The sequence below is a fragment of the Carassius gibelio genome, chromosome B23 (assembly GCF_023724105.1).
Source record: "Carassius gibelio isolate Cgi1373 ecotype wild population from Czech Republic chromosome B23, carGib1.2-hapl.c, whole genome shotgun sequence".
NCBI classification, from domain to species: Eukaryota; Metazoa; Chordata; class Actinopteri; order Cypriniformes; family Cyprinidae; genus Carassius; species Carassius gibelio.
Genome location: NC_068418.1, coordinates 8,420,660 through 8,562,255, shown reverse-complemented (window position 1 = coordinate 8,562,255; position 141,596 = coordinate 8,420,660). Strand labels below are relative to the sequence as shown.

The window sequence follows — 141,596 nt, the reverse complement described above, 5'->3', positions numbered from 1 at the left end:
AGTCTAAAACAGTTGCGTCAAGTATAAATACTTTGTTCGCACCTCCCAACTTGCACCGGAGGCTCGAACCTTTTGGTGACTCCAGATATAGATGAGCGACCAACTTTTTTTTGAGCCAGCATTGATTATGCGTGACACAGTCTCAATTTGTGGGATGCACGCGCTACGTGGGACGGGTGGTCACCCTAATATATTCCTTTCCAAGATGGCTGCTTGTCCACACGCAGCAGCTTCTCTCTGTCCCAACAGAACGGTGTTTTCTTGTTTTTTTTCTTGTGGGACACAGTGTTTTTGTATGTCGTCATCGCCTCTACCTTTCTGTAAGCATGCATACAGTCGCGAGTTTCTGCTCGATGTCGGCAGAACTGCATTTTTACAGTTAAACTCCGTGCACTCCGAACAGCTGCGGGATCTCGGTCTGCTACGGAGGCCTACACCATCACCGACCCCCACTACTGCATCTCGCCAACAGCGGAGGCGCCACAAGCGGTGTGAGAGGAAGCAGAAGAGGGGTAAGCACAGAGGTATCCAGGCTAGGCTAACGGCTAACCCACACAAGCCATCTATCCCCACCATCGTACTGGCTAACGCACGCTTGTTGGACAATAACCCAGACTACATTCGATTACTAAGTTCAACTCAGAGGACTGTAAGAGACTGTTGTGTATTTGTGTTCACGGCGGGCTTTGTGTTTAGATCAATGATGCGTGGTGCCGCAATACCATTGTGATCAGCAAATACTGGTCACCCCTGGCAGAGTTTATGATTATTAAGTGCCTGCCGTCCTATCTGCCGAGGGAATATACTGCTATACTGCTCATTTCGGTGTGTATTCCTCCGATCAACATCATCAGCAACAGGAATGACACACTAAATGGACTGTACCAGCACAGCACACCCTGATGCTTTTCTCATTATAACTGGGGATTTCAACCATGCTGACTTAAAGACCAAAAATTTTCCAAAAATAAACCAACGCATTAACTTTCCAACACGAGGTAATAACATTTTGGACTTTGTTTACACTACACAGAGAGGAGCTTACAAAGCCCTCCCCCCCCCCCCCACCTCGGAGCCTCAGATCACATCACTGTCATGCTAATGCCTGCATACAGACTGCTCATTAAAGTTGCCAAAACAGTTCACAAACAGATTAAAGTGTGGCCAGAAGGATCATCAGAGGTTCTTCAAGACTGCTTCAACACAACTGACTGGGACATGTTTAAGCAGGCTACCACATGCAATTACACAACTGACCTCCAGGAGTACTCAGAGACTGTCACTGCCTACATCAACAAGTGTATTGATGATGCAACGGTCACAAAAACCATCACTGTCCTGGCCAACCAGAACTAATGGATGACAGGGGGGGGGAGGTCTACAGACTCCTGAATAAAGGGAATGCTGCCATCAGAGCTGGAGATGAGGTGGGCCTGAGAACAGCTGGGACCAACCTGTCCCGCGGCATCAGAGAGGCTAAGAGACAGCACTCCAGGAGGATAGCTCATCAATTCAGCGACAGCGGAGACATTAGGAACCTGTGGCAGGGGATACAGACCATTACGGACTACAAGCCCCCACCACAGACCTGTGACAACAACATCTCTCTGCTGAACGAGCTGAACACCTTCTTCGCTCGCTTTGAGCAACAAAACAGCACGAATGTACAGAAGACTCCACCTCCTCCCGGCGACCAGGTGAGGTGTGGAGGAGATCCTTCAGCAGGATCAATGCACGCAAAATTCCAGGTCCTGACAACATCCCTGGGCGTGTACTGAGAGACTGTACAGCAGAACTCACTGATGTCTTCATAGACATTTTCAACATCTCACTGAGTCAGGCTGTTGTTCCCACATGTTTCAAAACTACCACCATCATTCCAGTTCCGAAGAAGCCATCTCCATCCTGCTTCAATGACTACCATCCTGTTGCACTTACCCCCATCCTCATGAAGTGCTTTGAACGGCTAGTCATGCACTACATCAGGTCTGCTCTCCCCCCCTCCCTGGACCCCTTCCAGTTTACATATCGGTCCAGTCAGTCGACCCATGATGCCATCGCCACTGCCGTCCACTCAGCACTCACACATCTAGACAAAAAGGACTCATATGTCAGAATGCTGTTCATTGACTTCAGTTCAGCATTCAACACAATCAGCTCTCAACAGCTCATTTACAAACTGATCCAGCTGGGGCTCAACACTGACTGACTGGAAGACCTCAGGCAGTACGGGTCGGCAGCAACACATCCAGCACCATCACACTGAACACTGGGGCCCCCCAAGGATGTGTGCTGAGCCCCCTCCTCTTCACTCTGCTGATCCATGACTGCACACCATCGCACAACCCCAAGCTCTTTATTAAGTTTGCAGATGGCACAACTATGGTGGGTCTCATTAGAAACAAAGATGAGACAAACTACAGGAGCGAGGTGAGCCGCCTGTCCAGATGGTGCAATGATAACAATCTCTCTCTGAACGTGGAGAAGATGAAGGAGATTGTTGTTCACCTCAGGAGGGCACACACTCAGCACCTTCCTCTGACCATCAACGGTGCGACTTTGGAGAGAGTGAGCAGCACCAAGTTCCTGGGTGTGCACATCAGAGAGGACGTCTCCTGGACCGACAACACCGCAGCACTGGCCAAGAAATCACAACAGCATCTCTACTTCCTTCGCAAACTGAGGTGAACCAGAGCCCCACCCCCATTGTGTACACCTTCTACAGAGCACCATCGAGAGCATCCTGTCGAGCTGCATCACTGTGTGGTATGGCACCTGCAACGCGTCCTGCCGAAAGACTCTGCAATGCATAGTGAGAGCAGCTGAGAAGATCATTGGTGTCTCTCTTCCCTCCCTCCAGGACATTTACGGAACCCGTCTCACTCGCAAAGCCCTCTGCATCACAGTTGATCCCACTCACCCATCACACAGCTTCTTCAGTCTGCTGCCATCAGGGAGGAGACTGCGGAGTCTCCAGGCCAGGACCAGCAGAATGAAGGACAGCTTCATCCACCATGCTGTCAGGAAGCTGAACTCCCTCCCATACCTCTCTGTATGTATGTACTGTACATGTGGAAGAATTGACAATAAAGCAGACGTGACTTGATATACAGTGAAAAAAAAAGAAACACTTCAAGTTGAAAAGCATCTGTATGACTTCATCCATTGAAAGTGTCAGATTTGGAGCATGCACATGTGTTCTATGCAATTTCAAAAGCAACACGGCAGTGAACAGATGATTGTCTTGTGTTTGATGCATGTGTTTGGCAACTATACTTACAAAAAAAATCACTTTTTATTTTACTTTGGTGGTTTGGTTCATAATGCCAGCACAGCAACTAAATTACAATTGTGAAGAAAATATGGTGGTGAGTAGGGAGGAGATAGTTTCCAAAAAAGATGTAGCTTACAAATGTCAGAGGCAGTTTGTCTTAAATAAATTAATAAATTAATGAATGAATGAATAAATAACGTTTACAGGTCATACAATTCCAGTAATCCCTTCATGCACAAAGCCAAAACCTCCAGGACCATCATATAGTTCTTCAAGTAAAAACCAGCAAATGGGATTAAATAAAAGATAATTGTAGTTGACATTCTCAGCAGGAGTCTCATCAAGCAGATGAGGAGGGTTATTCATTCTCCATTATTAAGTCATCTCTCCCTCCATCTGCTGGTCAGTGTTTATAAATGCATCCTGCACATTTTAAAGAAATGCACGGTTTATTTACCTATGGACAACAGTGCTGTGTTTTTGTATTCATCAGCCAAAGGCAATATACTGTATATATTTGATATATATATTTTATATCTAAAATATACTTTATACTATATGGAGTTTGTCTTTTGTTTAAAATAATTTTTATTTTCTGTTAATGTTTCATCTGTTATGGTTGATAATTTGATGAATGATGATATATGAATATAATACTGAAATAACATCATTCCTCTGATGTATTTTCTACATGTTAGAGCACTGCAGAGTTGCAGTAGGTAGTTGGTGTCTATTTAGAGAACAATGACAAACCTTTTTAGTAGTTATTTCAGAAGTAGGTAAATATAAACCATAAACAAAACATCTGAAAGAACACAATTCTTTTAAATGGAAAATTTATTATCAGACTATCTACATGTACATGAACTGCTCTATTACTTTTTTCTATGATTTTTTTTTTTAAGGAATATGCAAGAATGCAATTATAAAAATTCCAGTAAAAATAAATTCCAGTAAAGAAAAAAAAAAATGCCAAATTCAGTTCCATCAGTATAATTTCCAAATGTTAATTTTAGGTTCTGACTAAAGGCCATATTCAGTACTTCACTATGATTGCAAATCTTGTATCGAATTTACACAACACTCCTGCAACCTGAAATTTGGCAACATGTGCTTCAGACTAAATTGTGTGTATAATTTAATGTTCTAAGATCTAATTACTATACTAAATATTTTATGTGGGTTTTAACAGCAAAGCCACTGACGTGTGATACAAACCCCATCTTTCCCTTTTCTTCAATCATTAACAGTTCTGTTGTAGTGGCGGTTTTCCAGAGTGTACACATGCTTTGCATATTTGACCATATGTGTGTGAATATGTACATGGTGGGCTTGTGGTAAACTGCCATCAGATGGGGCACAGTGTTTGTCAGTAATACTGTTATCTGTGTGAGCTCCTTGTGATGAGGCTTATCAGTATGATAATTCAGCAGGCTGTATAAAATACAGATGCAAAACCAAACCCCATAGTTTGCATGCGGCTACATCAACAACATTCAAGAATTCTTATTTCAGGGAATGTATACTGTTGATGCTATTGAAATGTTATAATTCATATTTACATGTTATTGCCAATAACAAAAACAAAAGCACATTTTTTATTATGTTTTAATATATTCTATGATAACACCATGTTGTTTGTATTGTTTATAAAGTATTGTTTTACTATAATATTGTATCATAATACCCTCTTAAATATGAATCGCTCATTACCATAGTAGTAATCGAAGTGCAATTTATTTGCAACTGATACAAACAGTGCCTTCCAATCAGATTTGTTTTGAGAAATATCAGTTTTTGTTGTTTTGCTGCTAAATGAAGTCATTCATAAGTCCTGTAGCAGATGTAGACAGGCGGTGCTGGGGGAGGTGGAGGGTTTCAGAGAAATTATAAAGCTTTTCATGTAGCACCAACTTCAAAAACTGAACCAAGCTATTATAATTTTGAGCTGCAGAATCAGCAGAGGCCAATCAGCTTGTGTCATGTAGTAAATTATGGGATTGCTAGCAGATTGCATTTAAGGGACATATCAGCTTGCACTACCTAGAGTTTCAAAACTAGATATGTAGTATGGTTGATTCAGTCATATCGAGTATTCGATTTAAGTTGAATAAAAACTGGCTAAACATGATTACAATGTCGTTTGGCTGGGTTCCTTGTTATTGTCAAAAACACAAATTTACATGTTAAAATAATTTATTCAGGCACATCAGATTTCATTTTAATGTTGTTACAAAGCCATTGAAATGAGCACAAAAATGGGCAACAAGCAAAACGGATTCATAACTACATATAACGTAGTTTAATGTTAACAATCCTCAGATTTATATAATTCAAAGATCAATTTCAACTTCTTAGAATTTCATGTTATTCCATATTATTGTTCATACAATTCCCACGTTCAATTGAGCCTCAATTAAGCCAAACTATATTCGAAAATCAGTGTATTATGCCCATATTATATTATGAACATTACCATTTTCTGTAAAATACTCAGTATTTGTTTACGCTTTTCCAGTTAGGAGAAATTCTTGGTGGTTGAGACACATTAACTACCCATGAATCTTTGTGAGTTGTTCTGAAGGCCTCTCAGTGTTCTCTCTGTGAACTGATAAGTGAGTTTACGCTTCACTTTGCAGATCTCTCCCGTTCGCGAATAGTTTCGTAGGGCGCGGGCCATTTTCTGGTACGTCATGGTTTTCCGGTTACCCTTGCGTCTGCCCCACATCTCAGCCAGCCTTTCCTTGTTCTGGGACGAGAACTGGAACGTTCCATTGTTAGACTGAACCCACCAAATGCAGCTCCGCATGTCTGGTGTCTGTAGCATCTCGTACAAGAACTGAAACAGCCGCTCTTTCCTTTTGCCTGAGAAATGACGTTGTAATGTCAAATGTATTTTAGTGTCAACAGAATATTAGATATCTATCCAGTGATCTCTGTGCATAATGAATGCATTCTGTTTTCAATATATATCATGACCTTTTCAAATGAAAGATTAAAAATTAGCCTATATAATGACAGCCAATGTCCAACAAATTCCAAACTGGACATTGTTCGATCAGTAGAACCAAAGTCTATGTGAATCACTTGATTGTAAAGGCAATTCTGTAAGGGCTAGTTTTAAGACTAGTCAAAGCAATTTATGCAATTAGCCACTGGTCTCTATCTATTTTTTTATTTATTTCTCCATTTTAGTTGAACATGTGTTGTTTTGGACTCCACTGACTTTCAATTAATTAACAGTTCAAACACTCCCCAAAATCTCCTTTCCCAAAGCCAAAAAGAAATAGGTGGAACAATGGCCTACCAATTCTCTGTCTTACCTGAGAGCGGCGCTAGAGCCAGGGAGTCATACGCAATCTGACCCTTCATGTCAGAGGTCGGTGATGGTGGGAATTCTTGGCAACCAGAACTGGTGGACAGCGAATCTGAGTCACTGTACTGGTTTCTGTCATACTGGAAGTGTCCCTAAAACATAGACTATTATTAATTACAACCAACAGGTCAATATTCGCTTAAAAAACTGCATACAGTCTTGACTGTGATATTACAGTTCATGTCTGATGAGACCTACCCACTCATTGTGACTGGACTGACAGAGCCATGTCTGCTGCTGCTGAGACTGTTGTTCTTCATGCGTCTCATCTGTTCCTGGTACTCCACCATAATGCCATTCATATGTATAATGTCCAGACCAGCTGTTCTCTATGGAAACACATCACTCATTATTACCACATATGCTGCTCCCTAGAATCAACAACACATGCAGGCTGTCAGAAGATATTTATGGTTATACTATAATTGTTTTTAAAGCTAAAATAAATTCTCCTATGCAGCTTAATCAGCATACCATGTTTAGTTTGATTCCCCTGAAAAGTGTAAATACAGTTTTTCTGAGGCACACGCTTTCAAAACATTGCTGTTTGTCTAAGCATTCGACCAGCCTGACATAGCAACAGCTTAACCAATAGTGTGAGTTTGGGGGTGGGGATATCAGTTTGTCTGACCAATGGCAGTTGTGCAGAAGGTAAACCTACTTAAACACTGTGTGATTGTTCAAACTAATCAATTTTTTTTTCTTTTTTTCTTTTTTTTTTTTTGATTACACACGTCACAGGTAAGTACTTTTTAGTACTAAATTTCCATACAGTTTCTCCTCACTAAACTAAACTTTTATGACCCATGACATGGATTCCACATCTTGAGACACAAATAAAGAAGCTTTGTCAAAGAGGAAATTACTGACCTTACAAAACTAAAAAGGCACTTGTATTCTATTAACAAAAGGAGAAGTGACCCTTCCCCCAGTGGTCTGTTCCAGTGTTTTAGTTCTAGTGTGTAGAAGTTGATTATCAATCGCTCACCCACTGTGCCATGTTCCTCTTGATCTCTCCTCTGCACACGTGGTGCTGACATCACTTCCACCGAGTGCTCCTGCAGGTACTCCTCTATCATGTCCAGGTCAAGGTTCCCAGACGATGGTTCTCTAGGGCCCAGATCTTGAAAGTATTGAATCTGTAGGTAAGTCAATGTATGTTAGCAAACACTGAATCAGATAGACTTTACACAATGTACAAGACACAAGCATTTTCTTTCCTGCTTCCTAGATTCACACTCAATAAAATCTAAATATTATATATTACTTAAAATATTATAATGTAACCACTCATGAATGACAGCTGTTTAACAGGCATACTGCAAGGAAGTTGCAACAAATTCGCCTGACTAGTATGTTCTTCCTGCCCTCAGTAAAATTTGGTTTTTATTAACACCAACAGAAATATTTGCATAGTGTGTGTATATTTAGAGGTACTATTTTACCTCTCTTTTGACATTATTGTGTATACTACATATAAAATATTTTGACAGTATTTTGAAGGCATGCTTCAACACTTATGTTATTGCATTAAACAACAAAATGTCTAAGAGTCATTAAATACCATTTATTTTATTTCAACACCAGCATAATTTCCATAGAAAACAATGTTCTTCGAAAACATTAAAGTGTCTTAAAAGTCTCTTTTTTTTTCACCACTTTACATTAACGCCAAAACTTTACAGTGAAATCTGCATATTTATTGATCAAATCTGATATTATATGGACATAATGGACATTATAGATAAAAATTGATAGCCTGAATGCACTGTTATTTGCTTTGGATAAAAGCGTCTGCTAAATGTATAAATTGAATTGAATTTAATTTAATTTAATTATAATTTAACATTTTAACGTTTCCAACACACTTAATATAAAAAGTTATACAACAATTGAAAATCTACTTATATGATTGGCCAAGAGTATGATATATGATATATTTTACTTGTGTGATGCTTAAATATATCACAATGCTGCTTTATATATATACATACACAAAAAATAAATCATCTGGCAATTGGTCATGCATTTTTCCCAACGCTTTCCCCACTTTCCCAATTGTTTTCCCTTTAGTCAATCTAAATAAATAAATAAATTAACAATACTCACGTTTTCAAGAGTTGCCAACATCTGAAAAAAAAAAAAAAAAAAAAAAAATCTGAGTCAAATAAGTAAAAACAGCACATGAGCACAAACACCTAAATGCGACTCTACATGGCGGAACGGAATGCTGTTAGAATGCAGTTTGATCACATCACGTTTTTCTGAAACATAATTCGCAGCTCAAGCAATGAAACTTAAAGAGCAAAGAGAAACAGACAAACACTCCTGTAAACAAACAGTTTTAACAAAAAATGCAAATAATTGCTAACACGTAAGTTTGAATGATATTGTAGATTTATTGATGTTTAGTTACCTCAGTGCACTTCCAGTGAATAAGACGACTTAGTGTATCACAACAGAAAAGTGGAAAATACCGTAACTGGACGTGAGGTTGGAGTTGTACATCACCTGTAAAGTGCACCTGTTGTCTCATCTGATCCTTTTATATCCTCCCAACTGTCTCTCTGCTTTTGCCCGCCTCCTCCTGGAATACTCGTAACGTAGAGCCACCCTTCCATCACCCAAATGCAAATCTCTATTAATCAAACATTCATCTGGGTTTAACGGTATAGGCGAGTCTTACGGTCACTCCCCTTTGCTCTGTCTGGGACAAAGCCTTCTGGGCATGTGGTCTGCGCTGTTACTTTGTGTCCTAAGAACTGGGATTTTACTCATAACTGTCACAGCGATTATTGAGGTCATTCATGTATTACACAGATCCAGATGAACTTTTTTCCCTGTCAGAAATCTAGCTTGAAATGAAATGCTGTGGTTGACATGATTCTGGATTAACTACTTGAAAACTACTATTGTGAGAGATATTACATGCATGTTCATTTAATGTTAATGTGTGTGAAAAAACAAAACAAAAAAACAAACAGCTTTGTTGATGCATTTGAATCATCATCTTTCTGTTCTGTGGTCAGTAAAACAATTTAAAACATCATATTTCCCTTTTTTTCCCCCACTTTTTATTTAGATTTTATTTTGTATAATGTCCTTCCGGAGCACAAAGATTCTGTTGCACTTCTAGTAAATAGTTTTCAATAGAGACTTGTTTGACTTTACATACTTTCCAGTGCAATAAAATAATTGAACCTCAAAATGATAAGACTTACATAGTACCATTTTTATTATGCTTTTCTTTAACAACATGAGTGAAAAAACAAAGAAATGTTGTGTTATTACTATAAATCTAATCATTTAATTAAATCTCATGATAACATCCTTTTGACTGGAAGATGATGTTCTTTGGCAACAACGATTACATATTTTATGACATGAGGCAGTCGGATGGCTTATGGTGGATTAGCACTTTTGTGACATAAAGAGTGTTACTGCATTGGTTAGAAACGGGGAAGTACCTATCCAAAACATAGCATAGCAGGAATCTACACCTCTGACTCTAGAGGAACACAGAAGAGGATTGGAAAGTTAAATGAGGAACAGCTTTAGGCCTGTTGCAAACTCACACTTACAAACCACTTTCTGGTAAATCCGGTCTGATTCACTTTTATCAGACAAGGTTTTTTTTTTTTTTTTTTTTTGATCTCTAGATATGGCTTGAGTCCCTCATTACTGTTTTTAAAAGTGATTTTGTCAGCAATAAAATTATTATTGGCCACCAAACCCTTCGTAAACAAAACTGTCAAGCTGTATGATTTAAAATCATTTCTTAGTGTGCAAAATAAATTAAAATGCCTGTAAAACTTGACAGTCAATTGTTAGTCTAACCTGTAACTAAGCAATAAGGTAATAAATGTCAAAAAGAAAACAATTTCAAGGCCACAGCAAATTTAAAGTCCAGGAACAACTGAAGGATTAGATGAATATGAGATTTATTGCAAACAGAAGTCAATAACACAGCAGAAAATACTCTTATATTACATTGCAAAAAAAAAAAAAAAAAAAAAAAAATGGTGACATAAAATGGTGCCATGATGGTTTTAAATCGTATTTTAACAATTTAAGTCAGATATTATCATAACTGAATCATCCTAATTTCAATAATTTTACCAACCTATGGTGTTTAAAATATCTTTTATACAAAGTATCCATTTCAGTATAAAATCCCTATCATAGGTCCAAAATGTTACAAATATAAACAAAATTATCTATCATATTAAATGTCTGATCACCATATCACAGACCTATTTAGGGACTAAAACTGTATCCTCTTGCAGAACGATGACACTTTCTTCAAATATCAAAATCATTCCTGTTAAAAAAAACAGCATATGCTGGTTACAGTAGGTATGTTTTGAAGCTGGGATGCTGGTTTAAGCTGGTCCTTTGATGGTTTACGATGGTACTTAGCTGGTCATGACCAGCAAAGGACCCCCATAAACCAGCAAAGGACCCCCATAAACCAGCAAAGGACCCCCATAAACCAGCTCAAACCAGCATCCCAGCTTCAAAACATACCTAACTAGCATATGATGTTTTTTTTTTCAACAGGGATCACTGTTACTTTTTAAAGAAGGAGGAAAAAGAAACACTATGTAGGCAGTGTATACACTAATTCTTTCAGTTTTGGCCTTTCCATCCATACTAAGATGGCGTTTTGTCCTGTAAAAAAATAAATAAAAAAAAATATATATATTTTGCTAAATAAAATGATCTTGCCAGAAGAATAGTGTAAGAACTTCATTACATCTTTTCTGTCTCCATCTAATTAAAACTCCACCAGTTTTAATGAGGTTTTACATAAGGTTTACATAAGGTGAACGTTCACTGACTTCAGTGTGAATGAGAAACTCCTTGAAAATAGTGTGTTTTGAAGTGAAAACTGTTTTCAATTGTTTCCGCACTTACATTTTCATTGCTCTTCAAATAAAACAATAGATCCTCATTTGAGAGGACATAAAAAAATCCCGTTTATAGACGCTTCACTTCAGTGAGGGAAAAGGTCAACCTCATTCTAACTGGCATTTGCTAATATGCTAATGGAAAGGAAATTTCAGAGCTGGGTAGCTATTATGAAAACACAGACAATACAATGACAAGGTCTTGAACTGTTAGTCGTGAGAAGTGATTAGTAATGAAATCACATGCTTCAGAGGCAGCTGAAAAAATACATCTGGCTCTCTGGCTTTGCCTTGTCAAATAAAGTCCACCATATGGAATATGGTGGTTTTTATGAACTCACCGCTCACTTCAGCCTAACCTCCAATGAGTTATCGAACTGTCTCGAGTGAGTGTTTACTCTGTAAACAGGCATCTGAAACCCCTTTCAGTGAGAACCAACATTCGTCCAGTGAGAATCCCACAACAATTCACTCATTTGTGGACTTATTTGTTCTGAATCAGTTCAAGAGATAAATAATATCTGACATAATGTGAACTCTAAGTAGGAATTTACTGTCTGAATTTCCAGATTTTGCCTACCAGAAAGTTCACTTTCATTTTTGTTATCCAAAGTGACATTTATTATACAGACTTGAAGACTCTGATACAGTAGCTGTCATCAGAAGCATAGCCTCTGGGTATAAGCAATGCATGGATTGCGTCATTTATGCATAATTGCTTTAATGTGTTTGCCAAGGGTTTTTTTTTTTTTTTTGACTCCTAGTAACCGCTGACGTGTGAAACTGGATTTTTGGAATGTCGATGTATTGAATTGGACGTACAAACAGATGCCTTTTTAACCCTTGCCGCCTTCTTAACGATGAACCAAGATGTAAACAATAATACCAACAATGACGCAACTGGTTCTACAAGGGGGAGCTGTAAACCAGACAAGCTCGTTTGGAAAACCCCTGGCTCAAAAAATATCTGGCAGTTGTGTTTTCTGGCACCTGCTGCTGATTAGCGATGTTAAGAGACAAAAACAAGAGATAGCTGCAGGTGTAGTTTTCAGAGATACAAGAGAGAAGATTCTTATCATATTAATATTGTATTTTATTCGTACTACATGCATAATTAATAAGGGCAAATGGGACAGGATTCATATTGCTAATATTCAAAAATGAGGGTCGCAGCTAAACAGATATCATTATCAGGACTCTGTCCAATGTTCCGTCAAACTTCTCTCAAATTTACAAACTAATGTTAATAGAATCTTCATTGTGAACGTTAATATTGTTCTCAAAATGTTAGCACAAAAACATTATACATACATCAATAATCCAACATTTTTATGAAATATTTCAGTTTGGCATCTTATTTATTTTAAAAACACCAAAACATGTTTTTGGTGTTAAAAAACTTTGGGGTAAATATTTTTTTTATAAATATTTTTGTAAATATTTTTTAAATCAGATGGAACATCAGGTGGAACATTCCCTTTTTTTCTCTAACATTCACATAACCAAGAAAAAGCAAGACAATTTTAAGTTTTAATGTTCAGAGAACACGATTCATTAAATAATTTACAATTTTTCTCAACTATCAACACAATCTCAAAACTACACTACAACGACTGTAAGGGACATGTCACTAAAAAATGACGTCACTGAACATGCACAGTAAGAGCAAATATAAACCAAATAAATATATTCAACAGTAAATAACTTTTTAACAAAAACAATTATCGTACTAAATTTACATAATAAAAATGTGAAAATATAAATTCTGAAATATGAAATATGGCTCTTGCATACTGGGTCCTAATTGACAGGCAAGCAGACTGACAATTATCTTTTTAACAAAAACAAAAGAGCCATGCTGAAATTATACTTTTATCATGCATTACCTTAAAGACAAAAAGGCCCAATCCCAGTTTTACCCCTTAGCCCTTCCCCTTTCCCCTACCCCTCCATTTCGTGCCACAGCATATGTCTGATCAGGGCGATAACTGCTGTAGACATTGATTGATTCCACCAATAATTAGAAATTGCTAAACCATTTTCTCAAATATTGCCTATTCGAGAGAGAGATAGAGATGGAAGTTGCATATATTCGCGTCTGTGCATTTATCTTTTTAGAGTGAGTTTACTTACAAACAGCGATTGTATCCTCTCGTCGCTGGAAAATATAATGTACAGATTCAGTATTTAAACTGTATTTAATAAAAGTCGTGGGGCAGCGTTGACAAGTTTATTTTCTCCTGGATGTGTGAGCTGCGCGATTTCCGATATGTGTCATGTCATATGTCAGTAAGCAGCTCATTAGCTATAATGCACACCAGTTATTCTGCCTTTACTAGTGTGTGTGAACTAGCTTTACAGATAGCTAACAATCTCCAATAAAGAACCAGGAAGCTTCTTGCTCAGTTGGTGTGTTTACTGGAAGGACTGTAAAACTGTAACATACAGAAACAATGAAAATGCATATTACAATCTCAAAAGTGTGAATGTACAATACAAATATAAAATAAGTAACTTAGAATAACTAAAACTCTCAAAAAACTATCGCATTAGTGAGCGATTACCATGAAACCAATATACATGGAAAATGCAAAAAGGAAAGCTATAAATACTAGCGCAAAATATTCCATACGAATTATGAATTAAAAAAAATGTTAAAATTACTAAATTCAATATCTAAAGGAAGCTAAAATCACTATCAAATAAATACTTACAGACAGATCTTTTTGGGAACCAAATTAATGATTTACAGACTTTAACACACTGGAGATCGACTTGCTGAGGGACTGTAAGAAGAATCACTGAAATACGGAATCTATACGTGGACAAAATGCAAGAAACTCAAAACACAAACAACTCTTCCCACAAGGGGGCAGCACACTCCCCGCCTGGTATACTGCTATAACACTATTAACTTTTAACTAACAACACAATTTCTAAAATAGGTCTTGTGTAAACCTTAGCAGTACCTTCTTTAATTATTCGTACATCTACTTTCCGTACTCTCTTATCTCGACCAGGGTAAGTGTTCACAATAAGTCCAGTAGGCAATTCGTTTCTTTTAACCTGAGTGTCCTTTAGGAGAATAACATCAGTGATGGTTAAGTTTGTATGATCTGCTTGCCATTTTCTTCTCGGTTGAAGCGTTGCTAGATATTCTTATCGCCATCGTTTCCAGATTGAGTTGGCAAGACTTTGCACCTGTTTCCATTGCTTACGGTACTAGTCCTTAGGATCAAAGTCTCCAGGTGGAATAGAGACGGGACATATTTTCTGTGTAAGAAAGGCTCCTGGCGTCAGCAAGTCGGGTTGTTGAGGATCGGAAGACACAGGTACTAATGGACGACCATTCATTATGGCTGTTACCTCTGCCATGAGCATTACAAGTACTTCGTGAGTCAGATTTGAAGAGTGAACTTTCAGCAACATTTGCGTCCCGAATACGTTGGGCCACGCCGATCATTCTTTCCCACACTCCTCCCATGTGAGAGGAGTGAGGTGGGTTAAACTTCCAAGTGCATGTCTCATTTTTGAGGTAGGATTGAAGCTCAGGATCTTCTGAACTTATCTGAAGCTCTTTGCATGCTCCAACGAAGTTCGTTCCACAATCTGATCTAAAGAACTTGGTGGGGCCTCTTAAGGCCAGGAACCTTCTGAGAGCATTTATTGAACTTGAAGTTGAGAGGTACTCAACTACCTCGATGTGAACTGCATGAGTAACTAAACAGGTAAACATTACTGCCCAGCGTTTGTTCTCTGACACTCCACCTCTTGTCCTGCGGATGCAGATGTTCCATGGTCCAAACACATCCACTCCGACATTTGTGAAAGGAGGAGTTTGGATGAGACGATCGGCTGGAATTTCTGCCATCTTTTGTTGTTGTACATTTCCCCTTAACCTGCGGCAGGTTGTGCATTTGGTGATAAGATTTGTCACCAATCTTTTTTCCTCCAAGGATCCACAGTCCAGCAGACCTGATGGCTCCTTCTGTGATGTGTCTACCTTGGTGGACAACCTGTTTGTGATTGAACTGGACAAGCAAGGTAGCAATGTGATGCTTCTTAGGAATGACAATGGGTTGGCTTTGTTCTTGAGTTATTTCAGCAGAGGTCACACGTCCTCCTACTCGCACCAGTCCTTCTTTATCCAAAAACACATTCAGATTCTTCAGTGGATTGTGTTTTAATATGACCTCTCCTTTGTTCAAAGTTTTTATTTCCCTTTCAAATATCTTGCCTTGAACAGTTTGTACAATAACTAACTTTGCTTGTGTTAGATCGTCCATCTTAGATTCATCTGACTCAGGAGCTTTTGAAATAGATCTCGCCTTTCCAATGAGTTTGGTGATAGCTTGTGTAAGACGTTTCCAACTGGAGAAGTGCTCAAACCTGTGTGAGCCAAGCAATTTGGTCACAGTCGTGGTTGCAAATGTTGAGACTTGTGGGCGGACTTCAGAGTCTGTGGCTGATTCAACAAGTTGAAAGCTGTTTAATTGCACAGGACACTCTCCATCACTTCTCCTCAAGAAGTCGGGACCAGTAAACCAATTGGTAGAACTCAGTAGTGAAGCTGGCACATACCGTGTTCCATGATCGGCAGGATTTCTTTCCGTGTTTACAAAGTGCCACTGACTGGGTTCAGAAGAATTTCTGATGCGAGCAACACGGTTGGCGACGTAGATGTAAAACCTCCGGTTGGTGTTGTGGATGTAACCTAAGACCACTCGGCTATCAGTGTAGTATATCACTTTGTGAATTTCGATGTCAAGTTCATCCAGTAACATGTCTGCCAGCTCCACTGCCAGAACTGCAGCACATAGCTCCAAGCGAGGTACTGTGTGGACTTGTCTAGGAGCTAATTTGGACTTGCCCATGAAGAAGCCTATGTGGACATGACCTTCGGTGTCTATGGCTCACAGGTAAGCAACTGCTGATATGGCTTATGCAGAAGCGTCTGCAAAGACACACAGCTCTCTTTGACAGGTAGCTTGCAATGTCGTGTTCACATACTGTCTAGGGATTTGTAGTTTCTCAAGGTCAACAAGTGAGTTTTTCCAAGATTTCTATCGTGCCTCTTTTTCTGCTGGTAATGGGGTGTCCCATTCACAGTTCTCTGAGCACAATTCTCGGAGGATAGCCTTGCCTTGCATGATGATGGGGGCATCAAACCCAAGGGGATCATAAAAACTGGTAACAGAAGAAAGAATACCCCTTCTTGTGAATGGCTTGTCTTCTCTTGACACGAGGAAGGTGAAACAGTCATTTTGCAAATCCCAGTTCAGCCCTAAACTTATCTGTAAGGGCAGGGGCTCGGCACTAAGGTCAGGGTTCTTCAGTCCCTTTGCACGTCCTTCCGATGGAAATGCTTCCATAGCATCTGGGCTATTGGAGGCTATTTTTTGCAAGCGAATGTTAGAGTCTGCAAGCATTTCTTTGGTGCTTTTCAGGGTTTGGATGGTGCTGGCGTCTGAAGGAAAGGAAGCCAGTCCGTCATCAACGTAAACGTTTTTAAGAACAAACTGTCTGGCCTCTTCACTGTACTCCTCTTGTGTAGCCGGAGCCGCCCTCCGGAGGCCTGTTCCTTTACTAGTGGTGGGACGGGTTCTGCATGTCCTGACTCAAACATTTTCTGCATAAAGTCCAAAAAATTTTCTTTCATGTGGGGCTTTTTGTCCAGTAAGTGCCACAGCGAATTAAGACGTTTGACCGCTTGGTCTCGGTTGTTGGCACCACCCAACTGTTGGACTCATCCATAAACATTTGCTCATCCCTGATCTCCAGGAAGAGTTCATCCTCCACTGACATGGCGGGTTTGTCATCATGTGGGGTTCTCATGAACAATTTGTTGGTGAGACAATCGTTTTCATCTGTGTCAATCAAGCTGGTCATGTTCAAAGAGTTAAATGGGGAGTTGGAGCTCATGACTTTTTCTTTGACATGGAATGAGTTGGGGCAAGAGTCCAAGAGAGATGTGCGTCCATTGTACAACACTAGTGTGGTAAACACTGACTTTGCTTGGCACGTGAGCACCCCCAAGGCAAACCTCACCAATTATGACCCAGCCAAGGTCAAGGTGCTGGGCGTACGGAGCATCGTGAGGGCCGTTGTAGTGTTCTCTGACCTTGTGCACTCTCGGTATGTCCCGACCATGGAGGACCAGTATTGAAGCATTTTTTTTGTTCAAATCTGGAATCTTGTCAGCTAAATGCTTGAGGTGAGTGTGGTGTTCTGCGACCTCCGTTATCGGGATCTCAGATCAATCATCTGGGAGCATGTTGCACTCTATTAATGTGGGAAGCCGGACGCTAATGTTGCCATCGAGAGACTCTACTATGAAGCCGTCAGCTTGGCGTGCCCTTGTTTCTCCCACACCTGAGCAGGTTTTCAAGGTGTAAACTTTGCTCCCTGAATTAACGTCAAAGATCTCAAAGAATTCTGTCTTTGCTAAAGACCTATTGCTTTGCTCGTCTAACACAACATAAACTTTCACTGCTTTTCCTTTGTGTCCAGCAGGATAAATGTTTACTAAACAGATCTTGGAGCATGAGCGTGAGCTGTTACCTTTGCCACAGATCTCTGTACATTTAGACACAATGGCCTGGATAGGACTTTCTGGCTGCTCCCCGCCATGCCCGTCTGGGATGCAGAGCCTGGAGTTTCTTTTTTCCATGGTGCTGATCCAGGGTGCAGTGCGGTTATGTGGTGGTCACTTTTACACTCATTGCAATGTACGCTTGTGTTACAGTTTTTTGCCATGTGGTTGACGGAGGAACAGCACTTGTAACAAATGCTCTTTTCCTTCAGAATAGCTTTTCTATCATCCAAGGTCTTTGCTCTGAAACCACGACACTTGCGGAGAGAGTTTGATTTGTTGTGAAGCGGGCACAGTTTATCTGGGTCAACCGCCTTTTGCTCACAGGATTCACAATAGCCTTTTGAAGCAGTTATTTCAGTTTTTCGAACAGATACTGCAGTTTTGTAATTGGGCTTGTTCAGTCTTTCAGGTCTATAAACACTTCAGTTGGTAGAAAGTAAGGAGGCGAAGCTTGGACCATTGAGGGTTTTAGCTTTGTCGCACACAAACTTCATGAAAAAAGGGAATGGGGGGTATGAAGCATGGTGTTGTTCTTTGTAGTAGGATGCTGAAGTAATCCATTTCTCTTGGAGGTGGAATGGGAGTTTTTGAACAATAGGAGTGATGCCCCGGGACGTATCTAGGTAACTTAGGCCGGGTAGGAGACCATCTACATGGGCAGCATCAAGCTCTGAGATGAGATCACCTAGCTCCCTTAACTTGTGATTTTCTCTGTTTGCGATTTATCAAGAGAGCATTCTCTATCGCTTCAGGGGACCCATAGCTTTCCTCCAATCTTTGCCATACCATTTTGACACCAGCTGTGGCATCATAGCTGTGTACAGCTCTTAATCGTTTCGCTTGGTCTGATGATTTGGGGCCTAGCCATTTGCAGAGGAGATCCAACTCCTCTCTTGGGGATAGATAGAGTCCTACTATAGCATTCACAAAAGATGCCTTCCAAGCCCAATCATTTTCAGGCTTATCATCAAATGTCAGGAGCCCTGAGCTAACCAACTCTCTGCGAACCAAATATTTGGCTAAGTCTGATGTGGCTGGGGAATTGGACTCGTTTGCACTGACAACAGGGCCTGGAAGACGATAGCTTGGGCTGCAAAGGGGCAGACTCCTTCATAGAGCGTGGCTGATATCTGTAATCAGTAGTAACTGGGGTTGGATACTGCGAGTGAGAAGTGAAAAAGGCATTTTTGAATGAGCTTTGGGCATAAGAACTGCATAAGATCTGCTCCACTAGTGTTGCCATACTGCGAGGGATGTGCCTCAGGTAGCTCTTGAAATCCATATTCACTATTCTCACTGTTTTGTATGCTGTGTTCTTTGACTTTATTTTGGAAAAAATCACCACTGTATTTTACTCGCTGAGCTGCTGGAAGCACTAATGTGGTAGCTTGTGTGGAGTCAAAGCGGGTATTAGCCAGCACAGGTGGAACTGTTATAGGCTGGGTCACGTTGTAGCTGTTTTTTGGAAACAAGGTATATCCATCTTTATCCTCGGCCGCTGCTTCCGGGACCTTTGCTTCGGCGTTGGCGGCTGGAGCTGCACTATGTAGATGCAGTTTGAGGAGATCAGCGGTGAGCTCTGCTTTCTTTTTTGCAGCTTCAGCTTCGATGTGGGTTTGTTCTTTTATCACCTCTGCTTCTTTTTCAGCGTATGACGCGTGTGCTTGAGTGCTTTTGCTGCCAAAATGCTTGCGTTGGACCTTTGACTGGCTCGTGACCGTTGACTGGATCGTGAGATGTTAGAACAGTTCAATCTCGTTTCCCGCAGGTCACCAATGTTGCTAACTGTACTTTGGTGGTCCGGGGCAGCAGTGTTGTGTTCTGTATCGACTTTTGGTTGAACTTCCATCTGTCTTTTTACTATTCTGCCTTTACTAGTGTGTGTGAACTAGTTTTACAGATAGCTAACAATCTCCAATAAAGAACCAGGAAGCTTCTTGCTCAGTTGGTGAGTTTACTGGAAGGTCTGTAAAACTGTAACATACAGAAACAATGAAAATGCATATTACAATCTCAATAGTGTGAATGTACAATACAAATATAAAATGAGTAACATAGAATAACTAAAACTCACATTAGTGAGTGATTACCACGAAACCAATATACATGGAAAATGCCAAAGGAAAGCTAACAATACTAGTGCCAAATATTCCTGCTAAAATCACTATCAAATAAATACTTACAGACAGATCTTTTTGGGAACTAAGTTAATGATTTACAGACTTTAACACACTGGAGATCGACTTGCTGAGGGACTGTAAGGAGAATCACTGAACTACGGAATCTATACGTGGACAAAATGCAAGAAACTCAAAACACAAACAACTCTTCCCACAAGGGGGCAGCACACCAGTATATGTGTGTATTGTAAAAGCTAGACAACGAATAATGGCATGTGACGTCATGGTAGTGGTGTCCCAATCCTTATGGGAATATTTTCTCCCCTACCCCTTGACACTCTGTTTCAAGGGATAAGGGGAAGGGGTAGGCAGAGGGGTAGGGGAAGGGCTATAAAATAGAATTGGATTTGGGCCTAAGTGTCTATTATCTATTTCCTGGAATATGCATAGTCTTTGTAAGGTATAGAAACACACCTTAATGTTTATTAACATGTTAATAGTTAGCAGTCCATTTCACAGATAAGGCACAACTTGTCAACAGGCCTTTTCAAGGTATTGGTCTTAGCTTTAACCAAAACACATCTTACTAGTCCTTTATTATCTGGAAACTCTGGAAATTTCTTGGAGACGAGTCGTCTATTATGAGGACAACATCTCCAGCTGAAAGGTTTTTCTTTGCTTGAGTCAATTTTTGACGCTCCTGGAGCAAAGGAAAAATATTTGCGCACCCACCGCTTCCAGAATAGGTCAGCAAGATACTGAATTTGTTTCCACTTGTGATGTGCATACATGTCTTCCTTTTTGAAAAGACCAGGAGGTAGGGCTGGTTGCCTTTTCATTAATAAAAGGTGATTAGGTGTCAAGGGTTCCAGATCTGTGGGATCATCTGTTGTAACGGTAAGTGGTCCCACCTGCCTGGGCTGGGGCCCGGATCTCCATCTGGAAGCCCCATGAAGCGCATCACCGCTCTGCTTCGGCACGAGCGGGACCCGATCTGCAAGGACCAGATGGTGAACTCTCTTCCCTCAAGAAGAGAGCCCAACGAGAGTGGAGCGTTCTCATAGGAAAACGCTCACAATTTGCACAGGAGGCTCCCTCAAGAGCATTCTGTGCGTGCTCTTTGCTCTCAACGGAAGCGGTCGCATTTCTTTCCTCTCCTCCCTGCCTTTCCTTGCTTTGCTTGTTTTTTCTCTTGTCCTGTCTACTTGAGAGACTCTCTCTGCACTGCTCTCCTAAACTGGAATATGGATTTGATAAATTGGTCTCTCAACGCAATTGACACCATCTTCTTGACGAGAAGCCTGGGTTCGGGGGAACCTGACTGCCCTGCCGGAACGTTTGCAGCTGGCTACACGATGGACGCGTGGGCGAATTGGCGGGTCGTGTGTCTGGCGGCTCTTTCCATGGAGGACATTGAATACATCTACCTATTCGGAACCATGATAACAGGTCTTCTGCTGATTGGATCAGGCTTTGCCCTGGGTTATCGGAAAATTAAGAAGATGGGAACAGCTGTCCAAAGCCTCACAAGGCTGCCCGTCATGATTGAAGTAGTGGGCAGAGCGGTCAGCATTGAGACTGAGACTATTAACCGCAATATGGATAACATCACGAAGAAGCTCACGGATTTGGAAAAGAAATTGGAGAATTTGGAGACCAATGGACAATGAACAATCATAGTGACCGTGAAAAGAAATGCGGCTACTAGACCAAACAACTGGTATCTTATCTTCTTTTGGCTTTCTTTACCAGCTTTGGCTGGATGACAAAAATCTCCCAGGCGAGCAGGGCAGCTTGACTTCTCTTGCATTCCTCCACCCTCCCCCACAGACACCTGCTGATTGTTGACTCTGTCTAGGACCTGACCAAGGACGTCTCCATGGCAACTTGTTGTGACGCTGTAAAATGTGCGGACTGAGGCATCTAGAGAGAGTCTCAACTCTCCAGGCCTACAAATACACAAACTCTTACACATATGTTGATGTTGATGTTGATCGCTGGCGCCGATACAGGATGGCTGCCTCCGTGACGAGCTCCGCATATGTTTTTGTGTTTTTGTTAGTTTGTCCTGTCTTTAGTTATATTCCTGCCATCAGTTTCACCAGGGAAGAACTGCTGAACATTCGGCAGAACGCACCACAAGATGTTTTTCCGGATTTCAATTATTCAGATGTTTTAGTGAACGTTGTTATCGGAGGAGCGGCGGCGCTGATCAAACGCTTCAGGACGCGCAGATGGGGGAAGCGGGCGGGAGCGCTCGTCAGACTCAGGAAGCGCGGATTTCGAACGCCGTTGCCTAGCATCCATCTGGCAAATCTCCGCTCTCTACCCAACAAAACGGACGAACTCCTTCTGCTCTCTCGGACAAATAAGGATTTCACACACTCTGCTGCTCTGTGTTTCACGGAAACCTGGCTGAACGACACCATACCGGACAGCGCGCTCCATCTGCCGGGATTTCAGCTGTTTAGAGCGGATCGTGAATCAGAATCCACTGGGAAATCGCGCGGCGGTGGGACATGCTTTTACATCAATGAACGGTGGTGTACAGATGTAACTGTGTTGAAGAAGACGTGCTGCTCAAATCTCGAAACACTCTTCATTAACTGCAAGCCGTTCTATTCGCCGCGGGAGTTTCACTCGTTCATTCTGGTCAGTGTTTACATCCATCCACAAGCGCATGTGAGCTCAGCTTTACAGAAACTCGCTGATCAGATCACAGAGACAGAACAACAACACCCGGACTCTGTTTTAATCATTCTCGGGGACTTTAATAAAGCCAATCTGTCCCGTGAACTGCCAAAATACAGACAGCATGTTACATGTCCCACAAGAGACAGTAATATATTGGATCACTGTTACACCACAATAAAGGATGCATTTCACTCTGTTCCACGAGCAGCTTTGGGACGTTCTGATCACCTTCTGGTTCATCTTATACCGTCCTACAGGCAGAAACTAAAATCAGCTAAACCTGTATCAAGGACTGTAAAAAGATGGACTAATGAAGCAGAGCAGGATTTACAATCTTGTTTTGACCTCACTGATTGGAGTGTTTTTGAAGCTGCTGCCACCGATCTGGATGAACTCACAGAGACCGTAACATCATATATCAGTTTCTGTGAGGATATGTGTATTCCTACAAAGACTCAACTAATTTACAATAATGACAAACCGTGGTTCACTGCAAAACTCAGACAGCTCCGTCAGGCCAAAGAAGATGCTTACGTGAAGGGGGACAATGTCTTGTATAAACAGGCTAAATACACATTGGAAAAGGAGATCAAAGTGGCAAAGAGGAATTATTCTGAAAAAATAAGGACTCAGTTCACTTCCAACGACTCCGCATCAGTGTGGAAAAGTCTAAAGAAGATCACCAATTACAAGACACCACCCCCCAGCACTGTAGAGAATCAACGACTGGCAGACGATCTGAACGAGTTTTACTGCAGGTTTGAAAGAACACCCATCACCTGCCCTGAACGCCTCCCCACAAAAACATTCACACCCTTCACAACTCCTGCAACCAGCCCTGAATGCCTCTCCAAACGAACATTCACACCATTAACAGCTCCTGCAACCCATCCTGAACACCTCTCCAATCAAGCACTCTCACCATTCACACCTCCTGCATCCCCCCTCTCCCCCACCCCTGCAATTCAGATCAGCGAGGATGCGGTGCGCCAGGTCTTCCGGAAGCAGAAAAGGAAAAAAGCACCAGGCCCAGATTGTGTTACACCAGCCTGTCTGAAATCCTGTGCTGACCAGCTGGCCCCCATCTTCACACAGATCTTCAACAGATCGCTGGAGCTGTGCGAAGTCCCTTCATGCCTCAAATGTTCCACCATCATCCCCATCCCTAAGAAACCCAAAATTACAGGACTAAATGACTACAGGCCTGTGGCTCTAACGTCTGTAGTCATGAAGTCATTTGAAAAACTGGTGCTGGCCCACCTGAAGGACATCACTGGACCCTTGCTGGATCCTCTTCAGTGTGCCTACAGAGCAAACAGGTCTGTGGACGATGCAGTAAACATTGGACTGCATTATGTTCTGCAACACCTAGACAGACCGGGGACTTATGTGAGGATCCTGTTTGTGGACTTCAGCTCGGCCTTCAACACGATCATCCCAAACCTCCTCCTGCCCAAACTAAATCAGCTCTCCGTGCCCACCTCCGTCTGTCAGTGGATCAACAGCTTCCTGACAGACAGGCAGCAGCTAGTGAGGCTGGGAAAATACACATCCAGCACCCGTACAATCAGCACCGGAGCTCCCCAGGGCTGTGTTCTCTCCCCACTGCTCTTCTCCCTGTACACCAACGATTGCACATCTAAGGACCCCTCTGTCAAGCTCCTGAAGTTTGCAGATGACACCACACTCATCGGCCTCATTCAGGACGGTGACGAGTCTGCTTACAGACAGGAGGTAAAAGAGCTGGCTGTCTGGTGCAGTCTCAACAACCTGGAGCTTAACACCCTCAAAACAGTGGAGATGATCGTGGACTTCAGGAGAAACCCCCCTGCACTCCCCCCAATTACCATCATGAACAGCACTGTGACTGCAGTGGAGTCATTCAGGTTCCTGGGAACCACCATCTCTCAGGACCTGAAGTGGGACATTCACATTGACTCCATCGTAAAAAAGGCCCAGCAGAGGTTGTACTTTCTCCGCCAGCTGAGGAAGTTTAACCTGCCACAGGAGCTGCTGAAACAGTTCTACTCCACCATCATTGAATCCATCCTCTGCACTTCAGTAACTGTCTGGTTCAGCTCAGCTTCTAAATCTGACCTCAGAAGACTACAGAGGGTAGTCCGGACTGCTGAGCGAATCATCGGTTCAACTCTCCCATCTATTCAAGAACTGTACTTATCCAGAGTGAGAAAAAGGGCTGTCAAAATCACTCTGGACCCCTCACATCCAGCACACTCCCTCTTTGAACTGTTGCCATCTGGTCGACGCTACAGAGCACTGAGCACTAGAACGACCAGACACAGGACCAGTTTCTTCCCTCAGGCAATCCATCTTATGAACAGCTGACAATAATGGCGAACACACTACACTTTATATTTATATACACACACACTTTATTTATCTAACACACATACTTAGTATACACTTAAATTTTGCACACAATATATATGTACATACATAACTTCACTTTGTAATATACCTGCCTACACTTGTCATTTGTATATTGTCATTCACTGTCTACATATTTGTATTTTTTATTCTTTTATTATGTGTTTTATGTTCTGTCGCTGTCATTCTGTTGTACTGCGGAGCTTCGGTCACGAAAACAAATTCCTCGTATGTGTAAACATACCTGGCAATAAAGCTCATTCTGATTCTGATTCTGATTCTGATATACAGATATGCATTCACCCTCCCAACCCCCATCCCCCGCCTTTGCCGCTTTGTTCCACCAGTCTGGCAGGCGGGTCTCAACCCCCCCAAGTTCCGTACCCAGTTGCAAAGTCATGTATCTATGGTGTATTGATTATGCGCTTTTTGTGCTGAGGTGTTTTTCCTGTTCTCATACTCATACCTTTTTATATATCCAGGTCGCACGCTCATAATTCAAGCTGATGATTCACGGCTGTCGCCGGTCAGCATGATTGCTGTGAGTTGATATTTGATTTCAGACACCTGTCACACCTGAGGCATTCCCCATAATGTCGATGACGTATTGTCCTTGTTTCCTATGAGGATTTCCACTCCATCATCAATGTGAGGCCATTTGTCAACATCATGTTGTTGTGGAATGTTTTCCATTGACACTGGTATGCACATTTGTGTGAACACTTTGGGAAGTTCAATGAAGTTGTTTTCTACCAATCCACTCACTTCCAAGTCGGTGAGCACATAACTTTCCACTCGTTTCTTTGAGTTCATGGTGCTTAGCATCATGTCAATCTTTCTACCCTGGACATTCAACCGTCTTGCAAATATATCAGTTCAGAAGGTGGCAGAGCCGCCTGGGTCAATAAAAGCATACACTTCCAAACACTTATCACTCTTTTTGGATCTTTATCTTGACAGGAACTGTGGCAAGAACACAGTTGTCTCCGGACCCAGTGCAGGCACTTGTCTCATGACTCACTGTGGCAGGTAACGTGGTAACTTCAGTCTTTTCAACTTTTACCATTTATTTCTCAGGAATCTTGTCCTTTGTGGTTAAGTGTAACATGCTAGGATGTTTTTTTGAGCACCACTGACATGTGCTTCTTTTGTTACAGTTTTGCCTAAATGTCATTTCACTAAGCATCCAAAGCAAAATCCACTCTTTCTTAAAAAGTCCAATTTGTCTTTATATGGCTTAGCACCAAACTGGTTACATTGCTCCAACATTGCTTTCTCACAGAATGCACAAGGTTTTTTGTAGGCACTGGTGACTGATGTACTGTTGGTTTTTATCATAGTCAAGTCTTTTTGACTTCAAGCTGCTTCTTTATCACCTGCCAAATCATCCAGATCTCCAAAAAGTAGGTTTGATATCACCTTTGCTTGGCAATCAACAAGCATTGTTATACTGAGTGTTCAGCTCAGAACTTAGAAGCATGGTTAGTACTCCTAGCTCAGTACTCTAGCTTTTTGAGTCATTATGCAGTGTACTTCCGTCTCTAGAGCTCCGGTTAGACATTAATATTAGTACGTAGGCTCTATCGTGAGTCTCACTTGAGTGATTCGGGCTGGAGCTGACACAGGAAAGGACTCTGTCTTGACATGACCTGGAGTAGAATCTGGATAGGGTTTATGAGCTTGAGTAAACACTGGAGTGGACTTTGAAATGGTTTTGACTGTAACTGTCTCTGGATGGATTTGAACTGGTGAAGACTCTGATATCACATGAAGGATGAGTGGTCTTTCAGGAGTGGACTGGCTCAGCAGGAGGGCGTATAGAATGTATTGTTCCAATGTGCAGTTGTTCTTTTTCCAAGGCATCCATGAACATAATGGTTCATCCAAACCTACATGGAAGAAATTCATCAGCATTCTGTCCTCCAAATTGACAGCAAAGGCCAGCTCTTTCCCCGGCATATTTGACTAAGGTTCAGCCACTTTGACTTAGGGAGTCTAGCTGGTCCACAAGATGGATATGAGTATTCATACTACAATTTCTTGGGTCTGGTCTTCTGTCAGCAACACACAAGGGAAAAGTGGCAACAACAACAGGATTATTTTACAGAGTGGCAGCAGACGGTGATCGCTGAAGCACAGGAGGAGACAGGCGGGAACACAGGTAGGAGAACAGATGTAAGTACAAAGGGATAAATCCTACTTGATAGGGGAATAGACAAGACCAGACAACGTGCGGGTTCTTAGTGCTGGCTTATAAAGACCCAATGATGATGCTGATGGCAGACATCTGTGGTGATTGGGAACAGGGAGCAGGTGTGACCTGATGAGGATTCTGTGAAATGTAGTGTGCAGAGGTGACTAGTCTTGTGACGAGCAGGAAGATATAAATGGGTGAACTTATGACAGAATCAAGACATCATCTCGATATCTTTATATATCTTAGCTTTTTTTTTTTTCACATGGCTACAATGACCCGGTCTTGCAGATTTGCCTTATACAACATAAGGAAGATTAGACCCTTCCTATCAGAGCAAGCCACCCATCTTCTTGTCCAAGCTCTTGTTCTCTCCAGACTGGACTATTGTAATGCTCTCCTGGCAGGCCTTCCTGCATGTACTGTCAAGCCTCTGCAATTGATCCAGAATGCAGCAGCGAGGGTTGTCTTCAATGAGCCAAAAAAAGCCTCCGTTACTCTCCTCATCATTTTACACTGGCTACCAGTAGCCGCTTACATCAGATTCAAGGTACTGATGCTTGCCTACAAGACGACCACTGGCACGACACCAACATACCTAAACTCACTGGTTAAATCTTATGTGCCCTCCAGAAGTTTGCGCTCTGCAAGTGAACGTCGCCTTGTGGTGCCATCCCAAAAAAATCTCTCACAGACCTTTTCCTGGACTGTGCCCAGCTGGTGGAATGACCTCCCAATCTCAATTCGTACAGCTGAGTCTTTACTCAATTTGAAGAAACACCTAAAGACTCACCTTTTTCTCCAGCACTTAACCAACTGATACTAGTACTTTTCTTTCTTTTCTTTCTTTCATATTTAATAATAATAATAATAATAATAATAAAAAACCTGGCTATGCGTTCTGTACTAGACTAACTGAGACTTGTCATGGCACTTGTATACTGTTGTTCTCTTGTTGACCTGACTGCTTCTATTGTTCTCATTTTTAAGTTGCTTTGGATAAAAGCATCTTCCAAATGATTAAATGTTAAATATTACTCACTGAATGAATGGACAATCAGTCAATCAGTCAGTCAGTCAGTCAGTCGGGTCAGTTGATATAGGTAAGCATAAGTTATGAATTGTTTATTTTTGTTTTTGAGTGTTTTAAGATGTGTTGCTGTTGTTGGATAGAAAACTGCTTTAAGAATGCAGCTGACCTTGACAGGAATGAGGAAAGTGTTTTCTAAAAATAACTGCTATCTTCAATATCGTTAATAGTTAGACTAGTTAGACATATTGTACAAGGCAGAGAAACACAGCACCAACTGGGAATGGATCAATGATGTAATGTGTAATGAGGGAGTGATTTTTATTTTTATTTTTAGTGTAATTTACAATTGTTTATTTGAAATAAAATGTATAAAATAAGTAGATTGCACAACATTATGAATTATAATGTAGTTCATAATATTGAAATAAGTACATTTATTTAATGTCAATCAGATGTATCGTGTTATTGGCAACCACCCAATTTGTAACAATTAAAATGCAATAAAAAAATTAAATCAAAATATTTAGGGTTTATATATTTTGTTGTATATTTTTTCTTGTTTTATGTTTTAAATTTTTAGGCTCAATGTTTGTAACAAATACAGTAAATACATGTTTACTGTTGTGAAGCCAAAGGCAAGTAATTTCTATAATTAAATTTGTATTTTATTTTTTATTTTAATTGTAATATTTATGAAACGTTTTAGATGTTTTTTACCATGTTACATTCATTCCTAAAATAGCTTTTTTTGAATTGTATTTTGAGCTAGATAAATATCTATTTTCGTCTAGTTTTTCATAAGTAGTGTCTGTTTTACTGTACTTGTGTAATCCAGCATGCAAATATATCCTTTATCTCTCTGATATACAAACAGGCCTTCATGGATCTGAACTGTGTGTTGTGTACATCTGAATATATTCGTGGTTTGGGGGTGGCATTTCACAGCTCTTAGCTGCTCGGAAATCTAAAGGGTAATTAAATCATTGTCAGCACAGTGCAGGTGTACTTAACAGTTTAAAAAGAATCCCCAACTGAATTCACATACAGCAAACTATAAGCAAATTAGTTACATGCAGATAGAGGTTTGCCGGGAATTTCCCCTAAGTCCCACAGGCATGATGTTATGGACAGTTTCAAGCACTGAACAAATAGAGTACTGTATAAACAAATCCAAATTTAGTCGGATGGTTTTTAAATTGGGATACACAATATTTGTATAAAAATTCAACTTTGCATGCACTGTAAGCCACAGACTGAGTATGAATTTTTTTAACTAATTTATGTATCTAAAAAAAAAATCAATTATTGATTTAAAAAAATTGCGTCTGTCAAAATATCAAAAAGAAAAGGTTACTGACAAGTGTACCTCCATCTCAATCAACCTCCAAAATCTCCAAATCATACTTTCCCTCCTGGTAAATGCATTAAATAAAAAGCTGTACGTAAATTATACAGAAAATAAGGTGAACATGATATAAAACATTTGTATACTACCATTCATGAGTTTGGTGTCTGTGAAATTAATTTATTTGGTCACATTAAAACATTGAATACATAAACTGTTACCTATTTCAGACAGTATATTTAAAAAAGTTATATTTAGGGTGGCAAAGCTGATTTTTCAGCATAATACTCCAGTCTTCAGTGTCTGATATGCTGATAATATATATTTATTATTATTAAAAACATGTGTTTACTCTCGCTTTCGAAATGTTCAGTGCATCACTGCTGTCTAAATTTAATAATCTTAAATAATAATAATAATAATAATAATAATAATAATAATAATTAATCAGTATGAAAGCCTAAAACTGATCAAAGCCTAAACTAAATCCTAAAGCAGCTGTATTCTATTCAATAATTCCTTATCTAACCATAACTACTGATGAATCACAATCTGCACACACAGAAAAACAGTTTCACATATGTCTATAATAAAGCTGGGAAAACCCTTCCCTTCCAACGCCCAATTCATCTGAGTGTTATTGATTCTTGCAGCGTTATTGCACTTGTGCTGATCTATGACACTTAAAAGACAATAACTCCACTGTACTGACAACTCACACCTGTCATAAAAGTTGATGATCTGAGACAAATTAGGGCAAATGTGGATACAACTTGAAACACCAGCTTTTCCTTAAAGTTTGACCCTAGCGAACTATGAGGTTACAGTGTAGTGGGTTACATTGCATCCCTTATCCAAAAAAGATTTAGGACTAGGAATGATCCAACATGAAGCCCTACAGTTCCAGTGCAGTTATCCCACGGGACACAACTTTCCCAGCCTGTATCCAAAGGCAATAAACCTCTAAACAAACAAAGCCCATTTTATCTGTAGATGGGTAGAACATACATGAATGTAAATCATGTTTTCTCAAGTGAGAAAGATAAGATAGGAGAGAAGGCCTTCCAGAGTCTCATGCAGGACAAGCTTGAATCCACAGAGATCTGAAGAGACCCACGGTACGAGGTGTGAAGAAACACACACACACACACACACACACACACACACACACAGATGGCTTTGTTATGAAAATGTACTGTAGTCCCTCTGCTTATTCATACTCCCATTATCCATCTGCTTTAAGCAATCATTTGTTCTTTATTTGTCACAGGAGCAAACCCCTTCTATGAGAGTAATGACATATTTCTTTATTTCTTAGTTTCTTTCAAGATCTTTAAAACATGTTTTAAAAAACACTTCACAAGGCAATTTTCTCGCCTCAAAATTAAGCTTTTGGCAGGTCCAATCTTTGAGTTTGTTAAATACAGGACCCAAAGGTTCAATGTTAAATTAACTGGCATTGTAAAGTTATCCTGTGATGGTATATTCCGATGCAAAAAGCATCTTTCTCTACTGGCGTCCACTAAAAGTACCCATGTATTCCGACTGAAACAATTCTGAAAGCATCATATGTTCTACTTGTGAGTTGTGAGATGTTATGTGTTAAGCAGTTCCATCCTTGAGATGAATGGGAATAATAATGACTAGCCTTCTTCAGGAATTACACATTTCAACGTGTTATCAAGTCTCTCTGTTCCTCTGCCACAAGAGGGAGCCACAGATAACAGACACTGAATCAACCTGCTCATGCCACACAAATAAGTGTTCTAACCCTGACCTATGAAGACAGAAAGATGTCAATGATTTATTGACCTTGATGTTGCTTTCTTCCTTCACTGAAACAAACAAAATGATATGTTAGGATGTAAGAAAGTAAGCTAGTCCCAGACCTACCTGCAAAGCTGCAAAACTATGCATAAGTGCACCGAGGGCAGAAGCTGCTTTAGACACACCAAATGTTGATTTAATTGAATTAATAGAAGTTAATTGATAAATAAATCTATTTACAACATTATTTTGACAGCATCCTCATTTTCAGCATTTTTACACAAGTGCCTTAACAGAAATGTAGCTTTGCAGAAAGGTCTCTTGAAGCATTGTGAATTATACACCTGTCCTAACTGTCCTGTAGAGTTAAGCCCGAACCCTATTTAAACACACCCGAACCAGCTAATCAAGGTCTTACTAGACACTTCCAGGCTGGTTTGTTGAGGCAAGTTGGAGCTAAAATCTCCAGGACAGTGGCCCTGCGAACCGAGTTTGTACCTGCCTGCTCGAATTGTACCTAAGTGTCATGCTTAACCTTATGCTCTAGGAGGCGCTCTAGGATGTTAATTTAAATAAAAAGTACATGATTCCAGAGCTGTCATTTCACAGTACCAACACATATTTTCACTTTAGCTTTACATATACAAAATAAAATCACATCAGTGATGTTATGTGTTACATATTGAAGCACCTATGGAAGAAATGCGTTTAAAAGGACCAAAGTATACTTGGGGTTATCATCACTAAATAAGAGAAAGAGAAAGAATGAGAGAAACATCTCATGATTCTGTGAGTTTGTATCTGCTAGGAACCTATAAATCAAGATTTGAATACAATTAAATTCAGCACATGTTTTCTATGTCGTGATTAGTCTCGTTGTTGTTGACAAAGATGAAGCGGTCCCTCCTTCGCACACGTGCCTTTATGGGCACAAACACCTCCTGCTTTTCAGGTCAATAATTTTTCTCTGGTTCTGGTTGGCTGAACTCAAATGGAGACAGTAAAATATTATCGGGCAATGTTAACATTCCACCTGAGCTGTAATCGCAGCTTGCATGCCAGATACAATCATCACTTACTGTGCCTGTGTTTCTCTCTCTCTCTCTCTCTCTCTCTCCCTCTGTTGGTGTACGTATCTGTTTCATGAATCCAAACACAGCTTAACAAGTGCCATCTCATCTCTGTCCTCTCTTTCTACTCTGCTGTTGTGAACTGATAACTGTTGTATGCTAAATTTCCATCACAGGAAAACCTATTGAATGTGTTCGTCTTACTGTATATTTCACAGTATTTTGTCTCTATAAAAGGTTCAGAAAGAGTAAGTGATGCAATAGATGAAAGACATTTTTGCTTTCCCAAAGAAGATTTCAGTAAACAATTCACAAAATAACTTTTTTTTTTCTTATTGAAAAAAAAAAAAAAAAAAAAAAAAAAAAAAAAAAAATATATATATATATATATATATATATATATATATATATATATATATATATATTAGAAACTTGTTCAATTATAAAGAACCTTCTGTACATTGAAAAGTTTTGGGTGATGGTGTGTCTTCATTGAACCATCGATGTCAATAAAGAACTTTATTTTTAAGAGTGTAATATGTGAAATAGAATGCACAACAGTAACCATTTCAAACAGCAATAATGCTACAGTTTTGCCACATGACCTCATTATGTTATGAGTACTGTCCATTTATCAACTTGGTAATATTATTTTTCATCAAATTCAAAGTCAACAATGCAATTATTTATACTGTCTATACATGGCAGTAAAATGCTCTAAAATAGACTAAATATGTGCTCAGCTTGCTCTCAAGACTACTTACAGCGTAGCTCTTATTTGCTTCTGTGGACATTCTAACAACTGCAGCTTTTCAGTTCTTTTTGGTTTGATTAACATCAAAAAGAAGGCCTCAAAAGCACAGTCGCCAAATATCCCTGCAAAAACATCTTGAATCAATTGATTTCTTAATATTTACCTTCATACTCTGAATGTGATGCAGTGTCATTGAAAGAGTTTAGATTCTAACCTGTCTGACTTGTCCCGAAGTAACACGTGCAACAAGTCTTTGCCTGGAAATAATTGAAGCAATCAAATTTAAGACAATTGATAATATATCATCTTTATTTATTGCTATTTAATTCATGCCCCCTCCTTACCTTTGCTTCTATAATTGGACTGCCAATGGCAAGACTTAAAATAGAATCCAAAATAAGATCCTTTTCTTTTCTCTGTTCTTCATGGCAGGCTCTGACTCGTGAATGTGTTATCATGCTGACTGCATTTTATATTGTCAACGTGATTCTCACGTGTGAGCCAACATGAATTCAGCTTGCTGTCTTTGGGGTAAACATTCTGGGACCTGAGGTCTTGTGCAGGTTCACAGGTAAATGTCTTGAGGTGATGGCATTTCAAAACTAAGAAATAAAAAGATAAACGTGTTGAGAATAAATTTTGTTAATATCTTTTACAGCTAAAATACTGAAAGCGGCTGCATAGGATGCCTCGTAGCCTAGATTCAATTTGAAAATAACTGTGCCCGTATTCTTACATTAAAGGAACACTCCACTTTCTTAAAAAAAAAAAAAAATAGGCTCATTTTCCAACTCCCCTGGAGTTAAACAGTTGAGTTTTACTGTTTTTGAATCCATTCAGACGATCTCCAGGCACTTTTAGCTTAGCTTAGCATAGATAATTGAATCTGATTAGACCGTTAGCATCTCACTCAAAAATGGTCAAAGAGTTTCTATATTTTACCTATTAAAACTTGTCTGTAGTTACATTGTGTATTAGTAATGAAAATTTGTGGATTTATAGGCTGATATGGCTATGAAACTTTACTCTCATTCTAGCGTAATAATCAAGGAACTTTGCTGCCGTAACACGGGTGCAGCAGGCGCACTGATATTACACAGCGTCTGAAAATAGTCCCAGCTTGGTTACTTCCAATAAGCCTATTTTCAGGCACTGCATAATATTAAGTGAGATTCTAACAGTCTAATAAGGTTCAATGATCTCTGCTAAGCTAAGCTAAAAGTGCTACCGCCAGACCCTGAGATCGGCTGAATGGATTCGAAAACAGTAAAACTCAACTGTTTAACTCTAGGGGAGTTGGAAAATTAGCCTATTTTCAAAAAAATGGAGTGTTACTTTAAAACTACGGTGGATAGCAGAGTTTGAATGGCTACAGTGGGTATCATGCACAAATACTATGAGGTATACATGGCAGTTAGTGGAGTAGCCTACTGTTAGCTATACAAGAGTTAGCTAAGTTCATGTGCTTGAATTTTATTTAGCAAAACGGCCTTCCAAAATATTATCATTCAGTTTCTGTGTTCAGACTGCAGTCTGGGCATTAAAGATGGAGATTTTCTGCAGGTTTCTGCATCTTTATGCTAGTAGGTGGCGATAAGTGTCCGTTTGAAGTGAGTCACTGAATCGTTGACTCATTCAAAATCCTTCATTCATTCAGAAACTAAATGCTTTGTCTACTTTGCATGAAGTAACGTGACAAGCTTTGACTGTGGAAGTTGAACTAGGCCTACTTTCATAAATGTAAGTAGAAAAATGCAGAGTAACCTAGTATATTGAGTAACTAAGATGTTACTATTGATTTATTTTTCTTTTAGGCTATACGTTGTTCAAAAGAGTCATACTTACAGTATTGCTTTTGCTAATGGAGCTACACACAGTGCTCTGTTTGCGTGAGATACCTACATATATTTTACTTAAGAAGTAAGCCTATTAAAAGCCCTTTCATACAGTGCTATCTATTCGTAAAACATTTTGATCACTACAGCAAAGTCTAGGTTTAGAAACATAGAAACTGAGAGTTGTTGTTTGCTTTTATTCTGAGACGTTCCCTCAAGTGAACTAAGCAGGTGGTCATAGCAGTCAGATATGACTGCGTTTACCCGTAATTGTCTGTTCCCAGCCTCGGTAAGTGGGTAGAACCAGGTCTCCAGTTTCTCCTCTCATCAGGCAGCCGCTGAATGGACTTCCGTGCTTGACGGAGCTCGAATAACCTGTGGCAGATTCAGACAGGTGAGAGCCAGGTAACTGCTTCCCTTTTGTGTCTTAAAAGATTGCCGATGCTTGGATAGAGTGTGTGGGTGGATATAAGATTGAGTGGGGAGTGTAGGCCTTTGATCTTCTGGGGCAGGGAATGGGGCAAATCTTCCAGCGGTCCCTGTAGCTCCAGCCGTATAAGTAACCCAACCCTGTTTTGGCCTCCGACTCAGCGAGCAGGTGCCCAGAGGTGGGAACTGTTTGCAGAGCTGTGTTTGGTGACAGCACGTCTAACTTTCAGCTTCTCCTTTACTGTCGGCACATTGTTCACAAATCCCTGCTTTTCAGCGTCTGAGCTTTTCAGAGTTGCTTGCTCTTTCTGTTTCGCTCTTCAAGAAAAATAGTGAAAGCAGATTTCATTCATGCTATACAGAAAAACACTAACCTCACAGTCACAAAGCACTGCAGAAATGTTGTCTTAGTATGTACTTTAGCTAGTTTCCCCATACAATTATCTAAATATTGTTTTTTTTTTTAGATCTAAATAACGCAATTGATTTGAAAAACTGAAGTAAAACTGTATATACCTTTTTTTTCTAGACATAAATCTCTCTTGCGTAAAGGCTGTTTAGATATTTTTACTGTAAAACAAGACAGATATTGATTTATAAATCTTTGCAGTGGAAAAAAAGGTTTGAAACACATTTTTACAGATGTTGCTCAAATAAAAATTAATATTTCACTTGTTTCTTCTAGAGAGAAATTAGATTAAATAGAGAAAATGGAAACACTTAAAAATCATGCTTTCAAAAAAACAAAAACAAAACATAAAACACGAGTTTGCAGTGAAAACACAGGTTTTTTTAAGTTTCAGTATCAAAACTAACACATATCTCATTGGCTTCCTCATGACCAAATTACCTGAGCTCACGTTCATTTTATAGCTTATTTCTACTTCTACTGAAATAAATATTAGGGAGAAAAACATAAATGAGAGCTCTTCAAAGTATTCTGAGCTGTGACAGAGCATCCTTTAAGCAATTAAATTTTCCTCTGGGTACAGGCAATCCTCAAGTTTTATTTATTTAATCTTTCTTATTCAGCATCTCTTACCTTTCATCACTTCTTGCATGACATGACTGGAAAACTGAACTGACATAAATTAAACCTCAGAGACAGGGGAGTATTGCATGTTTGTGGATCTATATTGAGGCTGTCCTCAGGCAAAGCAATTACTGCATTGAGTGTTTGCATGAGAATTGAGCACTTGATGGTGTTTGGTGTGTGAAAGGTCGACTGATTTGCTGGTGTGTGTGTGTGTGTGGATAATGCAGAGATAATGTGCAGCAATGACTACAGTTCTTTTCTCTTTTTTTTGAGGGAATGCAACAAAGGCTCCACAGAAAATGAGCTCAGCTGAGGAATTTTAATGAATTAATGGAATTCATTTGAGCCCATTGTGAATGATTCTAAATCAGATGAATGAGCAGCGCTGGAGATCTTCATGCTGGACTGCAATGTTGAAAGCATAAAAAGCATCAACTACAAGAAAGAGATCTGGAAACAGATGGGATGACTAAGATTAATGCGAAACAACTGAAGCACTCAAACTAATGTTATTTGATTCTCAGAAACTAGCCACAGTTTCACAAAAGGAAATGTGTCACGCTAACAATCAAGACCCCCCATGCACATAACAAAAACAAGCCTAAAAATAATAGAATGAAGCAGAACGAGAGAGAGAGAGAGAGAGAGACAGAGAGAGGATAGTGCTTTGGGCACTATACTACACTAGATCCATAATGGGAATTATTCCAGAAACCACTGCCAACAGAGTAAAAGATGATCACAATAGCACAAATATTACATCCTTTTACAATTCATATTGTATAACACCATGTGCTCAACGATACAGCCACAGTGAAAGTACTTAAAGAGTTTTACAGACATTTGGAGCCACATCTACCACAGCTTCTGGAAATATCCTGCATGTTTCCTGGAAGCTTGTATGTTGTGGTACATCTCTATAGTGTTTTTCGGAAATGTTTAGGTCAAATTCACCTGTTGCCACAGTTAGGAACCTTGGCGCCAATCAATCAGGAGTTCCCATGATCCTTTGAGACATAAACAAGTTGTATTTTTCACCTAGCGAAACGGACAATTCCATTGTCCACCTTTCCAATGGAAGAAACGGCGTAATTCATCATTGTACCTTCCACTTGCTAAAGTGAGACCCACCGAGCAAGCCATGAGAATGTCTCTCGCTCTGTATATTCATGCCTCTTGCAGTGAAAAAGACATCCTGCTGTACAAGCTAGGACAGCAAAGTAGTAAATCTGTAGTTTGTTTGGCTGATGGTGTTGAGGGGAGCCCGCAGCTTAACTTAATTATTGTTGTTGGGGTTATAAAACACCATGTAAACGTTGCTCCGAGAGAAATGGAGCGAAACAACATTCACGCATTATTCATATGGAGCAACGGCAGGAGAAGCGGTCAGTGCTTGTCAGCTAAATTTATGTTGTAGGATCTAGGGAACTTTCCACGAAAGTGGATTCAGCAGCTGTAGAAAAGTAATTGTGAGGGAAGGATTGTGGTAGCTTTAAAGGTATGATGGGAAAACGTAGTAAAATGAGATCTCTGCATACAGCATACAGTCCCCCCTCTCAGAGTTCGGCTCTACTGCTTCCTTCCAACCATCCACTCCAGCTGCCTGAGGCAGAAAGAGCGCGCAAGAGAAAGTAGGAGGAGTGCCGTGCCAGCCGTCCCCGCCCTCCAAAAGCCTCCAGCCAATCAGAGGAGTGCTGCAAGCTTCCACTACAATAGGTGAATGTCTCCTAAATGAGATGAGACGAGAGAGAGAGAGAGAGAAGACCTGTGTAAGCCCCTGACTGACTCATTCACCCATGGGAGTTTGAAGTGACAGAATAAATCTAGAGAGACGAGGCTCAGGATAACATTTCAGAGCTGAGAGCGGACAGACACACACACACACACACACACAAACAGAGCTACAGCTGAGTGAGACTGCAGAGAGACAGACAGATATACAGCTCACCCACAGAAAGACAAGAGTTGGAGTCATTGTCATGTTGGTGGTGTTACTGATCCTGCATGCCGTCTCGTGTGCTCATTCTCACGGGTCGCCGGGTGCCGCCGTGCCTGGTAAGCAGTGCCCGTCTGCGTGCCAGTGTGAGGAGGATGGCATCCTACTGCTCGTGGACTGCTCCGAACAAGGACTATCCAGTGTACCAACCGACCTAAGTCCTTTGACATCTTACCTGTGAGTACGACCTCCTGCTTCCATCGCCTGCTTTGCTGAGACTGAGGGGTTGTGAAAAGTTCTTGAGGGATGTTTGGTTTGATTACATTAAATGTCTTCAAAAGGACGCTGAAAGATTATTTTTTTATGCCTGGATGAGGGGTTTGGAAGATATAAAAGGCTCTAGGTTAATCACAGACTTAATGGTTCTCAATTGGTTTTGCTTCAAGACCCTGAACTTGTGTCACTTAGATATTAGTGATTGTTCAGAGGTGAACAAAACTATTAGAATTTGTTGATATTACCATGAGCTACAAACACATATAAAGTTATTAACAAGAGATAGACTGACAATTTTGGTTTCATAAGGATCTGTGGTTTCATGCTGTCAGCGGTTGCACAAAACACATTTAGGACTTCATAAATCATATTTATGCTTAAGTGCACCTGTATTTAATGTAGTCTGTGGCATGTTTTCTTTTATCTTGAGTAGTTTGTTCGTGGTTTATCAGGATGAGTGCAAGTCATGCTATACCTGGCATTTGTCTGATTTGACAGTTTCTACTAAGTGACAGATGGATTTGTGCTAAAATGCCATTGTTTAATTGAGCGCATGACCTTCATGTCAACGAGAACCATATGGGAAGTGTTTTTCTCCTCTGATTAATGCTTATATTTTAAATTATCATGATTATTAACATTATTTATGCTATCCCAATTATGATTATGAGATTAAATGCATTATATTATTAAGACTTTCTTTTCTGATCCCATTTAATGATGTATGACATACATGTGATCTGTCTTGAGTGATCGGTGTTGATTTGCACCTTTGATCAGGACTGTAATACAAAATATGTGAAACTACGTTGACCCAAACGGGACACTTTCAGCACGAGCGAACCGTACAGACTGCTTACCAAACGTGAAAAGCAATGCTGGTTTCCTATGTGTCCTGTGACAGTTCTCAGTGCAGCGGTATCTGATGGGAACGTGTGTGTAGAGTGATGCAGTGGGGCGCTCCGTACAGTATTGGGTTTCTCCATGTCAGCTGGAAGCCTGTTGGGTTTAAGTCCATGCTAATCGCTAAGGCATGCCATATGTCTCCTGATTGTGAATGATGACGCAAAGGAGGACTCAAATGTTCGCTCATAAAACGTTGTGCAGCTCACGTGAATCAATAACTGGAGAGAGTTGTGTTTCAGGCTTCGGAGGAAGCGTAGCTCATGGTTGGGAATTGGATTGCAAACACATGTACCACAACCTTTCAAACATATTGAAATGTCTTGAGCAGTGTCTCTAGACAGTTGCAAGTGCATAAGATTGTATCTCTTTTTTATTCTGCAAGTGCTATAGGGATTTTTATTGCTTCGTGCAATGTATAGCATGACTTTATATGTAAAATTTTTGTCCATTTAGTACGTTTATTAAACACTGCAGCAAACTAAACTATTAATATAATCAGGATTTTTATGAAACTTGATGAATAATCCAGCTAATAATGTTGGTCAAACTGATTCTGCCAGGTATTTCACAGATTTTGAGTCTTTGCAAATCAGACCAGCAGTCTTTCACATGCAATGCCTATTCTGACACTTTCTTTCTTCACTGGAGGAGAGCAGATTGATGTAAATATTGACTGAGCTTTGATGTGCATGTCATTGTTGAGATGTCAAAGTGTGTGTTTAAGCACGATGGAGACCATTCTGCAAGAAAGCTCTCTTCTACTGACGCCATTTACTCAAAGTGCTCATTCATCGGTCATCTTTTTTCTTTTCTTTTTTTATGCCAAACTTTTAGACAAACCAAGAAAAAGTGTGTGCATTAGACATGTACAGAACATGCAACTGCTTTCCGGTCTGATTTCTATTGCATATGCCCTGGCCTGTCATTATTATTCCACTTCGAACTGCTATAACTTCTAATCCCTGCCCTGAAAACTCACCAAACTTTAAATGCATGAAGTGTCTGTGACCAGTTCTTGCATTTTGAATTGCTGACATTTTAATGTGACGTGACATACAGCAAAGTATGGTGACCCATACTCAGAATTCGTGCTCTGCATTTAACCCATCCAAAGTGCACACACACAGAGCAGTGAACACACACACCCAAGCAGTGGGCAGCCATTTATGCTGCGGCACCCGGGGAGCAGTTTGGGGTTCAATGCCTTGCTCAAAGGCACCTCAGTCATGGTATTGCCGGCACAAGATTCGAACCCACAACCCTAGGGTTAGGAGTCAAACTCTCTAACCACTAGGCCACGACTTCTTAATTAATCAGCCCAGCACCCCATTGTACTGTAATACATTTTTCTTTTAATTATATATATATACATACAGTCTTGTTCAAAATAATAGCAGTACAATGTGACTAACCAGAATAATCAAGGTTTTTAGTATATTTTTTATTGCTACGTGGCAAACAAGTTACCAGTAGGTTCAGTAGATTGTCAGAAAACAAACAAGACCCAGCATTCATGATATGCACGCTCTTAAGGCTGTGCAATTGGGCAATTAGTTGAAAGGGGTGTGTTCAAAAAAATAGCAGTGTCTTCCTTTGACTGTACAAACTCAAAACAATTTTGTACAAACATTTTTTTTTCTGGGATTTAGCAATCCTGTGAATCACTAAACTAATATTTAGTTGTATGACCACAGTTTTTTAAAACTGCTTGACATCTGTGTGGCATGGAGTCAACCAACTTGTGGCACCTCTCAGCTGTTATTCCACTCCATGATTCTTTAACAACATTCCACAATTCATTCACATTTCTTGGTTTTGCTTCAGAAACAGCATTTTTGATATCACCCCACAAGTTCTCAATTGGATTAAGGTCTGGAGATTGGGCTGGCCACTCCATAACATTAATTTTGTTGGTTTGGAACCAAGACTTTGCCCGTTTACTAGTGTGTTTTGGGTCATTGTCTTGTTGAAACAACCATTTCAAGGGCATGTCCTCTTCAGCATAGGGCAACATGACCTCTTCAAGTATTTTAACATATGCAAACTGATCCATGATCTCTGGTATGCGATAAATAGGCCCAACACCATAGTAGGAGAAACATGCCCATATCATGATGCTTGCACCTCCATGCTTCACTGTCTTCACTGTGTACTGTGGCTTGATTTCAGAGTTTGGGGGTCGTCTCACAAACTGCCTGTGGCCCTTGGACCCAAAAAGAACAATTTTACTCTCATCAGTCCACAAAATGTTCCTCCATTTCTCTTTAGGCCAGTTGATGTGTTCTTTGGCAAATTGTAACCTCTTCTGCACATGCCTTTTTTTTAACAGAGGGACTTTGCGGGGGATTCTTGAAAATAGATTAGCTTCACACAGACGTCTTCTAACTGTCACAGTACTTACAGGTAACTCCAGACTGTCTTTGATCATCCTGGAGCTGATCATTGGCTGAGCCTTTGCCATTCTGGTTATTCTTCTATCCATTTTGATGGTTGTCTTCCGTTTTCTTCCACGTCTCTCTGGTTTTGCTCTCCATTTTAAGGCATTGGAGATCATTTTAGCTGAACAGCCTATCATTTTTTGCACCTCTTTATAGGTTTTCCCCTCTCTAATCAACTTTTTAATCAAAGTACGCTGTTCTTCTGAACAATGTCTTGAACGACCCATTTTCCTCAGCTTTCAAATGCATGTTCAACAAGTGTTGGCTTCATCCTTAAATAGGGGCCACTTGATTCACACCTGTTTCTTCACAAAATTGATGACCTCAGTGATTGAATGCCACACTGCTATTTTTTTGAACACACCCCTTTCAACTAATTCAACTAATTGCCCAATTGCACAGCCTTAAGAGCGTGCATATCATGAATCCTGGGTCTCATTTGTTTTCTGAGAATCTACTGAACCTACTGGTAACTTGTTTGCCACGTAGCAATAAAAAAATATACGAAAAACCTTGATTATTCTGGTTAGTCACATTGTACTGCTATTATTTTGAACAAGACTGTATATATATATATATATATATATATATATACATATATATATATATATATATACATATATATACATATATATATATATATATATATATATATACATATATATATATATATATATACATATATATATATATATATATATATATATATATATATATATATATATATAATGCATTTTCATTAACTGCTTTTCTAGTGAATCTAAATAGTTTACACTTTAATATGCAAATCAGTAATTGATAAATAAATAAACAATCAAAATATTCTGTCATCTCTGCAAAAGCATCCTTACTCAATTGATTAATTAATATTATGTATCTATTACTGCTTATTTCTCTATGGACATAACAAGCAAATACTATCATCATTATTTTATGCATAGTGAGTCTTTCTTAACATTACATTTAGAATAGTTTATAGAGAAAAAACTGGGAGCTGTGCAAACGTGCTACTGAGAAAGCAGGCAGCGGCGCTGGACATTCTGCCAGTATTAAATGCCTGTCCAGTCTCGCTCTGCAGCAATCGCCCATATGGGACAACAGGTGCCCTGAGGCGCGGAAAAAGTCTGTCACCAAGAGAGTCTGTTTTTGCACTGATTTTTGTTTGTTTCTGTTGGTTTCAACAGGAGTGGACGTTAGGTACATCAGATGAGGAATAATTAGAGATTGCGGTTTGTACACTAACATGAATAACACTGGCATACACATTCCTAAACACACTGACTGCTGATTGATTTATATTTGTAGATACGGAAGATCTAAAAAACCTGGAAATGAAGTCTTCACACAAAGTTCATGGCGCTGTTGCATTGAGAAGAAGCAGAAAATCAGATGCTCATTCAAAATTCATTTACTCACGCTCAAACCTCTATGACTTTCAAACCTCCTTTTCAAACCTGTATGGCTTTTTTTTTTCTTCTGAAGATCACAAAAGAAGATATTTTAAAGAATGTTTTAACTGTTTTGTCTATACAATGAAAGTCAATGGGGCCTAAAACAACATTGGGCCAACACTGACTTTCATTGAATGAACAAAAATCGTAGAAACGTTTTCAAGATGTTTTCTTTTGTATTTCATGAGGTTGAGTAAAAGATGGCAATTTTCATTTTTCACCTTTCACCCTCTTTTAATGTCAAATTATTGTTTGTTTTTCAGTACAGGTGCAGATAGAAGCCTGTTAGACTTTCAGGAGATTAAAAGTCATATTAATCCAATAACATTATATTACAATCACATATATGACAGTTGGTTTAAATTAGGAAAGCAGGTGTGCTTTAAGGCAATTATTAAATAACTATAACTGTATTAAAATAAGGATAAAACCCTCAATTCACAGAACACACTGAAAATTTATTTTAGAGCTGCACTGAAACGAGTTAGCATCAGGTTAGCTCAGCTTAAGATGAGTATAAGTATCAACCAGCTCAAACCTCAAAGCTGTCAACCCATTCCCTGAAGCCAAGGTCCATACATTTTCATCTTTCAGGGCAATTTTCTACACAAACACAAATTAATGTTGAGCTCGAGCTGAGGGTTGCAGACACATGTTTTCGTTTACTGGCCTGCCTCAACTTCCAGTGCTTTGGCCTTGAAACCTTTTAGAGTCAGAAAAAAGAACAGCGAGTGTGTGAAAGATGTCTTCAAGTTCTGAAGTGTGTTGTTTTATCTGATTTGAGGGCCATAAATCTATTAGTGGCCCTTTTGACCAGTGATTTACGTTTTAAGGGTCGAACAGGAAGAGTTAACACCTAAATCACTGTGCAACAAATATTACAAACAGCTGGAACACACTTATCAATTATGTCACATGACCATGAAACAAATTTTAGTTTAGTTCAGTCAATACAAAATGCTGTTCACAACCCATTTTACTAACATAAATACAGACATTAAATGAGAAGAAATTACAGTCAATAAATCCACTGGAAGTTTCTGTGCATTTTGACATTTTACATAGCTGATGTTATAATTAGGCGATGTACATTTGCCTAACAACCAGTGCTTAAATTAGTACTATTTTAAATATCAACTCAGCGGCCCTATTTTAATTGTTTTGTCTTACAATTATTAAAATGCTTTTCAAATAAAAAAAAATGCTTTTCAAGTGGATCTGAGATCTTTCGCACTTTAATATGCAAATCAGTAATAAATAAATAAATAAGTGTTGATTTTTTTTTTTTTTTTTTTTTTTTTTTTTAATGAATGCAAGATTCAAACTTGTGTTACCAAAATCTCTGCCCATGAGGCAACCATGGGCAAGACTCCAACAGCAAAATATAATTAGATATTTTTTTTTTTTTTCATAGTGACTGAGTGCTGTTGAGAAAGCAGATGTCAAATATATGTTAAATTTTACCTAGCACCTAGTTGCTAACACACACAAGTTGCTACATGGTGCTCATGCTAAGAAGAGAAGTTTAAATAGGACTTACAGGTACATCGTTTACCGATCTCTTTCCTGCCACTTTGTTGCATCAATTCGTGTCCTCTCTTTATGCTATCAATAAAAAAAAAATTTAAATAAAAAAGCATTCACAAAAAATGTAGAGGTATGCCTTCTCGGGATCAGGGCTCAGATCTTCAGAATTGTTTATGCACCTCTGAATCCTAGTGAATTTAACTCTGGCAGCCTACATCATTAAACGGCTCCGAGGGCTCTAATGTTCTCTCCGTTTAACCACCTAAGCTCTTCAATGATACAGGGTGATAATGCTCTTTTCATCCTGGCAGTGGTGAACGCTTTGAGCTTTATAATGTGGTAAGTTTGTAGGCTGATCCCTCAGGGGGTGCTAGCAGACAAACTGCATGGACAATCACTCACAGCTTTGATGCTTATGGTTCCACTGCAAAGCAACGCAGTGGGATTCACATAGCGCAAAGAGCTGAGGAATAACATCACAGCTGAGGTGCTCCAGTCGATTTATATTTCTGTATGTATACCCTCCATCAACAGTCCATTACCAAAATCCAGAGTCTCCAAGAAGTAATACTCGAAATTTAACAAATATATGAAACACATGGACAAATTTGGCATTCTCGCTGACTGTTCCTCGGGGAAAGAGAATAAAAACTTTTTTCAAGTGAGACTCCAAATGTCAACGGGATATCTGGAATGGGGAGTTTATTAAAACCCACAGCTGACCCCCAGAAGTCCACAGTTTACAGAGATGTACATATTCGCTGGGGTGAAATTTCACCCTGGGTTCATGACCGAAGTGAGAAGAAGGTGAAATTCTTGTATTATGTCAAACGGGAAGACGGCTTAGACTCTGACCGTTGATCTGAGCTCAAGGTAACCCAGTGGCCTGTTTACCTGCTTTGTGTGTCAGGACAGGTCATGGACAAGGCAACGGGGAGAGAGTTTGATCTTTTCAGAGCATTGGACAATTCAAACAGACATAGGAATCTGCCACACCGATGTGCAATGTAGTGAGTGAGTGAGAGGGGTCAGGATGTACAACATACCCTCCAGGCTGTAGGACAGACATTATGATCCCACTTGCAGAACCAAATCACTTTCATGATATATGACTACAAGCGTTTTCTCACGGCCTCTTTTTGTTTTTACTTTTCAAACTTCTCCATACTATTTTATGCAATTTGTGGAGAAAAAAACAACAACACATTCTTGCATAAATTCCTTAGTTCCTCAATTCAAATTCTGGATTAAAATGGCTGAATGGAAAGAAAAACAAATAAACAAAAAAAAAGGCCGTGCATTTTTTTCTCTCCAAGCTGAATGTCTTGTCATTAACACACGACTCCATTTGTGTACAAGCTTGTACACATACGGAGAGTTGCAGACTCAACCTCACCCTCAAGCAAACATGGGAGTGATTGTTCATTTCCTTCTCTTCCCGTTACCTAACAGTGAAACGAGAGCAATTAGTGCCCTGTGAAGTCAGCCCGAAAATAGTCAGAGCCCATGCAGGATAAATAAACCAGTGGACCTACCGCAGACTGCCTCATCTCCAGAACATCTTTAAATAGATCCAGAGCTGGAGGAGAAGACCCGAATGCATCTACTCGGCATGCTGTAGGAAAACCAAACCTGAGGAGCAAACTCTGTGTGGGACCCCCTAACTATTATGTAGGATTGCAGAGATGTAGAACTTGGTCACATCGTCATCTATTACTGATTGAAGACTTTTTTTCCAGGCCACTTCGTTCCTGAGTTCCTGATCCATCTTTGAAATAAAGACGTAAGGCTGTAGGACAGAAGAAATGAAATCAGTCAATCTCAAGTGGTTCTTCTAGACAGCAATCAGATCAAAGGGAATCATTTGCTCTGCTTTTTGCAATGTATGTAAGCACAACATGTTTCAGAAGAGTTCAGACTGTTGTCAGATATGGCAAGATACCAAGATTTACCATCAGAAGTACGACATCTCAAATGATTCAAATGACTGTAAAAATGGACTCATTTGTCTCCATAGGAATTTTAGGAAAAATATCTGTGGGAAAGATTATTCTTAAGTGAGATTAAGAGAATTTGCATGGTCTATGAAAGAGCAACCACTGAGCAATAAAATTCTCCCATGGGTTCTGGTAAGGGAATAACAACTGAATCGGTGGCTAAGTGTGGATTCTGTTCTTTTCAATGGTAGAGGTTCATAAATCACCCCTGGGCAAACTTGACAATCCATCACAGACCTCTGTGGGGGTCTGTGTGGGGGTCTCTTAACCTGTGGTTAAGTCTTAAGCCACATTTCACCATCGGCTCTTTGCATCTGACAGAAGCTATAAACGGTGCTTTTGAGGTGACATGTTCTCACCCCCTCAAACACCACAGGAACCCTTAAGGGAGGACCATGGCTGGGAAAGAAGATACCCAGAATACTGTTCGTTAAGTGGAAATGGTTTATACAGAGGCATAGATTTCAGATTCATGATCCTAACTGTAAAGGAGCCCAGTCGCACCAAAGCAGTAATGGTTAACTGCTCATAGAGATGCTTGAGATCCACACATGTGAGAAGCAGTCTTCTCAAATAAAGGAGCAAATGAAACCTTCTGAGTTTCCAAATAGATTACTTTACATGCATACAGCTTACAGCATTACACAGTCCCCCCTAATTCTTTTTTAATGAGTTTGCTTACATTTGCCGCATTGAGAAAATACAACTCATCCAAGATTGCAATATGTAGGCCAGGAAGGATCACTGGCCAGACTGAGGCAGGCTCAAAGCATTTTTTTCTCTTATCTGAACTATTTAGGGTTGTGCCTTGCATCAGGAAAGATTACTCACTGAATCCTGGTTACTATCTATGTATCAGGCTTATTTGAGAAGGTTTCCTCGCCAAACTAGGAAAGGGAACTCTCATAACCTGCTTCCCAATACCAGAGGACGATTTGCGTCATAAGATTTAATACAGCAACTGGAAAAATTCTGTAACCAGACAAAAAAATGCAAATCATCTAGGAATGTAAATTGGATTGACACTTTCTTAGTCTTTCATGAAGGACTCAAGTTAGGGCATTTCTGATGGATGGCTAGTTTATTCTGGGCGTTGTGTCTAGCAGGAAAAGATGAGAGAATGGTTGCTTAAGAAGGGAGCCATGAAGTATGTGTGACGTGCCGGAGTCGCATCACTTGCAGCTGCACATCTCTGAAAAAAAAGTGGAACTAGAGTCCAAAGAAATCCATTCAGTGCCCATTGCATCATAAACCAGCCTACAATGCTCATACCTCACATGTGCATTCCGAAATGCAGGTGGTGTCCTTAAACTGTGAGGAATTTTCACATCAGGAACCTTGTAAACAATTTCTCTGAAAATCACAACTTTGTTTGATGCTTTGTAGAATTGTGCCAAAGAAAACATAGTGTGCATTTTAAGAGCGACTGTGGGAGAATAATTCAAATCAAAGCCAATTATTTTGTAATAAACTGAAAATTACCACTCCAGGAGTTTCCCGGAAGGATAGAAAAGGCCTGTTTGACTGTATGCCGAGAAGTTAAACAAGATTGAGTGCTAGTGTACTTTCAAGCTGAACATAGCGTCTCCCAACTGACCAACCGGTAACGCTGATAAACGAATGTGATCAGTTTCCAATAATACCATTAAGAAACACTATTGCAGGCAAGAACCTTGCCATCTGTTAAGGTACAATCCTTTATGACTAAAACCACAGCATGTTCTTACTTGCCAAACTGCTGACGAACACCAAAGATATAGGCAAAAAGGCATTACAGATGATTTGCAACTTTGAATATGAATAGTTGTTCTACTTTGAGACTTAAGAATAAAGAAAGTCGCCCAGCATACAGTATCTGATAAAAATAAATGAAAAGAGTAAAAGCTGATGTTGAGGTCACCATGTGATTTATTTTATTTATTATTATTTTTTTCATTTTTTTTTTTTTTTTATTGTGTTCCATTGGCTTTGTTAGATTTGGTTTCCCAACTCAAAACTTGAAGCAAATGTCAATGGAAAAACTTTGTCATTTGCCTGTTGAACAGTCAGTATCTCCAAGCACTATTTCCCATGACCAGTGTCTTGCAAAGTCCGTCAAATAATCTTGTACATCTTCTTTAGAGTTGGGATTGGGACCTCCAGGGACAGGGTTAGCTCCAGCCAGTGAAAAGGATAGATGGAGAGGGTGTTTCCTCCGCTCAACCTGCAGTTGTCTCAGCTGCTCGCCACTGGGGACAACAGGAAATTTATTGCAATAATCATCTCTCTAGGCAACACATTAAATAGCTCACTCCTGCTTTGAAAAGGCTTTGAAATACATTCTCTTTGATACTTGATTAGAGAGTGAAGTTTTCAGGAGGTGGCAAACAGTCTTAACATGTAGAGAGTTGTTGGATATTTTTTTATGTTTGCTTCCTTTAATGTTAATGTTGTTAATTGGATATTTTACTATATTTGAAGATAGTAGCTATTAAGTTTAGCATATTTTATTTTAAATACGATCAAATTAGTTTCATTTATTATTTTTATTTTTTTACAATTTTACAAGCAGCAATGTTTACAATTTTACTATTTTACATGCAGCAATGTTAAAGTGTGTATTTTAGATAATCTTTTATGTCTACATCATGTTTGAATTCAATCCTCTCCCAGAAGCTGGTCAACGTTTTTTAGTGTAAACTTGTATAGGACAAAAAATGTTTTTTGTTTGTAGAAGACTGAACCAAACTACATATTGGGCCCTGTAATGATTTATTGGACATTCCAGATGAACGGCGAGCAGAACATGTTGAATGCATCATAAAAATGAAAACATGTGTGATTTCATGCATTGTGAACTCTCTTTGTGGCATAAAACTTGTGGACTAAAATGAAGTCTGGACTACATCTGAAACATGACTTCAAAACTTATTAGCATACTTTTGGAGTACTAGGCTTCAAATATTGTAAAGTTAACAATAGAGATCAATGCAAACTTCAATACTAATTAAACCGCAAGAATATTTCTGCTTTGGGGCAAAGAGACAGTTAGACCATAAGTGTTTTGAGAGACTGCATGTGTTGGAACTGAACCAGTTAGTGTCTATATCTAGCAATGGTGTTCATGTGAATTGAATCTGGCGTGCAACATTTTCAATTCCTCCCTCTTGTCTCCATCGTGTCATTTCTCTCTTTACCTAAAGGGTGTCCAATCCTGCTTCTGGAGGACCACTGTTCAGCAGAGTTAACACAAATAAACCTACCTGAACCAGCTAATTAAGGACTTACTAGACACACTAGAAACTTCCAGGGAGGTGTGTTGAGGCAAGTTGGAGCTAATCTCTGCAAGACAATGGCTCTCTAGGACCAAGTTTGAACACCCCTGCTCTACCTGAAAGAGGTCAGAAAAATGGTCAGTGATATCCTGACGAATAGCACACATGGTGCGACATGCACATGCACACAACCTGGGCTGGAATCTGATATTTCTGTGATCTCATTTTACATTGAAATATTATAATGACAATACATACTTTATCTCAGACAATGACATTGATTGATATCGCATTTCAATTCCAAATGACATTCAAGAGAATGTCCACTGCCATGCAGAGTTTAGCTTTAGCCTTACCAAATAAACCTGAAGAAGCTAATCAATGTCTACTATGGCTACTGGAAAATTCTGTGCAAGTGAGTTTGATGTTTGATGAGTTGAGAAACTAAGTTTTAAAGATGAAACGGTACAGGGAATTTTAGGATGCCAAAGTTTTGTGCACAGTATTGCTGAGCAAAGACATGCAAAATATCAATTTCTAGTCTTCTCAGAAACTTTATGACATGTGAATTGAACTCCTGATTGGGCTTAACAAAATAGAGAATGATTCTAAGTTGTGGAAAACTATACATCATGTGGCTAGCAGCCTCATCTCAGTTTGTAATTTTAACTCAAACCACTTTCTGTGACAGTTTTGACATTTTTAATCCACACATCAGTCGTGATATATGCAATCTCATGGATATATTTTGATGACATGTGCAAAAGCATGGTCGAACAAAGCCGCAGAGACAGTTCTGGGGTCTGTCTGTCCTTCCACATAGTTTTTCTCCATTCCTCATCCACTCGATTCACTCATCCCTTCACTCTGAGATATTTGCGGCTCTGTCTTCCACAAAAAGAGTAAGACACTCATGTCTTTCTGTCTTCTTTTCTCGTTTTCTCCCTTTATGACCACAAATTGCTGTCATTATGTGACGCATTGCAGTGGTGATGGCTAACCAGAGTCTGGCCTGTGGAGAAAACCACGACAAGCGAATTAAGAGCTGAGGGAAATTGAGGGCCTGTGTATGTGTGTGTGTGTGTACGTGGACCACCCAGACTCTCATAACCAGAGGGTGAGACCACAAGCAGGAGCGACTCTGTTCTGCAGCCCGCATCTCGGTCCCTCACTTTCTGTCTATATTTAGACCTATTTGTTTCTCCTTTGTCTCCTTCTCAATCGCTCTTTCTGCTTCATTCTCTTGCTCTCGCAGTCTTATCTTTGTGGTCGTATAAACTGAAGCCAAATCCATGAGACCCTATAAGTTAATTTCATTGGGAAAGTAACTTATATGCTTTACAATTTAATGTGCTGAATCTATTTTTATGCTCATATATACCAAAGAGAGAAACTTTTTTACTTAGAAGCTGTTTTTTGTAGTTTAGGAGATTAAATTGGGTTCTCAGTTTCATGTTTGGCATAATGATACAAATGAGACAATTACTGACATACAGGTAGTATCTAGATTAGCAATATTTGGTCTTTGTTTTACTATCATAGTCCCTCAGAACATTGCAAATCTGCACTATTGTAAATCGTGAATACAATTTCCTTTCAAAGTCGGAAACATTTGCAAGTGTCTTGGTCCTAAAGAGTCACACTTCTCTCAAAAACTTCCTCCAAACTTCAATCTCTTCCTCCAAGGTTCTCCTCTTCCGTATTGCATTCCTGTCCATAAAGCAAAAATGGTTTCCATGCGGATTGCCCATTATGTCAGTGGAGCGATGGTTATCGGTGCTGACCCAGGTCAAGCTGCACTGTAAACAGGACTGTGTTCAGAGTCGGACGGCTGAGGAGAGAGGTGCCACGCTGAAGCCAGACGACGGGACGAGCCCACTATCAGCCCCAGCATCAGGATCCTGGCTCCAGACTGCTCCCTCTCAAGCTCCTCTCAGAGCTGGAGCCTCCCGCCCCCCATTTTACCAGGGAGGGAATGGGTGTTGGTTTGGGTGTTGGCTCGTGGCTGATTCTCCACATGGCTGTAGTATCCACAATGCATGAAGAAGAAAAAACTTAATATGTAGATGCAAAGACTAACCTTCTTACGCTGCCCTTTCATGAAAACTATGAAAAGCACTTATGAAAAGCAATGCTAATGTTCTTTACATGTTACAGTACATGTTCAGTTAAAGGTAAGCTCTGTAGAGAGTGAATACAAATTCAAGCTTTTAATTGTCTTGAAAAAGGTAGTTGCTAACGCATGGTTAAATATGATAACAATGCTTGTTGGGGACGTAAAACATCAACATTCTAATATTTTAATACTTTTTTGGATGTTGTTATATATGTATTTAGAGTATATAAATTAGCTTTACAGTACAGAATCAAGGTGCTTCATTGCTGACAAATGATAAAAGCCATTTGCAGGCTTTGTTTTCAGTGGATTTTATGTAAATATCTCTGTGTTCTCTGTTTTATAAAGTATCCTGTTACTATTTCGGTGTGTGCAATCATTGAAACATGGATGAAAAGAAATTGCGAGGATCTGAACAAATAGAAGTAAAATGCTGACAAATTTAGACTTTTTTTCTGTTTATCAGCAGACAAAAAAAAAAAAAAAAAACACAAAACATGGCTCCTTAAATATTATGTTATATTATTAAAAATAAAAAAGAGGTACATTCAAGTCCAATGTATGAACTGCTTGTTGGATCTAAATTAATAGATCATATCATTGAGGTAAATATTGTATACACATTTTGTGTTTATCGACTTTATATGGTCATAACCAAAGGTGATGTCCAAAGTTATATCCAAACTCAGGTCATGACCGTATAAAGACTGGATATAACTTAGCTTAGAACAATTTTAACAAACTAATCTCAAGTTAGTATGTCGTGCTCTGCATTTTGTGTTTTAGTATTTATATCTGTATAATGCCTTGTTCCATAGGATCCATTGTAAGTGGATCACTCTAAATGTATTTTCTTGCTTTATTATTGGTGGCACTTTGCACAAAGCATGGGACAGACATTGTCAGTAGAGTTTGCATTGAACCCAGAACATTTTTTCATTTATTCCACTGTTCCTATGTAAGTATAAGTAAACCCGTAGTCTAAAAGCACTGAATGTGTACATAGTGTGCTAATATGCGGTGAGAAGCAGGTACATTCAAAGTATCACCAATACCCTCTTTGAAGACTCAAAGGAAATGTGTTGACAGGGAGTCTGTTGAGGAGGACAGGGTGCGGTTTGATGTTGCTCACATTGCTGCCGGCTCAGTGTGTGTTTGGCTGCAGGCCAGGACAATGTTGTTAGAGAAAAGCACTGAGTGAAAGATAGATGCCTGTAATTACAACGGGCCAGTACACTGAGGAGCCCGCAGAGTTCAGATGACCACAAAGTCTCTATTAGAACTTGTTTTGGTGACGCTATTACAGTATCCATTGATACAATATTATATTTGATTAAAAATGACAGTAAAGACATTTATAGAATGATTTCTGAAGGATCATGTAACACTAAAGACTGGAGAAATGGTTGCATGAAATTCGGCTTTGCAATCACAGGAGTAAATATATTATTGAAACAGAAAAAAAAAAAAAAAAAAAAAAAATATATATATATATATATATATATATATATATATATATATATATATATATATATATATATATATATATATATATATATATATATACATATATATATATGATACGAAACTTTTGAACTGCTGTGTACTGTATGTATCCAAATCCAAAGCATCTCAGCAACACTATTACAACAATCCTCTGGAAAACTTTGATCTTGGCTTCCTCTATAAGTCTTCTCAACACAACAGATTTCTTGCTTTGCATGATTTATCTAAACACAACTTTTATGAACGCCACCAAAATCACAAGAAAATCAGCCTCTGTCTGTGTGCTGCCTATGAGTTTCATTACTCAATTAGGTATGACAACATTTTTGTTGGTTCATAACCTCTGGATTAGTGAATGGCCCTCATCCCAGGACGTCATGGTGACTGCACAGTTCATCAACAGCTTCTTCCGTGTTTCTTAGGCGGATAGGAACACATGTTTTTGACAGCAACAATGGAGAGGAGAATTTAATAACTTCCTTCTGCATTTTTATTGAGTTCAACAGTCCACATTCCTTTTGTCAAATTAAATAGACAAGTGACTGTTCCACAGATGGCAAAAACAATCATTTAGTACCAACACATATTAATAAAAGAAGACAAAATAACAATCATGTGCCAATAGCGACAATAACACAGAAATGTTCCTGTTTATTGTCAAATTTTTTGACATGTTTTAGGAAACTTTTGTGTAGAGCGCTAAACATTTCACACACTATGTGCATTTGTTAACTTAAAGGTGACTTGTGTAAACTTGTTTTTCGATGTTAAAATTCTTTCACTTAATATGCAGAGACAACTTTAAGTAAACCATTTGTATGTTGATTTCTCAACAGTATAACACAGTAGTGTTGTGGAGCACATCAGAGCACTGTTGTTTTTGATTGATTATTTTAACCAAATTGCCACAACAACAGCTTTACCAGTGGAATACGTTTGGGGCAGCACGATCTGTTTGCTGACCAATGGCAGATTGGTGGAGTATTTGGAAAACCTGTTTAAAAACAGTAAGTAGGTGCTCAAACCAATCAATTTGACTTGAAGCAGCGCATGCTGGTTAGAATTTTTTTATTTGTTTCAATGAATGGCATTAAAGTACCAAAATGGCAATTTGAGAACAGCCGGCTGACTTCACAGTTTCTATAGAGGCTCTGATGACGATACAGCTTGTTTCACGATTGCCTGTATTCACAGATGACAACGATTATGTGTGTTTTGTGAACTTTGGGATGTGGAAAGTGTCCGACTTTGGTAGTGTTTTGCACGACACAGTTTTCAACTAAAAACATCTTAACTCTTTTATGTATTTTGGCCATTCATTTACATGAAAATGCAATTTAAGCGACTCAAAGCAAAAACTTTTAAAAAACAATTTTCAAAGTATATGTTTTTGAAACGCTACCATTATTATCTCTGTCTAAACAAAAAAGTTTGTACTTGTGGAAACTGTGGAAACCTCTTTGGTCATTTTCGTGAATCAATGCGTCCTTTTGATAACATTGTTGTCTCCACACAAAACCTTTTTAAAACTTTTACGTTTTCAGTACATAGTTGTCATTTAAATGTATTTATGTCTTGGTTTATAACTATTCCCTCAAGTGCAAACGGAAAATCTCACTGATCTTTTGCATCCAGTAGGAGCCAAAGTCCTATTATTTTTGCCTTTGGTGCTACTAGCGGCATAGAAATTCCACTATTTTTATCCAATAAAATTACCCTTGTTGGTGTAAACTTGTGTTGTCATGTGGTTTGACTTAAAAAGATAATGTGTAATTGTACATGTCACCACATGAAAACCTTTTCTTATGCACCTTACACATTTCTTACAGCGCTCTCTAGATCCTGAACAACACCCAATAAAAGTTACTCAATGAAAGTCCCTTGGGAGCTAAAGATGCAGTGGCATTGTGAACAAACACAATATAGCTTCCGCTGAAGACAAAGGTACAGTTATTTTCATGGGGAGAGAGGTGGCAGGCATGAGGTTTCATTCGCCCCACCTTTAAGATGTACATTGCCCTGGGACAGATGCTAGATGACAGGGTTATTACACCGACAATAGCTTTAGTAAAGGGGGAGGGAGAAACAAAGAGGAGAGTAAGCTTAGTCACAATGATATTTCCTGTTCCTGTCAAAGGAATAAAGAAAGCTAAGGTGTCAGTGTCAATGTTTGCGCTCATGGTTTGAGATTGTGAATTTGATACAAGGTGATGATGGGAGGGCAGGAAGTGTGAGCTGATGATATGGTGGGACTTGTCCAGTCTGTACTTGTAGGAGTTGCTTTAGGCCTATTTATCGAAGGTGGTTTGTATACGAGCAGAGAAAAGATGTTTCCTCCAGTTTTCTCATGCAACTTGGAGACTCTCGGATCCTTCCAAGTAACACCACTCAAAGGTTTCGCGATCACTTCCACAGCGTAAGATGCGCATGCTCACATTGCAGAGATTCCTCCGCACCATTGAAATCTGCCGGACCCCTGTCCTGTCATCAACCCCCATTCTCTCGTGCCACAAAGGGGGCATTGTGTTCAGTCCCAGACCCGGGCAGACTGTCCTCAAACCAATCATGTTTGGCAAAGTGAGCCTCGTTAGAACAGAAGGATTAACGGGAAGATGAGAGCTGGAGTTGCTGACAAGATGATGTGTACAGGAACTCCTTTAAAACCTTCAATGAGAAGTGGCCTGATATGCATGCAATGTCGTGCAGAAATTAACTTTTGTTGAATGAACGTGTGTGTGTGTGTGTGTATACATGAATATAGATTAATTACAATTAATTACATGACATTAGAGTGAATAAATATTGACTCAATAAATAATTTTGAGGAAGAGCTATGGCTTTAAAGCTTCACTTTAAGAATAAATATTCAAGAGTGAACAAGAAGGAACTTCCACTTACAATTTAGCCACACACATTTTTATTTGTGGTTGAAGTGTAATTTTCCATCTTGGTTTTAACAGTTATATAGATATCTCTTTACACCATTTCCTAGCTCTCAAAGTATTTCCTCAAATCTCTAAGAGTACGGTACATCTTGAACCCAATAGACGACTTTGTCAGCATGCTTAGCATGACGTGGCAGGCTGCAGTCAACACGCAGCAAGGGCCCCGCTCTGCATAAACTCCCCTCCCACCCATCCAGGGCTCAGATCTGTAGCCAAGTGTGGTGAGTAAAGCCTGCTCAAAGCTCTCTTCCAGCAGCAGCCAGATCCGCTGGCAGGCAGGTGATAAATAGTCCCAGCGTTAATGACACTTAATGCTTGCCCAAATCCCTGCAGTAGCATCAAAGACGATAAGAGTGCCTGTGCTAATGCCACTCTATGGAAGGAAGGATTACACGGCAGAGAAAAGGAGAACGCGGTGACGAGACAACGGTGAGCGGGAAGAAAAGCGGGAGATCACAGCGACACTTAGAGCCAACAAAGGCGGCGGGAGAGGTGGAGGAATGCGTTTTTGGTGGAGGATTGGGAGGGGTTGGGTACAGGGGTCCTGGGATGGAGCAGGGGAATAAGACACTCGAAATGTCTTCATTAAAGGGAAAGTTTCGCCAAAAATTATAATTCTGTCATCAATTACTCACCTATATGTCAATTCAAACCTGTACAACTTTATTTCTATTTTTTGGAACACAAAAGCAGAAAGACTATACTGGTTTTGCTTTTCTGTAGAATAGCTTGGGGTGTCAACTGATATTTAAAAAAATAACCAAGCACCAGTAACTAACCGGTTGACTGTTCAACATAGTCGATGGCAGTATTGCACCTTAATGCTGGTTGCCATTTATCGTAAAATGGAAAAAAAAAATGTTAGAGGCGAAAGCAATACATTCTATCCACAGTCGAGTGTGGGAGTTTTTTTAGATTAAAAAAATATAAAATGCATAGAAAGACTGGTATTAGACATCTTGGTCTGAATTCATTTGTAAGTTTTTGTACATTTATGGTCACAGACACTCTCTCTGTCTCATTACACTTGGAGTTTAAGTGTGTTTCAATGGCCACAAACCAAGTTAAAGATGAATTTGACTCATTTATTCGAACATTTCTATTCATATCATGCATTTGTTATTGTGAATTATTTTGCATCTGATAATTGTGTAGTAAACAATCAGAATATTTATAAGTATCATAGAAATGCTCTCAAATTGTTTGTTGATTTCAAGTCTTGAGGAGTCAAAGGACAGCTTTGCGAGACAAAACAACTGAAATTAATTATCCACTCAATCTTTCACTCAATCGGTCTGATTCATGAATGAATCATTCCAACTGGTTTTGTGAATCAGAATCAAATCAACCACTGCGTTAAAGATCAAAAGAATGATTGATTTACAGAAGTATGATTCATTTACAAATCTGACATCGCTACTTCTCTCATGAAAGCAAGTAGAAAAAAAACATATATATATATATATATATATATATATATATATATATATATATATATATATATATATAAATATATAAATGTAAATAACAATTTGGACTGTTCTCTGACAAATATAATAGGCATGACTTCAGAAGACTTGGAATATAATGCGTAGTTTGTTTTTATGGTGGATTTGCATCCAAGATTTTATTTCATTCAATTATACTGGTATAAGACAAAACAACAACAACAGCAAAAAAAAAAGTATTTTGTGTTTATAAAGAGTTTATTTTTATGGTGAGCTTTTCTCTTCTTAATTGAGGCAGCATTATTTCCATGCCCTTGTAGACCGAAGGAAAATGAGGGAGAGAAACCGATATGGAGATTGTTTGAAGGACACAGGCACTTTAAATAGAGTCCTCATGGAGAGCACTGGCGGAGGCTTAGGTGTCACACACATTGTCTCGTTTCAGAGAGCCGCAATGTGGCAACAGCACAACTGGCAAGCGGTTCAGACAGAGTCCAGAAGTTCTTTCTTACCAAATTACAAATCAGTAAGAATCGCACATTAAATAGCAGATGAGATATTTAAACTGTCTTCTCAGATCCCAAAGACTTTGTTTTGTGGGTAAGATGATCTCTTAGAGTTCTTGAAAGAATCAGGGATGGAATTCTGTTATAATCCAGGTATTTTCATTAGATTTTGAGAACATCATTAGTCAGATATTTAGGCTCATGAACAGCTGCAGTTGGATCAGTCTGATTCATGACTGAATCATTCAGTGAATTATGATTTAACATTAATTCAACTAATTATGATTCATCTAATTTAACAGGTTCATTTGAAAGAATCAGCTTGTTCATGAAGCATATCACTCTCCTTCAAAAATGAACTTACCTAAAGTAAATTCTTTAACAAAGAAACTGTTATAAAGAAACTTTAAAATAGCTGTAAAATTACTTTTTACAAATTACTTTTTACTTTTTAAAAATTAAAGCATTGCAATATTGTTACAATAGTTACTAATTGCATTACTTTTGTGTTACATCTTTTTGTCACCTGAGCTAGGCTTTCTTATTTGTTTTTAATAACAAAAAACTGGTGCTGTCAAACAATTAATCGCTATTAATCCAAAATAAAAGTTACTGTGTGTACTGTGTATATTTATTATGTATATATAAATACAAACACATGCATCTATATATTTAGTTATGTTTATATATATTTTAAGTTTGTAAACATAAATATTTTCCAAATATATACAGTATGTGTGTGTGTATATATATATATATATATATATATATATATATATATATATATATATATATATATATATATATACTAAATAAACACAGTACATATATCACATACATACGTTAATCATGTAAACAAAAACTTTGGGATGTGATTAATTGCAATTAATTGTTTGATAGCTCTACAAAAACCCAAAAGTTATATTTTGACAACTGTAAAGGCCCTTGCAAGACGTAACAGATTTTTCTTGTAAATTTGAAAGCAATACTTTACTTTACTAGTTACTTTAAAAGGTAATCTGATTACGTTCCGATACCCTCAACATCAAATGAACAATACACATGATAGACATGATAATGTAGACCACTTGTGGCTTCAAACCAATTCTACAAAGACACTGTCATGTATGTGGGTCAAAGGCTACTAGTTATTGTATACCGAGAACAGATTTGTTGTGAATGTTTCTGTGTCTGTAGAGGAAGTAAGACTATCAGTCCACTTCCTGTGAGTATTGTCCAATGGTGTGACCTTTGACTCATGCCTTTAGTCCAAACGACGTCATCTTTTGTCTATATGCAGAAAGAGGCTGAACGAACAGAACAATGTCTGTTCTCCCTGTGTCCGTGTGGGAGGTAGATGGAATTCTGGGATATAGAGAGCCTTCTGTGTTAAAGCGCATGTTGTGTAGGCTTACCCTCTGATGCTGGTGTTTGTATCACATTTGAATTCCTCTGAATTCGGTTTGCTGTTGGTGCTTTATAATAGTGCACAAAAACATCCTCTCGGGGCCTAATTCTTTGAAAGCTGCGCAAAGCCAAGGAGGCTTTTCGTGAACTTACTCATCAGTGCATTAGAGGAAATACAACAAAGTGATGCCGAAACAACCGACAGTTATTAATCTCAAATGGCCTTAAAATGGATGGTGTCATAAAAAAAAGAAATATAATAATAACAACGTCAATCTAGATCTCAATGTAGACAGCAAGGCTTCAATGAAGATTTTGATGAACAGGAAATTTGAGCTCTATCAGTGTGTGTGTATGTGTGTGTGTGCGTGTGTGTGTGTGTGTGTGTGTGTGTGTGCTCTTGTTTTTGTGACATATCAGGACACAACTCTGTATAATGACATGGGTATGACACAGGTATTACAAGGAGAGCGTGACTTATGAGGACATAACCCATGTCCCCATTATTCAAAACGCTTATAAATCATACAGAATTAGTTTTTTTTCTTTTTAAGTAAAGATGCACAAAGTTTCCTGTGAGGGTTAGGGTTAGGTGTAGGGTTGGTGTAGGGCCATATAATATACAGTTTCTTCAGTATAAAAAACATTACACCTATGGGATGAGCGTGTGTGTGTGTGTGTGTGTGTGTGTGTGTGTGTGTGTTAAATCAAATAATAATAATAATAATAATACGTTTTATTTATATAACGCCTTTCCAGAGCTCAAGGACACTTTACAATAAACAAACAACAATAAAGGCAATTGACAAAGAGAGCAGACAGAACAACAATAGGCAAATGAGAATGCAAATACAGTAAGTGAGAATTGGCTAGATGGGGCAGCAACCAGCAAAAAAAAAAAAAAAAAAAAATGGAATTCTGGTATAATCCAGGTATTTTCATTCGATTTTGATGACATCCTAGCAATGCCCCGAGGGTAAGAGATGTATAAAGTGCAGCTTCCATGACAGATCCACAAACTAAAACATCCAATTTGGCCACCAAAACTGACTCTCTCTCTCTCTCTGCTCCTTTATAAAACATTACGCATTTGTGGTATATGGAAAATAAAGGACGTCCAATGAGAACGCATCTTTCCCTCCCTTATTCTTTCTGTCCTCATTTTCTTCCTCCCTGTCTTTTTTTTTTTTTTAGCGCTCACCTTGTGTTTTTTCACTCAGGTGAAAGAGTGTCCTCTTGTTCATTGTGTGTGAGTGAAAGGGAGGCCACTCAGAGCAACAAAAGACAGAATATGGAGCTCAGGAAGCTTGACAGTATGTTAAAGAAAAACATGTCTCTAGGAAAACAGAAGGAGGGGAAGTGAGTATTGTTTCCTCCTTCCTGTTTCATTGTGAATCTGTGTGAGGAGAATGCTAAGCCAGACTGCCTTTTCAAGACTTGAGGAAGGGCAAATATTGTTGTTCTTTTCACTGAATTTCTCTCTCAGTTTTCCACAGTTTTCCGTAAGTTCAGGTCAGGGTATCGTATGCCTTTCATTGTCGCGTTCGCCTCAGTCGATTACATAATTGACATTCACTCCAGTTTCAAGAGTTTTTCTTTTTTGGATCACTCTGCAAACATTTCCTGTTCAAATCCATTCTGGCACCTGCTTCAAAATACACCTTTTAAAATGATCAAAGCCATTTAAGCAAGCGCTCAAAATCATTCCTGTTCTCACTAGTTTTCCTGCATTTATTAGCTGATATTGATGGGAACACTTGTCAAGACTTGCCTGAGAACACAGTGACTTTTGAGATGAGGGATGTAAAAGATTTAAAGGCATAGTTCAGCCGAAAACAACAATTCTGTCAATGTTTACTAAACCTCATGTCAGTTCAAACCCATATGCTGATATTTGTTTTGGGGTAAAAAAAAAGATCCTAAAGAATCTTAATTAAATTTATGCATTTAGCACACGCCTTTATCCAAAGCGGCTTACAGTGCATTCAGGCTATCAATTTTTACCTATCATGTGTTCCCAGGGAATCGAACCCACAACCTTGCACTTGATAGCACAATGCTCTACCAATTGAGCTACAGGAACACTTAATACATCTTTGTTCACAGTTGCCACATCTGTCAAGTTACAAAATTGCAAAAAGCTCCATAAAGGTAGTTCACACAACTTGAGCGCCAAATTCAAAGTCCCACGAAGCCAAAGAACAGCTTTTTGGTAAATGATTTAAGAAGAGTTTGGCAAGAAGAAAAAAAAGTCCAGGAGAAGATAAAGCCTGCACAACCTGTGTAAGGAGAAATGAAAGCGAGCGGGTGTGAGAGAGAGACAGATATGTCTGGAGGGCCTGCTTTTCTCTTTTGGGTTTAACCGAAGAACAGCGGGACTAGAGCAGCCGTGTTAACGACAGAGAGCTGTTGACTGGGATCCAGCGCTTTGAAGAGGCCGGCAGCACCTGAGGATGGCCTGTTTGTCTTGTGGCTTTCCACCAGTGGCTCAGGATTCACAGCACTGTGTAATGTTTACCCAAACATGTCAGCTTTTAAGGTCGGAGGGTGACGACGGGGACGATTAGGTCTGCCAAGTGCATAGTGGCGAAAGTGCATAGTTTACATCATTTGGGCTCTGAACTCAAGTCTCCCTACACTCTCAAACTATATTGTTTGTATTGCAAACAAGTGAATACACTGCGATATTATATCTCATACTTAAAATCAAAGACTTTGAGTCAGTATTTATATATTGTTCTGGTGTTAATGATTTGGCAATGTTTAAAAATTGTGACTGAAAATGTGGTTGCTCACTGTTGCATATGTGGGAACGCAGGTTTGTGTCATGATTACAATCAAATCAAATAAACCTTGGTCATTGCGTTAAAGAAGTTATGAAATAAAAACTTAAAACACACCTTGTCATGATGTAAAAAAATAAATAAATAAAACATAAAAAGTAAAAGTAATGTGATTAAAAACAATACATAAATAAAATGACCATTGTTTCATGAACTAATAATAAAATAGTAAAAGTTAAAATTAAAAAACGTAAAAAATTAAAATAAAAAAAACGTAAAAATAAAATAAATGTCATACAAATGCAACAAAATAAAATATAAGCATTTCTCATTGAAGAAAGTTGAGAAAAGTAAAAATAATAATATATATATATATATATTTTTTTAACAGAACTTGGGCAAGACGCTAAAACAAAAAAAACAAATTAACTTAAAATAGGTGTGACATAAACGTGATAAAACAATCTAATAAAAAAAAAAAAAACACAAATAAACACTGAAAATAACCACTAATCATAAAGTGAGAGAAGTTAAAAATAAAATGAGATAGAAATGTAAGCAAAAAAAATCTTGGTCAGTAGATGGTAAATAAATCCTTAAAATAACCATTGAAGTGAATGAAGTAATAGAAGCAAATGAAATAAAGCATATTTACAGATGTACTAAAATACGATCCGTGGCCATGAAGCAAAAGCGATGTGCTGAAGACAGAGGTGTGATTGTGCACTCAGGCATGGAGTATTATGGCCTGGTGCTCCATTATACAAAGAGGAACCCCTATCCTCATTCTGTCTTTTAAAGGGCAACTATGATTTTTGCCTTATCACACGTTATGTTGTGAAGCTTTAACTTCAATCACTCCTTCCTCTCCAGGGTGGTCTCGTCTGAAGCTGGTGTAAATACACTTTGAGAAGCTTTGGCCCCTGACCTATAGGAAAGTGTTTGTGAGTCAGCGAGAGACAAAAAACAGGAAGCGTGCCGACAAAGCTCAGATTGTTCCAGTAGTGCTGATAAATGGCCGGCTGTCATCAAGAGGCTGAGAAAGATGGAGAATATCTCTAATGAACATTCTTGTAACACTTGCATGGGCCTTATCATCAAACAAAGCGGCACAAGCGTATCGGTCTGCTGTCCTTTGTGTGCGATGTGGGAATTGTTCGTAGGTTACAGGAAACAATTTCAGAGCAAAGTTTAAGACTGTTGTTTTGGGTACCCGGGTCTGTCTGATACGCCATTACGTCAGCTTGGAGTGAATGATGAATTGAAGCATGGCTCCGACCTCCACACTTAGTTTCACCCGAAAAGGGCTTGAGGTTTCTCACCATGGAGACTGTATCAACTTCTCCCAAACAGCCTCCTAATCTATGCATCGCTCTCACCCACTTTTCCCCTTCCCTTTCTTCTTTAAAAATATTCTTATGCTCCTCGGTAGGAATTTAGCATTTGTCAAATAAAGTTCCCAGAAGTTTCCTTGCTGTTCGCAGTGGACTCGCCCCAAAGGTTTCTACTAATGCGGCAGGTCTGACTCAGAGATTGAAGTCATCATCATCATCCAATTCATCATCATCATCATCATCTTTGTCAACTTCTGACACACCTTAATGCTTTTTTTTTTAAGCTGGAAAGTGCTGAGTGCTTTCCGTTTTTACTTCGGCTTCAGCAGTGGAGAGGATATTTGCTCGCACTGATTCTAGGCAAACTGTAGAGTAAATGGCATTACTGTAAAGGGAACAGCGTGCCATGCTTTTGATGATGAGTTGGCGTGAGGCAGGCGAGATTAAAGCATACCTGTGCCAGGGTTTGGCGGAAGGAACGAGCCCTCGAGAGCCACTTCAAAGACGGCTATTACATAGTCTCCTCTCTGTTGCTGTGCCTCGACACGACCGGCAGAGCAGTCTAGTCATGTCTTCAGCGCTGGATTCCTTCAGCACCCTGCTTTTGTCAATGTCCTAGAACTATATATATAATTTATATAGAAACCTTTATTTTCCTACAAAAAACCCAAAATGCTTCAAAAATGCTTTGAATTAACTTATTAAATATTGTAAAAAATAATACTGCATAATACTGAAGAAATACTGAAGCATGCACTTAGTACAGGATTAGGGTTTATTGCATGTACGGTAATTATGCATCGTCCTACAGTAAGTAGGTTTAACAAATAAGTGGTTATGACATAGTTTGGGGGACTTAATGCTAAAAAGGTAAACTATTTAATGTAAACAAAAAAACTAACTAATTTATACTTAGTTCTAACTTTTCTACTTTAATATGAATTCAGAATTAGTCTTTTTTCATAGTTGAAAAGTTTTACAAAGTAGCTGTTCAAAAGTTACTTTCCCAAGTACTAGGAAAATTCAAGCAATTATGTAAAAAGTCTTTCTATAATTCATTTTTGATATGCTTATTTATAATTGCTGCAAATTCTAAATCACAAGCCTTCAGTATATAATGCATCATATCTTCATGCGGCATACTGTACAACCAAAAACACTTGTTTTAAATTTAGCATTTCACGAGAGCTTACAAAGACATGTCGGCTAGTACAAACTATAATTTCTCTGTAAAAGATAAACATCTTTATTATTCAAGGGGTAAGAAAAAAATACGATTTTCCATCATCTCAACATTGTTATGTGTCATTGACACGAAGGCATTAGCAGAAAAAACTAAAACAAAATAAAAAACACTTTTGTTATCAATGCATATTCTGTTACATGAAACGATTACTGTTTTATAAAAATTTGCTATGTCTGCAGGTACAGTACATATTCCTGACTATCATTTCTTTGTAAATGATAAACATCGGAAGCATTTACAGGGTAAATGCCAGACTATGCTGGTAGAGTCAACACATGCTGTCTTTCTCTCTAGCTGGGCTTATGTCATATGTCCTTAGAGGGCTAAAAGTGCTGTTGTAACCTACACTTCACCTCTGTCCAGAGCGTTAAAGTCATGAAAACATGGCAGGGGGACACAGGTGGTCCTATTTCACTTAATCATCCACTATATATAAAGGAGTTGTTCTACAGTTGCAGTGGCAGATGCTGTCAGTCGCTTTGAAATGGCAAAAACGCAAACTGCAGCGTACACTATTTCTATACACTGAAAACATTTATTTAAATCAGTTTGCACTTTTGCAAATTCCACAAATGCACTGTCAACACTGAATAACACACTGACTTAAATGTGAAATTTTGACGGACTGAAATTGTATTTTCTAAATTTTTTGCTATGTAGTCATAGATAATTGCATTTCCTCACCGTATGAATTACACTTTTTACGAATGTTTCAAGTGAAAATGCCACTGCAGCTGTAGAATGAAGTTGAACACAAAGGCCAGAATAACATGCAAATGTATGATGAAGGGGGAGAAGCAGCAAAGAGAGGCAGCAGCTGTTTGAAACTAGTAAAGTCTTCATTGCATGTGTTGACGTTTACGAGTATCATCTTTCTGATGGCCGTGCATCAAAACCCCTACATGTGCAAACGCCGGGGGGGTGGGGGGTGAGATTGCAACACAGCCTCCATATATACCATTTCCCACAGGGTGTACTGAAGGGAGGACGGGACTGATATGAACAAACGTGCCGCATTGCCTGAACACACTTAGCAATAATTGAAATAATAATCAGGAACCATGTGTTCAGTGCCTAAACATGGTTGCCAGATATTCCCTATAATTTCAAAATATTGTGAGTATGACCTCTTGTGAACCGGTCACATCTGCCTTTCTTTAATTAAAAAACAAAAAACAAAAAAAACAATAAAGAAAATCAATATCTTCGTGATTGCAGTGGTTGGAATATGAAGCTGCATGTGCAGTGTGAAGAACATGGGTTTCTCCGTAAAGGCAGCAGGAGATCGGTTACACTTCTTGAAGACTTAAATCAACATTGCCCATTTGGCTGTAAAACAAAAGTCGTTTTCATTAATTGTAATTATTGCAATAAAAAAGCAGCATGTGTTGGTTAAGTGTGGAAAGAACTAAGGGTTGCCACATGAGGGAGTTGGTTTATATCGAAAGTTACTGTCAACAACAGTGTTATCATCATACAGTGAAACTGAAGACATAAGATACTGACTTTGCATTCTAAAGTAACAAAATTAACTAAAAAGTTAATGAAGAATTACCTAAAATAAAATAATAAACAACCAAAACAAATGATCAGTCATTCTGTTTCCAGTCTTATCTTTTTAAGACACCCCTCCAGCAGATGGCGATAAAGTTTGTGATGCAAGTAAGCATGCCGGTGATTATTTAAGTAGTGAGCAGTCTCTAATAAAAACCATCATTAGGCGATTTGTCCAGTCAGACTAATGTGTTAAGGAACAGACGGACTGAATTAATATCCACATTCACTCTCTGACAGTAGGTGGCGCTTTTAGAGCAGTAGAAATACACACACAAAAAGCTCAGCAAAACTTTTTTTCTTAACACCAATTACAAGAGTGCAGAGACAAGAGGCTGCATCTGAAAGTTAAGGGAGCTTGTTACCTCGCCAAAGCATTCTTCGGTTTTTACACATTATGTGAGGATCCACGCACATTGCGAGTGATGCAAATATCATCACCAGAATAGTATGTACAGTATATATTTAGCTTAAAAGAGTACAAAGACATTTTTATCGGTCATAACTTCTGGAGAAAAATAGAGCAGATGCTAGAAAAAGATGACGCTATTTAGAGTGCATGTATCGACCACCTGCATTCATGCACGCTATCACATAGAATAGATTTTGAAAGGCTGTTAAAATTTCAAAAGAAAATGCTTAGCGCCCTGAATTTTTACACTGAACATCCTGAGTTGGTGTGAAGAGACGTTCACATTCCTAACCTAGCCAGCTTTTAGCTAGCTAGAAAACTACGCAAAATAGAGCTTTTAGTAGACATCAACAGATTGATATTTTTTACATTTAATATTGCTATTCACACCAAGAAAATTAGCAAGCATTTTCTTCAGTTGCGCTTAAGCTCTTTGAAGCAGGATGGATTATAATTGGCTGGAGGGCTGGGCTTATACTGTACCTAAAATGTGAGATGTCTTAGTATATCTTTAAAAAATTTGATGATAATCTTTACACGTATGTAACATTAGTAACTCGTTTACAATTACTTTGTGTGCTACTCGTCAGATATAAAGGAGGAGAAAAATTGCCTATATGTGCATTTTTTTTTGCATATTAATCAATTTTCGACAATATTTGATAGTGAAATTCTGTAATTTTATATCACATATTCAATCATCACGATAATATTGCTAATACTCTATATATTGTCCAGCGCTAATTGACTGTTGGTGTTTTTTATTATAAAAATCCTTAAGAAATCATTGTGAAAGTGATTGCAATGATTTTATAATTTCAGTGTGGACTCTGCTAGTTTTTTACATTTTGAATGATTTTTACTACATATATGTGAAAATTTTATCTTTATTATTATTTTTATAGTTATAGTTCTTGATGTGAAAGGGCCTTTATTGATATTTATTCTAGTGCACAGAATATGCTGATATTTTGCAGGTGTGAGACGTGTTTCACACAGCTATAATTTTTTTTATGATACAGATTCAGTATACCGTTAGCCCTGCTGTAAGCTAGCCGTCGACACCTCGATAGCAAACGCTCATTAAGCCATAAATAACAGCTCATGTGTGCGATATATTGGGAGTCGTTCAAAACCCAAATATTCTCTCCGGTTTAACAGGTTTGTGTTGACTGCATTCCATGCCACCATGTCAGTGGAAAACAGCGGTGGTCAGGTCAACTCAATCTATTTCTTTTTCTGAGTGAAATTTTCCAGGCCTCATCTACAGCAAATTAGCTTTTCACCTTGTCATGGCTGACACGCTGACAAAACAAATAAATAGCTAAGTATCAAAGTCTCTGTGATGAATATTTTCAGACTTTTCAGTTTATCTTCTCAAGCCTGGTGGTCTACGGTTATGAGACGCTGCCCTTTTGGCTGTTCCAGACCTCCAGGGACAACAAATGAAGTAATGTTGCAGTTTGGTTGCATCAATGTCGACTCGACATTGCCTAGACGAAAACCTTGCTAAAAATGCCCAAGGACTTTGCAGTAAAACCACTTTAGCCCATTCTTGATTCATCTTGCAGCACTGTTACACTTCTGGAGTGACACGACCCTCGGTTTGAATAATTTATTTCACCTGTAGGTTGAGTAACACTACCGAGATCCATCAGTCTGTATCCGAAAGCTGAAAAACGCTGCCTTCGCAAATATAGCTGTGTATGGTATCCCTCAGTCTTGTGTGTGTGTGTGTGTGTGTGTGTGTGCGGTTGGTGGAAAGAATAATAACGGCGCCTGACAGAGCTACTAAAATAAGTGAATGATTTTAATTGTGTAGTTTTCTTCAACTTATGAATAATTTGTCATGGGGAATAAGCACTGTAGTTATTGAATATTTGCTTGGTTATGTCTAAAGTGCATGTGAATTCATTCTAGTTTGTCAGACAGAATATTTAAGTATTCATTTAGGGGTAGATAATGTACTCTCTGAATTACAAGCTAAAAGGAAGCAGATGGGAGAAAAAAAGAATAAAAATAGCTGTTAAATATATACTAGAATACATGGTCCGTTAAGATTACACAGCTACTTTGACATTGATGGATTTTTGCCTTAAACTACTAAAGATGTTTTTGGTTATTAAAATAAAGCTGAAATAATTGAACATATATATTAGATGAAAAATTTACACTTTAAACTGTGATCTTGTCAAATCACTGATTTTTTTTTAAGATTAAGTACTAAAACGGTTTATATATATAAACCGATAACAAAAGCTAATTCATAATACTATAGCACTCAGATAGCACTATATCTACTTTATATCTAAATTTTGACAACCATCACAGGTCAAAGGTCATTTAAGATTTCAGATCACACTGATGGGTAAAATATGAGAGTGAAAATAAAGATATATGCCTGACCCCGAAATGAAGCGAAAAATATTGATGATCAGGAAGTTTTGATTCGACTGAAGGCAGAAACATCTGGAACACAACTGCACACACATTTACTACAAACCAGAGAGGAAATTACATCTGTCGAACAATCATTCAGAGTGGAAAGTTTTTCTTCTTTTATTGTTTTTTTTTCTTCTTCTTCCTCTCTGATGGATGGTAAAATGTGCAGGTGTGGGTTTTCTTTGATACGAGTGTCCACATGTTTCATTCAGAGGGTTCTTGGCTGCCTTGGGAAGAAACTGTCAAAGCTCACTTTTCAGAGCTTGTCCAGGTCTCTGACTCAAGGTGTTGTCTAGATCAGACAGGGTTTATAATCAACACTATTGATTAGACAATACTGGCACAGCTGAAGTAACAATCACATACAAACCCTGCATCCCATTCACTCATTGAACTGGAAATTGAGAGAGGCATCCATGATAATAATAATAAAAAGCACAAGGCCAGATTTCACGTGTCATAATCAAGGGTCATATCGTTGATGTGTTTTTGAAGCCAGCCAACCGTTTCATTTTCATTTGAAATGTGAGATCTACTGTGCTGGATTACTTAGAATTACTCTCGTATAATCAATAATGTGCAGATTTTCATCTTGTTTGCGTTTAAAGCTTAATGAATATCGTACTGGTGATCATTGATCATGAGCGTGTGTCTAAAGCTCCAGCTATTACAGGAAAGGTCAAATATGTGACCCTGGAGCCATGATGGTAAATTAATGAACTCATAAACTAATCAAGCATAAACTCATAAACTCAATATCACTGTATTTCTCTGCAGCATGCAGACCTTAATTAAACAAATCAGCGGCTTTCAACTGTTCCAGAATGAGTCACGGTTCTGGTCTGATTAGCAGGGGGAAACAATGCTAAATAAGTAATAAAATGCTAACTATATGAACTTTTATATGAAAATATTTTCACGAATCATTCACATAACACATACTTGTTTTTATTTTCCTTTATTTGGTCTAATTTTACATATTTCAACATCGATTATGTTTCTTAATGTATGTTTCTTGATTTCTGAAGGAGACACTGATATGATTGTCATTGCCATTGACCTCTCGGTTTCTTTCTCTTTTCTTCTGCTTTTAGGGATCTCAGTATGAACAACATCAGTGAGATTCAGCCCAACGCTTTCCACAACCTGCACTTCCTCAGTGAACTGTAAGTACATTTGAAGGGCATTTAAACCTGCTCCTCATGTATTGAGCTGCGTTCACCTCTGTGGTGTGACAAAACGCTGTATACAAAAGATCCAGTTGATGAGTGGTTATTTATGTGAAGTGGTTCAGTGAAGGTTAAGTTGGAGACTGACGTAATTCCAGATGTGTTATACAAGACCTAGGTAGAAGTGTACCATAAAATCAGGAATAAACAAATAAATGAAATCACCAGCTCTGCTGATAATGACCTTAACATGCCTTGTGTGTAGTTGACGTAGTTGATTCATTTTTATAAATATAAATATAAAATAATAAATATAAAAAATAAAATCTATACATTTATTACCATATGCTTTTATCAACATGAAATTGAATATATTCAATAGAATCAAATATGTTATTATTATTATTATTATTATTATTATTATAATTATTATTATTTTAATTATTATTATTATTATTACTATTAAATTAACCCGATCTAACATGAACTAAAAATGCACGTTTGCATTTTTATTAACTAAACTCAACAAACATTAATGAATACTGTAAAAAATGCATTGCTCATTGTTAGTTATTGCATTAATTTAAAGTGCTACTTGAAATAGCATTTATTTTTTATTTTAGGTTTTAAATAATAATAAAACAAAATCTTATTTTTGTTATTTTAATAAAAACAGCTAAACTTGTTCAAATTATTAATCGTAATGTACTGGGGATTAAATAATTTAAATATTTCTTTATTTCTTGTCCCATTATTACTTATTATTTTTTGTATTTTGTTAAACTTTTTAATTATTTTGCTTCTCAATATTTTTAGATTTTTTTTAACCAGATAATAAGACAAGCAAGATTTTTTTTAAATGTAGTTATTAATGAGTTTATATGAATGCATAAATTAAAACAATAAATAAATAAATAATAATAATAAAACATTGAAAAAAAAAAAACCACTAAAAATTGTGTCAGTTGTAATATAGCATGTTACACTCCAGGAAACCAATTTATATTAGGTCTTTATTATACCAATATTTAAATTTAGGTGAAAATGTACACATTTCAGTTTCCTATGTCACGTTTCTGAGACTGATTTATGCAACACTGCATGTGTCAGACACAAATGTTTTGTTCAAAGCTCAAAGACGTACAGAGATGCTTCAACAGAGCCACATAAAAGATCAAACATATTTTACACCAACATCTAGCATGTACACACTCTGTCTAGACATTTACATGTCAGCCATCAATCAAAAGAAGTTGAAGGCTAAAGCATATAGCATGTCTGCTCACACTTTTCCCCCTGAAGGACCAATTAGCTCAGGTGAGACCTAGCGTAACCCCTCAGAGAGTCTCTGGAGAGCGTTGAGATTGAAATGAAAAGCACCTGGCGGCTGTGGAGGCTCACACATGGTGCCGCCGGCAGCAGCAGCACGGCTGGGGAACAGCTGGGACTCTCGGACACCTGACTGACACAAACAGGATGGATTGGGATTTGGGAATGGCCAGAGCTGTCAGAAAGTGTTGGGGGACGTGCAGACGGCAGGAGGGCTGCAGGAAATGTAACGTTTTAGTAGGAGTCAATATTTATGGCGTGGCTGTCAAAGAAAACAGCAATTCCTCATTCCATTTCACTGAATTAGTCCTCACTTCCCTGGGAATGGTGTGCTGTTGCTACATTTCAAACAACAGGGTGAAGTGGGGGAAATGTCCAAGCTTCAACAAAATAGCAAAGATGAAGCTGTTCTGTACCTCCTGAAAACTAACTAACTGTTCAACTAACAATCACAATGTCTTGCAACATACAGTATCATATTTGATCTCCATTAAGATAAGATAAGAAAATACTTGAAATAAAATAAATGTTAATTTTAATAAAATAAATGTTAAAAAAACTTTAAACAAATTATTTCTACTAATATCCAAGGCAATATTTCTCATATAGATTAACTTACTATATCATATGTATTCACTACACTAGATGTACTAAAATAACTAAAACATACTGTATATATATATATATATATATATATATATATATATATATATATATATATATATATATATATATATATATATATATATATACAGCAAAACAACTAATACTTTACCTTCAACTAACATTAACATGAAAATTGTGTATTTAATGAAATGTGTATATATAAAATGTTTGAAATATATTTAAATAAATACAATTTAATAATGCAGTTAAATTATATTTTAATATAGTTTGATGCAGCATATCATATTATTGATATAGGATTATATTTATTGTTAATTTGTGATTGCTTTGGCACAAACCTAGAATATACCATTCTCTCCTAACCTTTAATTGGATTAAAGAGCCTAAATTTTCACAATTTCTTATGATGATGAGCAAAACATAATTGGACTTTTGCAAACCCTGAAAAAAAAAAAAAGATTCTGCACTTCTTCATTATCTGAAATTAAGATATTATATGAATGCACACATCATTACACATAATGCATAATAACAACTATTAATATATAAAGTGTTGACAAAAAAAATTGTGTCGTTAAAATATGATTTTAATGCCCCAAGCGCTGCTCGGCTTACAGTCTGGAACCCTAGTAATGTAGTACCTCTTAAAAAATCATATTTTTTATTTTGTCTGTAGTTGTTAAGGAATATAATGGGCTTCTTTGTTTCTATTCAATAACTGCATTATGAATAGCAAGAAACTCCTCGAGACAGTTTGTCTGAAAACACATTACAGTGATATTAGTGGGAGATAAATGTCATGCTTTGAAGTGCTGCTGGGAATGATGAATTTGTGTGTTTTCACCCTTTCTGGTACTCGTTTACACCCCTAGGCACTGCAGTTTGCACAGCGTAATTTCACGAGTCTAAATTACAATTTTGAGGATCATCTGTAAAGTTCTTTGCCCTGGGGTCAACAGCGGGCTCTTTGGGACGTTTCCCATTTTCTTTTAGTCTCTGTTACACCTTAAGCTGCCTACCAAACGTGAATGATTAATTGGAACAATCAGATGTGATAAAATGTATGAGAGAGCACAGACAAATCTTTAGGTTTATTGTCCAGAGAGGTGGATTTGACCTGACCCAACCACTATCACTCCACATCCTGTGTTTGAGTTATGCGGCGTGTGTCTACTTCAATCAGAACTGAGACTGAGCCATCAATATCTGCTTGTTCACTTCTGTAACACTATAACCCACTGAAGTCCCTCAGCATTACATAAACTACTCCCATGACCTGCGGCTGTCAGATTCTGGCTGCTGTCCTATCAACTCCAAGGTCATCTGTGAGTGTGGAAGGGGGAAGAGGAAGTCTTGTTGTGCGCCTTTGGGACAGATGAAATGCAATCTGAGCCGAGTATGTCCTTCTACTTCCCAAATCCCACCTTTTTACTTCAGCTCTACCTCGCATTCTTCAGAGCTGATGATTTTCTGAGCTCACACAAGAACTCTCATCCAAAAGCTACTTTGTTCTGTCTATATACTGTAGCAAATCTAAACTAAATAGAAATGATTTCGTACTCTGCACACCACTCAACACACACTCCCACAGTTAAATCCAACAGAATTTGACTAATGGCTTGACTCTAATAAAGCTAAAAAGTCCATAAACACACACAAGTATTAGGCAGAACTTTATATAAATAGTACAATTATTTCATTAGATTTAACTGCTTTCTTCAATAATAACCAGTAATTAGTGATATCTGTCTTTTTGGTATCTCAAATAAAATAATTTATGCAGTGCATTATGGGATTGATTGCCCCCCTAAACTATACAGTGCGGCATTAAACTTTGGCCAAAATGTAATTTTATTGGACATGTTATTGTTTTGTAATTGCAATTAAATGAAAATTTATTTTAGTTTAAATTGATATGAAATGCAGTTAGCTAAACTTTAAGTAAGACCCAAATACATCTTTACATGTAATTTTATATTTCTATTTTCTTTGAAAGGTGGTTTAAGTGCAATGCTGAATGTACTGACAAGCATTTATGGTTTTGTACACCTAATTTCAATAAGAATATGTCTGTATTTGATATAAATATATTAATTACACATTTGTAATGATGAAGTTGCAGTTGAAACCATTTAAAATATAGTTGCTCAAGTTTTGTTAAGAAACAGAAGAAGTACTTTTTTAGACTTATTTGAAGTAGTTTTAGATTCCAGACGAGACCAAAGAAAACTTTAAATATGTATCATTTTTGTATCGAGTTTGTATAAAAGAGCACAAAGATCAGAAGGCTTGAGAAAACAGGAGGATTGGTGAGAAGCAAATTCCAGGCCTTCAGTATTTTTAGTATTTGTTTATGTATCTTTCTTGTTAAGTGTAACCTAGATTAAAGAAATGCTACATACTTTTCATATAAACCTAACCATGATTTGCCCTGATGTCAAAAATACAAACATACTGCTGACTAAACTGGCCTCCCAGCAAGTCGTTCAGCTGGTTTTTCAGCCTGAATAGCTGAAAAGCATCCAAAACCCCTGTAAAACCATCAAAACAGGCCAGCATAACCAGTTGGAAGTCCAGCTAAACTTCATTGGCTTGCTGCAGTCAAGCGCAAGCTTCTTTCCCAGGCTCGGGCAGTAAGTGACCTTTCAGCACCTTTAAGAAGGGAACACTCCCATGCTAAAGACCTGGAATTCCTGTCTCACACTCGTCCTCCTGTGTTCAATCTTCTGATCTTCCTCATCCTGTGTGAGACACAAGGCCATGGCCAGCTCCCCTCTCCCACCTTTCACTCTGTTTCCGTAATGGCTCTCAGCTGAAATCACAGTTCATGGCTCCTTCGTCATCAACCAAACAAACCGCGGCCAGATTGCTCTGTTTCTTTATTATTGCAAGCTGATGCTGAGCCATTAGAGGGCTAAAGGTACCTCCATCTCAAAGGACAAGCCCTGTCACTGCTGATGGGGTTTAATGGGTGCATTGTTGCCCCATTCGAAAAAGGTTAATCCCTCATGTGTATAGGCCATTAATCAGCTGCTCTGACGGCATTACGGCTGACTGGAAATACTGCTGGTGTTTGCTTTACTAATTGCGATTTGTAGCGAGCAAGAAGCTCTCATGTTCTATCAATTGAAGTTTAACTGGATATACTGTCAAAGGATGTTTCCTGGTAGGGTTAGTACAAATTAATAAGAAACATTCATTCACTCATGTATGTCCAGCTTTTAGACTGGTGGTGAAGTTGAAGAACAAACTAGTATAACATCATCAAAATCGAGCCAAAGCAAAGTTTGTTTGTAGTTCATTTAGACTAAACTTTCCCGGAAAAGTTTGCTCCAGATGCTAAACACCTTTGAACTACCATTGGTCTTTGACGATGATGTAATAGGTAGGTGTGGCTCTGTGGCTCCACCTTCTTTGAAGCAGAAGGTTTATTTCTTCTGTTCTATCAGTCGAGGTCAAATGCGAGATGCTTCATAGTAGAAACTGAAGTAAAAAGTTCAACTTAAAATGACACTGACAGTGATATTTCATGTTTAATACCGTAAAGCTGCTTGCTTTAAAGCAATCTATTGCATAAAGTGGCATATAAATAAACGTGACATGACTTGATCTTGAGATTGTAGATCTGGTGCAAACATATCCGCATCGCTATAATCCGATGCTTTCTTAACTGCTGTTTTCTCACCTCAGTTATCTTTGTCGTGTTAATTTTGTTATTCAAAGGAAAGGGTATACATATATATATAGGGTTATATATAGGTACTTATGTCTTTCGGCAGCATGTTCAGCGTGAGGATGTTTGCTAACACTACACTGCTGCTCAGGTATTTCAAACTTCTTTTCTATCCTATAGCGGTGAACGAAAAACACTTTGCCCCAAGAATATTGGGGCCTTAAAAGTGAACACCTGGCTTTGAACGGCACCCTGGTGATGTGAGACCCTCAGAGCCTAATCCAGCATAGGACTTACATTATGAAACAAGGCTGGAGCGCACCAGGCCGTGATGACCCTTAAGCCCCTCTCTCGCCAGCCCACTCAGACCGTTTACCCAACTAAGCCTCAGCATCTGATGTTTTCATTGTAGATGCTTGTGCAAATCAACCGAAATGTGATGAATACTGCTCTTTCTCTCTACCTCTCCTCAGTTCTCTGGGGCCAAATTTGGAGATGAAAGCCTTGAAAGGTATCATATGAGGAAAAAGACCAGCTGCAATTTCAATGTAACCCCCTAAACAGACTCAACCCTGCTTTGGTCCCCATCTCCGATTTTATGTCAGGAAGCCAAAAAAACAAAATATAGAGCTCATGTCTCTGGCAGGCTTCAGCCCTGGAGGAGTGCAAAAGGTTTTGTTGGTCTCTACTGTCCACTTTCATGTCGTAACATTTTATGAGACATACTTGTTGCTTTGTGTTGCCTCCAGTGAGGACGTGACTGCCATGGAGAGGACTTTAATGGTGTTTTGACCCTTTTGAGGACAGAATAACAATGAAGCATGAATGAAAACACTAATACATGGACACAGACAGACAAATATAGATAAATAAAAACAGAGATGGATGAAAAGAATAGATAAATGGACATAAGGACAAAGAAAGACAGATAAAAACAGTGAGACAGGAATACAGACAGACAGAGATGAAATCGCTAGACAGACAGACAGACAAGACAGAATAAGTCCTGAGAGTTTTGTTTTGATTTTTGGTGATTTTCATGTGGAACAGCAATAAACAGAAAAGCCTAAACTTGGCTTCATCAGTGACGGAACAACCTTCGTGAGGACACAAACAGTAGTACAACTGTGCTACGAGTGGAGAAATCATTGGTACATCATAGTTTACTATACAAGGGGAGGTAAATGACGGTGTAGCTTAATTGTCCAAGAAATACAGAGGGGTCCTCAGCAAATTTACTAAACACAAACCACAGTAAAAACACACAAATCACTTCTTGACAATGTTTGGAATTCACATCTGTTTGGTGTATGTTTATACATGTAATTTGTGTATTTTCACACAAAAAATTGTGTTTACATTTCAGCTGCAGTGAAAATCTAGGTAACGAGAAACAGTTTGAGATGGATAAATCTTTTTCAGAACTCTGGTATGTGTGTAGAGGATGGCAGATTTGATTTTAAAGGGATAGTTCACCCAAAAATAAATGACTGTTGTGTCATCATTTACTCACCCTCATGTCATTCCATACCTGTATGACTGATATTCTTCTGTGGAAGTCAATAGATAACGAAACGCTTTGGTTACCCACATTCTTCAAAATATCTTCTTTTGCACTATGCAGAAGATATAAATGCACACAGGTTCAAAATAAAGACAACTGAATTTTAATAAAAATAAAAAAAATAAAAAGATCTCAATATGAAGCTTCCATGCTGTGGTTTAATCTACATTTGCAAAAATAACAATTCCAAATACAGCTTTGTTAGAAAAGTCATACAGCTATAAATCTGTCAAAATCTACAAGCCAAAATTGTAATCTTCATAAAAGCTGTTTACATTACACATTTACACAAATTGGCCTTGTGGGCAGGAAAATCCCTCCTTTCTCTTTAAGGATGCAGTCATGTGAACTGAAGGAGGTGGTGGTGAATCATTTTGATTGACGCCTGTCAGTGCAGGTGACAGCACTGGAGTCACCTACCGCAGAGTGCTGGATGCTTTCCCCCGCTCTGTCCTGCCATAATAAACCAGAACCCGACCGGCAGCCCCACTCATATGGAGCAAATTACACAGCCTGTGTTGCTATATCCATCAAACACATCCCCCAACACACACGCACACGCACATGCACGGACTCAGAGTAGTAATTTGTAACATGTCTTGTTCAATGTGACGGTCGTCAGATCAATGTGAAGTAATCACAGAGATGAGCTGTACACTCCACACACACTTCCAGTATGAAAACAGAGAACCACACACAGAGAAATAAGCTGTCTTCACATCAGAGGAAGCTTCTGCCAAGCAGATGAGCAAATACAGACGCGCGATAATATATATATATATATATATATATATATATATATATATATATATATATATATATATATTCAGCATAAAGGCCGTTGACACAAAGTTAAAATAACACCTTGCGCAAAACGCAAAAAAATTAACATGACACTGTCTGGTTTACACGCCAGTAAGATAAACAGCGAGCTGCCACAAAATAAATCATAGTCCTGCTATTAGCTGGAAAGTATAACTGCAGAAACCCTTTAAAGTGAATGGTAGATCTCCTTACACACATCAAACGAAAACTTCTTATGAATATAAATAGGTCCTTTAAAAACACACCTAGCAGACACGCAGAATGAAGCATGTTGTGGCAGAGCTCGGCGGAGCGCCAGGACTGACACTACTGTATTAAGATATCTTACACCCAAGACTACCAGGATATTACTTGTTTCCACTTGTTTCCATCTTTTTTTAACAATTAATTTTATTTTTTTTTTTTCCTTAATTTTAAATCTATTTATGAAGAATCATTTATAATGGCCAACATAACCAGAGCAGGTGGAACTTGTTTCTTTAAATTTCACATAATAGCTCCATAGAAAGATGCCAGGAACTTATTACTGTAGCCAGATGCTTACTCTAAGTGACTTGCAATGCATTCATGGTACATGAATTTTAACACTCAGGCTCAAATGGAAAAACGCACATGTGGCAACATTTCTGCAAAATGAAAAGTGTGAAACTGCAAGTGTTTCTTGACACTTTCAAAGTGAAATGTCCAGTCAGTAGCACTAAAACCACTTTTTCTGAAACAGATCAACGTGAATCTTACTTTTCAATGTTATGGCGAAATGTCCAATAACGTTGACAAAGAATGTAAAACCTAAACAAAACCCTAAACTGAAACTAACGATAGTGTCTAAATAGCAAACAAGACATAAAAACACATTTTCTGAAGTAACTTTAATTATGATTTCAACATGCTTCTACATGCCTTTGACTCGTGTTTAACAGGACTCATACTCAAGCAATGAGGTGCTGTACCAGGTGCGCTACCGAGCAGGTCTACTACATCAAAAAAGCCATATAATGGAATTAAGTATGTGATAAAAATGTCAAAATGTATTAGTGTAGTATTGCAAACATGTTTTAAGGACATTACATACCATTGTGGACAGAACTGCACAAAACAAGTATTTAAATGTAAATCTTCCCATTGCAGTCATCATTTGTAAAAATTTGTTTTTGGATTTTTGCAGCAGTGTACATAGATGCTTTTTCTGTGTTGCTGTTTTATCAATTGACTGATTATGGGTGATTTAAAACCCAATTTTTTTTTTTTTTTGCATCTTACACCAATATTTTAATTAAAGGAATATGATGAAATGTGCACAATATCAGACATTTGAACACACATTTAGTATTACTGTTATGTTTCTGACACAATAATGGCAAGTAGCACATTATCATTAATAAGATCCCTTCTCTTGCCTGTTGGTTACTAATACTAACCATATTGACGAGTGTTTAAATGTATCTCTATGGTCACTGTGCAGTTCAAGCTAAATAAATAACTAGATTGGAGGTTGCCACCCACCTGCTTTTGTAGATGATCTCCCGGGGTGCACCACTCCCCTTTCCTCTCTTTTAATTCCCTTCATTTTTAATCTTTCATTGATATTTAATCCCTGTCATTAAGCATTCATTTAACACTCGCGAGTGAAGTGTGATTAGGCCATCTTTAGAGTTCTGGGTTTGTCTTATATCCTGTAATTAATGAAGGATAAATGCAGTGACTGCAGACTGGAGGACAGAGAAGCTTACAGACATCAGAATAAAAGCTTCCATCTGCTTTAACGACTAAATAATATGACTTAATATCAGACTGTACTGTATCCTCTCCTGTACCTGGCGCCTTCCACTGTACCGCAATGACGGGGCCTCATTTTCGGTTCACACATCACAGTGACTTTTCCGAAAATCTGAATCTGAGAAATATGGTTGTACAATTATTTTTAGAGTTTTACTGGATCAGGCAGATCAAAAGGGCCCTTGTTTGAGTTTGTCAGGCTTTAATTTGTGATTTAACCAAAAACATTGGGAAAGAGTATAGAAACTTGCTGTGAGATAAAAATCTTACTTTCATTTTTGTGGTCTAGCTGTAAGCCAATAGTAGCTTTAAGTCATGCACTGTTTGCAAAGCTTGCCTCTGAAGTCACACGCCGTCAACCTTAAAGGGGTCGTATCATAAGCAATCAAATTTTCCTCGATCTTTTGAGATAAAAAGGCTTGTACTATGAAAACATACCCTAACTTTCAAAACGTCTATGATGTCAGATGCTTGACACAGGATGGTCCACGTTTACACGTCATTGATGTCTATTAGATGGTCAGAAACTTAAGTCACACAGTCATAAAGGAAAATGACAGAACAAGTAGAACAGGTGGTATTTGTCAACTAAACAATGACTAGGAATGTGGTCTAAGACATTCATTATTCAGAAAGGCATGAATATGACTGTAAAATGAATAAAGAATTATTCCAAATAATAGAACAAATAAATTGTTAGATAAGCATGAAATTAGGGGTGCATCTCATCTAAAAGAGATGTACTGTGAAAATTCTGAATTGTGAGATCCTAACTCAAAACTGCAATATATTCACTTGGAATTGCGAGAAATTGTGAGATTAAAAAAAAAAAAAAATCATTTAACCTTATATTTTATTCTGTGGTGGAAATGGGCTTCTATCCAATTATATAATCTGCAAACACTAATGCATGTATCTTATAAACTGTATTGAAAGTTTCAATCTCAGATATAGAAACTTGCAGGAGATACAGGTACATAAAATATGACTACTGCATTTGTATAATGTATCTAATATATACAGGTGCATCTCAATAAAGTAGAATGTCATTGAAAAGTTAATTTATTTCAGTAATTCAACTCAAATTGTGAAACTTGTGTATTAAATAAATTCAACGTACACAGACTGAAGTAGTTTAAGTCTTCGGTTCTTTTAATTGTAATGATTTTGGCTCACATTAAACAAAACCCCACCAATTCACTATCTCAAAAAATTAGATTACTTCATAGGGGCATAACCAAATTATTTTATTTTATTTTTATTTTCACTTTTTTTGTGAATTGTTGGCCTTCTGGAAAGTATGTTCAATTACTGTACATGAACTCAATACTTGGTAGGGACTCATTTCGCTTTAATTACTGCCTCAATTCAGCATGGCATGGAGGTGATCAGTTTGTGGCACTACTGAGGTGGTCTGGAAGCCCAGGTTTCTTCCTTCAGCTCATCTGAATTTTTTGGTCTCTTTGTTTCTCATTTTCATTGACAATAGCCCATAGATTCTCAATGGGGTTGAGGTCTGGTGAGTTTGCTGGCCAGTCAAGCACACCAACACCATGGTCATTTAACAAACTTTTGGTGCTTTTGGCAGTGTGGACAGGTGCCAAATCCTGCTGGAAAATGAAATCAGCATCTTCAAAAAGCTGGTCAGCAGAAGGAAGCATGAAGTGACTTTGGTTTTCAAAAAACACAATGGAAAAACACCAGTAGATGACATTGCACCCCAAATCATCACAGACTGTGGAAACTCAACACTGGACTTCAAGCAACTTGGGCTATGAGATTCTCCAGCCTTCCTCCAGACTCTAGGACCTTGGTTTCCAAATGAAATACAAAACTTGCTCTCATCTGAAAACAGGACTTTGGACCACTGGGCAACAGTCCAGTTCTTCTTCTCCGTAGCCCAGGTAAGACACCTCTGACATTGTCTGTGGTTCAGGAGTGGCTTAACAAGAGGAATACAACAACTGTAGTCAAATTTCTTGACCCCAGCCTCAGTCCATTCCTTGTGAAGTTCACTCAAATTATTGAATCAATTTTGCTTGACAATCCTCATAAGCCTGCGGTTCTCTCGGTTGGTTGTGCACTCTTTTTCCTTCCACTCAACTTTCTGTTAACATGCTTGGATACAGCACTCTGTGAACAGCCAGCTTCTTGGGCAATTAATGTTTGTGGCTTACCCTCTTTGTGAAGGGTGTCAATGATTGGCTTCTGGGCAACTGTCAGATCAGCAGTCTTCCCCATGATTGTGTAGCCTAGTGAACCAAACTGAGAGACCATTTTGAAGGCTCAGGGAATCTTTGCGGGTGTTTAGAGTTGATTAGCTGATTGGCATGTCACCATATTTCTAACTTGCTGAGAAAGTGAATTGGTGGGGTTTTGTTAAATGTGAGCCAAAATCTACTAGTCTATGTACATTGAATTTATTTAATACACAAGTTTCAAAATTTGATTTGAATTACTGAAATAAATGAACTTTTCCACGACATTCTAATATATTGAGATGGACCTGTATGTATATGAAAAAGTAAAATAAGATTTTTGACACACATAAAACCCTTAAAATTAAAGCTTTAATTATTAAAAGGTGATGTGATGACTTCTTTAAAGAATGTCCACAAGACAAATTTGGATCTATGTTTCACTTCAAATATAATCTCGTTTCTTCTGTAGATATTGTCAGAACAATATATCAGCAAATCGAGTGCTCTGTGCAGATGTCTTTCATCAGACAGTAGTCTGATATTACAGTCACAATGTCAGACTCAGATAAACTCACTTAGATTAGCACCTACGTAAAAACCCACACCCTATGCATGTGTTTGCAGATAACCTCTTCTCCTTTCTTTTCTCTTCTCACATCTTTTCGTTACCAAAGATAATGCCACCTGGAAAGATTGGATGTCGAAATGCATCCAATCAACGCTTTTCACAGCAACCCTCATTTTGGTTCTCTGAAGTAACCAAAACATGGTAACATACTGCATTTAGTCAAAGTGATGTTCATTGTACCATGACTTCAGCTGTCTGGATATCTCTGACACTTCATGTCAGATTAGACAATGTTTTTTGATCTCCTCACGGATTCTTTCTATTTTAGAATTTTAAGTATTTTAGTATGTTACTAGTCAACACCACTAGTTTGTAGTGTAGCCAACTACAGTCATAAACAACTTTTCAAAGTAGCTTCCACAACACTGGCTTGTGAAATCAAAGCTAGGACAAATGGAATCAGTCTTAAATCTTAAATAGTCTGTTTTTCTGAAATGTACATTTTTGGTTAGTCTTATCAGATATGTGTAACAGCAAAGACATATTACAGGAATTTTTTATTTTATTTTCTTCTTTTTTTTTAATCTGCCTTCTCACACAAGTGCCCACATGGGACAGGGATCACTGTGATAAAGATCTGTGTAAATGCCATAAAATCAATCCAATATTTTTACAAGAGAATCAAAAGGGGCTGCGCGCAGAGTTTATAGTGATGATGATGATGATGAATACATATTCGAGAAGAAAGGGTCACTTTCAGGGAGCTGGCGAGAGTTTGGATTTCAAAGCCAGAGGAAGTGCTGTCACAATGTGTACATTTTTCCATTTGCAGATCCTCCTCAGGCCAGGATCCAATCAAAAATGATTTAGCTATAGAAACGTTTTTCCATCGTGCTGTGAAATTGATATCGCATTAAACTGTATTGCAAATAATATGACCCCGTTCTTAGGCTTTTAGAGCCAATGATATTTTCACCAGTCAGAGAATTCTTTAGATTCAATTGTTCAATAATACAATACATATGTGGTTTAAGCAATTTGTTCAAGTAATCAGCGTTTGTGCAGGTTTATGTTTGCCATTGTTTTGCAGCATACTTGTGGTAATTGCAAAAATAAATAATTTAATTGGTAGACAATGAAAGTGAGCTCTTTAAAAGCTATCTCAAGGGCATAGCATGCATTTTATTCTATTAAAATAATTTATCATGTAGGCTTTATTCCCAAAAAGGAGAAACAAAAAGTTGTATTGTTTGCGTACTGCAACATGTTAATAAAATATGTAATAAAGTTTGATTGTGGATGTGCAAGGCTATAAGGAATCTGCTGATGTTGGATTATATGGATTATAACATGGTAAAAAATGGTAAACTGACTGCTAGCTGCAAGCTGCTGTCATCATTACATTTGCCAAAATGTTTAAAGCTGTAAAGTGTGCTTTTTTTTTCTGTGTTAAAATACCATTTAAAGTTTAAACATCCTTACCAGCCCAACATAGAAACATTGTTTAATAGTGTGAGTTTTGAAGCAGCGCTACTAATGTTTTTAACCAATAGCTGCCAGGGAGAACTTTTGGGAAACCTGTTTGAAAACAATTAAGTATTCCGTTTTGCACTTCAGCTAATAACCACCTTTTTTTTTTACATTTCTTGAATGACAGGTTTTACAATTTTGCTGAAGTCTGAAAAGCTTTTTACCCTCTTTGTTTAGCTTTTTATTTTGCTGGAATAGATTCCATGTGGATGAGGACAACCCTTAATAATTCAAATTCCTCACTGATACATCCATGAGACAAGAGTAAATGAGAATACATTAAGAGCTGAATCAGTATGAGTGCCATCAAGGCCTGCTAACTATTCTTCTCTGAAACTCAGCTGTAATTAGCTCTACAAGAACAAACCATAATTTAAAAAAGACAAGTATGATTAAAGTTTTACGGTATTTTGGCCCCCAATGAGGCATCTAACAGAAGACAGATGTGCTGCAGGGGGCCTAACACTAACCAGCAATCCCAAAGTTTTTTGCCTCTGACTTGTGCTGCTTGTTGTCAACACAGCTTTCAGTGATTTAATGACAATGGCCAGCCTTCACCTTTTTACACACTATCTGCAATACAGCCGATTCTCGTAAACTACTCCCAATAAACATGCGGTTGCTGGTTTATGAGGTTGCAATTGATGCTAAAAACGGACTGGAACAGCAACAATAGTGCAGTTAGTAGGTTGTGATTATGCTTTTTGACAACCAAATGTGTCCTGACACTTAATTTCAACAAACATCTGTGGGAATGTTGCAGTATGAAAAAGCTCAGCTCACACCTCATCTGATGCAGACTTTTATTGTTTGGTCTGATTTAGACTGATGCTAGAGATCCCACACAACAGCAAGTAAATACGCCTTGTGTAACTTGCATCCAGCAAAATGCATTAATTCTGTTTTGAAAAACTGTTTTTGAGTTTTACACCATTTGGTTTAAAGATCAGTTTAGAGTTAAATCCCAAAATGTATCAAAGCTTTTGAAATGGTTGCCACCAATAACATATTTTTCTCATTCACAACTTCCTTAATCTCACTATTCAATGATCCTTTGTAGGGGAGTTGAGTGTTGAGGGCAGTTTGGACAATTTTGGACTAAGAGCATAGGCTGTTAAGGCTGGCACAGGTTATTAGGGAAGGGTTCAAAGAGGTTCTGTTTAATGCAGTGTCTCTTAGGCTGTTTTCACACTTGGTTGGATTGCTTGTCCTGAACCTGAGTTTGATTCCACTCCCCTTTCCCTGCCTCCACTAGTCTCTTTTCATGTTGTATTATTGGGTTTGAGGTAGTATGTGTAGCATGTTACAAGATGATGCCTATGTTTCATTCTCCAAAGGCAATTTATTATGAGACAAGCTGCACAGAATACTAAAATGCTACTCCTAAAACGTGACTAGCTTATCAACAGAGCATTGGTGGCCAACCTTGCTCCTGGTGGGCTACATCAGAGTTCAGCTCCAACCCTAAACAAACACATTTGAATGTAATAAAGGTGTTCAGGATTACTTGCTGATATAGGGCAGGTGTGTTGTAAGGTATACCTCCAAGAGCAGGTTTGGCTACCTTTGCAACAGAGGCTAGCTAACAGATTCAGTTTAGCATGGATTGGGTTCGTATTGATTAAAAATAATACGAGTTCACATGACTAAACCAGACCAATTTTGAAATGAAAGACTTCATATACAGAAATGAAATTACCCTTTGTGAAGAAATCCTACTGGATTTGTCTTTGTGTGTATTCAGTGCGTCAAAATGTAATTGCATTGATTTATTAAATAAATATATTTTATTATATCATATTTTGTTCCCATTGCCAGATTCAATTTTAAAGACTTTACAAACATTCCTAGTATTCACATCAATACACTCATCATTTCTCAGAAGAATATACAACATGTTGACACAAGTGGCTTAAGAAAATTAGCATTGAAGCCATGTTTGTCTGTAATGTGAGAGAACACTTAAAGCAGAAAGCTCCAGTGTTTAGATACATGACTGAATTATAACTAGGGATAAAAGCTGACCACAGAGCTGGCGCAACGTTTCAGCAGAACAGCTTGCTGTGGTACGTGCCTGAAACCTCATCCGACATGCATGTGAAACCGTCACTGGCCTATTTACACGGGGTGAACCGCTAAGCTTCGCAGCCTCCAAATCTGACACTTATATTTTTGCCTTCCCCATACCCTCCATCCCCCTGCTTTATTTCCCTCTGTTCTTGCCCTGCGCAAAACAAATGTTTGTGAAAGAGTGGCGGCACACGGTCTTACCAGAAATAGAGTCGACGGATGGGAGTGTGGTCTGGCACAACATGAAGTGATAGCCATTAAAAACCTCAGAGACTTCATGGCTCAATGGTGGAAGATGGTAGTGTGTGTGAGCGTGTTTGAGTATGATCTATCAGACCTTGACAAAGAGCCAATTCTGGGTTTTGTTGTTCTGCTTTCTGGGCTATTGTGGCCCTTGATGTGCTTGTATACAACACGGTTGTTGTTTTGCCAGAGCTGTCGCACCAATCACATTAGCTAAGCTGACTTACATGTTAAACATTGGCAGCAATTCTCAAAACTTTCATCTTGTCACACAAAAAGAACCGTTTGGAGTACGCGAGTAGATGAGGCTACTCCGGCAGGATGGAGCAACTTTGAGGCAAAGAAGTCTGGAGGTATGGGTGGTCCTGTTTAGCTTGTCAGGACTTCTTGTGAGGCTTCGACAGACTTTCCTCAAACTCTGCCACCCAGGAAAAAACAGTCACGAATGCTTATTAAGTGATTTGTTTGATAAACAAATTGATTAGTCCGGATGAGTGAGCCTACAGCTGGTTGATATTGGCTCTCACTCTCTCTGGGAATGTCTTTCCTGTGTCTCGAGTACTTTCAGAGGTAGCTATCAGCCATGATGCTTGGCTGTGGTTCTATGTGCATTATATAGTAATTTTTCTAAGGAGTCAACTGAAATTTTGGTAGATAATTTAAAGGATGATTTGCTGAAATGTCTAAAATTGGATTTTGGCTGCCTATAGGCCACTTTTGGCACTGAATGTATCATGTGGGTATGATTTCCTCAGCGGAACATAATTTCTGTTTAAGAATGCCTGTTTGGCATCAGGTGACGATATACTCTCTGACTATCTTGTTTAAAAACACTATTTTGCATTCAAGTAAACACGTCAATCTTAACAAATTTGCGCACTGATTGTATCACGAGGCCCTCAATCTATACTAAAATCTAATGGTGTGTTCACACCACACGTGAAGCAAATGTGCCCATGGCGTCCCTCGCTCTATATTACTCGCACGAGTGAGGCAAAAAACATCCCAAATCCCATATTATAAACAAATTGTAGCAAACAGCTACAATAATGCGCTCCTCCATTTTCTGATTCAACCAGACATGCTAATAAACTCTTCGCTGATTGGCTTGCGCGAGAACACGTAAGGCGAATTTTCCACTCGAGTTGAAATTTTTGAACTTGCGCATAAGACGTGATTGAGGTGAATATCTCACGTTCGTGGCAAACTCGTCACGCATTTCGTGTCATTTGCATCACCTGGTGTGAATTCGCTTCTATTCGCTTCTTTGCATTAACTTTGTATGTAATCTACTCATGCGAATAATTACATTTGCGTTTGATGTGAATACACTATAACAACATACTGTTGATTGCATTTTCCACTTCAATAGCAACTCCATTAACCATTTTTATCTTGGCCATTGTGTCTAAATTCACTTGTACTATAACATGTTTGTTGCCACAGGAGGCAAAAGGAGCTTAGAGCACATTCATATCTTGGCTCCACTTTCAAAATGTTTTGACATGTTTGAAGACCATACAAAAGAGAGATTTCTGTACATGAGCGGTAAAAACCAGTGGCCAGAGAGATCTGAACCCCAGCTGCCATGGTTCTTGCTTCCAAGGAGATCTCTCACTTTTGTTTTCACCATTGACTCCTTGAACGCACACACATGCATACTCATCTTTATGAATTCAACAGATTCTCTTCTCTCTGTTAGAGTCATCAATGTGTTGGACTGCAAATGAACCAAACCACTTCTTTTGTCCTTCCACAGGAGACTCTCGGGCAACCACCTGAGACACATCTCTGGCCCCGTTCTTCAAGGCCTCTACAACCTCAAAGTCCTGTAAGTAATGAAAGACAGAAAGAGCGAGAGAGTTTTTGTTTCAGTTAATGCTTCTGTGGAAAATAACATTCAGGGTGATTCATTCTGAAAAAAAAAAAGACACCCTGCGAAATTAGAAACAGAATTTTGGACAGGTGATGATTCAGGTTTTGCTTTGCGGTGAATGGTCACTGAGCTGTACTTATGCATGGGTGTTTGTTAATGGTTTATTGACAGATTTTTATTTTATTGACTGACTTAAACCCAGTTGATGGAATTGAATAGGACATACAAAGACCAGGCATGGAATAACTTCATTCACGCCAATATGCATCTCAAAATTTCCACATAGGATTAAGTGCACCTTCCCATTCCGTCCTCGAAGTTACAGTAAATTTGCCCTGTATTGTAATTTAACAATAGTCACATTTTTGTTTTTTTGCAGACCACAAAAAACTGCCCTGCCACATCAAATAATTTTACTGACCCATAAAGTGAGAAAAATAAAATAACTCTTATTCATATCATCATTATGTGCCCATACTTCTTCAGTAACTGTACCTTGTATAAAATGTTTGCTTTAACTGTTTCTAGATTTACATTTTAGTAGGTTAATGAGAACATTAGTTCAGTTTAATATTTAACATCCTTTCCCTTGTATTGAAAACAATATAATTGTAATTGTCAGAGATCTTATTTCAGTGGTCAATGTAGACAAAAAGGAATTGGGTTGGTTACAACAAAAGTTACAAATGTTCTTTGTTTGCTTTCTGTGCCCTATTGTGTTTTGTACTATCTTATTCAACAACCGAACTTGTGTAAGGCACGAGTACCTGACCTCTTGACATTTAAACTAATGTTACGTTTTCAATGAGCCAGATGGAATTATATTTAAATATGGAATCACATAAACCAAAACAACATGAAAAAACATAATGAAAATATTACATTCAAAACATCTGTTAGTGAAAATATGACAAAACTGAAAGAGCAGGGGGTGGGGTGAATACATACTTTGTGGCATTTAAATGACAAAATAATAGAGGCTTGTTCACAATGTCATAAAGTCTTCTGGACATTTTATGTCTATATTCACAATGGCTATGGTGGCACCATGATTTCCTTAATAAGGGCATCCTGCCCACAAAGGCGTATTTATTCATTCAAACACTAGCAGTTCTCTGCTGTGTGGTCATTGTCAGGAGTTTCACTTGATTGGACATGATAAAGCTGTCTGCCTTGTAATTAAAGCTCAACGTCTGTGGCCGCATGCTCTCACTTTAGAATAATTTGCTTTGTTCAAAGAGCTCAGTGTCATTGTTCCACCACTTCCTGTTTCTTTCGTTCTTTTATTCGACGAGTCCTGTGAGCATGTCCTCAGTGGCCCACCCAAGCAGTTTCTCCCCCTGAGTCTGTTTCGTCTTGTTCAGTCTCTCTGCCCCTCCCATATTCTGGTTTTGTCCACTGAAAAGTGCACCACACAGTACCTGAAATCATATCTCCTGACTGATTGATGTCTGCGACAGGTAACCTCATCAGCAGTTAGATGGACAAATCTTGTGCCCTGGAGCCATACTGACATGCTCCATTCAATAAAGGCCTTTTTAGTCAGTTTTTTGACAAGTGTTAATGCTCAGCTATACCACCCAAGAAACACATATGGAACTGACTAGTGTTAACATTTTTATATATACATTTTGTTAATACAAAATGAAGGCCACATTTGGTGTTTTAAAAAATGTAATATTCACCAGAGCAGAATTTATTTCCTTTCTAATTTTCATTTCCGTTATCTTTACAGGATGTTGCAGAATAACCAGTTAGAGAGATTGCCCAGTGAAGACCCTTGGGAATTACCCAATTTGCTCTCTCTGTAAGTATCACATAGTTCAAATGATCAAAAGCAAATTTGGGCTGTTAGAGTTTTACATGAAACAATGGTGTATATTAAAGCAACATTGGATAGGCTGACATGCCAAGCATGGACCTCCTGGTTGTGACCACAGCTTTAAGCTTAACAGCTGGAATAAAATGGATACACTTGATTCAAAGATCAAGAAATTGTGTATCAGACATTGCATCATAAGCACAACTCACAATAAATTATTTAGCACCACTCTTACAGATAAGGTCTCGAGCAGTAGTAATTTGGTTTACAATGCAATCTTGTCATGAGGTAACTCTTGGCATTTCTCTCTACTAGAGTTGATGCAGGAAACCCCAGTTATTTATATGCCTATTAGGACCATTAGGCCCTTCATTAAAGAACTCCCCACCAGGGAGGATAAAGTTTGCAATTTAGGACACACATGGCAGTGGTAAAACAGGTGTTATTTGGCTGTAAAATAGTGAGGCAAGTAGACTTTTTTCAGCAAATCCTTCTTTTTGGGGGGGTGGGGGTGGGCTCTCGATCACACAAAAAGTACCATGTACTTCTCAGAGGAGATCAAACAAATAAAGAACCAAGAAAGAGTAACAAATTGCATAGTAGTTATTGTGTGGTCTGTGCAGTTCAGTATTTAAAATGAATGAATTTGAAAATGAATTTGAAAATGAATTCAGTGGATCTGGGTTTGTAGCTTTTCCATAAGAGCTATTAACTAAATGCTAACTAACAAGAGAGACAAATATGATATTCTTCTTGAGAAAGACAAAACGTAACTACGTCAAATTTAATATCAGAACCGTGAAAAAGAGGAGCCTTTACAGGGCTGTTGGCGCATCTGGAACCCATGAGGAAGCCGCCAGACACTGTGCACTAGCTCCTGAGTGAGCGCTGGGAGATTCAATGAGCTGTGAAGAGCCCAATTTTCCATCAGTTACTCTTCCCTCTTCCCTTATGTCCAAATTTTCCCTCCTAATCGGAATCACGCCCCCTTCCTAACTGGTTTCCCATGAAAAGGTCAGAATCTAAATATTGTCTGGTATTTTGTCTGGCCCTGTCCATCTGCTCCACTTACATCCACCCCTCAACTCCTTTCAATTATTTCCGATGCCAGTCAGCATCCTGGAGTGGAGCTGCACACCCACTTTTTTCCAAATGAATAATTCCATGTAAATATCCATGCGCTCATTTCCTTCTACCTTTGCGAGGATGTTTTCATTAGAGTCATGGCGTACAAATTTAATTCCTTTGCCACCTACAGAGTTTTTTTCCGCATGGAAGACGTGCCTGGTTCCAGAAGAGGCTCCAGACATGCATAGACTGTGTCCAGGCCCTCCCTGTAGTGAGGCAGAGACTCTGGCATTCATCCAGACAACTTACGCTCACTTTCAATCCCCCATAACAAAGAATATGCAGTGATTCGGCTAGGTGCTCTATCCTGAGTTCCCACAAGAGTATAAAGGCATTTAGTTCTCAACAAACATGTAATTTAGGGTAATGATAAGATGGGGATCGGTTAACCACTGGGGGGCTATGAGGTTTGAAGTCCACTGGCGCCCGATGTAGACAGAGGGAAGATGAGTTGGGGCAGGACAGAGGATTGGTGATGAAACTCATCTTTGTTTCTTTACTAGAGTTAAGGTCTGTAGGCTATACTTGCTACACTCAGCACAGAGCATCCTTTGATGTCAAGACCATCCTTCCAGGATTTAATCTATGAAAGAAAGATCTGATAAAGATCTAGTAAAAGCTGAGCAACAAGACTTGCCTTCCTTAAATCAGAGGCAAGGCAATACCTTTTGATCAAATTATGCCTACCAATAAAATTCCACACAAAAGGGACCATCTAAGCAATATTTACACATTCAATTTCAAGTCTTAAGTCTATCAAGCCAGATGATTGAGGCATTATCAGCAAGATCTTGGTGTTTACCTAGCAGGGTTGCACAGCATGGAAAATGCAGTCTGAACATATGGGCCATTTTTTAAGCCAAATGGCATTGTACTTTGGGTTCAAGTACTTCTTTGATTGATGCTTGTCGTGCATTACCCTCAGCTGAAGGACTCGAGGGTTGAGAAGGCCAGAGGGAAGGTGATGAGAGGCCAGTGTAATATGAATGTGTATGAAAGGTCATGTGGGAAAAATGCAGAGGAAGTGCTAACTCCACATGCTCTTCTGCTATCATACATCAAGACTTGCTGATCACTGAGGTTCCACTGAATCCAGGGGGCAACATTCATTAGATCAAAGTCTTAACTTGTTGACATAGGGAGGACATTCATCTTGGTTGTGGAGATGTCAAGGTCTGTGAACAACAGCCTTGCAAAAAAAATGAGGTGGGTGGAGAGAATTTCAATTTGTGAAAGAATCCAAACGTCGGCACTTTCAGTTATTTCCAGCAACCTCTGATGTTTTTTATTTTTTTATTTTTTATCACAGCTTTTATCTTTAGCTCAGTTTCTTTGTTTAATTTCCAAAAATCAGAGAGAAAAACTGTTCAATAGCATCTTAAAGCATTCCAGTCAGTGTGGAGCAGCAATTGCTTGGTGGCTTTAACCAAATCAACTCACCATGCCGCAAAGCCATCAAATTATCAGTCGGTGCTTTATAACACCATATGAGTGCAAGCAAAATGAAAGAGGAATGGCCAATTTTCGAAACGCCTTCATGTGGTTGGATCAAGAGTGGAATCTTTGCCTCGACAGCCCTTGTACGGCTGGTTTGTGATTGCACAACTTTTCTTTGTATCCTCTGTAAGCCACTTGTTGTGATTTAGCACCCTTTCTCTGAATGCTTTAAATTGAAAAACGTAAAAACCCACAAAGCATAGCACTCCACCTGTGGGCTCCCGATACTTCATCAAACATTCAGAGCGGCGACCGTGCCAAAACTCTCATTAAACAAGTCCATGCTGGAGTAACTAAAGATAGCTTCATAAAACACTTGCATATAAATCGCTTGCGGGGAAAACTAAATCAATCCTTACCACCAATCCTTACACCAGAAGAACAAAAGACAGAAACAAAGAGGCAACAAAATTATGCTTTAATTATGATATTGTCAAAGCAGAAATGTTGTGACCGCAGACCACAGCATGGTATCTCTTTCTGTTTAGCCACAATTTGTGGCTCCTTTGTTCAACTTTTTTATGTACTTCTGTAAGGCGTGGCAGTTTGATGAATAAAATGAAAGAGGTAAGATTCCGTGACAGGACACTGCCCGGACAAAGAGTGTTGCATTTGACTGGGTCACAAACATTGTGGAGCTGGCGTCATGCCAGGTCAGGCTTCAATATCAAAAAAGCAAGTGGAGAAAAACAAGTTGTTCTATGAAGGGTGGGTAATGTACAGTGTCTAGTTAATACAGGTTCAGAAACTTCCTTCAGTAATTAATCTACATGGAAAGAATATACTACCTGTCCTGTAATTGCTCAGTTTTACTAATATCTCCTGCTAATTGGACACACTGGTGACTTAGTTAAACATAACTGACTGTATTATCTGCTAATTTTCTGCTCCATACATAAACTGTGTATTGAAATAAACATCTGCTTCTACACAGGCGTCTGGATGCCAACCTGATTATGGAGGTGCCAGCAAGGACTCTCTCGGGTATGCGATCCCTAAGGCACTTGTGGCTTGATGACAATGCCCTGACAGAGATCCCAGTAAGCGCCCTCAACGACCTCTCTTCGCTCCAGGCTATGACCCTTGCCCTAAACCGCATCACCCACATCCCAGACTATGCATTCAGGAACCTTTCCAACTTGGTTGTTCTGTACGTATCTACTTCCACACAACACAAATAAACCAAGTAGGATGTATTCCTGGATCAACTTATCAAGCAGATGAGAAATGTAGGAATGCTCTTAAAGGGATATATCTCCCAGAACTGAAAATTCTTTCATTAATTATTCATCCTCATGTTGTTTCAAACCCGTAAAACCTTTGTTCTTCGGAAAAGAAATTAAGATATTTTTGATGAAATCCAAGAGACTGCAATTCAAGACCCAGAAAGGTAGTAAATACATTGTTTTATGAACAATTTTATGAAGCTACGAGAATACTTGTTGAGCGCAAAGAAAACAAAATTAACAACTTTTGTTTTTCAACAATTTCTTCTTTTCCGTGTTAGTCTCCATCACACGTTCACAAGTGTACAATGACGCATGCAATATGAGGGTGAGTAATTAATGACAGAATTGAATTTTTTGGTTGAATTAACCATTTAGCGCCCCTAAACCCGATCTTAAATGTTTTACCCTAACCCTTGTGTCAGTATGAGGAAGGAAAGCCATGAAATAAGAGGAAGTTGGAACACGTCTTTGGTTTGACAGGACACCACAAGAATCTTAAACTCTTTCAATTACAAAGCAGTGAAATGATAGTGTGGATTAATTTTATATCTCATCCACCACCGGTTTATGTTCATTTGAAGCAATGTACACAACCAAGCAGGTGTCATTCCTGGGGTATGTTTTGATGTTTACTATAATCCTAATGAATGTTTTCATGTTTAGGCATCTTCATAACAACATGATCCGGACCCTCGAACAGAACTGTTTTGAGGGACTGCACAGCCTCGAGACCCTGTAAGTAAGACCGTCCCCTCATGAAAGATTAAAAACATGAAAGCATTTCCTGTTTTTAATGCAAACAAACTCTGATTTGTCATTTGATTTTGGCGTCCACTTGGAATCATTATGGAAGGGGCTGGGTCTATAAATCTAAATCAAAATTACTAGCAAACTCGCCTGACTTTACTTGCTTAGTGGTTAAGCTTTGTATGAACTATAAACAAATCATTCTTTACACAATACTTCTGCTGTTGAGATATGCACGTTAATTGCAGTACCTTGTTTTCTTAAAAACACTCTCACCTCTCATTAAAATTAAAGAATGCATGAATGGCAGTCTTTCATTATCTGTGATAGAAGCAACTGACAATGACTTCAGTGTTGGGTGATTTCTTTAGTGTTCCATACAAAAATACACGTGAAAGCAATACTATACAAAACTATACAGGGATTTTTAGGGGAATGTTGTGGTTTCAGTTATCATGTGGCTGATTTTGGTATGACAGGCTACCTATATATATATACTATTTAATCATAAAATTGAGTTGGAAATGTAATGGGAAATACTTTCCATTCATAATGTATCAATCTGATATCCATATAAAAATGTATTATCTGAATACTTATGTGTGGTTATGCATTCTATCACTACACTTTTATTTTCTTTTTTTTTTCTTTTCTTTTTTGGGTGCAATGTCAATAGCATAATCCCTGTTACAGGTGCTCAAATTTATATTATATATTTTATATAATTTGACCTTAACTTGAATGCAATTTACCTGACAGTCTACGTGTAAAACATGATGAAATAAAACATATAAAATATTAAAAAAGATATATATTACTAATTAACATATTAGTGAAAATACAGTTTTCATATCATATTTGTACAATAGCGCACATTATCTGACTATATACAGTAACCTATACATTACTGAACATGGTAGACTGAGATCAAATGTTGAATAGGTCCAATAAATACACTAGAAATGCTATTAAAATTCATGAGAAATTTTGAAAGGGGCTTACGAACCAGAGCCAATGCATATTTGTAATGCAATGTATGAAAGACATTACATGGACCATGCTATGAAAGTTTGGCTTTAAAAGAATAAGCATATGTTGAAGTCCCGGTGGTCTCCAGGATACCGAGAGCTTCACACCTGCTTTTTAACAGCCTGCTGAAGTGCTAAAGATGACGTTTTCCTCTTTACGAGAAGGATTTCAGTCTTGAGAATTGCACACACTGAACTGAAACACTTCATTTGAAAGCAATCACTGAGAAACCGTGCGCTGAAATTCTCCTGTGGCGATTGTGATGCTCGATAAATTTGGCTTTTTGGAAGGAGAAAATATTTAAGCTCTTGAAAATGACAAAAATGATAGAGCTAGAGTGATAGGAAAATTTGGTATATATATATATATATATATATATATATATATATATATATATTGTCTGAGGGGGGTACCTTATGAAAAAAAAAACAATTTGAAAAACATTCTACTGGGCATAAATTTTAGGAGTAATTTGTACATTAAACTCTTTTATACAAGAACAAGAATAAGTCACCTGTTAGTATTTATTAAGTATCAAGCATTACAATTAAAATTCCACACTATTAAAAAAGCTCCCAGGAACTGTAATATGTAGTCATGTTGCATATTGAATGACATTTTAATTACCGTTATAATGATGGCTAAGCAAGAAACTAATCTTCCGGAGGCAAATATTCTTGTATGTAACATGACACACTGGAAGAAATCATGCCAGCTGTCTCAGTTCAGTTGCACATGTGTGTTTGGGAAGTGTTGAGCTTCCTGAAACAACAGATGGAAACATGTTTGCCTTTTTTACCGATCTCAGGCATCTTTCCGTGGGACAATGTGCATCTTTTTATTGATGCCAGTGTAATCCCCATCACTGTAATTATCTCTGAAAATGCATTCACAACCATCAGAAAAAGTGGCCACCACAGTGTTGTTTTGTTATGATGCCTGAAGATTTAGCTTTCAAACAAACTTCTGCGTGGTTTGACAAATTGTAAATCGAGGTAACTGACAGCTCCCGTTCTAAACAATGAGGTCTTCCCAGGAAATGAAAGGCATTTCTCTTCTCTGCTATATCAAAGTAATGTCTCCAAACAAGACTGACGGATGTTCTAAACAAAACCAGGATGTAGACATGGCAGAACCACGCGGCACGGCTCACCCACAGCAGCGTGTCCCCAGTCTCTCCATATGCAGCCCATTTTATAGGCCGCAAGCGCAAGTGGATTTCCATGCAGCGTTTAAAGAAAACTACTTAAACACTTACATGACTCACTAGAAGTGAGCGAACTAATGAAGAAAAAGATGATGATTCACATTCATATAATCTAAATGGCTCATGTTGTTTAATAAAAGTGCTTCTTTTAAAAATAAATTCTTTATTGGCATTGATGGTCCCATGAAAAACCATCACCATCCATGTAAACTTTCCATTCCACAAGAGGTTTTTCATAGTGGAAAAAAAGGTTCTTTGAATTATTCAAATGTTCTTCACACTATAAGACACTGGTTTCTTTTAAAGAAAGGTTATTTTGGGAAACCAGAAATGGTTCTTCTATAATGCACTCCCTTTTGTAAATGCTAAAAATAAAGATTACAAGACACAACTCTGTGGTGCATCCCATCCAGCTCACGAATAACCAATGGTTTGGGGCATAGCTATCTTTGTTTTTAAAAACGTGTTACTTTTTGCAGTTTGGGTGGTGATGCTAATGGTGCAGAAATACGTCAGCATTAAACGTCATATATCAAGAATCTCCTGTAATATTCATTTCTTTTCACTTCAAACTTTCGCTTTAAAGGTGGGGTAAGTGATTTCTGGAAGCAAATGTTGACATTTGAAATCACCAAAACAAACACGCCCCTACCCCCAAAGGGTCTCACCCCTAATTTGATATCTCTACCCCACACGTATTCAGCATGACTAAATATATAGAACTCATTATAATCAGTGATGCTGTCTACACCATATATCCTGTATGTGCATATCTATGGTCTTCACTGGATGTGGCATGACACCAGAAATCCCCAACAGTAAACTGCTGCTGCATTCTATTTATGACGTATTGACACAAATTTCTAATTATTTTCAACAGTCGCTTTGTCGCATCCAGTGTAGACAGACTTTAGCTGTTGCGGCGCAGACATGATGTTACTCACCTATCGAGATGAAACAAAGCAACCTCTATGTCCAATCGCAGGGGGTCCACTCCTTGAGTTCTCTCCAATGCTGGAAAGCTGTTCTGATTTTCACATGGGCCCTACTTATTGCCTTAAAGGGTTAGTTCACAGAAAAATTAAAATTATGTCATTAATAACTCACCTTCATGTCGTTCCAAACCAGTGAGACCTCCGTTCATCTTCGGAACACAGTTTAAGATATTTCAGATTTAGTCTGAGAGGTCTAAGTCCCTCCATTGAAACCGTGTGTACGGTATACTGTCAATGTCCAGAAAGGTAAGAAAAACATCATCAAAGTAGTCCATGTGACATCAGAGGGTCAGCTAGAATATTTTGAAGCATCGAAAATACATTTTGGTCCAAAAATAGCAAAAACTACGACTTTATTCAGCATTGTCTTCTCTTCCGTGTCTGTGAGCAAGTTTAAAACACTGCAGTTTGTGATATCCAGTTTGCGAACGAATCATTCGATGTAACCGGATCTTCTTGAACCAGTTCACCAAATCGAACTGAATCATTTTAAATGGTCCGCTTCTCCAATAAGCATTAATCCACAAATAATAATCCTTCTTTTGTTCCACAGATGTTTTCATCTTTAGTTTTTTATCCACCATCTCTATTTTTCTGTCACTCGGCTCATGTCTGTCCTGTGCACTAAAAACTCTATCCTCCACATCATGACATGCCCCTTACTTCTGATTGGCTACAAGTTTGTTTTGCTACTCGGTCCGAATCAGTTTTCTAAAGCATTTTTGAAAAAACGCTTACCCCACCTTTAACACTCTTGTGCAACACAGACACACTCACACACATATAAACACACACATGTACACCCACTCACTGGAATTAAGCAAGTGCTTCACCCATTCTGGATGGCGGCCAATGCAGGTCCAGCCCTATTCACCAAGCTTACTTCAAATGCACTGGCTACCTGCCAGAAACTTTTTTTTTTCTTAAAAAAATAAAAAATATATATATAAACATTTACACTTGACACTAAGGTATAAGACATTTAATTATGGGTATGAAGAGACACATTGAGCATTGGGTATTGTATTGTAAGGGAGTGGACGGTATGACTAAGACCTGGGCCTTCACGAGGGGATACAGGGCCAAAGGCACCCTTTAACACCGCCCAGTTGCCTTTACTGGGCAAAAAGGAGGGTTTGTGGGGTATAAAAAAAGTCTCCTGTTCAATTATAGGATTTTCCTAATAATTATTCTCTGAAAAATTCCAAAAGATTCAGAGATGAAAAGAAACGCTGAGATCCAAGGAAAACAACATGCAAACTGCGGCCATAAACACTTTGTTCTTGCACTTGCGTGTAAAGGCCGCTTGCCCTTAGCAACCGCCCATGTTTTGGTTCAAGCGCGGTTTTTGGACGTAGGTTTCCTAGAAGGCTAATGAAATGCATACAACAAAAATAATGTATGCAGAGGAGAGAGGTCACGCCATGTCAGATTAGCTTAGAACAGCTGTCTTGGTCTCCAAGGAGCAGCCAACACGGAAAACCCGCAAGGTCATAGGGAGGGATTTTGACTGATTGGAACCACAGTTCTTAAGTGTTTGCTTATGTTACAGACACGTAGGATGAAAGATCAAATATAAACGTCAAAACAGTTGGGCTAATATGTGAGGAGACCACTAATTGTTGTTCGAAAGGTGATCTAATGCAAGACGTACATCTTTTTCACTTGGCTTGTGTTTCTCAAAGTTCTTCTGCTCTTCTGGTCTCCTTTCTCTAGGGAATTGAACTTCAATGAGCTTCAAGAGTTCCCCGTGGCCATTCGCACACTCGCAAAGCTTCAGGAACTGTAAGTAACCGAAACTAACTTACCCAGAATACATGCGTCAGTGTGCTTCTTTAAAGTGGACCGCTTGGCCTGGCCTCGTGCTCCTTGTAAATCCTGCTTAGTCCCTAGAATGTGGTTCTCAAGCACAAGTCTCCTGAAAAAAGCAGATGCTTGGAGATGAGCTCTTAAGTCCTTCCTTCTCAAGTATCCTAAAGTGTTTTTTTGCCTGTGGGACTGCCTCCAGACAGGTGTTTCTGTAAGATACAAAGGATGTTTACATGGGCAAATGTGAATTGACGTAACCAAATGGCTCACACGTGTGCTTATGGAGGAGTATGAGATAAAATGCAACTGGACTCGATTGTCCAAGGTGATGAATTCATTTTCGGCACCCAAAAAGGACCTTATAGCCTTGTTTATTTAACACGCGTAATTATTTTAGACTGTTTAGAATTTTTGGATTACAATTTGCTGGCAACGTGTGTGCCATAAATTAACTTTAGCATGTTATACTCATAGTGACGGCAGATGATGATGAATTATAAGCTGTTTCAGTAGTTGAATGTGCGGCTGCTCCGAATAGCACGTCAGCGCTACAATTTATAGGCTATATGGAGCAGATGCAGTGAGCAAAAGCATTCTGCAAAGCTGTTCTTGATCGCTGGATTTCCTCGTCCGATAGTGGACTGTGTTCAAGTGTGCGCAGATGGTCATATTCTCACTCTCCATGCATCTTACAGGGGTTTCCACAACAACAATATTAAGGCCATTCCCGAGAAAGCGTTTGTGGGGAACCCACTCCTGCAGACCATGTGAGTATCTCGTCTCAGTAACTTCTCTGAGCTTCTCTGTTGACTAAACATGCCTCACTGTGTGATAGAAAGACATGTTAAAAGTTTATCTCAGCCAACGGACCAGGAAATGTGCGACAAATATTTGGGACCTTTTACAAATGGGTGCCTTTTTTGTCCTCTTTTACAAGTTTAAATATGTGCAAAACATATGTGTAAATAACACATCACCAAAGCAGATTTATTTTAAAATGTATTTGTTCTCCTCGTAGTACCAAATTGATTGAGTTGTATTTAAAAAAAGGGTGTTATTTTATATATTGCATACAGGATATTAGGTTTTATTCATTTAGATTTAATTGGGATATGGCACTGTCATTGTTAACACTTAAATACAACCTTTCCTGAAAGAATGTAAATATCCTTGTCAAAATCGAATAGGCACTTCATTTAGAATGATCTATCCGGTTTCTAACAAAAGATGTCTTTTTCTTCTCTATTTAGACATTTCTACGAGAATCCCATTCAGTTTGTTGGCAGATCAGCATTTCAGTTCTTGCCAAAGTTACACACACTGTAAGTAGAAAGCTGTGTGTGAAATGATAACACACACATGATTAAACAAAGCAGTTTGGCTTCCGATGAGGCACCTTTAAGCACCAGTTGGCAAATGTGTATAATTTCCATTCCATCATTGCTTTCATTTTGATGAATACTGTAATCTTGCTCACCTCTTGCCATCATGTCTCTCATAAGTAAACATTAAACTAGTAATTTGTCTCCAAAAAACAGCGTGTTTCAATTATAACCTCATAAATGCCAAAATATGAGATTTAGCTTTTCAAAAAAACTTATATAAATTAATATATTTCTCTCCAGTTACACAGACAGTGCATAAGAATGCTGTGAGAGTCTATTCAGCCTTCATTATTTTGATATAAAGTCTTCTGTTGATGATTTTGGGTAGTGTTGCGAGTGCAATCAAAATGATGGAATCAAGTGGAATAATATTGTCTCTAGATGATGGAGATCTAAGTGTGTACGGTAACAGTAGACATCCCTGTGGTTTTGCTGGACGACATCTTCATTAGCAGAACGAGCCTCACTAATGAGTTATCTAATCTCGTTTTAGCTCTTTGAACGGGGCCACTGAGATCCGAGAGTTTCCCGATTTGAAAGGAACCAGCAGCCTGCAAGTTCTGTGAGTCTGAGATCAAATGTCCCCATTTCACGCAGGATCAGTTTCACTTAAGAGACTTCCAGAAGTTCTTCCCACCGTTGAGGACAAAGGAATAACCGTTGACAAAATAGAGATGCTTTTACTGAACTCTCACCATGTCAGCGAGTTTCGTACAAGGTTAAAATTGATGGACGGCAAAGGCATACTGAACCGAGCACTTATGTTTACTGGTGAATGATCGGTTAATATAAAGCCCTCTATATGATTACTGATCCTAAAGGAGAGTTAAACCGTTCATTAGAGTTAAAGAGAAGGGTTTTGAAATGGGTTTTGTTTGTGCACCAATCTCACACATCAGGGCTGGATGGGATGCTCAAACTTAACATTTTGATAATGTCAATGTTTATTAACAATTTTAATGGAAATACAATTGTTTTAATCAGTTTTAATAAGATTTATCTTATTTCCTTTATAAATGTCTGGACATCCTTAAAACGAGATGTGTTTTGAGAATCTTGAATACTCTATTTACATTAGCAAAACTTGTTCTAGGAATAAATATCAATTTCTTATTTTTTTTTTCTTATAATCTTTGCAGTGCATGCACATTCTGTTTCTGTCTCCTGTTTTGCGCACACATATTCAGTTCAATCTCTTCTCTTTGATTTTCTCTCAGTACGCTGACCCGAGCTGGACTGACCGGCCTGCCATTCGATCTCTGCCACCTGCTGCCTAAATTAAGAGTGCTGTGAGTTTCCAAACACAAATATACTCCTGCAACACACAAACACATTGGAAACCTCAAACGATTCCTAAAGATCAGGGCTGGCAAAGGAAGTTCAAATTCATCCTGAGGGATTTGATGGAGTCCCTAAAAGCCTCTTTTAACATGAACTTCAAAACACATCAGCAGGCAGATATTTAGCCAACTTTACAAAGAGAGCAATGTGATTGTTTTTATTGGTTGTGCAATGCATGTGCAAACAACTTAAAAGTTTAAAAATTAAGTAATTTTTTAGAGCAAGCAATTTTTAGTTTTTAGTTTAATCACTCTGGTTTAGATGGATAAGAGCTTAAAGAACTTAAAGGTGGGCATGCTCAGTTAGAGAAACCCCTGTAGGAAGAGTGAAACTTTATGTAACAGTTCAAGTGAAGAATTAGACCTCATGTGAGATCAAGCTAATTTGAACTAAAGAAGCAAAATCATACCATTATTGCCAGATTTTTTAAATTTGACTATACAGCAGTTTGGTCATTTTACATTCAAGTAGATAGGCCTATCAGAAATGACTTGTCTCAGTTGGGACTTAATGGGAATGCTTAGCATTATCATTGAGATTTAGGGCCCTATTTTAACGATCTAAACGCAAAGTGTAAAGCACATGGCGCAGGTGCACTCAGGGCGTATCCAAATCCACTTTTGCTATTTTAACGACAGAAAAACGGTTGGCGTGCCCGGTTGCATGGTCTAAACGCGTTGTCCCTATTCTCTTAATGATTAATGGGTGTTTTTGGGGCATAACGTGCAAAAATCCAATCAGAGTCTCATCTTCCATTCCCTTTAAGAGCCAGTTGTGCTCATGCTATGACGGATTTGCTATTTACACAGCGTAATTTGGCAAGCGCAAAGACAGAACGCGTCTCCGAGAGCTGCTCGTGTAAAATAGATAGCCTAATTCTGATACATGCAATGATTATCCATTATGACATGTAGGCATTTATATTTATTTATTTATTTAACTAGCCTACAAAAAATTCTTATGCATTGCAGTCCTTTAATTTTGTATATTTGGCATGTTTGTGTGCTGCCCTGTGTTTAATAAGCAGCGTATACTAACAAGCTATTTAAATAACAAATTGCGCCAGCAATTCGCCTGAACACACCTCTTTTTTAGACCAGCACACCCAAATCAGCGCAAATGCATTTGCTAATTAAATGACGTGGCGCTGGATGGGAAAATGCGAACATCGCCGGACTGAAACTAGCAAACACACTTGCGCTGCGCCTTGCGTTGCATTGCGCCGGGTGTATGATAGGGCCCATATTGTGCAAGTCTGTAATTTCTGTATTACAAGTGTCAGAACTGCTAAAATAATGATTGTTATGTGAAAAAAAAAGTTTACACTTTTTAAACAGGCACAGGCCAATTATTATAAGGGGGTGTGTACACACACGTTATACATGAATGGCCAAAGGAAGTCATGGCCTAGTGGTTAGAAAGTTTGACCCCTAACCCTAGGGTTGTGAGTTCGAGTCTCAGGCTGACAATACCATGACTTAGGTGCCCTTGAGAAAGGCACCGAACCCCCAACTGCTCCCCGGGTGCTGCAGCATAAATGGCTGCCCACTGCTCCAGGTGTGTGCTCACAGTGTGTGTGTGTGTTCACTGCTCTGTGTGTGTGCACTTTGGATGGGTTAAATGCAGAGCACGAATTCTGAGTATGGGTCACCACACTTGGCTGTATGTCACTTCACTTTTTTTTAACAACATTGTTTACACAATAACAATTCAGAGTAATGTAAACTACACAAATATGAATGTGCACTTGATGTGCATGTGTATTACGTGTTCATTCTATAGGTATGTGTGCAGAAACAAAGTGTCTCTTTAAACAAAGGGATATTGCCAACTACTGGCCTAGGCCTGGCATGCATAATATAGCATTTTAGCTGTATCGGCCGATTCATGTGAAAGGAGATGGTTTTCTGTACTGTACCATTTTGAATACACCATTGTCGTGTAAATGTACCCTTACATCAAAATTAATTATAGGCTACATTTTGTGTATTTGCACATAAATTCTTGTCATTGTTAAGAAGTTTTATGCATCCTTTACTGACAGCACTCTTCAGTTATGAGGAATCTTCCATTAACAGACAGTCTATATGTGTTTGATTTCAGGGAGCTGTCACACAATGTCATCGAAGAGCTGCCGAGTTTCTACCACTGTGCCTCTCTTCAGGAGATGTGAGTTCAGGCGTCTCTTTCTCTCTTTCTCTAATGAAACAGGAATAGAGTAATATCACTAACATATCTATGACAACTCTAAGAGCCCTAAATAACCCACATAGTACTTGACAAATGACAGTCATTACTGTAGCAATCCATCAGTGTCCATATTTGGGAAGCTTTCAAATGTGTTCATGATGTCTGCCATAGTGTGTGTGTGTGTGATGTACAGTAGTAATGCCAGTTCTTTTGTTTTGACTCGGCAGAGGCCTGCAGCACAATCTGATCAAACAGATTGAGATGAACACATTCCAACAGCTCAGCTCTCTGCGTTCACTGTGAGTACTCTACACACGCTCAGCTGGCCTTAAACTGTCTCTATTTGGCATGTTTCTAATTTAATACACACTTCAATACAAATTATATCAGCAGAACAATCTGAGTGAACAATTTCATTGCCAAAACCCACTTTTCAAACTGCATGATTGACTTGAAAAATCAAGTTCACGTAATCAATTAGTGACTTTGATTACTGACCTAAAAATAATTAAATGTATCTTAAATATTTAGATTTATTTTTTACTTTCAAAACATAACAAAAAAAATTTATACAAAATTTCAAAGTTGTCCCTTCTGTATATATATAGAATATTGATAATGAGCGTGCATGTTTTTAATTGAATCATAGAAATATATAATATATAAACTATATATATATATATATATATATATATATATATATATTTTTTTTTTTTTTTTTTTTTGGCTCACCAATACTTCCCCCTAGAGGCCAAACATTCTACACAAGTTAACCATAAAAATCTTGTACAACCAAAACCAAAAGGCAGAAGATCACATACTTAAACTTTAAATAATGACTATTGTTAAAATAATTTGAAAGCAAGACTGTTTTCAGATATCAGATCTTGAGAACAATAAAATATTTAACATTGGCGATCAAGATCTGAGCAAAAACATTTATGTTTATTTGAGAAAATAAGACATGACAGATGTACGGATAAGTGAATGATTTCTCATAACAGGGATCTAAGCTGGAACAGGATCAACACCATCCACCCTGATGCCTTTTCCTCTCTTCAGTCGCTTATTAAGCTGTAAGTATAATGTATGCAAATCAGTTGCAATGCATATTATCGGATTAAGCACTGAAGACAGAGATTACACACCTCAGAGTCTAGATGTCTGTGTAGTCATACAAAAACTGTTATTAAACTGTGACTTGGCACAACCATCCCATTTACACAAACAATGAGATTCCATGATGCACACTTTGGAGTTTTTGTCATCCGTGCAATGCTTTGTTTGGCTCAAAGTGAAAAGGCTGGTTGTGATCACGGTTAAAAGCTCTGCACAGCGGCAAAGACGTGCATCATCAGTCACAGGCAATTAAATGCAAGCAGCATTAGTTAAAGAATGTGATGAATGAATGAGGGAGACTGATAAAGAGTGACAGTGTGGCTGATAGATGTGTGCAGCGGTGAACAAGTAGATCGTCATACCCGAGTAGATACTGCAAAAGGTGTAAACCTCAAGTTTGCCTTGTGCAAATTCACTAGCAAACAACATGCATGGAAAAGTCAAATCACTGGTAGAGAAGTCAAAACCAGCAGTATTTGTTGACAGTTCTGGGCTCAATACAAGTACAGCTCCATCGACAGCATCTATGGCATGCTGTTGATTACCACAGAAAATAATTTTGACTCGTCCCTCAGTTGTAATAACAAGCAAAAATACTTTTCTGCGGTAATAAATAGCATGCCACAGATGCTGTCGATAGAGCTTAACTTGTACTGAACCTGGAACATGCAGCGTTTTATTTAAACTGACACATTCTAGCTTTCATCGGGGTTAAAAGTTCAAGGCCTGTATGCCAAAACATGTCGGTTTAAATAAAACTTTCTCTAATCAAGTCATGCTGTTGGATTTACACTCTGTTAAGTACTTGCAAAGTGTCCACAAAAGGTTTTTGCACCTAAAATGTTTGAATGTCAAAATATTCAATCAAGTTGCATTTAAGTTTATATTTAAAAAATTGGAATGGAAATATATTGGCTATATTGCCAGATGTCAGTGTAAAACATTTAGATTTAATCTGATATGTGGTTCCTCTGGTAAGACACCTGTGTGAACTTGAGGAGAACTAACTTCGCACTGAAATCCACTAAAATCACTGACACACCAGTAACTACAAAAATATGACGGTTCAATGTGATGTCTAATAATTTCACTTTTATAAATTCTAGAAGCTCATGATTATACTACCATGATTTCCAATTGAAGATGTTCGCAAATGTTTAAACTATTTATATGATATGAGACATTTTAAGTAGATACTTCAAGTGTGGCTCCATCTGTAATTTTTTTTTACGCATGCTAATCTTCTATCTCCATCCAGAGATCTCACTGGGAACCGATTGAGCATTCTTCCTCTCACTGGGCTAACAAGTCTCACTCACCTGAAACTGAAAGGAAACATGGCACTCTCGCGTTCATTCAGGGAGGAGGACTTCCCCAACATAAGGTACATTTGTGGTAACCAGTAACCCCCAAAAATCAATTAAATCTGCCATCCCGCACAACAACAGATTAAAACACTTTCATGTTAAACCATCAAAGAAAATTCACAAGTGTATGTGGTTCTTGATTCCCACAACACAAATGCCTTGAATAGCTCCAAAACACATGAAGGTTTGCTTTGTTTTCAGAGAAACTTTCAACTGTTTATAGAAATGACAGTTTCAAGATAATATGTTGCTCAAGGAATAAACAGTTTCTGTTTAAGTGTCCTAGAATATCTGGCTCAAAGCAAGTCATCTGACAAGCGGAAAGATTATTTCAAGATACCTCAATATTCACAATACAATGAGGCTGTTATAAATACCTGGTCCCGATTCATCAACTGCTCAGGGCTTTGGAGACACTCCAAAACTTCAGTCTTAAGTACTTGTGTGATTTGATTATCACCTCAAAAAATTGGAGATTTCGAGTATTACCATTTCCTAAAAGCAACCATTTATGCAAAAGCAATTGAAAGAGAATCACAGTTTCAACTGTGACCCAGATACATATAAAATAGTCTTTGTGGTTAGATGTATTGCTAGTTTACTTCATGCGTCATTTGCAGATTGATGAATCATTTTTTCTCTGATTTCTTCTTCTGAAATGGGATCTTTTATAGTTTTCATATTTTCTCAAATTGATGCAATGTGCACTTATTTTAATGTTCAAAATCCATTTGGCACAACTGAAGAAACATCTGATATAAACAAAATTTTATAGTGTCACTATCGTTGAAACAGGGTCATTGAGATGCCATATGCCTATCAGTGCTGTGTTTTTGGAGCTTGCAACAGCTACAAAGCAGCCGGCCAGTGGGAAGAACAGATGGGCAGTGAAGAGGAAGATATCCAGAAGAAAGCTCTGTCCCTGTTCCCCGTTCATGCCGACAACAACTGTAAGTCCTACAACTTCACTAGGCCATCCTACAGATCTGGAAACATTATGCAGTTTTGTAACTGAGAAGGTTGCCTCACCATTTTACATATTACAATTGCTTTTTTACAGCGTGGTATTTTTTGGAGTACTGCTACCTGCCAAAAGTTAGGTTACCTGCACATTATTCATTATTACTTTCTTCCACACTATTATATTGCCAGAAATTTTGTGTCTCCAACTAAGCCAGCCAAAGGCAACAGTGTCAAGGAACCAACACTCCATCAGTAACAAAAATAGGGAAAAACCAAGCTCAGTTCGTGGCTAGTTCTCCTCTTGCATCCCGGGTATCCCAAACAGTAGTGAAGTGAAGTGACATACAGCCTAGTATGGTGACCCAAACTCAGAATTTGTGTTCTGCATTTAACCCATCCAAAGTGCACACACAGCAGTGAACACACAGTAATGGTACTGCCTGCCCAAGACTCGAACCCACAACCTTAGGGTTAGGAGTCAAACTCTCTAACGATTAGGCCATGACTTCCCCATAAGTACAGGCTCTGAGTACCCCCAACAATACAATTTTGCATGTTTCGCTTATCTGGCACAACCATTTCAGGGTTGAAGTCTCTACTAACTAGCTGATAAGTTCAATCAGTTGTGTTTAATACAAAATGTGCAGTGTTTGGGAGGTATTCCTGGAAATGTAGCACTGGCCTGACAGTGGAAAAGTGGCTAATTATCTAAACCAGGGGTGACAAGTCCTCTTCCTGGTAGGCCACTCTCCTATTGAGTTTAGCTCCAAGCCCAAATGAACACCTGAACCAGCTAATCATGGTCTTACTAGGCATACTAGAATCTTTCCAGGCAAGTTTGTTTAGGCATGTTGGAGCTAAACTCTGCAGGACACTGGCCCTTCAGGACAGAGTTTGGACACCTCTGGTCTAAACACTGAACTGATGGAGTGGCGTGGAGTACAATGTAAATAAGGGGTTCTCAGCCCTGACCCTCGAAGACCACTTTCCTACAGAGTTGGGCTCCAACCTTGACCAAACTCACTCACCTGTAATTCTCTTGTTATTCTTAAGATCTTAGGAGTGCAGAATGATCAGTGTTTGACAATCAAAGCAAGCTCTATGATTTCAGTTTGATCAGGGTTGAAGCTAAACTCTGAGGGCTAGGCTAGAGTTTGAAAATCCCTGGTGTAAATACTATTGCACTGAACAGAACAGGTAGACTTCTTGAGATGGTCTTTCCACCGTGTGAACAGACATGCAAAGAGCTAGAAGAAACCAGTTGGTTAGGTCGAAATTATCGGGGCAAGTTTCCAAACTTCAGTACTGTATTGTAGCAAGTCACTCAAGTTTGTACAGTTAACCTTTTATCAGAGTCCCTGTAGCCAAAAGTTAATACACTGGCCCTACACAAACACGTTCCTCAAATGAAAGGAACATAAAAGAACCACTTGTAGCAGTTTTCCACACAGTGTGTGTGTGTGTGTGTCTATTTTTATCTGCTCTGTTCTATCTGCCAGTCTCTTCATCTTTAATTAGCACAGAAGAAACATGTCAGGGCTTTACAGTAACCGCAGGTATTTGACAGATGAAATAAAATGTCTCTTCTCCATGCATTCCTTGATGTGATCTGATCAGGTTTCTGACTTGAAAGGAGCTCTCTGTAAATACACTCCATGGGAAATTAGATTAACATTAACAATTCAAGGTCCAAAACATACCATTTGAGTTATCAGAAAATAAGAAAACCATAACGTGAACAAAGCCTGATGATTGATTGCAAGCTGAAGGAGAAATGGAAAGTTGCAAATGAGATGTGAACGGTGTTGAGTGCCACTAAAGCTCTTAGATAAATTAATCTGTTCCAGCAGACTAGATGTCCATAACATGGTGATTTATCTTCTGCCAGACTGAGTGCATCATGTCATCTTGAAGAACACTAAAGACTGTTTCATCATACTGGTGTATAGGAACAAACCAAAGGTGTTTCATGCTTTTCATGTGTTCACTTGCAGATGACCTTGACTTAGAGGAATTCCAGTTAGCTATTGAAGAGTCCAAAGTACAAACCAGCATACAGTGTACCCCCATCCCAGGTAAATTCAACCAGCAGCAGATCTGAACTCAAGCTTCTACATATGCCATCAAGACTATAATGGCCTGTTCACATCAAGAACAAACAAACTAAACAACAAGCAATGCTAAAGAAAGAAATATTTGCAAATAGATTTTTTTTTACACTAAAACTATGCATGCTTCTCCAAATCCCCACCTACTTTTAAGTCTAGTGTTATTTGATTACGCTCTGATAAAACTTTGTGTAGCAGTTTCTAGAAACACTTCACATAAAAAAATATACATATGTATACTGTATATATATTGTAATTAGATTTTTTGATGGGTCACGGTTCTTAAGTAGTTCATAGGACTAACTAAAGTGTAATTTGATGTATTGAGAAACACACAAGAGAACAAAATATTTTATGCCAAGGAAAATTTGGCCTATAATCTTTCTCAGACAGGGTTTAGGTTAAAACAGGCAATAATTAAATTGGGACATTTAAATACTTTTTATAAACATGTCTTTAAAAAAAAACAATACATAAATGCAGTCTTGGTGTGAATAGGCTTCAAGGTGATGTGTTCTTTCTGTTTAAATTCTGTTTTATCATGTCACCCCTTCAGGTCCATTTAAACCATGCGATAACCTGTTTGACAGTTGGGTGGTACGGCTTGGCATGTGGCTCGTCTCTTTGGTCTCGCTGATGGGAAACAGCCTTCTCCTCATGACAGTCTTTGCATCCCCCAGCTATCTCTCCCCTGTTAAGTTTATCATCGGCGCCATCAGTGGTGCCAACCTGCTTACGGGCCTGTGCACTGGCACCCTGGCACTGGTTGATGCCCGGACATTTGGAGAGTTCGCACTGCACGGCGCTCAATGGGAAATGGGTGCAGGATGCCAAACAACAGGCTTTCTTTCAGTTCTAGCCTCGGAGGGCTCCATACTCTTCCTGACCTTGGCTGCAGTGCAGTGCAGCGTGTCGGTGTCGTGTGCTCGAGCCTATGGAAAGTCCCCCTCGCTGGGAAGTGTGCGGGCTGCCGCAGTGGCGTGCTTGGCACTTTCATTGGCAGTTGCCGTTTTGCCGCTAATTGGGGTCGGGGAGTACGGGGCAACCCCGCTCTGCATGCCATCACCACTGCCGGACGGCGAACCTTCCACGTTGGGATTCATGGTTGCTCTGATAATGATGAACTCCCTGTGTTTCCTGGTGATCACCGGAACTTACATCAAACTGTACTGGGACCTGATGAAGGGTGAGTTTGACAGCATTTGGGATTGCGCCATGATCAAGCACGTAGCCTGGCTCATCTTCACCAACTGCCTTCTCTACTGCCCCGTGGCCTTCCTCACCTTCTCCTCCCTTCTGGGACTCTTTCCCGTGAGCGAGGAGGTTGTCAAATCTGTTGTCCTGGTGCTTCTGCCTCTTCCTGCATGCATCAATCCCTTGCTCTACCTTTTCTTCAATCCGCACTTCCGTGAAGATGCACGTCTGCTTTTGAGCAAAGCTCACCTCCATCATGACCGCAACCTGGATTCCTTCGTCTCTGTTGACACGGAGAAAAGCTCCTATGACTCCACTCAAGCCTTAGTGTCCTTTGCCGCTGAATCAGATGCAGTTTTCGAGAGTTCATCAGCAGCAAACCCAGAGTCAGTCGCCAGGTTTTCTAGCCCACCCTCAGTGCCTCTCATCCCATGCCAGATGCAGATGAACCCCTCAACAGAGAGGGATAATGTTGCAGAGAACCTGGTCAGGTCAACACCAGGACTCGTTGTCAAAGAGCAGGAGCACCTTAGGAGCAGTGGACTGGACACTCATAACGGAACCTCCTTCTCTGGAGTCTACCACTCAACGCATCTCTCAACTCATTCTTAAGTCTTCTCCTGAACTATAAAGTTTTTAAAGACCCTTTGAGCATGAGAAGTCGTAAGCCCACATATGAACTGACCCCTAAAACCTTCAGAGCTAATGAACAATGAAATGTGTTTTGGGACTATATATGACCACACTGTCCCAACTGCTACATGGCATTCTTAAACGGAAAAAAAAAATGAAAGAAAAGAAAAGCCTAATCATATTTTATGGCATATTCTTGTGGGCAATTTAGTAATTTAAGCAACAATCTTCAAATGCTCAAAAACAAATCTGCATTTATTTTTTGTAACTTGTTTGTGTAATTAGGCTTAAAGGTGTGTTATGGGTTTAATATCACCTCCATCCATGGAATATTGATGAATTTCACTGAAAGTCATTTCTTTTTTAACAAAAAATATAAAATGAAATCATGCATACATGTACATGTACATACAATGGTAGTCTATGAGGCGAAGTACTGCACCTGCAAAAAAATTCTACTTCACAATGCATCTACAAAACACGTCTCACGTCTTATGAGCACTACATTTCATTGTTTTAAACCTGGAACATTCTTTTAATTAGGATATATCACAGGGATGTTTGCGATGTACAAGGAGTTATTCATCTAAATATTTCAATCTGAAAAAAAATGTCTCAAGTCTTATGTACACAAACTTTTATGCATTCATTTCCAAGTGTGTATATATCAAAGTCTCATCAATTATTTGCAAGTCATCACTTGCTTACCCCTAGATAATAATAAAAAATGATGGTAAGGTAATATACCTATGTATATTGTCAAATAATATTTAGTGTCTTGAAAAACAACAACAAAAACATTATGCCAACAGGTGCTAAAACATACTGCCATAAACATACTTTCTGCAAGTACTGTACATAAAAGGCTTGCTAAACGCTCTGCAAGCTGTTCATGCTGTATATATTTAGCATGCATTGTGACAGTAAAAAACTTGACAGAAGCAAAAATGCACCATAGGAGACATTATGCTTATTCATACCATAATCCACCTGACAGTAATTCTAAGAATGCAATACATATACAAAATTAAAACACACTAAAGCAAATTTAAAACACACACATATATATATATATATATATATATATATATATATATATATATACACACACACACACACATATATGTGTGTATATATATATATATATATATATATATATATATATATATATATATAAATGTATAATCTTTTTTTTTATTATTATTTTGTAATTTGTAATGCAACACATTTCAAAATAAAACATTGCTTTAAATTCAAGCTTGCATAGCTAAAATCATTTGCATTCATGTATTTGTATAGCCTATGTTTGAGCTTCACGATGTCAGGATTTTTTTTTTGTTTTTTTTTTAAGTCCATAGGATTAAGGTAGAGCAAAACATGAAATATATTGAACATGTTGACGCTATAAACTGAAGATTAAAAATAACTATGAGTGGTTTAATTAGGTTGTAATAAAGCTTGGTTGGGAACTTTTACAGATTGTAAACTAGGCTAGCTATTGTATTGTAAAATATAACTACCTCTGATCTAGCATGCTATACCTTTTTATCCTTATTGATTTCTATTCTTTTTTATATTAAATGTATATGAAAATGTAATTTTTATATTGAAATTTTAAGATCTTTGTACAACAGACACTATTCTGGATGTAAATATTTTCATATTTCTGTATACATGTGATAAAGAATGATTTAATAAAGTTATTAGTTTCATAAATGTATGTCTTGAAGACTACTGAACAATTCAGGGAGATATGAATGTAAAAATATAAATATCTATATTCAAAGGTACTTCTACATCTTCATCAGCAATAAACATGAAATCCTGTTACAAAATAAAATGAGATCAATATCATTTAGATGTTGTAAGATTTTCTTGAGTTGCTCTGAAGTGCTTCCAGTGCCTCTCTTGTTTTCATATTTTTATGCTTAAGAAAAATCTTTTCATCTGTGTCCACAACACTCATAAAACACAAGAGAGAAGTGAAACATTGAAGAGCACTGGCTCCCCTGTGATGACAGTGTGTGAATTGCTGAACTTTGCTAGACAGGCAGTCATGAAAAGCACACATCTTACCTTGTTCTTCTGGATTCCTGGTCAGCAGTCCATTTCTTGGCCTTCTCTCCTATCTATGTATTGGTTTGATGTGTTTAAAATCTGAGGACTGGAAAGTATGTCAGACAATTCAGTTTTTAAGGAGATATTAAAGCAATAACAGAACACTTAAAAGGAATAGTTCACCCAAAGAAAAGAAAAAAGGAAAAAGGTGCATGGTCATTCCTGTGGAAACCGCTCTTTCTAAATCTAAAAGCGCCCCCTGCTGGCCTGGCTGAAAATGAATTTGCATTTTCAATAAGCCTGTCTCCAGAAACGTGTGTGTTGTTGTTTCTGCAGCAACTCTGAGCACTTTCTTTCTCACAAATAATTTTTCCTGGCTGAAGCACATTTGTTTCAGTTAATAAGAATAAACTGCCTACATCACCAGTCAAAAGTTTATTGAAGGTTTTTAAGTTGTTTTTTTTTTTTTTTTTTGTTAGAATGATCATCTGCTCACCAAGCCTGCATTGATTTGAGCCAAAATACATCAAAAGCAGCAATATTTTAAAATAATTGTACTATTTAATAAAACTGCTTTCTATTTGAATATATTTCAAAATGTAATTTATTCCTGTGATCAAAGCTGTATTTTCAGCATCATTACTCCAGTCATCAGTGTCACATGATCCTTCAGAAATCATTCTAACATGCTTATTCGTAATTAATGATGAAAACTGTTGGGCTGCTTAATATATATATATTTTTATTATTATTATTATTATTATTATTATTTATTTTATTTTTTTTTTGGAACCTGTGACACTTTCGTCAGGATCTTTTGAATAAAAAGAACAGCATTTATTTAAAATATAAAGCTATTGTAACAATAAACACTACAGTTTTACTGTTTGAGGTCAGTACATTTTTATACTTTTTTTTTTTTTAAGAAAATAATAGGCTACTTTATTCAGCAAGGATTTGCTAAATTGATACAAAGTGATAGTAAAGTAAAAATTATAATTATGTAATAATTTTCTCAAACCTGAATGTTTACTTTCTTATATATACACATGTACGCATTAAGTGATTAACTCCAACAATTATTTTATTGTGCAATAATGCAGTTTTTTATTATTATGCAAGTCCATTGCTCACTGGCTCTGAATACACATACAGACAAATCATGGGTCACAGAATGCTCCCGATCAAATTATTTAGGCTAAGCATCAACATTCACAAACCACTGTCCACTGTTATTTTAACAGAAAAGAAAGAGCTCGTAATCTTGACTTGATAGATTGGAAATAGGAAGTTACTGAAGAAGTGCTCTCGCTCAACACAGTGGAGTAAATCTATGTTAACTTTGTGGTTTATTATTTTGAGTCGTATGGGAGGCAGTAACACACGTCCCTCTCACAATACATTGCTTTACAGATCTATAGCTTTTGCTGCTCAGAAATATTCACGCAATCATGCAACACATATCAGAAGATAGCGTGCGCTCACACTCACTGATCTATATACAACTGAACCGTGCTCCTGTCCACGCCACGCCACTCTCTGCTGCGATGGGTCCTGTGATTGTGCAGGTCTCTAATAGGAAGATGCCTGTTATAATGTTATGATCGAGGCTCTGGACTCTGACTATAACTTGTTTTTCTGTAATTTTCTATAAAAACGTTAATGTCCTGGCAGTGACAAATAGCTTGTTTTATATTTAATATAATTACATTAATGTTATAAGTTGAGATTTAGGCTACAATAGTTATTTTAACTGCTACCATGTAAAGAGAATACAGCTGTAAAAAGCACTTTATTTAAAGTATTTGCACACTAAATGTTATTACTCTTTTGTTCATATAGGGCTTTTGTTGCATGAAACTACAATTTTTAATATATATATACAGTATTGTTCAAAATAATAGCAGTACAATGTGACTAACCAGAATAATCAAGGTTTTTAGTATATTTTTTTATTGTTACGTGGCAAACAAGTTACCAGTAGGTTCAGTAGATTCTCAGAAAACAAACGAGACCCAGCATTCATGATATGCACGCTCTTAAGGCTGTGCAATTGGGCAATTAGTTGAATTAGTTGAAAGGGTTGTGTTCAAAAAAATAGCAGTGTGGCATTCAATCACTGAGGTCATCAATTTTGTGAAGAAACAGGTGTGAATCAAGTGGCCCCTATTTAAGGATGAAGCCAACACTTGTTGAACATGCATTTGAAAGCTGAGGAAAATGGGTCGTTCAAGACATTGTTCAGAAGAACAGCGTACTTTCTACTGGTAACTTGTTTGCCATATAGCAATAAAAAAATATACGAAAAACCTTGATTATTCTGGTTAGTCACATTGTACTGCTATTATTTTGAACAATACTGTATATATATATATATATATATTTTTTTTTTTTTTTTTTTCATAATACCTAATGTTAGTCAAAACAATAGTTTTGCAAGTAATTTTTGTTATTGTTTCAGAAATGTTTGCATCTCATATACTGTAGATACAATATATAAAGTCATTGGCAATATTTACTCTTGTTTGATTTATCTAATTCAGATTCAATCATTAAAGTGAGAAATGGCATATATTACATCACACAGGAATTCATTTCACAGCAGTGGCAAAAATAGCTTGAAATGTGATGAGTTTCTCTCTTTTATTCTCCATTCGGACATCTGTGAATCCGGAGGACTGCAGTGTTTCCATGTAGACCTCAGGACGCCAGCTCTCCCCGCTAAACATGTTCTTCGAGGCTACTTTCTTAACACTATCAAGCCTGAGAGCTGTGACCATAGTTCCACCTGAGAAACAGAAAATAAATACAAATAATTTGCACATTGTTTTCAATCTTACGGTAGAGTGGGGGGAAAGGCCTCCCTACTGTTTATCCCCAAATAAGCACAAGATAAAGTTTTAATTGTAACTATGTACTACGTTGATGTTGAGTGATGTAGAAGTTTTCACCTTGAAACTTGCACTGGTGATGGACCTCAGAGAAAATGGATCTAAAATGATCTTATTTTCAGCAGTAAGAAAAAAGAAATGTTTTAAAACTTGTTTCATAGAAAATACACAGTTTTATGAAAGCATGTAGACAGGGAGTATGTGTCATTTAAGAAAAAATATATTTTCAGAATGACATTTTATTTTCTCAAACATAGTCCGTGGAGTAAAAACAATGGGCAATTACTGTAGTTACTCTGTTCTGAACATCAAAAGCTTTGTTTTTCCATCAAATGCATTATAACTAGTTGGTTGAATAAAAATATTTGGACTTATATAAAAAAATTACTTCAAGTCAGCACCGTAGCTTTTAGCTAGCCAGTTAGCATCAGCTAACAACATTATTTTAGATAGGCTATTATAATTTAGTAATTCAGAATTTTTTATATTATTTTATAGAATTGTATATTATATAGAATTCAGAATTTATTATATTATTTTACATTTTAAGTTTAAACTGTCTGCACTCTGATTTTGTTGTAAATGTATAAAGTAAATTTCTTTGTGAAACTAACTTTGCACAGGGCTGCCAACTCTCACGCTTTCGGCATGAATCTCACCCGATTGGATCATTCTAAAAGAAGAAAAACACATACACCTAGGATGCTTTGAGGGTATAGAAGATGGACCACCAATTTTCATTCAATTGTTTTTTTATATCAAATACTGTTATGCCGCTATACAATATATGCACTAGAGCAGGAGCCCAATTCTGTTCCTGGAGGGCCACTGTCCTGCAGAGTATTAAACACACCAGAAACAACCAATCAAGATCTTATTAGGCATACTAGAAACTTCTAGGCAGGTGTGATGAGGTAAGCTAAATTCTGCAGGACAGTGGCCCTCCAGGATCGACTTTGGACACCCCTGTACCAGCGTGAATGATGGAGAGATTAGGCATCCAACCTTATATGTTAGAGCCTGTATCAGATGAAGATACAGATTTTGAGAGATTTTGCAAGAATGTTTATCGTCTGTGGTATGAGCATGATCGCTGCGAGTCACGCTGGTGGAGTGAACGAGGCTTGAAAGAGTTGTACAGTCTCGGCTGTCATAATATAAGCATTTTTGGACTTGTCTTTTCCACTTATTTTAGAGACTTTAGAAAGTTAATGACGGCGCAGTTCAGGGTCATCGATATCTATAAACTACCTTAGTTTCAAAAGATTTGAAATAATTGTGGTTTGTTTTAATTTATGTATTGGCTTTTGTTTGTTTTAATAGCAATATCTGGCAACACTGCATCGATGATTCGGCTGTGGAGGTCCAGGTGGTCTACAACATGGGCTGGTGTACGCTATGCAAACGCTGGGGGCGTAAAGATTAATGATCCTGACTGTTATGTCACAGTCTGTATTATGTTGGGATTCACCTCTTTTTCACTGGTCTTTTGCACGCAGGATATGGATGAAACAATGGTTATTTCCATGAAAAGCACTTTTATAATTCAACCATGGCAAAAAAGAAATACAGTTTTGCATTCTATGGCACATTTAAGGCAAACACTGAATTCTTTAAAAGACTTAATTTCTATAAAAAAAAAAAAAAAATTAACAAAATAATGATCACAAAATAAAGACTAAGTGTTTTTCCTTGTAACATTGATCACACATTAGCTTCTAATCAAAAAAGTTTCTATAAGATCTCTATTCCATGCTGTTAAATAATTTCTACATGACTCTATTTGAGTATCAACTAATGTTTCCTAATTAAGTTTCACTGCAATTATACTGGACAATACATCACATCTATCCAACCCACATATAGGCCTACTTTTACTCATAAATATGTACATTGTGCCCACAGTTGGAGCCTGCATTTTTAATTTGTGATAGGCCTTCATTTAGGTTGAAATGGCCAAATATGCCTCCCTTAAGAAAAATGTGAATTTATTGCTATACACTCATAAAAATAAAGGTGCTTAAAAGGTTCTTCATATAGCGATGCCATAGAAGAACCATTTTTGGTTCCACAAAGAACCATTCAGTCAAAGGTTTTTTAAAGAATTATCTCTTTTTTATATATATAATCTTCTTTCACCACAAAAAAGATATTATGTGAAACAGAAAGGTTCTTCAGATGTTAAAGATTCTTTATGGAACCATTTAGACAAAAAAAAAAGGTTATTCTGGCATTGTGAAGCACTTTTATGTTAAAAGTGTAAGTGTGAACATATTTAGAAGAGTTAGGAGCATGTACAGGATGGTGATAAATCCTCCATTATTATTAAGAGAAATGAATCGAAACATCTAGGCTAGTTTTTATATAGCACAATATAAAAAATTGTAATGCAATCACAGCCTGCTTGAACTCTCGCTTAAAATATGAAAATGTGAAAGACTAAAAATGTATTTACAAATCAAAATGAACACCGTTCATTTAACCTCAGAACTATTTAGATAGAATAATCTCACAAATGTATATGTTCAGATGTCTATGTTCTCACCTGGTTTCATCACTCTGTGGATCGCTCGCGCTCCTGCTTTCAGATCCGGCCAGAAGTAATAACAGTTGCAGTGAAACACCTTGTCAACCGTGTTTTCCTCGATCGGCATTGCCACCAAATCACTGCAATACAGCACAGCCTTTCCTCTGGAGATCTGCTCCTTCATGCGCTGACTGGCCATCTCATGCATGTACTGAGAGTAATCCACACCAAGCAGTTTCCCCTCCGGAGCCGTGAGGAGCTGCGCTGCCGCCTGCAGACCGAAGCCTGGCCCGTGACCGAGCTCCAGCACAGTGTCGTTGGGTTGTATGTTGCACAGTTTCACAGCATTCTCCTCCAAAATCTGATTGTTCCATTTAAAGAACTTGCTCACCAACCATCCAGTTAAAGAATACGTGGGGTGACCCAGCTGTTTGCCCACTTTGTTAGCCAGCATTTCTATGCACACAACAAAACAAACGCGGAACTATTAGTTGACCTAAGCAAAAAAGGAACTATTATAAGCAAAACTGCAGACGAAATTAAAGTTAATTTAATACTTTAAAGTTTAGCCTCAGAAGAACTGACAGAAGTGCGTTCAAAATATATTTTTAATACTTCTGAAAAATAGGCGTTAAATTTACAACTGCGTACCTAGCTGTGGAATATGAAACAAGGCAAGGTCCAGATACCGTTTTAATTCGGTGTAATGTCATACGGTGCAGGTACTGTAGGCCTACCTTTTAATATAAGTGGGTTAAAGGCTTTCGCTTGATTTGGTTTCGATATAAACTTTCTTCTGGTCGTGACAGTCTTACAACAGAGAGCAACAGCACACTTACGTTTATTTTTATATAACTAAAACAAATGTATAAACATCAAAACCATGAAACGCTTATTGTAGAAGTAGTATAATGTCTGCTCCGACGCGCTATTACTTGCCTTTGCCAAGGGACCGTGTAAAAATTCCACACACTGTGTAAAAACGTAGGAATCCACTGATTTAAAGTTATAATAATAAATACAGTAATATATTCTAAAGGCCCCCACTGAGGTGATTTATCTACCTCAAATACCTGGAACATCTTTTATTATTTATAAAATCTACCAGAATTTTACATTCTGCCAGTTGTATCAGGCTCCCAAATGGTCCCTTAAATCAAGTATTAAAGGGGTCATTTGAGGTTGTTAAAAATAACATTATTTAATGTATTTGTTGTAAAGCAATGTGTTTATGCGGTTTAAGGGGGGGGGGGGGAGAAAAGAAAACTTATTTTCCACATAATGTTCATTACATTAATGAATTTAGCAGATGCTTTTATCCAAAGCGACTTACAGTGCATTCAGGCTAACAATTTTTACCTAACATGTCTTCCCTGGGAATTGAACTCACAACCTTTTGCCCTGCTAATGCAATGCTCTACAACTGAGCCACAGGAATGTACATTATTGTTTCTCCTCTATGCCTCCCCCTTTCTGAAACGCATTGATTTTTACAAAGCTCATTGTTCTGGAAAGTGAAGTGTATGCTGATTGGCCAGCTATCCAGTGCATTGTGATTGGCTGAATACCTCAAGTATGTGACAGAAATGTTATGCCCCTCACCACATTGTGATGCTGACTCCCAGCATGAGGAAACAAAACCAATAAAACCCATTACAAACTAAGCATTTGTTGCATCCAGTGGTGGACATAATTTCAGATCATAATGACCTATACTGTCTTTTGCGTTGCATATCATGCTGCGTAAACATAAAACCATGTCTGCATTTGTGATCAGAGAAATGACAAACAACAAACCTATTCTACACTGCTCAAAACTCACGTTTGAATAATCTGTGAAATATTCTTTAAAGGGGTGGTGAAATGCTATTTCATGCATACTGAGTTTTTTACACTGTTAAAGAGTTGGATTCCCATGCTAAACATGGACAAAGTTTCAAAAATTAAGTTGTACATTTGAAGGAGTATTTCTGTTCCAAAAATACTCCTTCCGGTTTGTCACAAGTTTCTGAAAGTTTTTTTCGAGTATGGCTCTGTGTGATGTTGGATGGAGCGGAATTTCCTTATATGGGTCCTAGGTCATGTCTGCCGGAAGAGCGCGCGCTCCCGTATAGCAGACCAGAGAGAGGCTGTGCACAGACAATCACTGATCAGAGCGAAAAAATTAAAATTTTAGTTTGACTCCAGTTTTGTATTTATTCCAGTTTATTTTAAAAGGTTCACATAGGCAAGTATGGATTCAAATTCATATACAAAGTAAATGAGCTGCACATGCCCTAGAGGCATTTCAAAGATGGCTGCCGAATAACACGACTTGCCTTTAAAGCGACTTTGTTGTTATCTGACTTGGAATAGCATACCTCAGAATGTGGCAACTGACCAATCAGATTGAGTATTCCACAGAGCAGTGTAATAGTTATATAATGTAAATGTGAGGCAATTTTAAATATATTTTATTACATTCATGTAACCAGCTGTAAACAAGAAACTAACAGAGCAAAGAACAGAAATGATTTGTATAACAAACTTAAAATCAGTCATTTGTAAAACATAAGCCTACTGCATGCATACTTTCTTGGTTTGCTAAATTCTCCTGTGCAATAAGAGCCTCTCTCTTGTGTGCAGTTTTCTTATTTTTAATCTCAGGAGTCTTTTCTTCTGTCTCCACACAACCCTTCAAACAAAAGAGAGAAGAGAAACAGTGCCATCAGAGTGAAGCGATGAACGAACACTGGCTCCCTTTAGTGTCTGATGTATGTAATGTCAATCTATGAACTGTTGGACTTTGCTATTGCTACAGTTTAAATATATGACAGTCCAGAAAAGCATGCATTTTACCTTGTTCTTCTGGATTGGGTGTTCAGCCATCCATCTCTTTGCTTTCTCTTGATATAGTGGTTTGTTGTATTTAAATTCCGAGAATGGAAAGTATGTCAGCTTGTTCATTTTCAAGAGTAATGTTGAGTAAGAGCAATAACAACGAAAACGTATTTCTGCCACTGAATAAAAGAGAAAAGGTAACTGGTACTTTTTTATTTTGCAATTATGGCTTTATTTCTCACAATTTCAAGTCTATATTATGAAATTCTGAGTAAAAATTAAGATTAAAGTTAAATTGCAATTGCGAGAAGAAAGCCTATTTAATACGCATAATTGTTTTCTCACAATTGAGTTTATATTATGCAAATGTGAGAAAAAAATGTCTGAATTGTGAGATAAGAAGTTACAATTAACTTTTTTTTATTTTTTATTCAGTGGCAGAAACAGTTTTCCATAATTGAGAGTCAGAAGTGTGAAAGTGGTACAAAATGAAATCATTTTTTGAACAAACAGCTAATCCCAAACCCAATTTAAGCCTCTGTTTCAGCCAATGTAATTACGGGCTATATCTCACTATATCTCACTATATCACTATAGACTCACTATATCAACCATGAGTGGGTCGTCTGGGTTTGCTTCAGCCATCATTAACTGTATGGAGGTAAGCACAGAAATGTTGAGCCAATGGACTCCAAGCTCCCTTTGAAACAAAATGCATATGAATATCAACATGTAACAGCTGACTATCACAACACATATGTGACCCTGGACCACTAAGTGTACATTTTTCCAAACTGAGATTTATACATCATCTGAAAGCTGAATAAATCTGGAATCTGAGGGTGCAAAAAAAAATCTAAATGCTGAGAAAATCTCCTTTAAAGTTGTGTAAATACATTCTTAGCAATGTATATTACTAATAAAAAATGTAGTTTTGATATAATTAGAATAGGAAATCTACAACATATCTTCATGGAAATTGATCTTTAATTAATATCCTAATGATGTTTGGCATAAAAGAAAAATAGATAATTTTGACCCATATAATGTTTGTTTAGCTATTGCTAAAAATATACCCCATGTGACTTAAGACTGTTTTGGTGGTCCAGGGTCACAAATGCATGCCATACTTCAAAAACAAAAATGATAATAAATTATATTTTGCAGAAAGAAAATGAATCCCATATTTATAGATTTTTTTTTTTTTTTTTTTTTTTCAGCTTCATAGCATCAAGACAAATGCATCATGCATTATACATTTTTGGGTGATAGATGGGTGTCAGGAAATGTATCTTTGGAGGCTCAAATGGATACCTTCAAACATGAGAGGAGTATTAAAATTATAGTTCTAACAAAAATTTAAATTTGCTGTAAATGTAGTAAGGTTTTCAAGTTGTGGATTAGTTTGTTTATTCAATTTAGAGAAATGTATCATTACAAGAAAACCATCAAGAAATTTAAACTTCAAAACACTTATTCTGGTCTAAATACGAGTCCATAATCCATAATAACGCTTTCTACAGTGAAAAAAATAAATAAAAAATAATCCCCTGTTGTCCTCTCACACCAAAATCCACCAACATATTTGATTTGGACTGTTTTTGTGTTGTAAACGGTTCTTGATCTGTGCATATTTTTTTTTTTTTCACTGGAGAAATTATACATTTCTCCAAATCTGTTCTGATGAAGAAACAAACTACATCTTGAATTGCCTGAGGGTGACTACATTTTTTAATGTATTTTTGACTGAACTATTTCTTTAAGAATACGAAAAATCAATTTATTAAAACAGCACAGTGATGTTGAGATCATGTAATAGTCTCACCTCTCAGGTCTGTTGATTTCCAGAGTGAAAATGGCTCTTTCATGGAGTGTTTGCACCTCCATCAATCTCTATATCAAACACAAGCACAATGCAGAAGACGCGTTCTGTAAGTAGTAAATATTAAGGGCCGTACACACCGGGATGAATATCAGCGCGCGTTATTCGCCAGCATCATGCAACAGCTGATGTATTTTTAATTTGACCGAAGACTGTACAGCTGGGGACAATCTCCTAAGTGCTAGTATCAAGCCAAGAGCAAAAAAGTAATTTTCATCATTTCGTTGCTCTCTGCACTCCTCTTTCTCTCTTCTGTGTTCCTCTTTCTCACTTTCCCTGGCTTCTTTGAATAAGAGGTACCGGTCCAAGAAGTTTGTTGTCTCTGGCCGTTTTCTTTTGTTCACAGTAGACCTTGTCACAGTTGGGCTGGAGAAGGATGATCCTGGAGACGTGCTTGCTGGTGCTTCTTCACTGTCAACCACTTGGTCAACCCCTTCATCCATATTTTCGGGATAAATATTGCGGTGAACACTGTAAAGACAAATTCAGTTTACATCAGAAACAATAACTCACACTGCGGGCCATGCCACACTTCATACCCATCTTGACAAAATAATCCAGAGCTTAATGTTTAATTACTAATTTAGTTTAGATTCATACTAATTTTAATGTACCATATGTCTGGCAACAAAATTTCAGCAGAGGTTACCTATACACAGAACATAAACTAATATATTGAACTAGAGGTGTGATCACATGGTGAACAGGGAACATGCAATGATATCATGTTAATCAATGTTTAAAGGGTTAGTTTGCCCAAAAATGAAAATTATGTAATTAATAACTCACCCTTATGGTGTTCCAAACATCGAAGGCCTCCTTTTATCTTCGGAAAACAGTTTAAGATATTTTAGATTTAGTCCGAGAGCTCTCAGTCCCTCCATTGAAGCTGTGTGTACGGTCTACTGTCCATGTACAGAAAGGTAAGAAAAACATCATCAAAGTAGTCCATGTGACATCAGAGGGTCCGTTGGAATTTTTTGAAGCATCGAAAATACATTTTGGTTCAAAAATAGCAAAAACAACGACTTTATTCAGCATAGTCTTCTCTTCCGTGTCTGTGAGAGAGGGATTGCGGTTTTCCGGATTTCCGGTTCGCGAACGAATCATTCAGTTCACTAAATTGAACTGAATCGTTTTAAACGGTTCGCATCTCTAATACGCATTAATCCACAATTGACTTAAGCTGTTAACTTTTTTAATGTGGCTGACACTCCCTCTGAGTTCAAACAAACCAATATCCCGGAGTAATTCATGTACTCAAACAGTACACTGACTGAACTGCTGTGATGAACACCGAGACGAGCCAGATAACGAACAATAGACTGACTCGTTCACGAGTGAAGAACCGTTTCTTTCAGACGTGTCCGATTCGTGAACCGAGGAGCTGATGATACTGCGCATGTGTGATCCAGCGTGAAGCAGACCGACACACAGAGCGTCTGAAGTGATTTTGGTGATTGATTCTGAACTGATTGCGTGCTAATGTTATGGGTGCGGGTAAACCGAAGGCTTGAATCAAGGGCAATCATCGCCAATGACGCCATTACGTCGAGCGCAAAAGAACTGGTGAACCGTTTTCTTCAACCGGTTTATTGAATCGAACTGTCCGAAAGAACTACTGGTGATCCGAACACCGATGCAACCGGTTCTTCACTTGTGAATGAGTCAGTCTATTGTTCGTTATCTGGCTCGGCTAGGTGTTCATCACAGCAGTTTCAATTACTCCGGGATATTGGTTTGTTTGAACTCAGAGGGAGTGTCAGCCACATTAAAAAAGTTAACATCTTAAGTCATTTGTGGATTAATCCGTATTAGAGATGCGAACCGTTTAAAACGATTCAGTTCGATTTGGTGAACTGAATGATTCGTTCGCAAACCGGAAATCCAGCTGCTTTGATTTGAACTCTCTCTCACACAAAAACGGAAGAGAAGACAATGCTGAATAAAGTCGTTGTTTTTGCCATTTTTGGACCAAAATGTAATTCCAACGGACCCTCTGATGTAACATGGACTACTTTGATTATGTTTTTCTTGCCTTTCTGGACATGGACAGTATACCGTACACACAGCTTCAATGGAGGGACTGAGAGCTCTCGGACTAAATCTAAAATATCTTAAACTGTGTTCCGAAGATAAAAGGAGGCCTTACATGTTTGGAACAGCATATGGGTGAGTTATTAATGACATAATTTTCATTTTTGGGCGAACTAACCCTTTAATGTCAATGCATTATAGTAGAGCTCACACAGCTATGTATTGTAATGTTCTAATGGTAATACCTTCGAAATTCAGTTGATGTTGCAAGGAACTCCATGACCTTCATAAATTTCCATGGCTTCTTGTTTTTAGCAGCCTGTCCACTTCGGCAATCATCTTCGCGCTTTTTTCTTGTATATGTATCTTGCAGGCTTTTCCATTTCTGTTTTACCTCCTCCACTACAGCACACAAACGATGGCGATTGTCAAACGTTTGTAGGAAAAAGTTACAAGCCTATGTACATGAAAGACAATTAAGTGAATACCACTGCATAATGTGCAATACCACTCCATAATAGTTCTCTTTTATCAAGATTTTTGTAATAGCTGTCGCGTTTGGCATACCGTTCTTTATGTTCCGACACCTACGAGACCAGCAGCTCTCCATTCATCTTGCCTTGCATCTCTCTCATCATATTTCTTCCCGGCAGTGTAGACACTACTTGGTTTATATCTTCTTCGCCGTTACGTATGTGTGCTCCCAAGTTGTGTTTTACTGTAACTTCAGAAGCACCAGACACGTGAGCAAATCGCCAATCTCATTGGTCGTATAGTTTTTGACGCCGTGCGTCAAACCAAAAAAACGAACCCGAGGCGTTTTTGAAAAAAATACGCTTTTACGCGTGCCGTTTTTCGCGTCAGTGTGCGCACTCACATTGGCGCCCTTTGTTAGTCACAAGGTGTTAAACGTCGGCGAATATCATGCATGAAATAAGTCCCGGTGTGAACAGGTCTTTAGATTGTGATATTGTGTCAGTATTAAATCAGCTAGACAGAGTTTCTTCTCAAATCTTATAAACATTAACTTATACAACACTCTGACAACCCCAACCACCAAGTCAGATTCCCAGTGAAATGCTCTCTGACAGCAAATGCAATGAGTTTGCTTCCTTCTTTTCTGAGAAGATCATCAATATCAGGAAGGTGATTAGCACATCCTCAAGTAATGCAGAGGTCAGACAGATTTGGCCGCAGTATCAAAAATATACTTGTGATGAGTGAGGAGGGGCCGAGAGCCGTGGGAACGGAGCGAAACCAGTGGAGTGATTGCGAAATGAGTGACACCTGCTCCACTCACCGGTCTCGAGTCCCACGGAGGAGATCGAAAGGAGACAAAAGAGGAACAATGACATTGAAGGACGAGAGAGGACCAGACCTGGGTTTTATTTTGTGTTTGGTTTTTATTTGTGCGCGACAGTTGTCCACGAGGGGCTGTCACGCTGTTTGTTTTTATTTTGTTATTACAGTTTAATTTGAATGTTTGCCGGCTCCCGCCTCCTCCTTCCCGTGATTGTGAAGATTGTATACCATTACAGTGGTGCCTAAACCCAGGAGGAAGGAGGAATGCGCTGCCGAAGATCCCTCACCTCTGAGGTGAATCTGCGGTGCCATCGAGCAGGGTATAGCTGTCTGCCACCATGGACGCTCAAGGCGGTGGGCTGGAGTGTGTTGCCAGGGATGGACGAACTTGAAGCCGGCCATCCGTGATGTGGAGGGGCGGCTGCCTTCTGTGAGGAAGCAGAGGAGTCGGCGCCATTCGCCAGGGGGCCGGAACTTGCTGCAATCCACGAAGAAATCGGGAGGAGCAGGGAACGGGGGACTCCAGCCTGCTGCCTGAAACCTGAGGAGCCGTCACCATCTACCGGGCGGTGGAGGAGTGTCGTGCCGTCCACCGAGGGCCATCCAGTGCTGCCGCCAGGCACCCTGGAAGAATTCACACAGCTGATGGAGGGCCAAGCGGCAGTGTGTCTGGGAACCAGAAGTTTTATTTTGCTTTCCTCTCTCCCCTCTCTTGTCTTTGTCGCTCCTCATCCTTCCATCTCCTTTTCTCTCGCCTCGTCTGTCTGTCCTTATCCCCAGGTTCCCACAGTCACCATAGTGCGCAGTCTCGGGAGTACCCCCCGGCCTGCGAGGGGTGATGCGTGTATGTGACGAGAGGGGCAGGGCTGAGAGCCATGGGAACGGAGCAAGGCCAGTGGATTGATTGGGAAATGAGCAACACCTGCTCCACTCACCGGTCTCAAGTTCCACGGAGGGGATCGGAAGGATACAAAAGAGGAGCGACGACAGTGAAGGATGAGAGAGGACCGGGCCTGGATTTTATTTTGTGTTTGGTTTTTATTTGTGCATGCAGTCATCCACAAGGGGCTGTCACTGTCATGCGGGGGGTTTGGATGTACTCAACTGCAGACAGGAAGTACAACACAACGGTTTATTAAAGACAAAAACGGGAAAACAAAACCCACAAGGGGGAAAACAATGACTAGGGCAGAGACTAAATAACTAAACAAGACTGGGTTGACAAGATAAACAAAGACTCTAAACACTAGAACACTAACTACAAACAAACACTCACGGGTAAGACAATGACTTCTTCAAGGGGTAACAATGATACAAAATCTCACTAGGTAACAATCACAGGAACCATGTAGAAACAATCACAATATGGAAACAATGAACCGCACAAGACAGAGCACACTAGGGGATATAAATAAGAAGACTAATCAAGACACAACAGGTGGCACAGGTAAGGCAATCACGACAAAACTAGGATAACAAGGGGGGCGGGGCAAGGGAACGTGACAACACAAGCACATGGCCCAAAGACAAGGTCATTTGCTTGTACACAAAACACGGGTCTGTCATGATCCTGCCTCAAGACTAGAGGAAAGTCAGGACATGAAGGCAGAATCATGACAGAACCCCTCCCTTAAGGAGCGGCTTCCAGATGCTCCTCAAGGGAACATCAAACACGGGACATGACTGACTGAGACAGAGACAGAAACCAACAAGACATGACAAATAACAATAAAGGAAAACATGAAAACACTATAACAGGGTTAGGATGGCACATCAAAAAAAAAAAAAAAAAACAAGGAAGGGAAGGAGGCGGGACAACAAAGTTCATGGGGGGAAGTCTAGGGTGGGTGGGTGGGGCAGGAGTCTTAGGAGGACGGGACGAAGGCTGACGACGATGGGTCCGGGCAGGTCTGGGTGGTGTAGGGTGAGGAGTGGTCTCTGGACAACTGACAACATCAGAGGACATGACAGGAGAAATCACAGGACACCGGACAACATCTACTGGACACTGGACAACATCAGTGGAGACAGAAACTGGCTCAGGAACCGCACTCACTGCAGCTGGCTCAGGATCAGCGCTCACTGCTGCTGGCTCGGGATCAGCGCTCACTGCTGCTGGCTCGGGATCTCTGGGGACAGGGTCTGGGGACAAGACAGGACTGGCAGGGACTTCTAAAATCTGAACTAGACGAAACAAATAATCAGACAGAGTCTTGGCAGCAAGGACAACAGGCATCTCTTTACGAGCCGAGACAGATTGCAACACCGCTTCTGCTGCAGAGTCAGCCGCGGCTCTCTCCTCAGCCCTCACGACTGCTGACTTGGACACAGTTCTCTCAGTCGCTGGTTCGGGGTCAAGGTTCACTGCTGCTGGCTCGGGGACGCCAGCGCTCACTGCTGCTGGCTCAGGGACGCCAGCGCTCACTGCTGCTGGCTCAGGGATGCCAGCGCTCACCGCTGCTGGCTCGGGATCAGCGCTCACCGCGGCTGGTTCGGGAGGCCTCGCCGACTCAGGAGGAGACAGAAGCGCAGGACCGGAAGACCCCTTCTTCCTCCTCTTTCTCCTTGGCCGTGGTGCAGAGGTCACAGCTGGGTCTGAGACTGGTTGAGGAAGTTCGGTCTCAGGCAGGGCTGACTCAATCGCTGAGGACTCCGATGCAGACTCCCACGAGAACCGTCTCCCTCGCTTCTTGGGGAGACTGATGGGTGTGGGAGGTGCCTCAGGATTTGGTGAGGGATTTGCCTGATCCCCCAGTGTTGTAACAGCCAGGAGACGACCCTCTGGGATCACTGGCAGCTGGGCAGATGGTGGGGACCTTGAGGGGGAAACCTGCGGCTCCTCCTGGGAGAAACTCCAAAAAGCCGGGCATAGACTGGGAGGGTGACACTCCTCTTGTCAGTGGGGGATGGCAACCAGCATTGCCTACGGAACTCCAACTGTTGTTGAAGCTCGGTGGACATCCTGTCTGCTGAGCTCCTTGTTTGGCGGTTCATTCTGTCATGTGGGGGGTTGGGATGAACTCAATTGCAGACAGGAAGTACAACACAACGGTTTATTAAAGACAAAAAGGGGAAAACAAAACCCACAAGGGGGAAATCAATGACTAGGGCAGAGACTAAATGACTAAACAAGAATGGGTTGACAAGATAAACAAAGACTCTAAACACTAGAACACTAACTACAAACAAAAACTCACGGGTAATACAATGACTTCTTCAAGGGGTAACAATGATACAAAATCTCACTAGGTAACAATCACAGGAACCATGTAGAAACAATCACAATATAGAAACAATGAACCGCACAAGACTGAGCACACTAGGGGATATAAATAAGAAGACTAATCAAGACACAACAGGTGGCACAGGTAAGGCAATTACAACAAAACGAGTATAACAAGGGGGGCGGGCCAAGGGAATGAGACAACACAAGCACATGGCCCAAAGACAAGGCCTTTACACAAAACACGGGTCTGTCATGATCCTGCCTCAAGACTAGAGGAAAGTCAGGACATGAAGGCGGAATCATGACAGTCACACTGTTTTGTTTATTTTATTATTAAAGTTTGATTTTGAACACCAGTTCCCGCCTCCTTCTTCCCATGATAATGGAGTTTTTATACCGTTAAACCGAGGGCCATCCAGTGCCGCCGCCAGGCAACGCAGAAGAGTCCACACAACTGGTGAAGGGCTGAGTGACAGTGTGTCTGGGAACCAGGCCTGGATTTTATTTTGTGTTTTAGTTTTGTTTGTGTTTATTTTGTTATTCAAAGTTTCATTTGAATGTCCGCTGGTTCCCGCCTCCTCCTTCCCGTGATTGTGAAGATTGTATACCATTACAATACTATGTCTATTTTGAAGCAATTTATAGCAAAAGTTTGGAAGAAATAATGCAGCACCTGAAATCGTCAATCTGCTATTTTGAATACACTTCCCACATATTTTTTTTCTCATGTAGTGAATGCCTCACTTCTTTCTGGGACATTTCCAAACTCCTTGAAAACTGTTGTTTAGCCCCTCCTGAAAAAGAGCAATCTTGATAACACCATTTTGAGCAATTATAGACTAATATCAAATATTCAAAATTCTAGAAAAGGTAGTTTTTAATCAGTTGAACATGTACCTAAACTTAAATGGATACCTGGACAATTTTCAATCTGGTTTCCGACCGCATCACAGCACAGGGACAGCACTCATTAATATAATAAATTATATTTGCTTAAATTCTGATTCTGGCAAAATATCAGTGCTGCGTTAGACACTGTCGATCATAACATACTTCTACAGAGACTGGAAAACTGTGTCAGGCTTAGTATAGTATACAACTTAGTATAGGAGAGCATACGTCTAAGTGGACTTCCATAACATGCAGAGTCCCAGAAGGCTCAATTCTTGCACCTCTCTTGTTTAGCCTGTATATGCTCCCACTAAGTCAAATAATGAGAAAGAAACAAATTGCTTATCACAGCTATGCTGATGATACCCAGATTTACCTAGCCTTATCGCCAAATGACTACAGCCCCATTGACTCCCTCTGCCAATGTATTGATGAAATTAATAGTTGAATGTGCCAGAACGTTCTTCAAGGAAAAAACTGATGATGTTTTCAAGGTGAATGCATACCTTGACTCTGGGGGTCAACTAAACTACTAAAAATCAACTAAAAATCAAGTCAGGAATCTCGAGACATACCTTAGTTTCAGTAGTCATGTCAAAGCAGCATACTATCATTTTTAAAAACATTGCAAGAATTAGATGTTTTGTTTCCAGTCAAGACTTGGAGAAACTTGTTCATGGCTTTATTACCAGCAGGGTGGACTTTTGTAATGGTCTCCTCACTGGCATTCCCAAAAAGACCATTAGACAGCTGCAGCTCATCCAGAACGCTGCTGCCAGGATACTGACTAGAACCAGAAAATCTGAGCATATCACACCAGTCCTCAGGTCCTTACACTGGCTTCCAGTTACATTTAGGATTGATTTTAAAGTACTTTTACTCGTTTATAAATCACTTAATAGCCTAGGACCGAAATACATTGCAGATATGCTCACCAATTATAAGACCGTTAGAAATACCAAAGGTCCACACAAAACAAGGGGATTCCACTTTGTTACTATGCCACTTGCAGTTGGAATCAACTTCCAGAAGAGATGTGCTAAAACATTAGCCACTTTTAAATCTAGACTTAAATCTCATCTGTTTAGCTGTACATTTATTGAATGAGCACTGTGTGATGTCCGAACTGTATTTTACAAATTCACTGTAATTATGTAAAATCATTTTCTAATTTTAACTGTTTTAAAATCATTTTTAATCAATGTTTAAATCATTTTCACATTTTTAAAAAAATTCCTTGTTTTACTATTGTAAGTTTTTTTTCATGCTTATTTAACTTTCTTTTATGCAAAGCACTTTGAATTACCATTGTGTAGGAAATGTGCTATACAAATAAACTTTCTGTGTAAGGTTTCTAGGATACATTATTTTACTGAATTTTGGTTAATTTGTGTTGGATGTGAAAAGTAAACATGTTCTCTAAAACAAACTTATCCATGCATATAATGTAAATCACTAGCAACACTCATTTTGGATTCATTTTATTTCAATCCTGAATTCAACACAATCCTAAGAAAGTGTAAGGGTACATAGTGTATTGCACATCAGTACATTACACAGGAATTTTATTTCACAGCAGTTGCAAAAATAGCTTGAAGTGTGGTGAGTTTCTCTCTTTTATTCTCCATTCGGACATCTGTGAATCCAGCGGACTGAAGTGCCTCCATGTAGACATCAGGACGCCATTTGTCTCCAGTAAGCACTTTCAATTTAGCAGCTTTGATGACACTGTCTAGTCTGAGAGTTGTAACCATATTTCCACCTACAAGGGCAGAAAATAATAATTTCCAATGTTAAAATAAAGAAGACTAGTAATCTGAGACCACGTTGTATGGATATTTTTTTTTTTATGCAATTCAGATCCCTAATAATCTAATTCCAATTCATAATTTTCCTCAAATTATTATGCTGATGATAAGTTAAAAATAAATAAATAAATAAAAAAAGAATGCATGAACCCACTGCCAACAACACTGGATGATGTTCATTTGTCCAAAAAATAAATAGATACATGCATATTTGACAGTAAAATTTATTTTACGTTTCCCCGTCCTAAATACAATATCATAAATGTTGGTTGGGACATTTTGTTGAATCGCTCAAGTTCTCGAGATCTCACCTGGTTTCATCACTCTGTGAATCGCTCGCGCTCCTGCTTTCAGATCCGGCCAGAAGTAATAACAGTTGCAGTGAAACACCTTGTCAACCGTGTTTTCCTCGATCGGCATTGCCACCAAATCACTGCAATACAGCACAGCCTTTCCTCTGGAGATCTGCTCCTTCATGCGCTGACTGGCCATCTCATGCATGTACTGAGAGTAATCCACACCAAGCAGTTTCCCCTCCGGAGCCGTGAGGAGCTGCGCTGCCGCCTGCAGACCGAAGCCTGGCCCGTGACCGAGCTCCAGCACAGTGTCGTTGGGTTGTATGTTGCACAGTTTCACAGCATTCTCCTCCAAAATCTGATTGTGCCATTTAAAGAACTTGCTCACCAACCATCCAGTTAAAGAATACGTGGGGTGACGCAGCTGTTTGCCCACTTTGTTAGCCAGCATTTCTATGCTGAAAAAAGTATGTATTTATGTATGTAGGGCCCTAAATATGTTGGAATTCAGAATGTGCGTTCAGTATATATTCAGAAGTACAAAAAGGGGGGTGGAGATTTAGGAAGCCCAAGGAACTGTAGACATATAGTGAAAAACTGCCCTTTGGATGTATGTCAAGCTATGTGTATGTGTGTGTGTGTGTGTGTGTGTTCTTGTTTTTGTGAAATATCAGGACACAACTCTGTATAATGACATGGGTATGACACAGGTACGAGTATAACAAGGGGGGCGGGCCAAGGGAATGAGACAACACAAGCACATGGCCCAAAGACAAGGCCTTTACACAAAACACGGGTCTGTCATGATCCTGCCTCAAGACTAGAGGAAAGTCAGGACATGAAGGCGGAATCATGACAGTCACACTGTTTTGTTTATTTTATTATTAAAGTTTGATTTTGAACACCAGTTCCCGCCTCCTTCTTCCCATGATAATGGAGTTTTTATACCGTTAAACCGAGGGCCATCCAGTGCCGCCGCCAGGCAACGCAGAAGAGTCCACACAACTGGTGAAGGGCTGAGTGACAGTGTGTCTGGGAACCAGGCCTGGATTTTATTTTGTGTTTTAGTTTTGTTTGTGTTTATTTTGTTATTCAAAGTTTCATTTGAATGTCCGCTGGTTCCCGCCTCCTCCTTCCCGTGATTGTGAAGATTGTATACCATTACAATACTATGTCTATTTTGAAGCAATTTATAGCAAAAGTTTGGAAGAAATAATGCAGCACCTGAAATCGTCAATCTGCTATTTTGAATACACTTCCCACATATTTTTTTTCTCATGTAGTGAATGCCTCACTTCTTTCTGGGACATTTCCAAACTCCTTGAAAACTGTTGTTTAGCCCCTCCTGAAAAAGAGCAATCTTGATAACACCATTTTGAGCAATTATAGACTAATATCAAATATTCAAAATTCTAGAAAAGGTAGTTTTTAATCAGTTGAACATGTACCTAAACTTAAATGGATACCTGGACAATTTTCAATCTGGTTTCCGACCGCATCACAGCACAGGGACAGCACTCATTAATATAATAAATTATATTTGCTTAAATTCTGATTCTGGCAAAATATCAGTGCTGCGTTAGACACTGTCGATCATAACATACTTCTACAGAGACTGGAAAACTGTGTCAGGCTTAGTATAGTATACAACTTAGTATAGGAGAGCATACGTCTAAGTGGACTTCCATAACATGCAGAGTCCCAGAAGGCTCAATTCTTGCACCTCTCTTGTTTAGCCTGTATATGCTCCCACTAAGTCAAATAATGAGAAAGAAACAAATTGCTTATCACAGCTATGCTGATGATACCCAGATTTACCTAGCCTTATCGCCAAATGACTACAGCCCCATTGACTCCCTCTGCCAATGTATTGATGAAATTAATAGTTGAATGTGCCAGAACGTTCTTCAAGGAAAAAACTGATGATGTTTTCAAGGTGAATGCATACCTTGACTCTGGGGGTCAACTAAACTACTAAAAATCAACTAAAAATCAAGTCAGGAATCTCGAGACATACCTTAGTTTCAGTAGTCATGTCAAAGCAGCATACTATCATTTTTAAAAACATTGCAAGAATTAGATGTTTTGTTTCCAGTCAAGACTTGGAGAAACTTGTTCATGGCTTTATTACCAGCAGGGTGGACTTTTGTAATGGTCTCCTCACTGGCATTCCCAAAAAGACCATTAGACAGCTGCAGCTCATCCAGAACGCTGCTGCCAGGATACTGACTAGAACCAGAAAATCTGAGCATATCACACCAGTCCTCAGGTCCTTACACTGGCTTCCAGTTACATTTAGGATTGATTTTAAAGTACTTTTACTCGTTTATAAATCACTTAATAGCCTAGGACCGAAATACATTGCAGATATGCTCACCAATTATAAGACCGTTAGAAATACCAAAGGTCCACACAAAACAAGGGGATTCCACTTTGTTACTATGCCACTTGCAGTTGGAATCAACTTCCAGAAGAGATGTGCTAAAACATTAGCCACTTTTAAATCTAGACTTAAATCTCATCTGTTTAGCTGTACATTTATTGAATGAGCACTGTGTGATGTCCGAACTGTATTTTACAAATTCACTGTAATTATGTAAAATCATTTTCTAATTTTAACTGTTTTAAAATCATTTTTAATCAATGTTTAAATCATTTTCACATTTTTAAAAAAATTCCTTGTTTTACTATTGTAAGTTTTTTTTCATGCTTATTTAACTTTCTTTTATGCAAAGCACTTTGAATTACCATTGTGTAGGAAATGTGCTATACAAATAAACTTTCTGTGTAAGGTTTCTAGGATACATTATTTTACTGAATTTTGGTTAATTTGTGTTGGATGTGAAAAGTAAACATGTTCTCTAAAACAAACTTATCCATGCATATAATGTAAATCACTAGCAACACTCATTTTGGATTCATTTTATTTCAATCCTGAATTCAACACAATCCTAAGAAAGTGTAAGGGTACATAGTGTATTGCACATCAGTACATTACACAGGAATTTTATTTCACAGCAGTTGCAAAAATAGCTTGAAGTGTGGTGAGTTTCTCTCTTTTATTCTCCATTCGGACATCTGTGAATCCAGCGGACTGAAGTGCCTCCATGTAGACATCAGGACGCCATTTGTCTCCAGTAAGCACTTTCAATTTAGCAGCTTTGATGACACTGTCTAGTCTGAGAGTTGTAACCATATTTCCACCTACAAGGGCAGAAAATAATAATTTCCAATGTTAAAATAAAGAAGACTAGTAATCTGAGACCACGTTGTATGGATATTTTTTTTTTTATGCAATTCAGATCCCTAATAATCTAATTCCAATTCATAATTTTCCTCAAATTATTATGCTGATGATAAGTTAAAAATAAATAAATAAATAAAAAAAGAATGCATGAACCCACTGCCAACAACACTGGATGATGTTCATTTGTCCAAAAAATAAATAGATACATGCATATTTGACAGTAAAATTTATTTTACGTTTCCCCGTCCTAAATACAATATCATAAATGTTGGTTGGGACATTTTGTTGAATCGCTCAAGTTCTCGAGATCTCACCTGGTTTCATCACTCTGTGAATCGCTCGCGCTCCTGCTTTCAGATCCGGCCAGAAGTAATAACAGTTGCAGTGAAACACCTTGTCAACCGTGTTTTCCTCGATCGGCATTGCCACCAAATCACTGCAATACAGCACAGCCTTTCCTCTGGAGATCTGCTCCTTCATGCGCTGACTGGCCATCTCATGCATGTACTGAGAGTAATCCACACCAAGCAGTTTCCCCTCCGGAGCCGTGAGGAGCTGCGCTGCCGCCTGCAGACCGAAGCCTGGCCCGTGACCGAGCTCCAGCACAGTGTCGTTGGGTTGTATGTTGCACAGTTTCACAGCATTCTCCTCCAAAATCTGATTGTGCCATTTAAAGAACTTGGTCACCAACCATCCAGTTAAAGAATACGTGGGGTGACGCAGCTGTTTGCCCACTTTGTTAGCCAGCATTTCTATGCTGAAAAAAGTATGTATTTATGTATGTAGGGCCCTAAATATGTTGGAATTCAGAATGTGCGTTCAGTATATATTCAGAAGTACAAACAGGGGGGTGGAGATTTAGGAAGCCCAAGGAACTGTAGACATATAGTGAAAAACTGCCCTTTGGATGTATGTCAAGCTATGTGTATGTGTGTGTGTGTGTGTGTGTGTTCTTGTTTTTGTGAAATATCAGGACACAACTCTGTATAATGACATGGGTATGACACAGGTATTACAAGGAGAGGGTGACTTAGGAGGACATAACCCATGTCCCCATTTTTCAAAACGATTATAAATCATACAGAATGAGTTTTTTTTTTTTTGATAAAGTAAAAATGCACAAAGTTTCCTGTGAGGGTTAGGTTTAGGTGTAGGGCAATAGAATATACAGTTTGTACAGTATAAAAACCATTATGCCTATGGGATGTCCCCACTTTTCACAAAAACGTGTGTGTGTGTGTGTGTGTGTGAGAGAGAGAGAGAGAGAGAGAGAGAGAGACATATAGATAGAGAGAGAGAGCAAATTTCTGCTTATAAATGTTTTTTTTTTTTTCTGTTGTAAGTGTTTGTTGAACATTTTAGGTTTAGGAAGCCCCTATGTAGGGGAGTGGGAGGGGGATAAAGCAAGCAGCCTGAAACAAAAGCAAGAGCACCCTCAGTTGAAACTGTAATAACAGTATTACTGGCGAAACAGATTTAGCAACCTTTTCAAGGTTCCAAGCTCTAAAAAGTGTGTTTTCTAAATGAATCATGCGTGAATTACTCATTTTGACAAACAATTGTCTATATAAAATAATGTACATTGGTAGACGGCTTTAGACTGATTATTACTGAAATTTGTGATATTGCGATGGATGGAAGAGACAGCTGTTTTGTGAGAAAATAAGTGGTCTTTGCCCACTTGAATCAGGTTCGCGAGGAGTTTCGGGGGGTTCATGAGGTGTTGATGAAAATATATTTATTAATTAAAGGAAAATTAAATGCTAAAATGTAAATAAATAAAAAAAAAAAATCTAACACATGTGGGATGTGACAGTTGGGTGTCGTGCCGCACCACAACAGTTAAGTCATACTGTGTCCCAATTCGCATATTATACTATGCCCTTAAAGTATGTAATGTTTTTGTGAAGAAAAAGTAGATTCTTTTGAGCAGAATCGTAGGCAAGCTTTGGGAAATACTACTTTGTCATAACTTTGTCTTTAACGGCACAGCCATTGAGAAACAGAGTTGAGACACTCACATAGGCTTCCATAGGAACTGAGAATTGCGGAAGTAAAGCTTTCTCAACGGCTCTGTTTTACCAATACTGACAAGAAGTGAAAGCCCAGCAGCAACCCTACACTTCTGCCATTCTGGAGTGAAAGTAACATGGCACTCCACTAGATTCTAGCTGTTGCTATGGTAAATATCAGCAGCTTTGTTTAAAAAACAAAAAGTACATTAAACTGAAATACAGCCTGAACGATGACAACAATAAGGTACCATCACTAGTGATCATTAAATCCCTTTAACAGTTTATTTTACAGATTTTATTTTAAAGTCTTTACTTTTTTTCACAAAAACTTTATAAGTGTTAGCATTATAAACACTGAACTAATACCAATATATTAAATTATATTAATGGCAGAAAACTTAGGAATGTTGGACAATAAATATATAACAGGAATATAACAGCTTGACCGTAAGCTATTTTTGCAGTATTGTCTTATATATGGTAAATGGTAAATGGACTGCATTTATATAGCGCTTTCAACAAACCACATGGCCATCCAAAGCGCTTTACAACTTGCCTCACAGTCACCCATTCACACACTCATTCATACACCGACTGCGGTGTCTGCCATTCAAGGCGCCATCCAGCCCGTCGGGAGCAGCTGGGCACAGCTGTCTTGCTCAAGGTCAGGTGGAGCCGGGGATCGAACCACCAACCTTCCGGTTTGTAGACACTGCCGCCCCAATATATAATATCCATTAAAGAGCCACACAGATGGGAAATCAAAAATTACCTGTATTACAGTGTATGATGTAGCTGTCCATCAGTGTAAACAATGTGCAAAGTAATTAAACCAAAAAGTACACGATTTATAAAGTTATTGGCTTCTAAAGTAAGGAGTCGACTCTGAATCGCTGAAACGAGTCGTTATAGATTTCAAATCTTTTGCCCATCTCTATGTACGTCACTAGGAACACTTTGCATAATAATCTCCGCATACCGTGTTGAGAGAAACAGAACTCTGACAATGTTTTTTAACCTTGGATGGATTAAAACCTTATGTACAGGACTTATAAACAGTGATAGGAAGCTTAGAATT

General features: G+C 38.5%; 3 protein-coding genes across 8 annotated transcripts; 1 reads left to right on the top strand and 2 right to left on the bottom strand.

Annotated features, from left to right (window-relative positions):
* Nucleotides 1-5,437: 5,437 nt before the first annotated feature.
* LOC128011824 (uncharacterized) lies at nt 5,438-9,201 on the bottom strand. Its single transcript, XM_052594557.1, has 6 exons — nt 9,067-9,201; nt 8,760-8,780; nt 7,639-7,789; nt 6,849-6,979; nt 6,598-6,742; nt 5,438-6,139 (listed from the first exon to the last, which is right to left on the bottom strand). The coding sequence occupies exons 1-6, from the start codon at nt 9,184-9,186 to the stop codon at nt 5,823-5,825; spliced, it is 885 nt and encodes a 294-aa protein (XP_052450517.1). The 5' UTR covers nt 9,187-9,201; the 3' UTR covers nt 5,438-5,822.
* A 29,352-nt stretch (nt 9,202-38,553) lies between these two features.
* LOC128011034 (leucine-rich repeat-containing G-protein coupled receptor 6) lies at nt 38,554-114,571 on the top strand. Its single transcript, XM_052593063.1, has 18 exons — nt 38,554-38,993; nt 71,399-71,470; nt 89,639-89,710; nt 91,491-91,562; nt 95,137-95,352; nt 96,095-96,166; nt 101,126-101,194; nt 101,914-101,985; nt 102,469-102,540; nt 103,097-103,165; nt 103,821-103,892; nt 106,048-106,113; nt 106,362-106,433; nt 107,139-107,210; nt 108,512-108,637; nt 109,416-109,570; nt 111,578-111,658; nt 112,248-114,571. Exons 1-18 carry the CDS (start codon nt 38,800-38,802, stop codon nt 113,495-113,497), a joined length of 2,874 nt encoding a protein of 957 aa, XP_052449023.1. The 5' UTR covers nt 38,554-38,799; the 3' UTR covers nt 113,498-114,571.
* Nucleotides 114,572-116,639: 2,068 nt separating this feature from the next.
* Nucleotides 116,640-139,272, bottom strand: zgc:194242 (uncharacterized protein LOC100005854 homolog). Of its 6 annotated transcripts, none has more exons than XM_052595282.1 (3): nt 138,818-139,272; nt 118,528-118,578; nt 116,640-118,364 (listed from the first exon to the last, which is right to left on the bottom strand). In XM_052595282.1, exons 1-3 carry the CDS (start codon nt 139,251-139,253, stop codon nt 118,168-118,170), a joined length of 684 nt encoding a protein of 227 aa, XP_052451242.1. In that variant the 5' UTR covers nt 139,254-139,272; the 3' UTR covers nt 116,640-118,167. The 6 variants fall into 6 exon arrangements, with proteins under 6 accessions (XP_052451242.1, XP_052451241.1, XP_052451246.1 ...); XM_052595281.1 differs by lacking the exon at nt 138,818-139,272 and adding an exon at nt 135,272-135,707; XM_052595286.1 differs by lacking the exons at nt 118,528-118,578; nt 138,818-139,272 and adding exons at nt 121,013-121,450; nt 121,646-121,942.
* Nucleotides 139,273-141,596: the final 2,324 nt, after the last annotated feature.

What these genes read in the sequence shown, in the direction of transcription:
- zgc:194242 (XM_052595282.1), bottom strand. Translation starts at nt 139,253, where the DNA reads ATGCTGGCTAACAAAGTGGGCAAACAGCTGCGTCACCCCACGTATTCT. An exon ending in TCACAGAGTGATGAAACCAG is followed by an intron (nt 118,579 to 138,817) that starts GTGAGATCTCGA and finishes GCTGAAAATAAG; the next exon opens with ATCATTTTAGATCCATTTTC. An exon ending in TCACCAGTGCAAGTTTCAAG is followed by an intron (nt 118,365 to 118,527) that starts GTGAAAACTTCT and finishes TCTGTTTCTCAG; the next exon opens with GTGGAACTATGGTCACAGCT.
- LOC128011824 (XM_052594557.1), bottom strand. Translation starts at nt 9,186, where the DNA reads ATGAGACAACAGGTGCACTTTACAGGTGATGTACAACTCCAACCTCAC. An exon ending in TTCACTGGAAGTGCACTGAG is followed by an intron (nt 8,781 to 9,066) that starts GTAACTAAACAT and finishes TTTTTTTTTCAG; the next exon opens with ATGTTGGCAACTCTTGAAAA. An exon ending in AGAGGAACATGGCACAGTGG is followed by an intron (nt 6,980 to 7,638) that starts GTGAGCGATTGA and finishes GTGTTTCCATAG; the next exon opens with AGAACAGCTGGTCTGGACAT.
- LOC128011034 (XM_052593063.1), top strand. Translation starts at nt 38,800, where the DNA reads ATGTTGGTGGTGTTACTGATCCTGCATGCCGTCTCGTGTGCTCATTCT. An exon ending in TGTGCCTCTCTTCAGGAGAT is followed by an intron (nt 106,114 to 106,361) that starts GTGAGTTCAGGC and finishes TTGACTCGGCAG; the next exon opens with AGGCCTGCAGCACAATCTGA. An exon ending in ACAGTGTACCCCCATCCCAG is followed by an intron (nt 111,659 to 112,247) that starts GTAAATTCAACC and finishes TCACCCCTTCAG; the next exon opens with GTCCATTTAAACCATGCGAT.